The sequence below is a fragment of the Anopheles marshallii genome, chromosome X (genome assembly GCF_943734725.1).
Source record: "Anopheles marshallii chromosome X, idAnoMarsDA_429_01, whole genome shotgun sequence".
NCBI classification, from domain to species: domain Eukaryota; kingdom Metazoa; phylum Arthropoda; class Insecta; order Diptera; family Culicidae; genus Anopheles; species Anopheles marshallii.
Window position 1 is genome coordinate 8,660,664 of NC_071325.1, and position 121,896 is coordinate 8,782,559.

At 43.8% G+C, this 121,896-nt stretch overlaps 6 protein-coding genes across 6 annotated transcripts; 2 read left to right on the forward strand and 4 right to left on the reverse strand.

Moving 5' to 3' along the window:
- Positions 1-32,594: 32,594 nt before the first annotated feature.
- On the reverse strand, positions 32,595-41,076 carry LOC128712362 (uncharacterized). Its single transcript, XM_053807260.1, has 4 exons — positions 40,792-41,076; positions 35,379-35,426; positions 33,161-33,616; positions 32,595-33,089 (listed from the first exon to the last, which is right to left on the reverse strand). The coding sequence occupies exons 1-4, from the start codon at positions 41,074-41,076 to the stop codon at positions 32,595-32,597; spliced, it is 1,284 nt and encodes a 427-aa protein (XP_053663235.1).
- A 29,111-nt stretch (positions 41,077-70,187) lies between these two features.
- LOC128707086 (bifunctional arginine demethylase and lysyl-hydroxylase PSR) lies at positions 70,188-72,964 on the forward strand. The gene is made up of 4 exons (XM_053802036.1): positions 70,188-70,260; positions 71,425-71,783; positions 71,860-72,204; positions 72,518-72,964. Exons 1-4 carry the CDS (start codon positions 70,188-70,190, stop codon positions 72,962-72,964), a joined length of 1,224 nt encoding a protein of 407 aa, XP_053658011.1.
- A 5,278-nt stretch (positions 72,965-78,242) lies between these two features.
- Positions 78,243-105,675, forward strand: LOC128714299 (kinesin-like protein Klp10A). The gene is made up of 10 exons (XM_053809178.1): positions 78,243-78,291; positions 91,952-92,172; positions 95,313-95,360; positions 96,394-96,547; positions 102,578-102,672; positions 102,770-103,302; positions 103,393-103,639; positions 103,728-104,387; positions 104,469-104,643; positions 105,533-105,675. The coding sequence occupies exons 1-10, from the start codon at positions 78,243-78,245 to the stop codon at positions 105,673-105,675; spliced, it is 2,325 nt and encodes a 774-aa protein (XP_053665153.1).
- On the reverse strand, positions 99,229-100,330 carry LOC128714310 (uncharacterized). Its single transcript, XM_053809189.1, has 4 exons — positions 100,180-100,330; positions 99,958-100,096; positions 99,619-99,892; positions 99,229-99,546 (listed from the first exon to the last, which is right to left on the reverse strand). The coding sequence occupies exons 1-4, from the start codon at positions 100,328-100,330 to the stop codon at positions 99,229-99,231; spliced, it is 882 nt and encodes a 293-aa protein (XP_053665164.1).
- Positions 105,676-110,655: 4,980 nt separating the features above from the next.
- On the reverse strand, positions 110,656-116,649 carry LOC128713848 (AP-3 complex subunit delta). The gene is made up of 10 exons (XM_053808722.1): positions 116,554-116,649; positions 116,006-116,371; positions 115,673-115,942; positions 114,732-114,805; positions 113,420-113,568; positions 112,104-113,344; positions 111,886-112,027; positions 111,617-111,796; positions 111,319-111,448; positions 110,656-111,250 (listed from the first exon to the last, which is right to left on the reverse strand). The coding sequence occupies exons 1-10, from the start codon at positions 116,647-116,649 to the stop codon at positions 110,656-110,658; spliced, it is 3,243 nt and encodes a 1,080-aa protein (XP_053664697.1).
- A 1,504-nt stretch (positions 116,650-118,153) lies between these two features.
- LOC128718881 (cystathionine beta-synthase-like protein) lies at positions 118,154-121,641 on the reverse strand. The gene is made up of 6 exons (XM_053812500.1): positions 121,472-121,641; positions 119,798-119,904; positions 118,830-119,730; positions 118,608-118,742; positions 118,338-118,528; positions 118,154-118,263 (listed from the first exon to the last, which is right to left on the reverse strand). Exons 1-6 carry the CDS (start codon positions 121,639-121,641, stop codon positions 118,154-118,156), a joined length of 1,614 nt encoding a protein of 537 aa, XP_053668475.1.
- Positions 121,642-121,896: the final 255 nt, after the last annotated feature.

The window sequence follows — 121,896 nt, forward strand, 5'->3', positions numbered from 1 at the left end:
AGCACCACTGGAAGTCGGACGGTGGTGATGGCAGCATCCCTCAGGAACACTGGAAGTAACGAAACGGCTATTCGTACCACGAACGCAACAAGAAGCGAAGAAGTAAACGATTAACTGAAACAGCATACCAGAATGAGCGAGCAAACACACGAAGAGGACCAGTATCGGGATTGGCGTTGCAAAACAAAGAGATCACCGGATCGTGCCGCCTTACTGAACCGGATAAGTCAAGCGAGTGTGGAGTTGAACAAACAAACAATCAGTCTAACAAACTCCATTGTTTATGATACCGTGTTGCGAATTTACGACCTCGCCCAACGTCGATTCAGTTTTTCCTACAATCGGGAAAGGCGTCCTAGACATTTCTGCTATTCGATTCAAACTATTTCTATTCCTACTAATGGCCATTACATCTAAAATACCTGATTACCCTGTTCTATACAAGATCCAAAAATTTAATATCCAAATCCAAAAAGTCCAATACTACTCTAAGTCATTACATCTCCAAGAATCTAAGACCCAACCCAAGAAGTTCAATACTACTCTAATCCGTTACTTCTACAATACCTGATTACCCTGTCCTATACAAGATCCAAAAATTTAATATCCAAATCCAAGGTGTCCAGTACTACTCTAAGCCATTATATTTAGTATACCTGATTACCCTGTTCTATACAAGATTCAAGAATCTAAGATCAAAATCCAAGAAGTCTAATACTACTCCAAGCCACTTTAGTTTGCAGTGTCCTTTAGACAACATACACATAGCTTATAAATAATCTAAGAGACTAGGTTACCATTTTCTATCCAAGATCCAAAGCCTTAGGAATCAAAGCGACTTAGGCAACTTCAAGTCACTTAGCCGAGTACTCTTGATGCTATCATTTCTACTCCTGTCTAAACAATATCTGCTGACAAAGGAGAACCAGATCCCAACATCTTCAACTTAAAGATCATTGACAGCTTCTCCGCTATGATTCGTGCGGTACTTCTTCTAATCGGTTTGTTCTATGCAGTGAAGAATTCCGCCTTTGACAAAGGTTTACTACTCTAATAATTGTGTACACAAGCGCTCGGGAACACTCACCTTCCAGGCAAACGTCAACACATTGAAGTGCCTTTCAACGCGCTGTGGCAACATTCATTATGGTTCCAACTTTCCGTACCGGACGCGTTTACGATAGCGTGATATTTTATGATCTCGTCCGCCGCCAGACGGCCACTCTCGAACATGGCGGAGTCGCGTATGATGGGCCACTAATTAGATCACAATGACCACAGTGCCAAACCCGCCACAGTCGTGCAAGCGGAGCAACCGCACAATGGCCCCGGCTGGATGGATGTGTATGTGTGTACGTGTGTCTTTTTACGACTTTACAACCTCCGGCCTGACGTACACGATACTGCGTGTGGCCAGGCAACCAAGCGTTCGTCTACAGTTTTTGTTTTCTGTTATTCCCTCTGCCTTGAAGGGATCTGTATGTGTGTTTTTTTTTATTTTATTTTGTTTTTAATTTACCTTCCAAACCGTCATGCAAGACCCTGTTTCCTGTTTACCACTACCCGGATAGTGTTCCGGGGCAATCGCCAGATCCAACGCCAAGGCAACAGCAGCGGTAGAAGAGCTTTTGGCGCCCAATGACTCGCATTCGGAAGGTTTTTTTCAAACTGCCAGAACGACCGTCCCGATGTACGGGGTGCCAGCAGGGCAAAAGGGAAAGTTATATTTATTTTGTTTTAAATGTTCCGTTTTATTATGATATAATTTTATAGCTGCACCACAGCGGACTCCCAACCGTGCCGGCCCTTATAGACGGTAGGGATCGCGAAAAAAAAAAGCGGAAAACCCCATCGTCCTCGTTAGGGCCACGTTCAGCCACGGCAACAGCAACAAGCCCGCACCCGCGAAGGTCATCGCCGTGTTCTTCGCGGGAGTTTGCAGTTGAAAATCGACTCGCCCCGATCGGGGTTTGGGTCGTAAAGCATTTTTTTTTCAACCTTTTAGAACGCAGTCCCGCCGGGTTGGGTCGATGTTCCAGTCGATGTTATTTTGTTGTAGCGGGTTCCATCCCTCCGGTGCCCACAGTCAACCACCTTCACGATACTGGTAGCACCGTTTTAGCACGGTGTCTGCGTCTTCGCTGCACCATCAGCGAACTCGCAAAAGGAATGGTGCAGTGTACTGACACTGACGTCCAGAAACCGGGGATATATACATAAAGCCGTCCAGAAAGGCGTCTGGACATTGGGAGCTCCTGCCCATCCGGGGCAGGGGTACACCGCCCCGGTCCGAGAGCGCAAGTGACACACACACACAAGGTACCCCGTGCGAGGTCGGGATCATATTTTGATATCGTTTATGGCATCAAACATCGTGTCGTGCCATGTTTTGCATGTTGGTGATACTTTTTCGTTATTTTGTGTTTTGTTTTTCTACCTCCCGGCGCTCGTATCTTTTTTTTTTCAATTGCACCGCACCAAAGCAGCAAGCAGCGAGGATGGGAGAAGAGATCCAATCTAACTGCACCTGATTATATAGCTGGCGATGCAGTTTAAGTCGAGTTGTACATGCGTGTGTGTGTCGGCGCGGTTAAACTTGTTTGCCGTTGGCAGTTAAATTAGGGCAAATGAAGATGTTACGCGATGTTCGAGCGAACACGAACCTCCATTCGGTACAGCTCCACGGTTTCACTGTCTCCCGCCTCTACCTCCCCCCCAAAAAAAAAACAACCCCGAGACCGGAGATCCTGGAAGATTCAAGCACGAAACGTGGCAGGTGCGGTGAGGAGTTTGGCGGCAACCGAACAAAAAATGGCCGCACTATAACGGCAGGGCTGTGTTGCAGGACATGAAATAATAAATAATTAAAGCGACCGAATAACAAGTCAAGCGTCACGAGAATCTCTTCAGCAGCCCCGAAGGCTCTGTACATGGTTGGGCTCTCTAATAGGCAAACTCCATGTGCCGGGAAACATACGGTTTAATTAAATCGATGTACTATTTGACATCAACCGGGCCGATCAAGAACAACAACCGAGGGTAATGCTGGTCGTGTAGCTGGAACTAGTTTGCTGCTCAGTAATTTACGGCCCTTCCCCTATGTTTAAGCTGAGCAAGAGAAGAGTAATAAAACCTAGCTCACAAATCTAACCCCAAAACCGACAATCAACGGCAAGGAGGCTTTCAAGATGCTCCCGGAACACACACACTTACCAACAGCTTGCGAAGGCAATCGATCCACTACGGTGGTCTAACATTTCTGCTCTACCTCCTCGTGAATTCTGATTACTCGTGAAAGGTTGTCCCGCCTTCCAGCACGAACCTGTACATCGCAAGGGTTTCGAAGAAGTTAAGCAAAACCGCAACGTAATAGTAGTATGTCGCTTTGATCCACCAGTCCGAAACATAGGCGGCAAGGTGATGGATGCATGCGATACGCTGATATCTATCTTGTCTCTTCACCCCATTTAACCTGCGTGCGGATTAGTACCGGTACACATGGATCTACCGTGGAACCGAGATAGACACCGTGCCAACCACAAGCCCGATCCAAAATCAATCCTTCTTTAGAGCAACCGAATCGCAAACTGGTCCCGTACCGGTCAGTTGCGTGTGCGAGAGTTGCATCACAGTTGGCAGAAGATAACATTGCGTTCATTTATTTTCACTTCTCCTTCCCTATTGTCTAAACTGCTACTACGAAACAACATATCGCTTGTTTCTAGTGCAAAGTGTAAGGTCGCTGGAGAGAGAAAAAAAACAGACCCTCAACTCCAGTAGACGTTTGCTGCGAATGTCAATCCTACCTGGTGAATGACAGCAGAGGGAACACGCTCGCAAAGCAATCCAGTGATACTATCAAACTCAAAGTGAAACGTATCACGTGCGGATGTGTGGGTGTTTTTCTTTCCATCTGTACCTCACTACACGACAGGGCGTTTCTAAAACACACACACAAAAAAAACCTTCCCAAAAGAAGAAAAAAAAACCCAACGAAACGAATGAGTACAACCCAGATACAACCGTATCGGACCGCACGACCGACCGCTTCAGGTGCGCCAGCACAGCACAAACACTTACCATTCATCTTCGCCATGTCAGTGACCGTTTATCAAGCTTGCTCCACTACTAAACCTACGTATCGCTGCAAGTGGCAATCAGTTTTGGGGATATTTTTTTTCACTCTCGGTGTGTACACACCATTACTACATCTTCAAAGTTGCTCAGGTCATACTGGACAATGCATGGTGCGATCGCACGTGGACAAAACACTTGTCTTCTTAATATCATATAAAACTTAATATTTGGAATTCTACAATTTGAATATCTACTAGATGTTGAGAATTTTTAAACATCTAAATTATGTTCATAGATCTCTGGACTACAAAGATGTGTAGAAGTGTTGGTAATAAGGCATTATTTTGTCTACTTTTATAAATAACCACACCTCTTCTATACATTCTCACCCACTGTGCAACGTTAGTACACGCTGCCATCTTCACAAAGCACTGCTTTCGTTTTACAGATTTTCACTCATTAGATTCTCGGCTCGATAACTTCACCACTTCATGCTACTGCTGGTGACTGTTTGCCTATCCTGGTACCGATACGTTTGGTGTTGCGGTTTTGGTGAACGATGGTCAAAATCATTTACGTACAATGGATAGTGTGCGACCGTGGCTGGTTGACCGGTAACTGACAGGTGTAGTGGACGCCGCATACCTTGATCCCCGGTGCACGGTTTCGAACATCTGTGTGCCCAAGGCTGCGTCGATTAAAACTGCTGCACTGTGTAGTGGTGAATAGGTAAGGCTATGCACACACACACAAAAAAAGGAATCACTCTTTCACTAGCAAAATACACAAAAAAAAAGCACACTGGGTTGGGAAATGTAATCTGTCCTTTCTTGTCATTGGTCACGGTATGGTCTTTTCGTACCGGTTCCAAATCGACGTCTATCGAACACGGCTAACTGTTCGGTCCGACTCGGTAAAGGATAGTCCTGCTATCGAAGATGACCGATACCGACAGCACCTTCACAAAGTTTCACCGTAATTCCATAGGCGGACACTTTTGCTTCCCGAAAGCCTCCCAGGACAGTCCTTTTCCATGTAGTTGACCTCGTTTCCACGGCTGCTCTTGCTCTGCCTAGCTGATAGAAGTTTGATAGCAAGTATGTTTCGGGGGAGGTTTTTTTTTCCTTGTGTGGAACCATATCCTCTGCTCGGTTTGATGCTTTGTTCCGCTTTCGATCGGTATTATTTCAACGAAATTGTCAAGCACAGGGTAGCATGAAAGGAATGTTCATACGAAACATGACGTTTTGGCTATCTTCTTATCGCATTCGTTTGAAGTCTCTGATCATTAGTGTGATTGGCTTGATTGAATTCTCCATTTCACCTAAGCAATCTAGGCCACCTTGTTTGCGTTATTTAGTTTATTCATTTTGAATTTCATCATGGCTTAAGCTAACGCGAGTTTAAGCTGAAGAAAACAAGTTCTTCACTTTGTTATTCCATCTTAGCGAAATAGTTTTTTTTTAGTTTTATCCTTAAATGTGCCTTACTTTAAAACGATATCTACTAACGCTTGATAGTAAATCGCAACTTGCAATCACCGAACCTTTTGCCCCGTTGCAAGACCGTAGGCCTTCCACAATCCACTTCGATAAAGTGATTAACAACACCCATTTGTTATAATTGCCTTCCAGCAAGCTGTGACGTTCGGAGAAACCAGTGCACCATTTTTTTTTTTGTCTTCTCACCCCCTCCAGCCCCAAAAATAGGACCGACTGACCGTCGTGTCGTGTCGCATCGGTAACAAATTGTCGAAGTTTCACTTCACTCGGTATGGAATAAATTTGCACCACCAGCACGGACGGGTTGTGCATAAATCAACCGTAACGAAATTAAGCGCCGGTGCCGCAGCGACTTCACCGTCAGTCGCAAGGATGCACTTTTGGGGTGAGCAATTCTTCTACGATTCTTCGCCAGCAAAAGTTTTTTGGGCAACTTTCTCACCTAATTTTAAGATGCATTGAGATGCATTTGTAACGGCAGAAATGATAAAGATGCGGAGGATAGGAACATCTTTACGAGCTAATAATTATTGACACCGTGAGTAGACTGCCAGCTTAGCTTTTGGCTTGGAAAGATTGTTAGGACTGCTACTTTTAATCAATTAGTTAGAAGCGTTAGAAGCCCAACACACATACACAGGGAAGATACTAATAATGGAGCGATGTTTGAGCAAATCTCCAAATTATGCTGAAAAGCGTAAAAAATAAAAAAATTGATGCTTTTAACTATATTATTTTAATTTCCAATAAACTTTCTTTTATCTCATTCTCTCTTTCGTTCTCCTTTTCTCTCTTTGTCTCTCTCTCTTTGTCTTTCTCAATTCTTACTTCCTATTCACGCCACAGCTTAGTTAGTTGATAAAATTTTAAGAGTGGCAAATGAGAGATTTGAACAACCTCTGTCACGCTGTTTTAGCTCTGCAGAGACAATCCTACCGCTTCGTCCGATTACGCTAATCAGCTCTCTCGCAGTATTCTCGCTAAAACACTAATATCAATAATAATGCGATCCTAATTCTATAAAGTCCCACAAACAATTATGTTCATAACCTTAAAATTGTTTATTATATAGAAAAAAAAAGAATTTAATTACCCTTAAGCGATTGGTCAGGGAGTGCAGATAAATAACGCAAATAAACTAAGCATCGTGTTAAAAACCCCGGAACGAATCAGATCATCCGGCACTGTACTATCTTGAAACAATTTTAAATGGACAGTAATAATGAATTCCGTTCCCAACTAATCTCCTTTTTCCCGGTGCAACGCTAGAATTTCGCCTTCCGATCAGCATGCATTGCAACTTCGCTTCGTACGCAAATATCGGGATTGCATCGAGAATATTTTCACCCACCTTGATACGATCGCATCCGCTGCAGAACGGGTAGGATTATCTGTAACCAAAAAAAAACTCCCTTCCTTCTGGTACAAAAACTCGACATAAGAAGCTCTAACGGGAGAGAACGATGGAAGAAAAGGATACAACAAATAACAATAACAACACACGCTCTAAACCTACCAATACCCTCCCTACAGCACCTGCGTTTGCATTCCCACTCTGCAATGGCAGTGATCCATTAATCTTCGACACCTCTTAAACGATTGCAATTATTTAATTTCAATTGGAGCTACTCCGCAACCAGGGGGTGTAGCGCGTCTAAGAGGCGACGGTGCAAAGTTCCCGCGCGCTTTAGTGGGCTTTGTGTGTATGGGCAGTGGGGTTTTTTTTGTTATTTGCAAACTTCAACAACCCAAACAGCCCCGAAACAACAAACACATTATCCTTTGATCCTATCTGGCAGCGATTTTCACCCGCAACGTTCTTCCCTTTCTGTTAGATGACGGGGACCGCCAACCCGGTCCGCCGGCATGCAGAAGATGCATCTTTGCATCTCCACACGCGCGGATCGCACTGCGGGGCGGTTGGGTGCATAAATCGCAGACAGAAAACGCCAAGGTATCGCGAAATCGTTCAGCGAGCATGCTTGTCCGGCTCGCGGCGGCCCGCGTGAACAGATTTTATTTATTTATCGATTGGCACATTTAAATTTAAATACGAACATAAATAAAGCATTTTCTCGCTTCGGCTATGCTGCGCTTTTCCGCCATTTGGCAAACCTCACCGTTTGCTCAACCCCCGGGTGCTGCAACAGCTTACGAAACGCTGCGCCATCCACCATCTAGAATGGAATGGGCGCGGGCGGGGAGATCAGCAAACGGAAAGACGAAGCATGGCAGCAAGAACGGCCAACCATGAATAAATAAAAATGGACGAAAATTCGCTAGGCGTTGCCTTTATCGTTGATGCTTTTCGTCCGGTTTCGACGGGGATGTGCGTTGGTGCTCCAAAACAAAACAGCTTCCCTCTTGTTTTTTTTATGTTTGTTGTTGGTTCTGTTTGTTTCAGCCGTCGTCAGCTTTCGCTGCAGTTTGTTGTTTGTGTTGTATCCTTTTCAACCATTTTTTTTTTTCGGGGTGGGTTGGGGGGTAGGCAGTTTATTTTTTATTTTCTCGGAGGAAAAATTGCACCTCTCAACGCATCCGCAACGGAGGGCACTTAATGAAAGCGCTGTTCCGGTTAGCGTGCGATAAAAGGTAGAAGAAAAGGGGTACGTCCACCTATATCGTACACAATATTCGGCGCCCACGCCAACACCGTCGTCCTGCCGCTTATCACGAAAACCTGCAATGCGCGTATTTATTTGTGTGCGTACGTATTTTTTTCTTTTCGTTTTTGTTTAATTGAAGGGAAAACCCCTAAAATCCCCACGCCATGATTAAGGTATGTCTCTGCGAGTGTGCGTGTCCCCATGAACGCAACGTAGCCTTCGGTACGCAGCGTTGTATTTCGATCGCCTGTCTGTCGTTATACGACTTTGTGCGAAACAAAACTAGCAAAACAGTGTCCCAAATCCCAGCGGAGGGGAGGAGGGGTAGGAGGGAGCGCAGTAAAGAGATTTCGATGAATGTGCTATAAATCTTACTGATTGTGACGCCCGGAAAGCCCGCTCTCGTGCTTGGTACTCGTAATTCAATTCCCACCTTTTGGTGCTCTTTTATTTGTTACTCCCTTCCGCGGCCTAGGGTGCGTTCCGTTGTTCTTTGCCGATATCTCGCCCGTCAGGACATCGGACAACGGCAAACTGACGGTGTCTGCGACTGGAACTAATTAAAAGATATAGTCAGCACCAGGTCCTTTGCAGAAAATACCTGTGCGCATCGCACCAAGATACTCACTTGCACCCACCGAAACTGTCGGAAGATTGCAGCAGCGTTAAAATAAAAAAAAAACAGTCCACAGTCTGCGGAAGATACCGGTGTTAATCAATCTTCAACCACGAGCAACGCACCCCAGCCAGATTTATCGCCGGTGTACCATTCCGTCCGTTTTGTTTTCCACTGCTTTCGGGGGCGGTGGAGGAAAGATTTTTTTTTTTTTTTTTGGGTAAAGATATCTCTCAAGAATTTCAATTGAAGTGTCGTCGCCCAACCGTCGCCGCAGCACCGACCCGCCTGACCGTACCGGTGATCGGGACGATCATGAGATCCGCAGACCTTCAGCCATCACCACCGCACACAGGTTGACAAGATTTATGGTGGTGGTGTGAGCGCGTATTTTTAAACACCGATACCTGCCGCCCATCTGCATACGAGCCGTTGCGCGTTCACGGGAAATGCAACGGTGTACTAAACAAACGCAAGCAAACAGCAAGAAATAATCACCCATGGCAGATAATTCCGGCCACAAGCATTGCCCGCGAATCGATGCGAATTAATTTCAAGCATTCGGCGATACCTTCCCTGGTGCAACAAATTAATTGATGACGGTAAGGGCCACAAATTATGCGCGACCGGTGGTTTTTACAAAAAAAAAACCCCTATTGCGGAAGGCGGATCGGTAAGCGGATGCTGTAAAGAGCGCGAAAACGTCCAGATTTATCAGTGGTGCGTATCGTTTGAGTGAGTTGATTTTGATTGATGATATCGGGCTGTGGCAAAAAAAAAACCAGAATATGCTGCTATCTTTTCCTGTTTTATGTATATTAGCAAACGGGACATGTTTACCATGGTCAAAATGGTAGAACATGACTTTGAAGGACGCAGACAAACTTTTATTACAAATCATTATTTTTAAGAAGAGAGCTTAGGTTATCTCGCTGAAGTCGTTATCGCTGAATCCCTGATGAGCTTCATATCAGCGGGGTGATGGTGTAATATGTTGTAAAACTCCACTCTGTGCAAACTGTGCATTATCCTCTTATTCGCCTTGAAAATGAGCCAATCACCTCGTAAAAATCAAATCAACTTAAATTCTCATTTCCTGATCTTACATCGCTTTCAATTCTGTTCCACCGGACAATATTCTTTGGGACATTTAACTGGTTTCTGAGTATTTAGTTAAAGCCTGTAAAAAGCACGGAAACATTCTGAAGGATCTCCCAAACAAGGTTTCCTCATATCTCTGCGACATCTTCGAAAGACACGCTTCTAGCTCAATGCTCTTGTGGATTATGTTTGGCTCAATGGTTCTATGTTACATTTTATTTTAATTAAAAACATATAAAGCTCACCAATAAAAGCACATTTCATAGATATGCTGCGACACGATTGATTCCTTACCTACCCAAGGGTGCTCCTTTTTCAATCGCTTTTCCACTCCGTTTTACTTCCTCGGTGCTACTGCCGATCGCTGATTCGATTGGTGCTTTGTGCTGGATAAATAGAACCCGACCTGCACACCAAGACAGCTCTACCAATCCCGAAATCCCCGGTGCGGAGTAGGTTGATTTTTTGTTTCCTCATCGAGCGTTATCACTTGCCAACAGCTGCTGTTTTTTCGCAGGACGCCTCAAGCCCAATATCTGGCCGTTTGTGAGAAGCGTTCGCGTAACCGAAGACAATCCGATTAGTGATCCCAACGGTCCCCAGCGTCACCGAGTCAAATCTTTACCGGCGACATTCACATACAAGAGGGGGGGAGGGGCTATGTTAAAAATAGCAAAGTATACAACACCCCCATCAGCAGAAGATTGAGATGGTGGCAAGATATCCGAAACTTTTGCACTGGCGGGAAAACCAAGGTGCGGGTGTGCACACCCGCCGGAAGGTGTTGTAATCTGCGAAACAATTCATTCGTTATCGCTCCGCCAGCCAGCCATTAAGCATTCGCGAGATTCCCTTCTGCTTGCACCAGCACCGCTCGGAAACCGATGCTGCCGCCTTTGTTCCGCTGATATCCTTCCGACCGTAGCACACGATGCCCTGCAACCCGGCAGGCACGTGATGTGAACGCCTTCGCGATATCGATACCATTCACCCCGCGCGCGCGCTCGCGTGTTCACCACCGTGCAGGATTTTATTTCAATGTTATTTATTTTATTTACAGTACCCCGGCCGCCGGTCCGCATCGTTCGCGCACTTCGATTTCAATTCGGACTGGAGTTCCGGGGCAGGCGTTGTTTTCCTTTCGTTTTGTTCCACAATGGTACACCGTTGCGCGGATGCGGATTGTGTCACGCCATCCAAGATTTTGGCAGCACAAAACGGACAGGCGTTAAATGATGCCTTGTGCAGATTTCAAGCGAAAAGTAGAGATTTCGTGCTTTTTGCACTATCGGTAACAGGCAGATGGTATCGGAGATGTGCTGATAGAGGTGAAAAGGTTTTCACTTTAGGGGAACTGCCCGGATGGGAATTGTAGAATAGATATCTAGAAGTTACCACTGCCAGCTGACGTGCTGCAGAAATAAGTATGAAGATTTCTTGAGAGGTAACATTTTGTAAGAATACGTAGATACTAAGAGAGGTTTCTATAGAAAACCTTACATCAGTTACACGTTACACGATATTCACAAATCTCCAAATAAACCTTATTGCTCCAAATGGATTTAGAAATGCTTTTGATATGGAGCAACAGTAGCTGCTCTAATATAAAAGAGAATCCTACTCTAGATGTACGATGGAGATATTTAAGATCTCCGAATTCTAGAGTTCAGAACTCCTCGAGAATTCCTCTAGAGTTCAATCAGATGTCTTCTGAAGTTCCTAAAGTTCCTACCACCATATTACAGCTTGACGCTCACCATTCTGGATCACATCTTGAAATGATGATCCTGAAGAGATTCTTACTCCCTCATCGACGACCATATCCACTTGTACACCACCAAACAAAATAACCTTAACTCCTTTCATACGACATGGGTGCGTGTTTATGCACCAAGTAACGGAACGTGCCTGTTTCTAACTGAGCGGATCTACATACGTCTAAAGCCACATTGCTCTTTCGCTAGTCAGCCTAACCAGCGGTGCCAACGTTTGAGACCGATGATGATAAGATACGGCATTACTTACACTGTTGCGCCGGCATGGTGACGTTTGGTCTAGAGTAACACCTCAGCAAACAACTGGCCATGCAGACGACGGGATGTGACGAGCCGAACGAGTGTTATGGTGCGATGAAATTTTCAAACCGGATACCGATCTATTGCGGCCAACCAGCACACCAAGCAGCCACCTTTTACCGTCGGCTTCCGGACTTGAGCGTTTTTTTTATTCTTTGTTGTTGTTGCTGTATCGTCCACCAACAGAAATCCCCGCACGGTGCGTGTTTGTGTGTGCTTGAGTATGAGTGCCAACATAAATCATCTCCACTCCAAGCCCACCTCCACGGCGGCCCTCTCGCTCGCGCACCCCATACGGGACAGGGTGAAATTGGTCGGGGTGGAAAAGAATCGTCCATAAATTTTCGCCTTTTGCTTCTGGCTATCACCAATAAAGATTACAGATATTGTTATTACCATAAGTTTACCTTTCGGGGGTCCATTCGGCTCAGTCACCGGCTTCGACCGGGATGAGAAGGAGAGAAAAGGCGATGTTGGGAGGGAGACGCGTCAACAACCGGGAGGGGGAAGGGGGAACCGCAATGCACAATGCCGATGCCACGCAATGGGAAAATGGGGGTTAGCACTGGAAGCACCAACAGAGTAACAGTTAATTTCTGATCCCGACATTTAAAAGGATTCGAACGCGCACGAGTGGTGTGATGGTGTGCAGGACAAAACAATTCACAGTACCACGGGCAATACTGTAACGACCTCGGTGCTGGGGAAAATGGGGCCGCTTAGAATCCTTCTGTCGGGACAATACGAATTCCATCATGGTCTAATCATAACAGGGGTAGAAAGGATAATAAAACGTGATGTTTTACCAATTCCAGACACTCGCTCGAACTAATCGAGACTTACGGTGCCGTTAACATTCATTACGGTTTCCAAAAACCCCCATTTCAGGACCTGTCGGTGCAGCATGACGTTTGTTCGGAAACGAATACTGAGAACAGGAGCGTCGACTGACATTCCAAACAAAGCTATCGGAAGGTAGTATGGACATGCAATCACCTATACTATTTCAGCAAGGTGTGGTGGATAGATATTGAAGTTTGCATTTAATCTAATCAATCTTCTGTCTGGAGCGTTCCCAAACGGGTGTTCCTTGTTTCTCCTGTAGTATAGACAATGTATTCTGGTCAAATAATTTGTTTCATGTGCATAAATTCAACTAAAATAAATACAACTCCGCAGAACAACTCAGTAGCGTGTCCAAAATCAATAGCCAAGTAATAGCTACTGCAAATGTAGCACAAAGTGGGAGCTAGAAATAAATTAAATTGCTTCGTTACGACAAGAGATCTTCAAAACCTTCATATGTTAAATGATTATTGTTGGGTTCCAGCAGTGAGGATTGGTCTCAGAACAATGGTGATGTTTCGCGTTGAGGTTTGAAAACCATTCTTACCGATTGCCCTCTAAATCGGCACCATAAACAGTGTAACGAAACAGTACAACGGAATAAATAAAACATGCTACCCTTCGCGACTACTAATCATCTTGGGGCTGTCAGGGAGCAGTTCGATTCGAAGTTGGTTGCACTTTTTCCGGAACCACTCGCCCGGGTACGGTTGCAGATTTCGCTCGATGCGTACTCAATTTTGCACCGAAGCAAACACACCACCCACAACAGCCCGTACGCCCATATAACTTTCGCAACAGTGTCCCAGGACAATGTGTTGCCGACGATTCGACAATATCGAGCTCGTGTATCACCGAACGCGCCAGCGACCATGTACCGAACGGATGGTTCATTAAACGGGTCCCGGAACCGGCACGGTGAACATACACTACCCCGAAAATAATACAGCGTTAACGAAACACAAAGCAAAACAACAAAACCCCCAGCAACACTCCGCCGGGCGAACGGCGCGATAAAAGGGTGTGGGGGTTGCGAGCGAGTGGTTGGAGGAGGGAAATGTGGGGTGGAAAATAATAAAGCTGACAATGTTAAAACGACAAGGCGAAATAAAACCAATAACCGATGCGATAGCCTTCTTGCTTGCCATTTCTTCACCATCCCTTCCCCACCTTCGGCAGGTTTCGTGGGGGAAGTTATGGGCCGTTTTTCTTCATCCAGGGGCCCGCATCGCCAAAGACAACCCGGTCCCGATTTGCGCACCCTGACACCATGTGCGGTGCCGATTCCATCGGTAATATATCATTGTCGTTCGGGTTTTCGCGACGCAGCTCACTCGAGATCGCGTACAGAAATGCGTACCACGGCATGGGGGAGGGGGGGGAGGGTACGGTATGCGCAAGGAAAACAATAAGCCATCCAACCATCGAACCACCGAACCTTACACCGTCTACAGCTACAGACACGGTGGGCAAACGCTGGAAGTAATCTGGCTGCAGGTTGCAGCGATGGATGAGCTTGGGTCATCGGCCATTGTAATGCGCTCTCTCACAGATTCTGTCCAAGCCCTTCGTCACTTCACCGCACACCCTTTACAAACCGAATCCCGACCCCTCCTCCCATCCCCCCCTACCCCACCTCGCCAGAACACTCCTACGGTTGTACGGTAAGTGACACGTTTCACGTGAGACAACACCCCGGAGACTTGGCGTGGAGCTTTTGTTTCGGCGACCGGATCGGCCTTTTTTTCCGCAAGCTCAATAAAATGCTCAAGACTAACATCCTCGTTATTTATTTATTTGCATTTCCATTTTTCGCCTGCCTACAGGCCCCAATACGGATGTTGCTGTTGACGATTTCTCGTTTTCGGTGTTATTTTACTTTACCGAACGCGAAACAACGCTTAAAGTTTAAAATAAACGAGATCTTTCAGGGAGTTCGATTTACTGACGATGTCTTGTGAACTATTTCCTCGTTGAGTTTATTTCATCCTGAAACTCTAGCCCTCATAATGATTTAAAATTAATGATGAGTGCCCTCCAGCTAATATTCACTGTACTTTATAGAGTTTGAGCTGCCGAGAAATGTGTCATTCGAATAGTTACATCAGTTAAATGCTGATCAACAACACGGTCTGGTCTGGGTTCAAATGTTAACTCTATCCTTCTTGTTTCCCGAATACCCGCAGAACTTTGTCTATTAAGCTAATTTAGTCATATACATATACACTTATTCAAGTAGGTCAACTTCCTCAACGCTGGAAGAGCCAAAAATGAAAAAGAAGACAGAGTGGCCAAAATAAAAGTGTTAGTAGCATGAGGGCATATGAGAGTTCTCACATTAGATTGGATCGCATCGCACGCAGGAGAATGACTCTCTAACTAGGGGTAAATTAAGTCAAAGAAAGCCAGAAATGACATGCATCTAGACCTTTTAAGGTTGTTGTACCGGAAAGGAGAAGCTCTTTGAAACTGCAAATTACTTTGCATACTTTCCGGGGCAAACACCCATGGCAACAAATCACTAAAAACAACAATCTAATCGATGACATTGCTGGTCCATTACTAAAGCCATTTCTCTTTCACCGTTCCTGGGCAAAAGTGTTGCGCCACACTTTAGCAGCTGCCGTTCAGCTCGCCTTTGCACCAACGATAAAACGATTCATTTATGCACACGTCCCGGCCGTATCTTTCATGGTTTGACAAATTGAGTTTTATTTCAATTGTCATCGGACGATCGTGCATCATTTCGCATTCCTTCTCGGACCGCTCATCCATCTACCTGTGGTGCATTTCTGCCTTCTGTTGGATTCACCCGTTTTCACTGTTCGTCGCAATCGGGAGGGGGTGAAGCTTAATTTCACCACAGCCGGTAACCGGGCCAGGTATGGGGAAGGTCGCGCAAGACACTCCAAGAAACAATAGGGAGATCTTAGTAGGCGAAATTATATATTCCTGCTGCATTTTTTTTTTACTTCTGTTCCACAGCAAGCAAAACAACGTCCACTTTCCGGCGGACAGAAATGGACAGAAGATTTGCAACAACAACGAAAAAAAAAAGAGGGCGAGTAAAAACTGCATCATCGCAAGCGACCGTTCAGGCAAATTGATTGTCATTTCAATTTAAATGTATGCAGATGAAGTCAATTCATCGCTCTTCTGCACGCTGAATGATTTCTCATCCAGCGCACCGGACGTCACCGTCGCCTGAAGAACATCGCTTTGTGATCACCTCCCCCCCCCCCCGCGCCCCTCGTCCGACCCACCACCATTCCCTCCCGGAAGGAAGGAAGTCGAACCATTGGTGAACATTATGAAGAATGTGACCGTGCCTAGTATTCTACCGAATCTTCAAAAAGCAGGTCCCTTAGACACCCCTACTCCATCGGGAGATAAGCACACCTAACTCACCCAACCACCCGATACGCTGTGGCGGGGATTTTGTGTGTGTTTTTTTTTTGTGTGTTCTGGTTTTCCGTTTTCATCGATGAGAAATATCCGAACGTAAGATCTACGCCCGGTAGCCGTTGTGCAGCATCTGCTCCACAAAAGCGGACCGGAGCAGAGATCGAAATCTTTTCAACTGCTTCGGAATCGGATATTTTTGCTGCTGCATGTTTGTGTGCGAGTTTCTGCTTCGTTCCGTGTCCGCTACCGGCCGATGGGGCTGCGGAGGGGCGACACGCTGAAGATGTCGATACGTAAAGGCCGCTCGGCAAGGTATCATAAATTATGGCGCGACTTCAACACGCTCTTCGTGGTTACGGGGGCCAACCGGTGTCCAAATCCTCTTTTGATGGCATGAACCCGACCCCGGTTCGGGATGGGTTCCGTTTTGCGGTGCGAGGTATCGTACGCACTTATCAAGATCGTAATCCAGAAGAAGCCTGGGAAAATGGACCTGCCTGTCTGGGACACTGGAATTGCGCACGTAGCAAACGGCGGGAACGGAAAGGATGTCGTGACGATCAAGTATATTGAACTTCTTTTTGCTTCCGAGGTCGATTAATATTGTGTTTCGAATACACTCACCCTCGAAATGTCGGTTCTCTGCAGCTCACAGGTATTCGCTAAAATGTATTTTATTCAGGTGATGTACTCTGTACTGATGAATGTTTTTGTTGTCTATGTCTGTTGTTAATCATCTTTGCTACAGAATTAAGTGTCTAAGAGATTTGAAAACTAAAAAGCAGTTTAGACACACAAAAGTCACATACAACCAATAAATTCAAGATTTTTTATACTTTTATTTATATATTTTAATTATCCAACGATAAAAACGACATCTGGAAGTTTTTGAAACACGAATAGAAATTGAAACTAATGGTCATTAGTTAACTAATGACTAAGATATTAACGCTGCTTTTCACGATGGTTCACTCGTTTCGTTGTTGGATGTAAAACACCAAAGAATAGATTTTCTTCATGCCACTCGTTAGAGTTCCCTTGAACCTTTCAATCTGTTTCGTCGGTCACTTTTTTTTCAAATTTTCCTCATCCCTTCTTGTGCGCAACGGATGATTTATGATCCAGCGGCGAAGTTCATTCTTGGGAAAATGGAACAAAAAAAATATCCCACACTTGTACATCGATGTGCCGTGTGATAGCATTGCACTTTATTGACATATCTCCAATCGTGTCCAGCTGGATCCTTCCAAATTTACCGAACGCTGCAGAAAAGCGATTGCAGCAAAGCGCAACCGTAAGCTCACCCGGCAAATCTACCCGCTGAATCATGGCTTCTTGCCGGACGTCCACGGCGCGTCCTAGATATCGTGTCAAGTCAGCAACAAGAAGCTACACCACCTGCATCTCCTGCCAAACTTCAACGCATCCGTGCCCACGAAACCACGGCTGTATCTCGCGGCGGATGTGCCAGCTGTCGGAAAATTGGAAAATCCTGCCCATAAAAGGGATACCGTAGTGGCGACGCTGAAGCTCATCACTTTTCGGGCTGACAGCACCATCATCCGTGCAAGCGCACGAACCAGACGAAACTTCGATATCAACAATCTTTCTGCCGTGCTCCTCGTTACCCTCCGTGCCGTTCCGGGCATCCTTTTGGCCGGTTTTGTTGCCCTGCAACTACGCCAAACGTGGCGCAGTAATACAAGACGCAAACGCGTCGCCAGCACCGTGGAAAACAGGGTTATAACTTCTCGCAAATTGTTTTCCCTGCAATGTCATTATATTTTATCTGTATTTCTGATTATATCTGATCGAGGTTTATTTATTTCTTCTCGCACCGCGCGTACCGTTTCGCGTATCCGGTGCGGGTTTCGCTTTCTGCTGCTCGTTTCCAGATGACTTACCGGATGTGGAAGACGCTGGCGCCACTGCCACGCTTCCCCGTTTTGGGCGAGCGGATTTCCACCGAAAACGGTCCGGACGTGCTTCACATGTACAGCAGCCCTTATGGTAGTCGTTTGGAAGCGCTTGGCACTTCGGCACGGTTGACAACGGAGTTTGATTTCCCGTCAGTATCCCCGGGTACGCACCCCAATCAAGCACCGGCTGGATGGTTCCGGCTATCAGTGGTACGAACGACGGTAAAATGCGAATTATTTATCCGATCGAAAACCCAACACACGGAATTGCCGGCAGATGGCGCAGTGGGTAATGAACTCACTGCTGTGTCGTCGTTGGCAGTTTTGGACCAGCCGTGCCGAATGTCTCACATGAATATTTCGTTTTGCTTCATCCCGCGTATCTTGTGTGCATGCTTCGGCAGGAGGAAGGACAGCATTAATTGAAGAAACACGATAACAAACTAATAATAACACCTGACACTGGCTCTAATAAACACACAGTGTGTGTTATCATATTATTACTAGGCACTACCATGTAAATATAAATGTAAAATCAAATTTATAATATTATTAATGAAATAATACCCTAAAAAAAATTAAAACCCTTAAGCTTAAAAATAAAACCCAAGTAGTATTTGACATAACTCAGACAAAGTCTCAATACTTGCTCCAAAGTCTAAATAGATAACAACTTTAGTTAATCAGAAATTGAAAAAAAATTCTCAGCTACAACGTCCAATTCTTAGTTAAAGACATCAGAGATCCAAGTCAAATACGTTACTGAAACATTGATTACCAATTAAAAACGGGTTTCCGTATTCGCATTGCTATATTTAAAACTACGTAACATACTGTAGCCATCGACCGCTAGCCGATAACCCGTACAATAACGCGTCTGCCACCTACGACACCGAAAACCCTTAGCAAAAGTGGCTGTAATTAAATTTCGTACCCTGATTTCACATTTAATTAAGACAACAATTGCAAAAGCCCAGCACCATCTGCCCGGCAGACAATGTCGTGCGGTGGGATAACGTTCGCCGCCAGCGCTTCCGGACTCACTTACGGCCCGAGTCAATCCGAATCAGACATTTGTACGTTTGATTGAGTAGCTATTTGCAGAAGTATTAAGTACATTAACAACTTACTCCACTTGCTCTCGCTTTCTTTCTCTCTCTCTCTCTCTCTCTCTCTCTCTCTCTCTCTCTCTCTCTATCGACGCTCTATATCGTGTCGTTTGTGTAGTTTTTTGCACTTTAGTCAACTTCTCCAGCTTATGATATGGCAGAGGGAACGTTCGACACAGGTGTTAAAGATGGTTATGGGTTGACGAGATGAAACGAGTAGTAGAAGAAAAAAAGCAAGCGGTAAAAAAGCTCCTACAACACTGCAAACAGTATGCGGATGGCGTGTATCATAGAACGATTTCCGAGGCGCCAATCAGGATGATTGATTGGGACGATAAATTACAACACCGATCTCGAACCATCTTGACGGTGTTCCCGAGAGACCTACTGGGCAACAAGCGACCTCTGGCGGTCAACTTCATGCACTCCACGCCTGCAGCATTCTACGCCAATAACTGTCATCACAGATACAGTAACAGGCGCGAAAATGGATAGACATCTTCCAGTAGCTGCAGGAGTTACTACACACAATGGCATCTTGATGCTGTTATACTTTCCTCAAAGTAATGTCTATGTCCGCATGCTTGGAAGCAGCTGGAACTCATGCTCATTTTTGTCCGGCTAAAGCAACAAGCCAACTCCACCCTCAAGCAAGATGACACATCTTACACGTCAGTAAACTTTAGCGAGAGAGAGCTCACCAACCTGTTCCACCTGTCCGTGAGCAACAAAACCGCATCCGCTTCTTCAACTGTTCGGCCCGCATGGAACACATTTCTCGATCTACGTCTACAGTTCCCCAGCAACAAAAATCTAACCACCCTCAGCTGCGACACACTCCCCCTTTCTAACGCCATCCATCTTTCCACGCCGACCAGGATCAAGGCGGCCGGTCGTAAACTGTCCAATTTTCGTTCATCGCGCAGCACTAAACGCGACCGAAGGCGGAATGGGTACCGCAGATTATAAACAATCGTAAATCGTCTCCCAAACCCAATGGAGCGGTGAAGAGCGCCCGTTTCCGATCGCTTCCCGCATCTGTACCGTTTTGTGCACGAATGTTGTTTGCTCCCTACATATATATTTTTTTTTGTCTTCTGCTTCTTTACATTGGAAGCTCAATGGCGGCACACTCCATGCGTCTCCGCATCCTTACCGTTGGCGTGCTGCATGCAGCGCTAGACGTAGACGCTCCAGTTTACCACCACCTTCAACCAGCAGTTTCCAGTTTATTGTCTATTTTGGGTCTTCGCTTCATTGTCGGGTTCTGATTTGATGAAGTTTCGTAGCAATTTACGGCCTGTTTATAGACAAAACCTCGTCCATTTTTGTTGCGAGAGTACCCAGCTGGACATTCGCGCAGGAGCGAAGACGCGCCCCGGTCTTCGCCCTTCCAGTGCAACCGAAAACTGGAGAAATCTCATGACCTATCGCGCGTTGCGTACACGATTTTTTGTTTCTTTTTTTTTGTTCTTTTCGAGCTGAATTTGATCGATGGACATTAGTGAGTGAAAACAGTCAGCTGTTGAGAAGGCTTATCGAGCGATGAACGCAAGAGGGGGGACGCCATGGCCCCGTCGGTGGTTGTTGGTCGGTTTTTCTCATTTACGACTTAATGGCCGAACCGTCTATTCTTTTTTCCCTTCATGATCTCTTTTTCTTCCTGGTTCACTTTCGTTTACATTGCAGATGCCGCTGGCCCGTTGATGGATTGGGGATGGTAAAATTAATTTACATGTTCTGCCCACGGCCGAATTGTGCTCGGGATGCTTGGTTAGACGCTGGTTCCATGCTTTATGATGCTACTGATGTAGCCGATCATCATCGCCATGACAATGGCAGGATCGTTTGCTAACAATCGCGTTGATAATCCACCGCCGGGTAATCACGTCACGATTATATTGGATCACATTCTCAACTAATCATAAAAAAAGAAACTACAAAACCCGCCCGACTGGTTCAGTAACCTCCACGCAAACCCGATTGGAATCACAAATCCCGCCAGCGCCCGTGACAAGAAACATGGAAAACATAATTGAGACCAGTGCGAACCAGATCGGGAAGGGATTGAGTTTCATTTTGACACCCAGATGACACTTTGGAGGCATCCGAACGCTCCAACCTTCAACACGCAACGTGACGACAACAGTTGCTGACAGCTGCCTCGACAGACGAAACTCGTCGTAGGACATCCAGTTATCCCCACCACCCCCAATGCACCAAAATCCGCTCCTAACTCTAGGAAAGTTACTGGTACGTGTGCTGACGGGTGCTGATGTTTCTTTACGTTACCTCCCAGATCGGTTGGGCAACTCCAGCATCAGCCAGCACTTGGGATTCTAGAACCCCGTCGTAATGGTGGCAATTAATAAGATCCGAGCGTCCCGAACACCGCACGCCCGTGTGCAAATTAAAAACCACAACCAGCCGAATATCCGCATCTCATCTGACCAACCAGATGCGATCCGTTCGAACTCCGAAACCCGCCGCGATGTGCTCACGCTCGGGGCCCCATTTGTCACTGAACCTACCCTGCCGAAGCTGTGAACGGCCTGTCACTTCACTATCGCCCGGTTACGGATCTCGGAACCGGTGGGGCTCGCGCTAAAGCGACCATCAAACTGCGAGGTGCTGATTAATGTCACATATTAAGATGAAGATTGGAGCTCGGCTCTCCAGCACAGGGTGTAAGCTTGCTTGCCGGATCAGGCGAAATCTCGCACAAGCCGTCACAGCTACCCGCAGCACTCCACGGCAACAATACTTGATGAGTTCCGAGGTGACAATCGACTCCTGGTACCGAAAAGCCAGCCAGCCATCTGTACCACAACGAGCGTATACACACCCGTAACGGAAGGAATCAGTTTGCCGGCATTTTGTTTGCGATTATCATCAGCTCATCAGTCTTCATTATCATCCAACGGTTTGCTTTGTGACGTTTCGGGTGTCGTCTAGGTGTCTAATTTAGACTCCTAAATTGACAGCAAAATTATAAGCTCTCTCTCGCTCTCCCTCTTCTTCTGCGTCGTGCGTTTAAAAACAACCATAAAATATATATACAACAACCTCAATGGCCTAATCTATTAAATTCTTTTATTGAGTGTTTCTATCCATCGTCTATAAGAGGAAAGGAAATGAAAGAAATTTACTCGCCGAAGATGGGTTGACTCGATTCGTGCATACGTGGAAGCATCACAAAATGAGACTTTATATTACGTATGCATCTCATTTATTGATAATTTAATCAAAACCGATCAACCACAACCACTTCATTTCCTTGACGTTTAACGTCGTGCGATATAAAATTGGGTGGACATTGTAGTCCTACCATATCTTACCCCTAAATTGATCATCAAGACATTTTTTTTTCGTTAGGTTGGCCTGGCCGTATCGACTTATTTTACCACGAAGCCGGATAGTCAGTCCTTGCTACGGGGGATTGGTCCGGATGGGATTTTGGTCCGGTCCGTTCGTGTGAAGACCAACGCCGCTACCATCATGCCACCGGACCGTCCCAATCATCCAGACATTAGAGTGCCTAAAATATCTGCTCTCTGAGGTAAGCTATCCAGAGCACTGAGGGAAATATTTGCTTCTTAAAATTACGCTTACGAATTACTTTCATAAGCTGCCTTCTTACCTAACATAAGACCTGGTCCAGAGCTGCAATAGCTGCTCCGACAGGTACTCGTACGACAGTGGGTTATCTCCTCGGGCAAGCTTTCAGCACCACCGATAACGCCAGCTCAGAATGAAACGAGATTCAGTTTACTGCTATCTTCCACCCTGTTTCTGCCTCGCTCACTTCTCCCAGAGCTATCGCACTCGCAGACTGCTTGACATATTCAAACCGCTTTCATTCTGGAACAGTTTTTGGGTGGGCTTGCTACGTATTGGAAGGAAACTGTAACAAGTTCCCAGCGTCCCGTGTGGAACAACGTGGCTACTCGCTGCGGGTTTTGTTATCGTTTTTTTTTTCTCCGCCGACCCAGTACAAGGCTTTAAACGAAACGGATTTCAACCGTCCACAAACAGGCCGCTTGTACGGTGGAGTTTGCCTGGGCACCGGAACCATGGCGATAGGACCCTGCGTGTGATGGCTATGTTATCGTAAATTATATGCTCCAGCTTAATTCAATTATCTGTCTGCTGCTTTTTTTTGTATTTCTATATTTATTTACCTTTTCTGCATTTTGCTCGCGTATTAATTATGATTATCATTTGTGCTTAATTATTTCGGTCCCTTTCAGTTCGCTTTAGTTGGTTTTATTCGTTCGCTTCTAAACCACACGTCCATTACGACAGATCCGCTTTCTGGTTTCCCGAGCACGGTTGCCTTCAGAGAGGACACAAACCGGGAACGTGCGCGGTACGGCTTGGACTAATCGTAACCCGACCGTAGCTAAAGGTTGCACCGGGCGCATTGCAATCGTCGTTGCATCTGCCCCGGGGGCCCGGGGTACATCGCGTCCATTTTGTTTCAGCCGCGTAAGCGAATGCGGGCGAACGAAAAATTGAAATAATGATTTAATTACACGATACCGGCGGACCTCCGGTAAGAGATTGCACACCAAAGTGCACTGATCATTACGAAATGACTTCATTAGTGTGTTTGTGTGTGTGTGTGTGTGCGTGTGTGCTTATATGTACGGGAACTGGTCGTTCAATAATGGTTGTCCATAAAAATTGCGTCCAAAACATCCTCCTGCTACAGCAAATTGCTGCTGGAAGGGGTTGATTTCAGGCACAGTTTCATAGACATCGGAGACCGAGAAAGTGCACCGATGCGATTTATCGCACTCCAGTTCACATTTGAATCGATGCGAATGCGGCAAACTGTCACACTTGGTGAGAGGTCGACTCCCCTACATGAGGGGACCTCGCCAGCACGGCATAGTTTTCCAACTCCGGAAATGATAAACGTGGAACAGTTCTTGAGTGTCAGTTCGAAGCACTCGGGCTGCATTACGTGTAGTCTATTAATTTCACCCGATTTTGGACAATATTCGCACCCAGCAGCACGCACACATGCACAGCAGTGCGTCATTCCATCTTCCGGTTCTACCACTAACGGGTGACTTTAGCGTTACCACGGATTCCGTAATGTGCTGCCAAAAATTGCACACGGCCCTTTGAGGGACGGCTGGTGTCTGACCCGTGCTCGGTCGGTTTCCACAAAAGCGGGTGTGGCCCGGAGGTCAATGGTTTTGCAAGTCTGGTAAAAGACAGCCGGAAAGTACCTCCGAAAAGGCCATAACTCAGCGCCACCCCATGATCCAACAGTCGTAATCGGCCCCATTGAGCAGCGGACGTTGGAGGTTAATGACTGGATCTTTCCCGCTCCAAAAGGATGCCTGCCTGATAGTTTTCGGGTGGTGTTGAACCTATTTCTACACCGCCGGCACTGCATCCATTGCAAACTTTTTGACCATACGATAGTTTATTGCTCGACCATGGTTCCGAGTATTTTTCCATTCGGTTCTTTATCCCTGGCAAACTTCGTCGCAACTTCCTGAGAACGGCCGAAGGGAAGCGTATCGGTTGTTGGGTTAGTTTTTAAGCGTCTTTCGGTGCTAGAGACTGCAAAGTTTTTGAAGTAGCTTTCGGTAACAACAGGAAGCCATCTCGTTGAATCTTATTTTCTAACGACACTTTTGCCAAAGATTAAGGTAAGATTGGACAACGGAACCGGTTGCTGTATTCGCTGCTGTACTATGATGATATTTTTTAATGCACTTTTTGGAGATGTTGTCAAATGAGCCAGAGTTTGTATTATTGTGTTATTAGTTCAAAAATTGACATTTTAAATATTGATGAGATCTTGTGTTTTCAAGGATTTTATTGTTGTCTATTCAGATCATGGTCAGATTAGACAACTTTAAGGTTTAGGACATTCAATATTGGAACTTTGCAACTTTAGAAGTCCTCTGCTGCAATCAAACTTTGAGCTGGTGTACTAATACTATCTAATTACGGATTCGATTTCGATTTCGTGCGAGAAACATACAGCGACTAATGCGAGAAATGATTTCCTAAGACGCAAGGAGTGCAAACAAATCCCATTTCATTGCCTTTCGCCCAAGATTTTCAATTAAGCTTGCCTCAGTTTAACCTTCCTCGTGATGTTGCATTTCACCAAACACAGTAAATCTACCATCCACCAAAGACGCGTACGCTTAAAATATTCATATGCTGCATAGCTCAGGTCCCGACCCACGCATCTCCATACAGACGGTCGTGCATCTTGGCGTACCGTTCGCCGTTCGTCCGATCTTCTCCACCGTTCCCGGGTGTTCGCGAGCTAATGAAAACTAATGAATACGACAATAACCTTAAATTAGATTGACCATACCGCCACTGACACCGGGCCGCGAAGTCGCCGGTGGACGAATGGACGGATCCCAAGATGGGAGAAGGACACCGACCATAATTCAATCGGCCCGATGCTGACTCAAATAAAACCATGCAAATTATGCACCGAACCATTGCATTTGCATCGGTGCAAGATGCACCGGTGTAGCCCACCCCGCATAGTGATCACCGAACGACCGCGTCACTTCACCGCTTTTTATCGGTTTGACTCGCAGCTAACCTTTCGTTCCTCGTTTCACCACCACGGTACCTTTTGGGCGAATCTGGCCTGCTTACCCGGCATAACAGTCACACTGCACGACATTCGCGAAAAACTACAGACCGTACGGAGTGGACGAGCAATGGCGTCACGGTGCATGATATCGCAGCACCGGTCGTGATCGGTATCGGTTTCCGAGCGGTTGACTGACGGCCGGACCGGTAGATCTCGGCGTCATGGCTGTGAACAAAACGACATTAAAAAAAAAGCGATACACAGCACGAAACCTGATACACCTGCCGAGAGGTTCGCTCAACGTCACTTCATCGTCGTCTGCGTGATCTACGCTCTTGTTTGCAATGTCTTCAAAAACAACAACCAAAAGAAATAAAAAATATAAACACAACAAACGCGTCCGAAACAATCCTGTCGGTGGATGGATGAAAGGACAGATATACGATAGCTATTTGTTTCAGTTAAATGTTTTGTCTTTTTTTTTAAATAGCCATTATACAAGCACAAGTATACACAAGTTATACAACTTATACAAAATATACCAAATACCGGTGAAAATCATAAAGTTATATTTTCTTCCACCAGCTTATCATACGTTTGTTTAATCTGGCAACACTGCAAGTTTGTAGCCTCTGCTTGGATGAAGATTATGGTGGGACTTGGTGGGATCAGCAGTGCGTGGTCTATTATGAGCAATTCGATTATTTTTCCGGATTTTATACAAAACGTGTCGTGAGCGCTAATACAAATACAACATTTTTGCCTCAACTTTACCTTAATTTTTAAATTTGAATTTTTATGTGAAAAAAACTTATTGAATTATTAAAGTAAAGTAATATAAATATTATTATAAAATTATTCTTTAATAATTTATTTATTTTTAATATTCTACAACTGCTTTCGGAATTGAAATGGAATTAATTAGACAATTAAACATTGAAGAACCAGAATAAAAGAATGAAGGTAATTAATTGCTGCACAAACAGGCACTTGAATAAAACGTTGTCCATCCGCCCAATAGCAACCGATATGACCAAACCGTCGATGACATCTCGTTTCCCTATTGTTGCAACAAATTAAGCGCCAAGAATGCAGCACAACGCAATGGACACCCGATAGGCGGAGCATCTTGTAAGGAAATGCGTGCGTTTTTCTGTTGTTGTTATGTTCTTGCTGTGCCCATGCTGCGGTTGTGGCTGTGTGTGGAAATGTTCATACCAAGAGCGGCTTAAAAATAGGAGGTTCTCGAAACCAACTGTTCGGCGCAATAATACAAGCAGGGTAACAAAACAAAAGAAAAAACAAACCGACGAATAATGAGGAAACGAATGAACAAAAACAGCGGGAAAGGATTTCAGTATACAAGCGAAACGACATACACAAACATACACCGGAAGTGTTGTTGTTCCTGTCCACCGTCCACCCTCTAATCAACCCACACCATTAAATGCACGCGCGTGTGTGTGTATGTGTATCTATGTGTATACGGAAAAATGCCAACAACTACTACGAACCAAATTGCCGAATGGCCGCCCAACGTGCAAATTGCACCCGGAGGTGGGCCCAAAACACCGGAAGCTGACTGTTTTGGTAAACAGAGCGCAACCGACACATTCGGAGCTGCGGAAACATTTGCTTCCCGTTGTTTGAATCAAAATCTACCCCAGGCCCCAATGCACATGCATTTTCCTTTTTAGAAAATGTACACGCACACACACACACTCGCCATTCCAAATGCACACACATGCAATTCATGGCGGGAAGACAAAGGGAAGCGGATAATAATGGGGGGGGGGGGAAAGGCTAAGAATAAAAGTGGATTTCAACCACGCGGATACACACGCAGGGGCCTCTATAAACGTATCTGCCATACCTATATATCCCTCGGTGCGAACGCAACTCCTTGAAAACGAAAACACAATCGGTCGTTGCGAATGCACTTCAGAGTGGCAATGCATTGGATGAATGCGGCACCAGCAGCAACAGAAACGCACACGGCGCTAGGTATTTTTCAGTTTCAAGTTTTCCCCACGGTCCTGTCGCTCCCTATACACACATCCACATCCAGAAAAACTCCCTCTTTCTATTCTTTACGTAGTGTTTTGTGCGATTTTTGCAGGGAAAAGTGGGTTGCCTTGAGAAAAAGGGAGATGGAGCGAGACACACACGGCGCAGCGTGGATGCAAAACGGAAATTTGGACCCTCATTTAGAGGCCTCACACATTTTTGCACACATCCACACACACACATATATACACTTAAGAGAAAAGGATCTCTCTGCTCACGAAACGCACCCAACCAGCCGACGAATGCATCTTCATCAACTGTCACGGAAGGTGTTAGGGGTGCAAGTAAAAAAAACAAACGGCATTCGAAGGAGCTGAAGGGGATGAAGAGGAGGTTAAGGTGGCGGCTGAAGAGCAAGTGATGAAGGGGTAATGGAGGGGTAGGCAAAGGATACGGATTGGTCTTTTGTGCAAATAATGGGGCGTGTACGGTGTCACTCTCTTGACGATGCTTTTGTCCCTAACCCCCGGTACGCCGGTAAGCGAAATGAACCTAGGGGTTTTATTTTTCCACCAACCGAAACACTAACAGGCAGAAGGGATGGTCAAGTGGGCGGAAACCCCCACACCCCCTTCCGAGCCCCCCTCCGAAACATAGGAAGACGTGAACAAAGAAGAAAAAAAAGGAACGCAAACAAAAATACGCACACACAATGCCATTTTTACCTTCCTTTCTTTATTCATTTTTTTTTTTTTTCGTTTCACTTTGACGATTTTCCGCCAGCGCCAGTTTCCATTTTGCATTCGCACTTCGTAATGTGAAGGGTTGTATTTGTTTTCTCTTGCTTTTTGCTTTTTCTGTATTTGTGTCTTGATTTTCCCATTTCCTACACACTCGAAAGAGCTTACATATATTTTCATTTTCTTTTAACCACTTTTGCTAAAAAAAAAAATAAAAAGAACACACACACCGGTGCGTCTTTGAATGGAAGGTTTTAATGCGGTGAAGCCTCAAGGCGGCAACACGAAGAAGCAAAAGGATTAGACTACCGGCACGACAAATATTTCTCGAAAACAACGATAAGTAAGATAGAAAAAAGCAGTTGAACACAGCTGCACACACTCTTTTTGGCGTGGAATGATGCTGGAGTTTTAAACAATAGGCCGGTGCACGGTATTGGTGTGCTCCGCCTTCAGGTTCCACCACTGTGGTGCTCCAGGTGGGTTACACCACCATGGCGCTGAACGTTAATTATAACGATGGGAAATTTCGCCAATGCATCAAAATGGGACTACACTCGAAGGATTCAAAATGGCGCCCCGTGTGAAGCTTTACCCCTCGGTTAGGCGTGGGCTGAAAAATCCTTGTTTTACAAGCGTACGTGTGTAGTGGTGCTGAGAGAATACTACAATGGAAGGTACCCGTACGGGAGATACAGTGTTCGTTCACATTAGATATGTACGGCATCATTAGAAAGACAGGATTTGTAGCCATATTTATCTGTTTAACGAACTTTTTTTGTACCATATTACTTCCGTCTTACGTTTAATATTCAAAGCCCCAAATTTACACAAGCTTTATGAAAATAAATAAAACTTTTAAAATAATGCCTAATATATTCCACGTATAATTGAAAACTGTTATCTCAATAAATAAAAACACAAGAGAAGAAATGACAAAAACTTTTCCTTTAGTAAAATAATTATCAATTTTAAAACATAAACTGAAATAAAAAATAAACTATTCAAGTCTATTTAAACTTTGGCTAAACTTTCAACCGATAAGTGCAAATATAAGTAAATGAAGAAGTGAATGAAGGCCATAAAGAGAAGCAAAAAAAAGAAACAAATAAAAACAAATGAATACAAAAAATAGCAAAATTGAATTGAGAATGAAGAAAAAATCCATCAATTGCCAAACATCAAACATTGCAACATAATCGGTACCGAACAAAGGCCAAACAATCAGTGATGCAGCGTGCGAGATCAGCGGATATCGACACGATCGCGCTCCCATCATGACACCCATTGCCATCGCTACGAAACGATTCCCCCGTGGAACCATTTTTTTTGCCGACCCGTCGGGAAATAGCGCACAATAACCGTCAGTCGGTGGGATTTTGTTTTCTTTGCGCACGATCCAATGTTTTCCCCCCTCCCCTGCTGGGCGATTATTTATTTTGTACCATGGTTTAATCAAATGACAGTGTCAGCAAAATTGGGACGCACCGATCGGATACTGCACGCCAGCGCTGAAATGGGGAATATTTGTCGTCCGCTTTCTGCATGCGTACTGGGTGAGTAGTGTTATTATTATTTTTTGTTTTTAATATTAATATCTCGCTGCAAAAGCAATACCGCCCGACCGAAAGAAATGTATATGCATCTTACTGCAAATGTCAGCAAATTATGGGAAAACCGTGAGGATGGCGAAGTGGAAAGGGATGGTGTTTTGAGGCAAGCAAGCGGCATGGTGATTTCCTGGTGCACCCATTGCCGTGAACGGGGACGGGAAAAACGACCATCGATCGATTGCAAAGATGAAGATAACGGAAATATGGCCATCTCAAGCTGTCAAAAGCGACCTATGTCTGTAGCAGGTATGTCAAACCTCCCAGAAAAAGGTGAATAATGTTTAGTTTAAAGTTAGGCAACATTTACTAAAATTAACGAAAAATATTTCAAAAACTCACCCTACACATTGCTTCTAAATTACGGCAAAGCATTTTTTGTTATATCTTATTTGATCAGTTGGACATCTCTGACTTTGATAAAAAATAATAAAAAAAAACAACACACATTCCAATCAAAACTACCATCTTACCGATCAAGCGCAACCTGATCCGCAATGATTACCACCTAGCACCCCATAGCCAGCGGACCAACTCTCCCTTAGTCATCGAAACGAAACAGCGTTTGGCGGAACAGACCATACATACCGCCATAGTTATACGAGAGCTAACTGCGAAGTGAAATGTATTTATAGTATCTCCAACGCTCAGATGGCACCAGGGTCCGTTTCACGGAACGATCGTCACAACCACTAGGATCGAGATGCATCAATGCAAGCTGTCATCATCGGCACAGGGGTGTAGAAGTACGGCATATGCCAAAACAGCAAGGTTTCGCTTTGTTATAATATATTTTAAAAGAGCTTTATTTTACAATGATCTTGAGTCAGTCTTTTTACACAAATGTACACATGCTTGCTTTATTTCTTTATATTACACCCACCATCTCGAATAACTCGGCCCCATCTACCTGTTCGGAGTGTGTAGAGGGAGATGCTCGAGATATTTCATTTATTTCCATTTGTCTACTCTAATGTTTAGCTGTTAGTAACGGTTGGACCTTCCGAAAACGGGTTTCCTTGTCATTCTTTCATTTCCTCTCTTGCTGTTTTCCGTCATATGTTTTTATGCCATTTTTCCTAAATCATTTTTCATCAGTTATTTATACTTTACCAACAGCTTTTCCCCTTTTCGATACTTTTTGTGAGTCAATTTTGTTTTTAATTACTTTTCTTTCTACCTTTGTACGACTTTCAACACAATTGGTAAGCTTAGTACACCCTGTTTTCTGTTCTTTGCAATTTACTTATCCACTTTCACACGTGATTCTGTTTTGGTTTGGTTGCCCCCGATGTATGTGTAGCAACTTGTTCCATCTTGTATTATTCTTAAACTTCTCCAGCACAAGAATGGTTCGTTTCGGACTGGTACGCTCACCTTGGGACAGCTCGCATGTACACATGCCATCTGCCGGAGGAAGATATTACAGCGTCGCCTGTCTCCTACTGATGCTAGTCGGTTACCATACAGTGACTCACTTGCTATTGAAATTCATATTTACCTGCATAATTTGGTTTATCTGTTATTTCTGCTGCACTCCTCTATTCAACGGGCATGCAAGGTAAGGAGAACATTGGTAAGGTTGCTAGTGGCTGCGGGTATGGATGTTTTTTTTTCTTTCCTTTTTTTTTACATAACTAAAACCATTTCTTCCCCACACGCTAACGTTCGATATCTCTTAGCTAGTTTCACAGTGTTGGGCACCCCTGACATCCCCTTATTGGTAGACTAAATTTTTTTAGTAGTTTCAACACGTTTAAATATCTGCCGGTTCACACATCACTCAGAGCAACTGCTCCATTAGCCCCCCCAGTGTTTTTTTTTTGGTAGGCGTGGTTCGGGTCCACAGTTGGATCGATCACCCATACCAGCCGAGAAAAGAAACAGCTAAGAAAGCTCACTCATACCTTTCCTAACAGCTACGAAAAGACCGTCCGCACCTGACAGCAGGAGGAAAGAACCTGGGCGAATTGCCAATTTTACACGTTCTAAGACTAGTATTTCTTGCTTGCGTAGCTTAAATCTTCGTAGCCTGCCATATCTTCTGCTTCCTATATTCAATTAGTAATAACTTAGTCATGCTGCGCTTCTTGTTGAAGAATGGGAATAGATAGATAAAGAGATATGAACCCGAATTCCCCCGGAGGTATCTTTCGAGATTAAGATGAGACGAGAGCGAGTGAGAACGTGAAGGAATTCTAAAAGAACTCTAATCGTCCCCATAGCGAAAGAATAAAACAGAAACGTAACGGGCGGCAGAAGATGGAAAATGGGATCACTGTCAGAATCGTCAGACATCGAGCAGAATAGACATACGCGCTCTTAGGATCGTTGATCATAAATAGACTATTTACAGCAGCGAACGACGCCGGCGTCTCGGTTCTGCATTCCTCTATCAAACGTGCAGAATCTTCGGTAGGATTTCGCTCTCGATCAGCAGCTCCCGATCCTCGTGCGGTCCCGGCTTCCGGCGGACCATTATCACAACGGTGAGCGCTACCAGCACGAGCGCCAGCAGCGCCACGAACACGCCCAAGATGACAATCTCCTTGGAGCTACCGGACGCCACATTCGACAGCTCTCCTCTGCTCCGGTTAAACGGCCAAAAGCTATGATGCCGATGGTGTTGCTGCTGCTGCTCTGCGAACATCTGCAGATCGTCGTCATCCACCGGGGAGGGTAGAGTATCCTGGTCGGCGTCTACCCGGTTGGAAGTGATGGACTGAATGGCCGAGTTGATGGAACCATTCCCCAGCGCTGGTGGCGGTGGTGGAGGTGGCGACGGTGGAGGAGTTTCAGTCGTGGTGGAGGTAGTACCCTGCAGACTCACAATCACCGCCTCACTGGTGTCGACGAGCAGGGACGACGAGCGGATAAGGGAATCCGTTTCCTGGCAAGAAATGATGTGTCCCCGGTAAGACCACGGCCTACAATCTAAAGAAACTCTCCATCAACACTTACCTTATTGCGGCAGGTAACATGCACGTGGTACTTTGTGTTTGGCCACAGGGACAGCTCCACTTTGGACGTTTCCGTCAGCAGGTTGCCGGTAAGGCCACCGCCGGAAATTTCCCACGACACCAAACACTGGTGGTACTCCTGCAGGTGAGGTTCTTCACTCGGTGTGTTCGGTGCTGGCCGGTTCGCTAATGTCTGCATGATGCGCGATACACCGTCACGCGCACCGACACCGTCCCGTGCGATCCGTGACAATCGCTCGACGTTCTCGCTGGCTGCGAGCGGTGATGGTACAACCGGATGCGGTTGATGCTGTACCAGCTCCTCCGGTGTCGTCCATTCGATGTCAGCCGTCACCACCGACTCGTTGCGTATCAAGCGTACCAGGCTCAACAGTAACCGGTGGGCCAGCTCGTTCTCCTTCCGGATCTGGTGGTTACGGTTGCACACGTCCCAGCACTCTAGAAGGAAGGACCGGTTAGAGAACTTCTGTGGACCACTGCATCCTGGAGGGTGGAGCTCTGTTTGCGTGGAATTCCCTGATTTAACTCCTGATGCTTCTCTTACGTCATGCTGAAACTGCTCTGATTTCTTCAACACGTTTTCTCAACAAGCTGTCCGATGTTTTCGAAATGGTCACAATATATCAACAAATTCCGTTCGCTACGGCTCGGTATTAAGATTACGACCGCGACACAGCTCCAAATCTCCAAAAAAAAAAACCGCCTAATGGCGCTAATGCAACACGCATCCACGCACCAGTTTGCCCGGATTGGGTTCACCGGCACCATTCCTTCCACCTTCACCACCATCCGAAACACACAAAACATCCCAAAACCCCCTCAATAGCAGTCATGGAACCTTGCGCGTCTTCCGAAGGTTGTCCCATAAATCCACAACCATTCTTCGGACAACTCGTCGGGATGCTCGTTAGGGACGGCCGATAAGCGCTATATACCGTCCACTAAAGCCTTCTCCCGCACCGTTGAAACCTGTTTCGCCACCGGTGTCGAACCGTTCGGGAGCGTTTTGTCTTTGCGCCTTATTAGCCTGTTATCTGTGGGTCGCGGCAGGACATAGTTTATGGGCTGTCCACCACCCCCCAAACCATTCTCGCACTCCCGCAAACGGTGCCAGTGACACTTCAAAGAATATGGATGGCCGAGACACGGTTCATCTTTCTTCCACGGTTAGTCCCAATCGGGCGACCTTCGTTCAGAAGCAGGTGCGTTCCCCGTACCCAAAGCAACCGTTTGAACTGTTCCCTTTTTATTGTTCTTCTCGAACATCGCATCGAAACTGATTGTTTTAAAATATCGATCGTTTCGACAGCATCCGAAAGAAAGGCAAAAACAAGACCCCGAAGCACAAGCATCACCTTACGGATCCTTGCCCGATCGATAAGCGTTGCCTTCCAGGGCAACCTTCGGGTTACATCAAACTTTTCCGTTCCCGTACTGGAACAACGGTAGAAAGTGGAACCCTCCCCCTCATCCATCCCCTCCTCCTTCTCGCACGAAACCTTCCTCACGGGGTGGAATGCAATCAGCACTGCATCAACACACCATTATCTCAACGGTACGGTCTCATCCGTCCTATCGGATGGACCCGCAACCACCGTAAAAATGTTGACCGGGTGTGGGGTATCTAATGGAATTGGAACATATACAACCCTTCCAACCCTGCAACGGTAGACCACTGTTCGCTGCAATACACCCGAGACGACCACATCACGGAGCCGGAGCTTAATTTCACTCCTTTTTTCCCCCCTCCTTTGTGGAGCAATGTGTGCCGGTGTGGGTGTGCATTTATGTTAAAAGGGGCCACAAGGCGGCACAACTTTCCAAAGGGGCTACTGCTTCACGTTTAATTGCTTTGCCAGCAGTATCTGTACTCGCCGTGCTTCAAAAAGTACTTCCAGTTCCGGATGCGCCGGGTGAAATTCTAACCGATACTCAACATATTTCTTTGGAAGGTGGATTTACTTTGATGTCAAAGTGTTGATCCTTAGGTTCTCGGGCCTTCACAATTACCTGGTGCTGCTCCTCACGCTGTAAACCCCTGTTTTTCCCTGGGAAACCGATGCTGCCAGCAACTCAAGTATTTCAGTTATCGTATTAAATAATTTCTGAAATTTCTACAACGAACAAAAACCCCTGACGACCTATGCTAAGCTACCGTACATCCCTAGACATCCTCCGTACATAGAATTATCGCTTACCATTGAGCATTCGCGCTGTTGTGTGCAGAGAATGTCCTTTATAGATCGCTGTGAAGAACAACAGAAAAAAAACAACACAATTAGTATAATAAAAGGTAGATAAAATCGACGCTATGCAATTTAATGTCCACACTAGTAAAATACAATCCAGCCTATCAGCATATTATGCTAATCTTTCTACAGAATTTTTCGTTCAGTTGTTGCACGCTGATTATTCCGGGGCGCAACAAACCCTCCACACCGGAAAGCTATTCCGACTGCAAACCACCCTGGTCGTACTACATCATCACCTCCGGTACCCAAACTCTCAAGCAACCGGGTTCGGCTACTTCACACGCTAAATGACAGCTAATTGCTTGGCTGCCTCTTGGCTGCAGATAGCAGTTTTAAGGAAACCAAAACGAAGCAGTAACGACAGCAAAGCAAAAAAAAACAACCAGCAGTACTGCCATAACAGTGCTGGACGTGCGCCAAACCAGCCGTTAAGTTATGTCCACCATTCAAACCTGGCACAGTCTGTTTTTCCGGACGATCTATTTTATGGTTTATTTGGTGTTTTTTTTTTCTTTTGCTTTCCGTTTCCACTGTTAGGTCCATATTCCCGATTCCTTTTTGGTGCTAAAAGATCTTTTCGTTTTTCTTTGCGCTGAGAGGAATATCATTCTTTTTCCCGTGGTGAGAAGAGTTAAGATTATGTGCATTTGATTTTGGCCAATATCCCAGGATTTGTGTTGCGGGCTCTGAAGTAGTTTGCCAACTGGAACTCTTTCGATGGTAGACTAGGAGGGTACTGACCAAGTTTTGTTAAGTAAATGTTGAAAATTGTCCAACAAATGTTATACTAATAAGTGCATTGAAGATATTGAAGATTGCAAGATATTCCTAATTTACACCGAGCTGATGTAGAAATAGTCGAATGATATTGAAGAATGAAGAAGTGTACAACGCAAACACACAATGTACAACTGAGCAAGACAACTAGAATCGACAACAAGGACAACAATCCTGCTGGAAGAATTTATTAATTCGTGCCAGATATCCTGTGAACTGCCAGGATACAATTAAGCGTCAATATATCCGCTTTAGACATGCCCTATACCCACACGAGAAACCCCCAGAGATGTTCGGAACTCTCTTCAAATCGATCACTAATATAAATGCCTCGTTCTATAAGGATATACCGCTTGGTAACCCAAACATGGGTTAAGACACCGGGTGTGTCACCCCGGTGTCCAGCCAATACCACAACATCCCGACAACTTCAATTTCCGGCACCATTCCAACCATCCAGCCTTAGAGGTCCCTCAGCGGAGAGTTGGAAACGAAATTATGCCGACGGTTTAATCACCGCTGTGTGCTGTTTACCGAGCCCGAAAAACCACCCAAGACGCCCGAACCAAAACGTCTTCCTGTCCTGATCGGACAAACACAGCCGCACAGTACACAACGTCCCAGCTCACAAGCATCTCCCCCCGGGAATGGTGACGGTGGTGAGATTTCCGTACCGAAACCCGGGCAACAATTCTGCAATTACGTGGCTTTTCGATTAAAAGCACTTCCGTCACGTTGCGTCCAACCGTACCGGTTGGGCATCTCCGGAACGTCTGTTCTCGGACAACGTTCCGTGCCCGGGGTACCCCTTTTTTCACCCCCACACCTCACGGTACCTTTACCATACGCTTAATTGGTATTGTTCGCTGGAAGGCAGTCGACACTATTACCGGCTTGATCCCGGAAGTGTAGCGGAAACACATTGCACATCACGCACCGGTACACGGGTTGTACTTCGCCCTCCCGTACGAACACTCGATCGAGCAGGTTCGCCCGTGTTTCGTGCTTGACGCTCCGAAATCCGAAATCCGATTTCAGATACGCGGAGAAGAAATTGCCACTTACTCGGTTCGGTTACGCGTCGGAAAATTCGGTATCATCCACTCATAACCACCACCTGTGTGCCAGCGCCAGCCGGGGATGTGAAAATCACCGCACCGCAGCCAGTGTTGGGACCCAACCCACGATTTGCATGTCTGATGATTTTTCGAATTTATCCATTTCCGGGGTTTTCGGTGCAGGAGACCCGAACCGTGGCTCGGAGGTGTTGGGATTCGAACAACTATCGATAAAACTTTTGCCCACTGTGCTGGTAGGCGTGTACGGTGGCTGGTTGGCTGGTGTGCGGGCTAGGAACGCACACCAAACAAAGCGACCACCAGCTTGTCCAGAGCCATGCCGGGGTTGCGCTCGGTTGCTGCTGTGATGTTTCAATAATGCAATTGATGGTGATGGCTTACCAATCGTACCGTACAGTCTCATGTCATCGGTGGAAACGATGGACAGTGTCTGGGTATCGAAACGCTACCCGATGTCTAGGCGATTTCCAACAGTTCCCCTGGCAGGATTTTCAACGGTAAAAGGTAGCTAGAGCGCTAATATATCGTCCTGTGGCTTTGAGGAATGGGTTGTCCATCTGTCGCTGGGCTTTGCGCGCACATCGAATCGTGTATCCGTGGTAGGGAATAATTGAAGAATTTCAATACAAAATTCCACTCATGTTCAGAAACAGTTACAAAGCTTGTTCGGTGGAACTGTTTTAAGGGATCTAAATTATAGCCTATTTCTTGGCTACCCTTAAGGAGTGTGTATGAATGAACTCCTATTCCCACCAAACATTCAGTATCACACAGGGCTACCTCCAATTGCAAGACCTGGCTATTAGACAAGCTCTGAGCTATGTTGCTCAGAGTCAGGAACAGGAATCTCAGAGTTGGATCTCTGGATGTACAGATACGTGAGATTAGCGTAACAAAAGTATGACTAATTAGTATCAGTGAAGACTACTTCCATTTGCAAGACCTAACCTTTTTTGAGGTCTTTACAACTAATCTAACAAATCTCAAATATTTCCAAGTATCTCATATCGATTACATCTTTATCTATAAAACCCTAGTTGCACAACTTGACTAATGAGACAAAGAGCATATAAGGCACTTTTCATCTCAGTGCAAACACCTGTACTTTTAAACATATGCTTATACTTTGAATTAGCTATCACGAATTTCTATTTAGAAGAATTCATTGGTAAATGACATTGGTTGGTACACTAATTGTCCCAAGGCCAGAACCTGCGTCGTTCAACATGGAGGTACCTTTGTTCATTCCAATGAAAACGACATGAAATTAGACGACCTTTCCGCTCACGCGCACATTGTTCCGAAGCGGCATTTTACGGCCCCCTTTTCTTGGGTATATATGTTCGCCTTTCGCCCTACAGAAAGGTATGTTTTCTCACTTTGGTACGGTCGCCCACTATTCTGCTGCCGTACCCTCCATTAAAGAAGATTCGAAGACCCATCAGACGAGAGGGATCAAAATATGATAAATAAATTCAGTACACATCTTTGCCTCCTTTCCGCATGTTCAGCTCCAAACCCTACATCGCCGCCAAAGAAATCCTTTTTCGCATCAAACTCGATTCTGTCCGATAACGATGTGGTACGGTCACATTTATTGGAGCGCCAATTTCTACCGGGCAGAGGAAAAAAAAGAACATTATAAAGCCAAAACCCACCATTCGGGAGTTCATCCTGTCGCATCCTTGTCACCCTCAGTCACTTCATGCCGCTCTGCTAGTCGCTGACGCTAGTTGACTAGCGAGCGCATTCACCTCACGTACGGCGCTGGGTGAGTTTTTCGGGGGTTTTTATTTTCCTTTGTCTGTTTGCACCATTCGGGACGGGTGAGCAGGCTGCATAGTAGCCCCCCTCCCACCCATCGTGTGACATGGCGCACATATATGAGGCAGCCACGAAGGAGAGTTCATTTACCTACTGGTTTTCTTCGCGAACACTTGAGAGAAGGAGTCTTGTCTTCGCAGTCGGATGCGTGTCAAAACGCTTCCTGCGGGTTGGATGCTGAAAAATTTGCATGCTGTGTGCGCACAAAACGGTCTTCCAAGAATGTATATGTGCTCCGCAGAAGTAATAACAAACGATTTTGTTACTTTAGAAAGCTACAATGTTTTTTTTTTTCAGAACAAATGATGGTAGCATGGAAACAGAAGTGTCGTTTTAGTTCGAATCTTAGTAAATCAGATCTGTCTTTATAAGCAGATAATTTGCGGTAAGCAATTCCACCTACAAGGTGAGTACGAAGGTAGCTCAGATACGTCGATGCTTCATATAAGACATATCACAAGGCGTACGGGGGAGGCCCGGTGGTGTATTGGTAACGGCTGGGGTCTTCACACGGCAGACCTGGTCCAAAATCCCATCTGGATCAATCTCCCGGAGCTAGAATTGAATATCCGACTACGTGGTAAAATAAGTCTAGTAAGCCAGAAATGTCAGGCATATGACCTACTAGGTCGTTACACCAAGAGGAGAAGGATAAGGGGCACACTACCGGGAAACTAGTCATATTGATTTTTACGCGATTGACCACGATTGTCCACCATTTTCTAGTCTTAGAGTATGAACTCTAGAAAGAAAATATTTCGAAAATAATTCACAGATACGTCAAGCGAAAATAATTTCAGAGATCCAGAGAGATCTGGTATCAGAGATTCAGATAAAAAAAAATCCAGACATTCAGATCTAGAGATCGTAATTGTGAAGTAAATAAAAAGACACATCCTAAAACTGTCCCAAAAGCTATTCGACTACTGAAGAAATATCACAGTTTGTTCTTAAAAATATGTTTGAAAATTCTTTGAAAAATACTGATAATTTTTTATTGGATCTTTTTGAATTTGACTGATTTGATAATTTCCCATTAAACATCATTTCAGTTTGAGGTATATTTTTCTATTCTCCATGCCACAAAACAACCATCCAAATTTATTACCCACGGTGAAATCAAAACGCTGAAATTGCACACACATACAGTTGGTCCGGATGCACTCGATTGAGATAAATTTGCAACCAGTCACGCTAAAAAAAAAAAAAGAGCAACAGACATCGTCGCGCCAACTGCAACCGGCGGCATTTATGATCATTGCTGATTAATATTCGTCAAGCTAATGCGTTGCCTTTTTGTTGCATTTTGTGATTTAAAGTGAAATAAAGCGATGGCGCAAATGGAGTACGCCCGAACATTACGGCGGATATGATGCATTTGGGCTGGGAAATCTTTTCTCGGTTCGACATTTGGGTTTGAGACGAATGTCTGGGAAGGCAACACTGAACAAACACAACGAGGAACAATGTCTGATGCGTCTCAATACGTTAGCATCTTGCGAAGGAGAGGGAGAACTCTGAGGTTTTTCTATTCCCCAGGCAACTTAAAACATGAATTTCACACACAGATATAGAACAGATTCGACCTATCATCTCAAACTTCCCGATTTCTTTTCTTTTTCGTGGTTCACCCTCCCCGACAGGCAACTAGTTACGGATTTGGCGTTCGAAATGTTTACCTTTTGCAGACAGCCCTCACGGCAGCGCGTCGTCGAACGGGTCCGGGCCGGTGTTGGAGCAGTCGCCAACCCGGCCGGCACACCGAGCCCATCGGCACCGGGCGTTGATCGGTCGTCGGTTGATAGTGGACGCCTTGGTTCGATTCGATCGACCACGAACTTGGCATGGAAACGGCGTGCCGCCGGGACGCTTACGTCGGACGTGTCCGGTGCAGCCAGCAGGATGCCAACGAGCGCAAACAGTACGCCGGCCCGTACGGCAATGGTTGAGACGTTAACCATCATTTCGGCACCCGGGACAACACTCGCGCCAACAATGCTTCCCTTCCCCGCCGGGAAGACACCAACAAGATGACAAGGGGGTTCGCCCAAACTATGCTATCGTGCAGATAACTTTAGCTTTTTCCTCTCGTGAGTAATACAGTAAACTTGAAGTCACCGAGCACTATCACCGCTAAGTCTGACTATTGTACCCGTTGATGTGCCAACGCGAAACGAGTCAACGAGTATAAATTGCCGCAATCGGGAACAGCAAAAGGTTATCACTGCACGGCTCCTGTTGGTGGAAGCTTTTTTTTTGTTTTGGGACAGCGCCAGCGATACGATAAGTGAGATGTATCTATCGGCAACCAGGGATGATTCACTGCGCCTATACACTTATCACCGCTTTAACACCGCCGTTCGGGGCCACCCGGATCCGGTTTTCTTAAACTCATCACTTTTATTCCGCCAGCTGCCCAACGAAAAATCACACACACTCACACAACCTTTCAGGCGAACTTTCCTTGCAGCAAGGCAAAACTCCCAAGAAAAACCGACCAAATACACACGCACACGCACGCGAAACACCTACTCAGGCAAGGAGACCGCTGCACAACCGGTGCGGGAATAATTTTCTGCACACAGTGGAGTATTTTGCTTTTTTGCACTACCGTTTTATAAATGTACAACTATTTGCTTGTGTTTGAAGTTGATTGAAGAATTTTTGGAAACCAATTCGCTCACCACCTCGAAGATACCGGGTCGCGCTATTTGTTCAGCGCGAACACGAGCACGAATGTTTGGTCTGGCGGGGTTTTCGATCCGGTAGAACCTGTCTCGACCGTCGCACGAATGAGATTGAACGTTCGCACCACTTCCAGGCGCGTTGTTAGCTTCCCAGCACTCTACTCCCGAGCACTCACTCTCACCGTACCGTGCGCACATGTGCTCTTCGCACGCTTGCTATCCTTTTCTACGCGGCGAAATTGTATACGAACATGCGAAGGAAAATCACTCACGCGATACACTCACGCCGTAACTCACTCTCCCGAATTAGGCGGCGAGCTCGTGGAAAACTGCTCGAATTCATAAAACGCACTCCACATACATTTATGTTTTATGGCAAACTGTACACTGTGCTGTTAGGTTGTTGCTTGTATGAGCAACAGAGACAAAATCCTTCCTACTCTCGTCTATTTATGCGAATGTAAAAATAAATTTCTTCCATTTTCATTTTTGTGTTTAACGCTGGTTTATTACTAAACATTTTGTCCTACTGCTTAGCCAATTGAGATACTTTATTTAAATAAGCTTAGTGTTAAGTTATGACAAATAAATATTTATGTTGTGCTTTATTAATTAAAACTAATTTTCATAATTAATTTTCAAATTGTTCTACTGGGTTCGTCGCTTGATTCGCGCATTTGTTCGTTGAAGTCTTTCTTATTTTTTTTAGTTTTTGTTCGCCTTCTACGCAAAATTCGCTAGTAAAAACTTTTCATTTTCTTTTTTCAAACTTCTTCGTCGTCTATAAGTCTAATTCCAACTGGTAATACTCGGTATTTTCCACAACGATGCTAATTTGTGGTCACCGTTGCACATGCTGTTCGCCGTCCGCGCGTCTTCTAGACAAATTTACACCACTTATATCGCATGCCCCAGTCACGGTATGATCCACGGTGCGAGATTGTGCACGAGCCGGTGCGCCAAAAAAGGGCAAAGAATTCGGTATGATGGTATGGGCGCTGGTCAGTACCGAACTTACCGCGCCAGTACGTTCGAGGATTAAAGCCACGCGGATCGAACTCGGCTCTGTTTTTGCCCACTCATAAAGGTACCAAACGGTGCGTGCGGTGGTGGTTGACTTATGGGTGCGTTCTCATTCTTTGAATTGTTGTTTTTTTTGTAGAAATGCTGTGACGTTACCCGCATTAAGGTTACGTGCAGAGCATTCAGCGGTTGCAGCGTCTCCCAGGAGAGTCAAACGAACCACCAAGCAACGAGCTACAATCGATGGAATGCAGTGCGTTTTGGTCCACTTCCGCGTGCGGTTTTACTGTCGTTGGCTGGTTTTGAAACAGCCCGCAGAAAGTGAACATTCGTGTTTACGCGCCAACCTTCATGCCATTCATGTCGTCACGCGTCTCCAACCACACGGCAAAGGTACAGTGAGGTGACATTCCGAAACATCCGCCCCGAAACACCCATCGAAATGGATGTCCTTTTCGGAAAGTCGCTTCACATTCCGGCACGTTTTTCCTAGGACGCATGGTGTGCCGAACGTGTGAGGAAGTTTGCTTTCCGTCGCACAAGGGCTATGTTATGTCATGTTACATTTCTCACTGATTTGCTACATTGTTGCATTCACACACTAAAGAGCTGCAGGCAGAAAGAGTTGAAACAACTAGCGGTTGAGGATCTGTTGTCTAGTGAGCGATGCTAATGTAACATAGCAGTAAACAAAAATGGAAAAACGTTCCTAAACAGCATACCATATTTAAACCGGAAAATGATTAGAAAAAACCCACAAAGAAATTTTTGAAACAATGTCATTGTTTAGCGCTAGTTTTTATACTATTTACTTATATTTACTATATATTTATATTTATTTTATTTATATTTACTATTATTTTATTATTATTTTTTATTACGATTCAATTATTCATTTTTTTGTGTATTTTTTATCAATTAACTTTGTCACTCATGTTCTTGTTTGTTTGCTTATTTGTTTATTTACTTATTTATTCATGTTGTTTTCATTTATTGGTTTAAGACTGATTTGTTTCTTTTTATGCTTAATTTCATTTTGTGTAATGTATTTACTTACTTTTTGTTAATTTCTTTTCTTTTTTAATCAAAAATTTTGTAAACGTTCGTATGATTTCATTTCAATATCTTCTTTCTACTTATTCTCTTTTATTGCTTATTTTTCCCCAAAAAACCTAACTTGACAGTTGAACCTAGATGAGAAAAAGTCTCATTTTTTCCTGTAATCTAAACCGAACCCGACTGTCGCTGGCGAGAAGAAAAAAAAACCGTGCCGATTGCGGCGCTCGGGACAATCTTGATCGGCGCACACACAACAGTTTTACTACCTTTATTGCGCACATAAACATATTCATCGGTTTCGGGCTATCTTTATTTCTTATTTATCGAGCAATAAACGGACCGGCTCGGCTTAAGCTGTCTGGCGGGGTGTTTCTTTCTTTTCTTGCTCTGTTTTTGTTTTCAAAACCCCCCTGCCCTGCTTCCAAACGCTTCGCCTGCCATCCGCTCGCCCCACCCGTCGCTCTTGCCATTTTTGTTTTGCGTTTTTTAATCACCGTCACATCGATGCGATGCGCCTTTCGCGAAAGACGACCTAGAGCTCACCGGGTTTGCTTTTGGGGCTGGGTTGAGCGAGCATTCGCTAAGCCGGGAAGGTTGCTTCTTCGCGATCACGATCGAGCACTTTTCGTTTTTGATTTTTTTTTTTATTTCCCAACTCCCATTCCCAGTTTGCCTTCGTTTGTCTCTTCACCGCGGATTTCGTCGCCGGCGCAACCAATTTCGCTTGTTGATTTTAGCGATCATTTATTTTATTCCATTACGTTTTGTACTTTCTGCTCGCACTGTTCTCTTTCGTTCGATCTCGTGCTCTTGTTTTAGTTTTCGGGGTTTTTGTTTCTTTCCTTGTTTATTTTTTGGGGCTTTATTTTTTGCTGTCTCGTTGGGCTACTTACCATGCACGTGTGTGTTCTCGCTGCTGTACATTTTTCCACTTTTTAAGCATTTTTTTTATTGCATCGATGCGTTTTCATTTCTTGTTTCCTTTTGCTCCATTGCGTTTATTTTTATTTATTTTGGTTGTTTTACTTCTTTTTTAAAATTGTGCTTTTGTTTTCAACCTTCCAAAATCCAAAATGCTTAATTCATTAATTTTCCTGATTTGATTTTCTTTCTATTCCAAACATTTGTGGAGTTATAGATTATTTCTCTAACCATTCAACTTGTGTCAATCTTTTGCCCTCTGTAATATCGCCATAAAACCATAATCTCTCTCCTCATAAAACCAATACTCATATCGAACAGTATTCTCCACTCTATGGTGGATTAACTTCCTGTCTTGTTTCCAATTCCAGGGGCAATCGACTTAAATGGGACCACCTTCAACTGTATCCGCTTCTAACGAACGTTTCCAGCACAATGGTGAGTGGCTCAACAAATGAAACCTCCAAGAGAAAGTTAGCAGAAACAATAAAACACGTGCTCAATCCATTCCCTCCATGTGGGGTATACAATCTAAAGCCAAGCCCACAACATATAAAGCTCCCAAAAATGCATTACGAGCTTCCCGTAGGCAAACCGATTCGCCCCGGGGATGAAGTGTTTCGGATTAGGTGAAAAACAAAATAAACAAACCGTACAAGTGGACCACGAGTGACTACCGTGCGGGACGCACCAGATAGATGTTGTTCTGTCGCTCACGGGCAGCCTAAACCCGTACGGGGAGTCAACGTTTTTTTTTTTTTGGGCAGGAAGTACAGGGCCCACTCGACTGCTTGATGGATTTATCGTCAGTTCCGTGCTGATGGATGGACCAACGCTAGGTACGTTCTTGCGGTCACGCGGCCAAATTTATAGTGCTGAACTCGATTTAACCACCATAAATGGTGTGTTGGAATTAGACAGAGAATCGGGTGGTTAGTATCCACAAAGGCATAGAGGGTTGATAGATACAGGTGGATATATAGGTGAAGGTATACGTTATACCCAAATGCATGCCTTTGTTAAAAAAAAAACCTAGTAGTATGGATAGCGATAAACAACTGTTTGATGTTATAAGAATTGGTTTTAGTAGGAAAAAACAGTTTTTTCATGCACTGCGTATCGACTTCTTGGATATTGCTTTTTATTCTTTTTGAGAATTTAAAATTATTAACTTGTTCTAAAACAAAACAAATTACGTTTTATGATCTTGGTAATATTCAATGTTACCAATAACTTTGTTCTTCTTGAATGTAAAAAAATCGAAGTTGAATATACATTCTAAACTTAATTTCAATTATATAAAAAAAAATTAAAAGATTGACACATGTTGCCTTCCTATGTTTTATCGTACATAGTAGAAGAATATTCCATCCTAAAGCTTAGCCTATCTGCAATCATTGCACCACCACATCTTTTTTGCATCACCTCAAATGACAAATCGGTCCCATTTTCCGCACCACACGGCCATCGCAACCCGTTGACGGATCATGTGTGACGATAGTGCATGTTCCAGGCGAATACAATGCACCCATCATCGTCCATCATGGCTAATGATACGCAAATGACATGCAGCACAACGGTTTTGCGAATGTCTTACCCCTGGGGAACCCGGTTTCGGGAAATGGGTACACAACGATCGGAACGCGAGGACGAACCGATGCATGCAAAATGCATTCAATTGCATAAGAGATGGCGGTAAAAGATGACAAAGGCAATCGTCGTCGCCCCGTCGCCCCTTGCCCCGACACACTGCTGGGCTGCATTTCGCTATGCAGCGAGAACATAAATCGAACTCTCGATGCTCACGGGTGAAAGAAAATGGGAAATTGGCCAGTGGATTTATGTGGGAAAAAAAGGGAGGCGGGGGAAGGGGGAAGGGAGAGAATTGATATGAGTGAAAGAGTTACACGCGCATGACAAATTGGCTCGTTTGCTCCCGATTGCGCGGAGTTTTTGCATCCGAGCAGGGCTGGATTGAGATGGAGAAAGCTCCATTTTGTTTTGCTATTTATTGGAAGGTTCTTATTTTATTCACCTCAGTTACTCACATTCCTCAAGTTTTGTTTTTCTTTATGAATAAACTTTTGTTCATTTCAATATCATTACTCAATTCTAGGTCTAAATCTAGAATAGCAGCACTTGTGTGTCACCTCCCTTATACTAATATTTAGTCATCGTTATGTCAAATTTGGTGAGCTCAAGATTAACGAACTGGTAGTCCGAAAGCCAAAAACCAGGCTGGCTAGAATTAGACCAGGTTCGCCTAGATTAAGAGAACGGAAATGTATGACTGACTTCTATTAAGCTTCTCTGTTTATCTGACATCTCACGAAGCGTGATTAAAGGATTATATTACATCAAGCGGGTACTCCTGCTCGGAATAGCTACATTGGTCCAATTCTCCTAACACCTAAAGGTTAGTTATGAATCCAGAATAAAGGCAAGCAAAGGTCGCCAATGAAATTTATTACTGTTCTTTATTATGTATTTTCCATTGTTCCATAAAAGTTATGTTTAAAACTTCTTAAAAAAGCTGTCTATTTCCAGCACTTCCAGGTGTTCTACATCTTCCCGCTACCTCTCAATGTTTCGAATCTATTTCAAAGCTCCCTCAACCACCATATAATCTTCAACTCACACAGGAAGAAAAAGAATCATTACCTTTGCCATTAGCCCCACATTCTACCTACCGCATGATGGCTGCTCGCAAGGCAAGTCAGATGGCGGATCGATGGCGGCGACAACGGCGATCGTTCGCAACGGATCATATTCTTTAATTCCGTTGCACCTCATCTTTGTTGCATGCGCACCGCACCGGCAACCGGTGCGGGGCAACTGGAAACCTTTTGCTCCCCAACACGGTCGACCCGGCGCACGATCTCTGCCCGCTGCAGATATTGAATTATTTCATTATCTTCCTCCGTTCGGGTCCACGCCGGTCACGTCCACCCTCAGTCGTATTGGCACTGAAAAGATAAAAAAAAACCTCCCTCAAACGCTCCCGGTGCCGATGACGACAAATCTTCCGATCTCCGCACAGGGCGCTGTGCGATCCGATGAGAAACGGCGGCAATGAAACGATTACACAAACGAGACCACCCGAAATGTGATGAGAAAGTCGTGCCATGGCTGTGTGGTAGTTTCACTCTTCTGCTATCTCATCCTTCCGATCCACGCCGGCACGCCACTGGAATTATTTTGCTCCGTTTGCTGTAGCAAGCGCAACGAGGTGAGTTGATAGATTTCCGTGTGTCACACGGATCGAGTGGGGCTTTTACTTAAGAGTTCCATTAATTACAATTGTTTGAAGTTTGACTTTGGTGTATAAAAGGATTTTGGAGTTCCAGTTGAAGCAATTACTAGATAATATGCAAGTTAAGCAGGAATGTGTTGAGACGGTTTTGCTGGAAACTTTTTGAGAATTGAAATGAAATCTACTCAAAGTATTCTGAGTGTTCTTGGAAAACGTGAGAATTGAAAAAGCTTGGAACAGAATCTAAGTTAATTCTCAAAAGTTCCAAAAAATGGGAAGGTATCTAAAAATTCCTCAAGATATTCCAGATCAACTGAAGATTTCGTCTGAAAATTGCTTCAATTTTCCCATCGGAACTCCACAAACCTTTCAATACGAATCAGATTTCATCGAATTAAAGATGAAACGGCTAAGTTGGAAGTTAAGTTGAAATATCTAATGGTAAATGTGAAACCGAAAGACATATGACGCTAGATAATCAATGATTGAATTGAGGACGTAAGCGTTTGTATGAGGGTGCTTGGACAATAGTCCAAGAACATCAAAAACCACTGGAGCTTTTCACGTTTCTCGGGCGTTTGCAAGATAAAATCGACTTCGACCAAAGCTTTTTCAATATAGTACTACAATATGTTGGAAGAATTCCAGAAGTACTTAAGCCTCTGAATGAGGGAGTTTAGACAAGAGCCCAAGAACAACAAGAACCACTGGAGCTTTACAACATTTCTCTGTCGTTTGCAAGATAAAATCGACTGCGACCAAAGCTTTTTCAATATAGTACTACAATATGTTGGAAGAATTCCAGAAGTACTTAAATCTCTGAATGAGGGAGTTTAGACAAGAGCCCAAGTACAACAAGAAACACTGGAGCTTTTCACGTTTCTCGAGCGTTTGCAAGATAAAATCGACTTCAACCAAAGCTTTTTGAATATAGTACTACAATATGTTGGAAGAATTCCAGAAGTACTTAAGCCTCTTAATGAGGGAGTTTAGACAAGAGCCCAAGAACAACAAGAACCACTGGAGCTTTTCAATATTTCTCGAGCGTTTGCAAGATAAAATCGACTTCGACCAAAGCTTTTTCAATATAGTACTACAATATGTTGAATGAGCGAATTTAGACAAGAGTCTAAGAATAACAAAAACCACTAGAACTTTTCAACATTTCTCGAGCATTTGCAAGATGAAATCGATTGCGACCAAAGCTTTCTCAACTTAGTGCTACAATATTTTGGAAGAATTCCTCATCTATCTCAACATATTCCAATTCAACTTGAATATTCTGAATATCTTGAACATAATTCAACTTCTCTTTGAATTTTAGATCATTTCGATCAGGTTAATGGATGGATTTTTTAGATCAGCTTAATGGATGGATGGATAACTATTCAATAGGCAGTAATTCGTGTAAATGCGCTGTACGAAATGCGAATTGCTTTCACTATATGGTTGCCTTTCTGTCATTTATTCCAAAAGCCTGCTCTCTACATCTCTCTTTCCCTGTCTTCGCAGCTATTTACCGTGAAATCATGCTACTCTTCAGGTACATTATTCATGTTCTCAAATCTTATTTGATAAGCGTAGTTGAAAATAGCAACCGCAACAGTGTGGCGATACATGACTACACGAACTAGCGAGCGGTTAAATCTTCCTCCACATCCTGTACCACTTTCTCAATGCATCGAGGGCCAAAGGGCATTCCATTCCATGCCCGTGCACTGGCGTAGAAACGCCAATAGACGCTTAGCGTTCGCATAAAGCACACGCGGCACCGTTCTCGGATTGCACGCTAGCAACCTCACCGATACACCGCGTTCCGATTTTATTCTATGCCCTTTTTTTGTTGTTCTTTTTACCAATTGGAGTTGTTCTTGTGTTTTTTTTTTGCATCAATTTTCCGAATCACGATTTATCTTCAATTGCTTCGGCGCGGTTTCCTAATGGGCAAATGCCACTACCACCGTCCCGCGTGGTATGCGTTCGTACCAGGGCCGGGCCTTTCTTTCCGCTCAAGCCCAGCGCTCGATCATAAATCAGCAAAAGCCCTGTGCCGCGCGAAACACCCCAAACGGTGCGCTACAATGTTGCCAAAGTGCAGCGGACTGTTTTTCAACTGCATGCGCTTCTGCCCGTCGTCGGTAAGATGTCTTGATTTCCGCTACTTGCCGCGTGCACCGGACCACATACCCGCACCAAAACGTTCCGGGGCAAGTGCACCAACAACCGATTCCCCGAAGCGGTTCGCCCAAACCTAGTACGAGAGACATCGCAGAGGATAAGGGACGGAATAAAAACATATCGCCTTTTTTTTTTGTTTCGGGCTCCAGAATCGATTACAATGTTGGTACAGTCAATTGTGTCAGCAGATACAATGTCTCTGCTTCCTCTAGAATGCAGTGCCAACGGCACCGGTACCTTGCCGGGGTGTACCGATTAAGTAGTGCGATTATACCGCGGGATCTGCAATCGATCGCAACCCGGGCTGGAAAAATGGGCGATGGAATTCCAACGGCGGACCATGCCGCACAGTCCGCATCACCGTGGAAGTCACTGAGCATTTATTAAACCATCTCAGCAGGCAAAACGAGCCGCTATTAACATGTTAATTTGAAGTTAAACACAACTCACCGCCACTCGGTAGGTGTGGGAATTGAACGGCGCTGTACGGGAAATGCTCCGGGGTTTCCTGGTGGACAGGACAAAGCGACAAACTACAAGAGTATCTACAAGAGTCCCACCACAAACAGTGTCCAAGGTTTTTCCAACACCAAATACACCGCGGAACAAAATTTAAAACCATACTCACACACACACACAATTAGCAACAGAAAGAAGAAAAAAAGGTGACTTGCTGTTCAAGAACATCCAGCAACGAAAAAAAAACACACTTCTACAGCGCACAAAACATCCCCCAACTACTCGGCCTTGGTCAACTTTCCTAGAACTTAAATTCCCGAAACCAGCCCAAGTTGTGGACCCATTAATTGGGTCTTTTTTGTTTGTTGTTGTTCTGTTGCGATTTTTTTTCCTGAGGAACATAATGCATTTTGGTCCACGTCTCACACACTGTTATGCACAAAAACAGCCGTTTGGCAACCGTCCATATACCAACGAGCGCACCTTACAGCGTACGTCCTCCCATTGGCCGGGCCCAGTACGGAAAACGCTTCCGCTCTGGTGGTTAAGGAGTCGTCCAAGCTCACCAGTTTTGGGGAGTGCACGAAGTTTTTTTTTTGTTGGAGGGGATGGTCCACAATGTCCACAACATCGGATGTAAACTCTTCCGATCCTGCTAGGGGAGAAACCAAGAAACAGCTAATGGCCAACCGTAACAAAAGTGTACTACTCGCAGGCAAGTGACAATAACTCGTTCGGTTTTTGGTGTCTCTGTGTGGCCGGTTGTTAGCCGGTGTTTCTGCCTGTACTTCAGATGCACTACTAGAGCGTAGCTTCAGAGTAAAACGAAACAAGCCAAAGAGCATAGACAGGATGGTGGAGTTGGTAAAACATTTTTAATTTGAACACATTCGCCCGCCGTAGCGAACTGTTCGCGGCGAAGCGTGTCTTCCGATGGGAGGGCCTTCTTTTAACTTTCTTTCTTGGTTTTTTCTTTGTTTTGCACTATCCAAGCTCGCCACTTTTTGTGCAGCAAAAGACGAGAACAAAGTGTTGAGATACAGATACAGTGCAATTTTCCAGCTTGACAACTTTTTGATTGAAATATTGCCCGGGTTTTCGTGCTGCCTGCCAGTTAACATGCCCTTTTACGCCCCTTTTTGTTTTACATTTTTCACTAGCTGATCTCTTTACTGAGCTCTTAGTGAATGGATAAAGGTTCTCTTTTTTTTGTTTATACTGCAGAGTTGCATACTGCTACCAATGTGCTTTGCCGTATTGGACTTTAGTGTAGTGTCGTAAATGTTTTACATAGCCGTAAAATAACGTATGATAAATAATGTTTTTCTAACTGTTGTTTATTATATTTCCTAACTTTTAGAAAATTTTATTAATAAGAAAATTGCTATTACTTAAATATTCAAGATATAACATATTACTTATTCCTTTTGGTAGTATAATTTGACGCACCTGACGCATCCTTTGTTTACATATACACGCTAGTGTCAATCTACTTTACAAACTTTGATCTTTAGTTACGCTCATTGCGAATGCTTTCAACTAAGCGTTTCCAGTTTCTTCACCGCCCTGTTTGACGCTTCTTTGATTCAATTTTCCCAACAGCATGGAAGTTTCGCAACAGCGTACGTATGCATAGCTCTGTAATGACACTACCACGAGCACGGGATCATGCAAGGGCAGGCACCTCCATTCGCCAATAGTTTCACGGTTAATTACAAAGTATTTCTGCTCGTGTTTTTGTGCGATGACTTCCTTTTCCTTCTTTTTTTTATACCAAACACCCTTTCCAACTGTGGATAGCCCTGGAAGTTTGTCGTTCCCTGTCTACCATCCTGCACGGTATATCCTTGTGAACTCACAACTCACAAATTTAAGTTTAAATATCCGAGAATTTGTGCGTTTTAGTGTTTTTAGTTACCCTTTTTTCAGTTGCTTTGTTTTCATTCTTCCAGAGCTCCAAAGATTTAAAGATCCAAAACTTATGCGCAAAGTACATAACAATGATAAGACAACTTAAGGCACTGGAACATTTACAAAATAATAGATTCTATTTGCAGGGGCATTTTCATACACTAATTACCTCAAAGTATGACAAAAATAGTAATAACCCAAGAGACTAGAATTTCCCCAATATATCGTTTGAAACATTCAAGACTCTATATTATATAGTGTCGTGTAGATTTTCTAAATATATAGATAAATATATTTAGACTCTATTTGCGACCAGAATCAATCTATTTGCGAATTTAAACCTTTGAACCCTTCAAGAGACTTCTCTTTCGCATGAAAAAGGTTCTTGGAAGGTGATTAAAGGCATCTAGAGTCTAGACATCTCAAGATTTATACATGTCCTAAGGTGTTTAAGGGGGCAAAAATCAGTGAGATCAGACCTGCAAATAATTTAGGTAGAGTCTATGTATCCTGGTTAAATAAATTATAACAGTTCATATTGATTGATCGTAAATGTATGCATATACGTAAACACAGGAGTTGATGTGGCGATGTTGGTAAAAAGGTCCTGGTCGAAACTGGCAGTCTGTCAGAAGCTGCCAAAACACTGCCCCGATTCCAGTGATGCTCACCAACAGCAATCGCGAACCAAAAGCCACGGTCATGCAACCAACTTAAAGCACTCTTGAACACACACACATACATGCACGATTCATAATCATTAAAATAATCCCACACGCTCACGGTTGGCACATTTGGTGCGCATTCTTGCAGTCCACCCGGTCTCGTGACCGAATGGCTGACCGGGCCTGCGTGTCGGCATGTGGATGTTAATTAGCGTAGGGATAAGCCCGCGCGCACGAGCGCATCCTTTCGGCTGTTGACCCCACACTTGGGGCCGGGGTGGGTAGCAGATACACCCTGTGCATGGAAGCATACCCTGGGCGCGATAATGGATCCTGCCCCCGGCTGGCTGGTGTTCGATCTGTCGAAGATTACGATCACTTTAGGCGTCAATCAGTTTGATGTTTTACTTTTAGCGGGCGCGGAAACCGCTCAGGAAGCGGTCTTTAGGTGTCTGACTAGCCTGACAGGGTCTGATGTCGAGTGGGTTGGTTTTGGGCCTTGGACGCGTTGAGTAGCAACGCGGGGAAAAAATGAGCCGTTGGTAGATAATAGCGGCAGCACGATGTCACAACATCAAGTTTTCAAGACTTTGGTTAGGTTTTTACATGAGAACTCTTCAATATTCATTGCGGGGACTTTGATTGATATCTTGAAATAGAGTTACATTTAGCTCATTTTATAAAATGTTCATTTTAGATCACCGACAATAGTATTGAAATAAATAAATCGTATAGCTAATTAAGCTTTCAAAAGATGCCGAATGGTTGAACGTTTCCGAAGAAGCCTCGCCTGAGAAAGGATCTTACAAGGTGAGAAGACTTCAGCGAGAGTAGAAGCATGACTCTACCTAAGCAATTTTTCAAAACTATGTTCTAATACTTCTTAACAAAAGCTAAATAGTAATACAATTCACTAAGCACCACCTTCAGATTTTGGGAGCTCACAATCAAGCCAAAACCCTTAAACTTCTTGCCAAAGAAGTTGTTGCTCGAATTACAATGACGAATTTGAGGCATTTCAACATGACACGTCCATTCTCATAAGATTGGGTTAAAATATATAAAACATCAGTTCAAATATTTTATTCCAGCGTCTTGTAAAGTCCTGCGTTCGTGGCATGTCTTCAAACCAGTAGCATCAACATGTGATGAGTCGTTTAGAAGTGGTCCGTGAGCAGGCGGAGAAAGCGCACATTAGCGTGTGTCGTGGCGTCGGTAGAAGCCCGCGGTATGCATTGCCCTGCAGATGACTAGTAGTCCCGCAACAACAGCCAAAGTCCAACAAAAACACGGCTGAAGATCCCGATCCGGTCCTTAAAAATGAACCGGGCCCCAAAAGAAGTCAAAACCAATTCCGACAGTACATCGCCGATGACAACCGCTAATGGAATATTAATAAGGTTCGATAACAAAAAGGCAAGGGAAAGAAAACCAAACCAATGTTACATGCGGCTGCCGGGCTCACGGGAGTTGTTTTCGTTTTATTGTTATTGAAAGCACACACACACACACATAAAAGCGGTAGAACGGGTGAAACAAACGTTTTTGGTAGCGGATGGAACCTCCGGGAAGCGTAGGGTTAGAAGGTAAAGGGGAAAATAAATCAATCGAACGGCCCCAGTAGAAATCAGTAAATTAGGCAATCTGATCGTTGATTTAGTTTTCTAATTAATTCAATTTTACGGTTGTGGATGGGTTCACCTTCTTCTTATGTACGGCATTGTTATCTCTGTCGAAGATCGTCCAATTTCGGTCAGCCGGCAGCCGAGAGCTGTGCCGATTTCTGCCGCTTTAGCACAGCCTAATGGTTGTTTCTGATGTGGTGAGATGTCTTGGGTACGTTCTGATTGGTAGAAGCTTAATATAGAATATTTCGATAGCTTGCTACGAGATAGCACCAAGAGGTAATGAAGGTGGAAAAAGCTCATTTTATGATTTGTGGGCCACCTTTTCATTCGCATTTGAAAAAAAATAAAATAAAAATCGCTTAATAAAGCTATGGGAGGGTGTAAAATATGTTTCGGTTTTGAATGCGATAAAGTTTTATTGGCGAAGTATTTCCCGTAGAATTTCGATACGGATTGATTGGAATGTATTAAGCGTGAATGATATGCTTAGATTTTATTCTTGGCTGCTTATATGCAAAGGTTAACACACGCCGTATGGACTAGGCTCCGTGGCCGTGTACGTATGCATTCAATCTAACTCACCCGTAGGTCTGTGGATCAAATCCCATCTCGCCTCAGAGCTTAACCTACCTAATTTGGTAATTATATAAATCTTTGTAAGTCATTTTATACGGATTTTAGATTTGGTAATTTTAAGATCTTTTCAACCATATAACTAAGCTGACCATAGCATATAAAATATCTGAACATACCAAGGTACCCACAAAATACCCAAATTCTTAAAGACAAACTAATGCAATTACTTCACAATTCGTATTAATCTTCCGCGCCTTCACGTTACGCTGAAAGTGTAGTATAGTATGTCCTCATCGATTCGTTCCGCTTACCAATCACTTTCAGACATATTTTCTTCGCCCCTTACACCTTCCTGTACGGGGAAGCGCTTTCACAACGCTCCCCGAAGAAACTGATGAGCAACATTTCGAAACAAATGCTGCAAAGTGGATCAATACCACATGCTCAACAAATCCGGTTTTGTTCTTCTAGCGGTTGCGGACGTATGGACGGTTGTTTTTGCACATCGATTCGGACATCTTCTTAAACCTGGGAGCGCATTGACAGACGACAAACAGTCTAATTGGATCGAACTGCGGAGTAGATGTTTGTATTGAACTTGTTACTTATGTTGCAAGATATCATAGAATTCTTTAGCAAATCACTCAAAATCCTTTTACGTAATTTCAACTGTTATTAGCATTGGAGGTAAAATCTATTTCTTTTATCAAACATTACTTCCCATACGTTTTCTTAAGCTTTTATATAAGTGATTGTATCGTACATCCATTTCCTAAATGTACATTCTGAAGCGAACAATAAGAAGTTAATTCTGTTTGTATTCTGGCTACTTGCGATGGCACATACAACACCGAAGTTAATCAGAAGGCTGGATGAAGCAGAACTTCTAGAGGAAATAACACTTTCCTCCAAAAAACTTCCACTTGTGTGTGTGTGTGTTTTTTTTTTTGGGCAGAGTTCTCAATACAAGTACGCATGTTATGACAAGCGGTACGGTGCACTGGCATATCGTAGCATTTGCCCGGGACACGAAACTACGAGATGGCAACAGAGCACCAGAGTTGACTTTCGGTTCATGAAAATATTCCTCCTTTCCAGCAAGCAGCTGTTTGTGTTGTTGAAATTGGTCTTCCAAGCAGGCAAACGGGGAAACAAGTGCACGAGTTCGGGGATAAAGCAAAGTTTTGCACACGCCGTACCTAGAGTTGCGGAATATTGTTGTTTAGTCTGTCGGACGGTCAGATAACAAACTGCAAGCGAGTCTCGCACGGTTGAGAAAGCAATCTGCCACTGTTGAACTTTGGTGCCCCGGTACGGTGCCGGGTGCCGCTGGTTGTTCACTGGCAGTCAGGAGTTCGCCTTGGTCTTCGCTTACGTCTATGTGTGGTGCGTGCGACGTGTACATGTGATAGAACTTCCCGCCAGTGTTCTTGAGACCAAAATCCAGGCTAGAGATACGCCACCATTTGGGCGAAGAATGTTCGCACTGGCAAGTTCTGACAATAGCTCGAAGCTACCGTAGCGCACATCATCTCCGCGACATTATCGAATGTCGAAACAGGCGCCCACAAGTTTCCGTCCCCAGCAAGTGGCCAAACTTTGTGACCGTGACGCAAAACAATAGCCACCAAATATCAACCAGGCGCGCGGCCGAAGTTCGTGCCGTAGCTTCCGGAACGGAACCAAAAACTTTTTGGAGCAGTTTCGACGACATCTGTCAACGCAAACCACGGTGAAGCGTCCCAGTGCAGTCCCCAGCGACGGGTAATCAAGTTTATAAAACAATTTCACCGAAAATTAACGAAAATAGCCCGACACTAATTACGTACCCTGCATCACCATCATCATCATCATCTTCTTCCACATCCTCCACGGTGCGAGCGTCGCTCCTTACTTTGGGTCTTTCATTGGACGCATGCTCATCGTCTTTTCCCGGGTTTCGCAACGGTCAATTTGCTGCTCCACTGGGTGGTCGCGAGGATTCTCCAAATAATTTCCTTTCCAACGCCCGTCAGCCATGCCGAGCATCCTTCCACCTCTGAGCCCCTTATTCCTGACCTGCTGCAACCGCTCACCGACAAAGCTCACCGTCATCCAAACCCCCAATAAGATGCGTCGAAATTGATCGAATAATTCTCGATCGAATTCAGCTTATGCCACAATCGAAGGATAGGCGGAAAAAACACCAACTCCGAATGCTCCAGAATGCTCCAGAATGAAGCGACTTCAATATTGGACTCCTCCTATCTGCGCACTACTTCCTTAACTACCTCAGGTGAGCAGCAAGGAGCAAATTATTCAAACCTATCTTCGTCCTGGTAGTGCATCTTCACCGAGCCGAATCGAGTAATTCGGTTAGTTGTCGAAAAGCTGGACAAAGACTCTGAGAGCTTCAACCCTATCCCGCCACCGTACTGTTTACACAGCTGTTCCCGGCTTTATCAACTCGTGTGCTCCAACTGCAATAACAAAAAGCGGTCCGAGTCCAAGGAAAAAAAACAACAAGCTGGGAAAGTAATCCCAGGCCCCGTCAGATCACGAAAGGTCATGTTTATCCGAGAGGCAAAAGGCATTACCCTGACGTCGGTCGGTCCAGTTTTGTGGTTGGTGTCTTTTTTTTTGTTATATATTGCTTGCTTTATGCATCTCTCCACCACTGGCAGCTTCGAAAAATCCTCATCCAGCTCACAAAAATTGGACTTACTCACCGAAAAAGAAACCGCCCGTAAAAGAGATCTCACCAAATTCACCCAAAAGAAACCTATGCACCTTCGAGTGGTTCTACCATGGCGTATTCCAAGGGAGCAGGCATGCAACAGGGCTGCTGCCTGCACCGTACAGCACCCGGCCACATAAGCAAACACACGCATTACACACGCTTCTGCCCGAAAAACGTGCACCGAAAACCTGCACAGGAAAAAAAAACAACGTACACGAACCAGCGCAAACAGCGAAACTCAATCTTAACAAGATAATTACTCACTTTAGCGATGAGAAACGTTGCCCTGCAGGATGCCCACACGCAGTCAAGCCTCCGAGTGGTTCAACGCGATAAAAGAAAAAAAAAGGAACGGCACGACGGGGAGGAAAGAATCAAATCCCACAACGATAGCTTTCCCCCTCCCCGTGCTTTCTTTCCGCTCTCGAACTTCCAGCCTACTCGCCAAGTCCAGGACCTCCCGAAGTTGGCAGAATTGGCAGATGTTGATCCGACTGGCAAATGAACATCATCATTTCGTTCCGTTCCGTGTGGCCGTTAATGAATTCTTTCCCTCGGTCTTCCATTCGGTCCGATCGGTTCCGAATACGTGGAGTACGTTGAGCAGTGTCACTGCAAGACACCATGCCACCGTTTCCGGTGCCACTTGAGCTGATGTCTAAGCAGTGGTTTGTCAATAATGAAGGCGCCTATTACTCTAGACACATTCAAACTAGGTGCAAGGAACTTTTGTAGTGATGGACTTCCATTCAGATAGAACTCAAGCCATATGTAAGATATATAAAGTACTCACGCACCTATTGAACAGTCTGAATTCTAAAAAACACGGTTATTTAATCGTATTAACGCCCAAAACCTTGATGTCCTCTTTCCATTCGATTTTTTGTTTTATGTTTCTTGAAACAAACTCCCTCCCCGCCCATTGCATTCTATAGTACGAGATCTCCAACATCACAACCACACCGTTAGTCGAAGCATTTGAGATAAATGATAGGCACACACCATCATCCTCCAACCTTAATTGATACTCATTTCCAACCATGCGATCATCGCCACTACCTCTCCATGCAGTAGTTCTCCGAGCGAATTGAGACCGCACCGTGTGCACGACGTTGAGCGACGGTTGCCCGTTTATGTCGGCTTGCTTGCCGTATGTGTGTGTGTGCCCGTGTACTTAAGCTGCTGCCAGCAAAGCTTTGCGGTAGGTCTTCACTCTTCAAACCACTGCGCCGGACTATCTCAGGCGCCCGTACCCGCTCTCAACACCTGCTAACCGCCCTCTGCCCGAGCAGCAGGGTGTTCTGCCTCCCTATACAGCAACTACAAATAGCTCCCCTTTTCGATCGGATACAACTTCCACCAGCGGGTCGTAAGTGTGAAAATGCAATCGCCATTTCCTTTTCTGCTTGTTCCGTTTGCGTCTCTTGTTTTCTACTTTGTTCGCTCGTTTCAATCGCTCCTAGATTTGCGATCTGCAACCAGCTTTCTTCACTTGCGCAAAAGTTGCGTTTCGCGGGCGCTTTGTGTTTCTTAATAATTTTAAACAATGGTCAGGCTTGTTCTCTAGTATTCGTGACTTAGAGTTAGCTGTTGCTTTTAGAAACCGCAGTTAATTCAAACTTTCCGGTTGTTTTATTTATTTTACCTTCACTGTTCGACTTTCTTTCATTTATTTCATTTCAAGAGTAGTTCTACTTTTTTCTGTTTTGTTTGGTTTGTTTCGTTTATTATTTATTTGTTTGTTTTAGTACTATGACTTTTATTTATTGATTTGCCAGATTTATTATTTATTCTTACTGTTCTAAATTACTTACTTAGTTTTTTTTTGTCTGGCACTCTTTTACACTTCCTATAATTTCTGTTTATATTCTACCTTGTTTTCACTATTCTTTTGCTAATTGGTGATTTAATTTGGCGATTTAATAACATGACCTCACAATATCATAAAATAACTTGTTCTAATGACTTCCAAATACAAATTCAGTTGAACTTATAATGACCAACTAATGACGTTTAATATCCATTCTTTTCATAGTTACTGTAACTGTATGGCATCACGAGAAACACACAAACACCCTTGCCAATATTTTCCTTCATAGTCGGGCCTGTGACCCGAAAATCGATCATCCAGCAGAACAGAAACGACTTCATCCTCCGTGAATCTCGTTCCAACTGTGGCGTCCTTGGCCCTTCGGAAAAAAACGCTATGGGCCATTTCCCTGTGTGTAAGATGCTTCATGTATGGGGCGGAAAGGCCAACAAAAGAAATCACGTACCGCATAGGAGGGCCAGGGCAGTTTGAAGTCGTGCAAAACGGAAAGAAAAGTTTTAAAGGCAGCAAGTATGATCCACCGTTGAAGCAAAAAATAAAGCTCCCACATATACACATACACACACACCCAATGTATGCGGCAGCGCGGAAAACTGGAAAATGGAAAACTTTATCTCCTTCAAATTTTTCGCATCATTGAATTTTCATGAATTATAACTCGGCTTATCGGGAACGTTCGCTGAAGGAATCGTGTGTTGCGTCCGACCGGGGGTCGGCAGACGCAGGAAAGGCAAAGTTCATTTCGTTCCGTATTCCGAAAGGAAAATGCGCTCGAAGGTGAAAAAGTCGAACCGTTGGTGTTGGTGTTGGACGTGGTAGAACTGTGACAGCTGCTTGCTGTCTTTCGCTGAACGATTTTCTTTTTTATTATTCTCCCTATATCCTATTCGTTTTAGGCTAGTTGTCCGTGGATAAGATTGGAATGCAAAGTGTGTTCTTCTGGGTGGGTGCGCATCACATACTTTTGCGAGCGTACCGGCACGTGAAGACGGCAAAGCATCTTTCCCTTTCGGTGCGATGAAGAGCTTAAGGCATATTTTGGACCAGTTCCCAACGGCGTTCGATTGATGGAAAGAGTTGGCGTTACAACTTTCGGGACACTACACCGACCCGAAAATAGTAGCAAAGAACATTCAAACTTACTGACACCGGTTTGGTTTGACTATCCGGAAAGTTGTAGTTACTTCTACTAGTAAACTTGCTCATTCGTATTTTAAAATTATATCAAGACGAGTGAGTTAGTTCTGACCCAAAGTTAGCAATAAGTAAGGAAACATATTAAAAACTGGGAAGTTTACATTAACCGAAAGTGCCCTAAATGTGTTATCGCTAAAAACAGTGTCTACTGTACTTTTTACAAAGTTTTTCGAGGTGCTTTACCAAGTATGCCGTAGGAATCCAACTTATGTCATCTAAATTATCCATTCTATCCCTTTACAACACTAATTTCGAGAGCTTCTATTGGGTGACAAGTAATGTTAGGTTATTGAGGAGATTAAAGTATATAATACGACCCTCCGTTTTGCTTCCTTTGCCAATTCTTCTAACTTTGAAGATGTAGTTCAGAGGTGTCAAACATACGGCCCTCGACAACTTTGAGACAAAACACAGAAAATTGTGGCAAGTTCACTGTGTTTTGTTCAAGTTGTACAGATGGTGAATTTGTGAAACAGTGACATTCTGATAGCGGCCGAAGACGTTTGCCCAGATAAGAAACAAGTATTGAACGCTATCAAATTATTTGGGAATACATTGGCACAAAGTTTTTTTCTGATTTAGCAAGAAATTTTAGCGAAAAGTTATTAATAAAGTTTACCAATTTCTTCCGTTCTCAGTATATAGTTCTGTCGACGAGAATACAGACGTTACCGATTCCGCAGTCTTCAGATGTGGAGTTAATGCGTAAATGTTAAGAATTTGTGAAACTAAATTCTCTTCTTGACACCACAACTGGTGGAAATATAATCAGCGCTGTGTATAATACACGGCGGATGGCGCACCAGCAATGATAGGAAGAAATGCTAGTTTTGTAGCCAAGTTTAAAGAACATGTCAAGTTGATGGGCGGAAAAAAGATCAAGATTTTCCATCGTTTTCTTCAATAGAAGGCATTGTGTTTCAAGACTCTGGCTATAGAATGCGTAATGAATTTTGTTGTAAGAACTGTGAATTTCATAAGGACTGACGAGACTGACTTCGAACACTTACTGTGACCTCCTGGAAGGTGTTTTGATTCTGTTTTTTGGAGGATTACCCGTATGATTTGAGTGTTTTATAGCAGTACAAGGCCTTACTTTATGCATCAAAGGCATGATTGGAGTCAAAAGCAACTTGCAAGCTATTGTTGATGGTTTATTTTTATTAATACGACTTTGCAAAGATAAAAAAAAATTGTAGAAAAGTTCATTCGAATCGGACTTAAATTTAGTGAGAAATCAATCAATATGAAGGTGCGGCTAAACGAACTGTACAAGTTATTACACATGTAAGAGCAATGTTGATGTTATATTAAAATTATTTACTATCTGTTTAAGTTAAAAGAACCATTTTTGGCTCGCAAATCAGACTTAGGGAGAAATTTGGTCTGTGTGGTCAAACGGGTTTGACATCGCTGATGTAGATGTTAAGGTCCTTCTCAAGTCGGTAAACATATCTAACAGCTTTCGTTCTCTTCAGATCCGATTAGTTCAACTGATCGAGTGTGGATAGAGACCCCTATAAATAGATAAATAGATAGAGGCCAATGTACAATATCTACATGACCTATGCATCAGTAAACTTGAAGATGACTACCTCAGAATATGTAAACCTTTAACCTGGACTATCAGTTAGTTCTCCTAATCACATTCCTACCTCAATAGATCGCAGATCAGACCACAAATTGTTAATACCTCCTGGGGTAAAAGCGGAAATAGTCTAAACCACATACTTCAACGGTCTCTTCCGCACATTTGTCATAATGCTCAGGCTTCAATGCATCAGAAGGTGCATGTCAGGAGACTTATGTATTATGCAGGGGCTCTAATTATTTCACGCAGTTCCCAAATGTTTGAGCAAGTAATTGTTAAATGCTGCTCTAGAACAGCTGAAAATATAAATTCCACACACATTTTCAAACCCAACAATTCCAATGAACTCCTGGATCCTGGCGGTTCACTCCCTGCCTTTCAGAGAAAGTTACCTTTGCGTCGCTTCTGCACACCGGCGTCCGTATCACATCTTCCGCACAACAGCATAACCTCATTAATAACCGCGGTAGGAAGCCGTTAAAAAATGATGGAGCTCCCTCGCAGCTCTCCCCTAACGTTTTCCCCCCCGAATGCCCGCCACATTCCCGCTTCACGAAAAGCTCGCCTCTGGCCGGATTGAAGGCGGTACCGGTCTTCACTTTTGCGCTGAGGAAGAAAAAAAAACCATTCCATCTCGCTATCGTTTAGATGCTCTGACGTTTCCCCACCGGGCTTGCCCCCGGACTCACACGATATCGGCGACCACCTTCAAACACAGCGGCCGTTTTGGCCGTTCCGAACATTTCCCTACACACATATTTTGAAACGGCACAAATTGATTTTTAATGTACCCTGTCATCAATGTCTGAGTGGGCTGACGGGTGTGCGCATATTTTTTTATGGTAGTATTATTATTTTATATATTCTTTCCGCCCCTCCGGTCCCGATTCTGGCATCCGTGGCCAACAGCAGGAAAGAAAATCTTGGCAGTGCTGCCACGCTTGGCGTTCGACGGCAGGTTGCCAACATGTCGCCGACACACAAACGGATATATTTAATGCGAATATCGTAAGCGAAAATCAAAATCAATAGCAACAAAAAAGAAACAAAGAAATCATTTCCAGAAGAAACGAATCCCAATCATAAACCTTTAACTCCCTCCGGACTCCACGCCGTCTGTGCACCGGCTAGGGGAGGTTGAAATATTTATCAGTAGTCAACATACATACACACATTTCGATGAAGGAGATGCTTCGCTTGAAGGTCTCCGCAACCTTCGTACATCTGTCTCCAGTTTTTGGGGAGATCTCGGTCCTTTCTCTTGTGGCGGTGCAGGGGGAGAAGCGTCCGTGAAGCTCGCTGACGGGATGGGATGTCACTTTAGTACCGGTACCGATATGCTAATGTGCTACCGATAGAGACTGAACCACGGAGGAATGGTCATAGAGGTCGAACAACTGGCAACACCTGTTTGCTGGGAAGCAGTTACCGTGCAGAAACTATTCCTTGATAAAAAGTGCTTCAAATCAACAAATAAATAATAGAAAAATAGGTATGTAATTGGTTTAGAGTAAGGTTTTTAAGTGTTTCACTTCCTTCAGAATATTGGACTATTTCTATCTTTCGTTACAAATCAAATGAACTTTCATCACTTTCCGCCTATTGTAGGTCTTTAAAAGACTGATGTAAAAATAATTAAAGTAGCTCATAATGACAATCCTCTTATTTATCCCACCATATGCGGTAATAATAGGTGAATCTGGTTCTAAATCGGTTTCTGGAATCTTTGGATCTGTGCATCAAAGAATTATGACTTTCGTAGAGTCCTCAGAGAACTATTACTCTTGAGTGATCCTTGAAGTTATCAAGAATTCAAAACTAATTAAAGATACTTGGATCTTTAGGGTATCATGAAGCGTTTGGGAGTTTGGAGCATTTGGATAACTATCCTAAAACAAATACATTAGATATAACTCACCATACGATCGTTTTCGTTTTTGGTCCTCAGAAAAGAACTCTCCTGTCAGGCACGCTTCCATCCCATTCTATTCTCCAAAAACTAGGCTACCAATTAGAACTTCTGCTGCATAAAGCTCTACTGAGCTTCAAAATGGTCGATACAAATTGTCAGTTTGGCAAACCTATTCCCATGTACCGCAACGTACCGCACCAACCTAAATGCTCGGTGTGTTGTTCACCTGCAACCTAAAGGGCAACCCCGTTAGTCCCATGCACCGTTCGCGATTACCTTTTATTCCCTGTGTGTTCCACCCGGCCGTACCAATTCCAACCCTCGATAGGATTATTTATTTATATTTACTTCTACGCCAACGGGGAGAAGAAGAAGCAAGCAAAAAAACCAACAGACCCGCTCGCTTCAGCCACCTTCACCGGCGCTGGAGGTTTGATTTTCCGAGCGTCATCATCCCGCTACTTAACGCCCGGGTGCTATAATACATTTTAATTAGCACTCGAAAATTATAGAGTTCTATTTTCTATTCCCGGCCCCCCCTTGTACTCTTGCGCCACCCGCCCGTCCGGCTCGCACAATTTGCTCGGTTCCTCTTCAATTAAGCCGGATAAGCTTTCATTAGCCATGCTCCGTGAAATCACTCAGCACCGCCACCGACCGGTATTAGTTCCAGCTGCTAGGGAGCGTTCCTACCAGGCCTACCTGCTACGCTGCTGCTGTACCTTTGTTCTTTGGGAATTCTCGAGACGTGAGCTTTCCGCTCTTGATCGCTCGGAACCGTTGCACGATGAAGGGTCGCGTCGAGCGGAAGGCGTCCGATCGGGTTAAAATCGTAGTCACTGCTATCTTCGAGCATGGTGGACCGTGACTCGCAACACTGCGCTATACACCTCGAAATTAGAACATTTAGACCATCAACTGGTTGGTACAGTGCGGGTACTAAAAGTTCACGGATGTCACGCGTCTTCTTTCTAATTTCACTCTAACGTTATTAAGCATTAGAATTGGCTATATATTTCTTCTAGAGTTAGGAACAAATTGTAATAGTTAATTATTATCAAATTATATAAATCAACTAAAACGCGGAACACACTGTGGATTGATTCGTCTTTGAAATTAGACGAATTCTTCCCACCTTCCCGAGTGTGGGTGGGAACCGGGAGATAAGAAATTAACCTAACGGTGTACCAATGTGCGCTCACTTTCGCGGTAGTGTAATGGACAAGGCCAGATTTGCAAATTTTTCTCACCGATGACGCAAGAACGGTCCCGAGCATGTGAGCTTTTGGAATTGTTTTCATTTTCCGCAAATGGGGAGGTAATGTAAATGCTTGCGAGATAGATAGGCATCAAGATTTCTGCACAATCGGCTATATCACAGACATAAACGCCTAAAAGTATACAATTTTTTTAAGTTGTTGGGAGACTCATAACTTCGTAGAGGCAATCACATAGCAGTCTATGTGATTTAGTACGTGAAGGGGTCAGACCTTTCTTTTATCAGACGCAAAATTTAAAAACAATCCTATATGTAATTACATTGCATACCTTTAGGCACTACACTGATTAACTTAAAATGGCAAACTCGGACATTGAAGAGAATTCCGCAGACAGAGTCTGAATGCAAATGCGACTCATGTCAAAAATTGACACTTGCTGAAATGCGTTTGCAAAACTTGCACATTTCCAAACAGCTGTCAGCAGCACAATGGGATACCAATTAGAGCATTTACTACCAAGCAGCACTGCTCGTGCGCTTCCGGTACATCGCCAGCAGCACACCAACTTGTGTGCTCGCATTTCCGTTTTTGCATTCCAGTGTGCCATTCTCCGGCAGCGTGTTTTTTTCCCCCCGCAAGTCGCGTCGAAGTTTTGCAGAACGGCAAGATGCCAGCGCTGGACGACAACGCCACTCCGCCAGATACAACTGTCTAACAAAGTCGGCGGAAAAGTAAAGCGCACGAAAGTTTACCAGCTCTTGACGCATCCCGGGTGGAAAACTATTTCAGCGAATTAAACTCCCCCATTGACTTGGGTCGAACTTTTGATTGGTACAACTTGATTTCTTTCTTTGCACGGACAGCTGCCAACGGTGGCGCGCACAGCAACGGTTTGCGTGTTACACTATCCGGGTTAGCTGCTTTCTGGGACGACAGTGAGAATAAAAAAACACTCTGCGCATTGATAGAACTTCCTCTCGTTACAGCGACGTCTAAGTGTTGGCCTACACGGTAGATAAGTATTTCTGTCTAGACGATGTGTGCAAGGCAAAGTATAAGGTTTTTTCTTCTGGTTATTTGAACGAGATAGTTGTACAACATACTCTTAGTTAACTCGTAATATCAGCAAGAAGTTTAAATATTTATTTCCATCAGGATTTGGAACTACGGCTAGAATTTTATCATTTCTTCGGCTGAGCATCAAAGAACAGAATTGAACTCTTGAGAAGTAAATAAACGATTTTCCTTTAAGCACTTTGCAATCCTCTCTACAATGGTGATCATTAAAGTACTTTATAATTACATTCCAACTACCTTCAAGCTGACTATTGTGGAGTTACAAGCATATTCTTCAGGATTTCTTCGTAGTGTAGGAGTATTACCCTTGACTTTGAGGTGGAAAGCCTCCCAGATATGAGGATCTATTATCTAGTGTTCTAGATCTCGACATATTGAGGCACCTCCACAACTTTCGACCATCATCCTTCTAGATTCTCTTAGGACCATAAATCAGTCATCAAGACATTCGACAGATACATCCATCGTACATGTAAAACCCAAACTTAAATGCTTATATGTCGAACGGATACATTCTTTTCTCCCAGCGTTACAGACGAAGTTACACAGTTTGTCCAGATGCACACAAAAAACTTGCACTCTCATCCGAGTTCGACTTTTTACGCTGTTTCGTACCGGATGTCTTTGGTGTCGTCTAAATGCACGGTATGAAGTTTGAGTTTAATGGAGGCACTGGGATGTTCCAGTGAGATAGAGCAATAAGGCGTGAAAGTTCTTTTCCTGCTGTTGCAACGTGGGTTCTTTTAGCTCCAGATACGTCTCTTATCTGGTGTTTGCCTGACACAATAACCTACTCTAAAGTTAAAGATGCCTGAGAAATTCCTACTCACAAACTTAAAGATTTTGTTTTAAACACACCTCCAAACGATGGACCACTTCATGGTTAATATTAATTTAATCTGGAATATTTATGGTTGCTAGCGATGGTTGCTGTCAGTAGCACGCACCGGTTGTAAGTTCTGTCAAACGTGCCGATTTCTTCTCGGCATGCCTGCACCAGAAATCGTTCCCAGCACCAACGTCTGTCGGTGAGCGATGGGTGTACGCCCTCACACACGGGTCTTGGGAAAGATCGCTCCATATATGTAGAGGGTGGGGCCGGAACCACACCTGCAGACACCCGGTGCAAACGGTTCGGTGAGTTGATTTATTTGCATTTGCTGCAACGTAGCCGCAGAACTGCATCTAGCTACTAATGTCGACAGGAAGCTACAGTTATTCCCTTTCCACAGGAAGCAGGAGATTTACAAGCGGTCAGCCTAACAAGTTGAAACATTCGCCAACGTATGGGATGCGTTTGTGTGCATGGATTTACGCAACTTCAAGGAGTGGTTTGAAGAAAACCTTTCTAGAGTAGCGATGGTTTAAAAAAACAATTCTCATTGTTCATGATAATGGATAAATGGTGAGTGGTAAGATACATTCCCTACAGCACGCCGGCACGTGTTGATTTATGTAATTTCTCTTGATGCTGGAGCTGTCCAGTCGTTACTAATATCTAAATTATATCTTCTTGCACACTGTACCAAATCGCCAAACAAAATGGTGCAACTTAATTACATTATCATTTGTTTTACAATTTAACTCCCTTTATTATCACATACGCATAACACATCGTAACTCCCGAGTATTAACAGAGAGATAACTAAGAATACTTTTGGAATAAAATTCAAAGATTCAATTTTGATTCAAAGATTCAATGTCACCTTGGGAAATGGTGATGCCTATTCAGATTATTTACTGGAAAGCTGCATTCTCAACATAGGAGATACGAGTGTTTTGAGATGCGAGTTACCGAGTGACCTCTAAGGTAACGGAAAACATGAATCTCGTGTTTCGAAACTCGAATTCTGAAAGGAACTCAACCTGAAATGGGGCTTGGAACTGCTTAGTTCTATTTTAATATTCCATGAAGTTTAACCTTTGTTCTTTAGTTGTGATATCCGGCAGAGGTCAATCCGATGTGGAACTACTTGGTTGAGGAGTTAGAATTTGTCTATAATGATGGGCATCGTTGATAATGATGCTGATCCACCTCCTAACCCCTAGATTGAGATAGAAGAAACAACAGATGATACCCAAGAAGGTTTCCTTCGACAAAGTAGATGGGTTTTATTTTGGGAATAATGCGAAGGAAAGCTACCGAATTTCCACATGAATTCAATTAAGCTCAGACCGGGTTCACACCGTGAGAAATGAGAAATTGTCCACGAGTTAGCTGAGACACAAACCTATTTGTGAATTTTCGCTTTTGGAGTTGGAAATTCTTGCGCCACCATGGATAACCAAGGTTATTCAGACGAGTTCCAAGAAAACATTTTTTTTCCTAATTGTTAGTGTGATCCAAACACTTGCAATATTTAATGAATGTATACAAATTTATCTAATTTCATAAAAATTCCATCGTTCCCATCGGTGAAATCTACATAAAATCACATCCACTATGTAAGCACCTTGATTCACTTTAGATTTTTTGCTTGTTGGGAGCGGTTGGATCATCTGTCCGCCATGTTCAGCAAAGCTGTCAAATTATTTCATGCATATTGGCGAATATTCAATAGAAAAGTACTTATTTCACTATAGCCTTGAATTATTATTATTTTACGTGCTTTAATTTAACAAGTTTAAAAAAATGTTATCTATGCCATGCAACACTGCTCATAATAATTTATTCTTTTCCCTTTTTTTTGTACTTTTCGTTGGAGCGACCAGACTGTCACTTATTTGAGCGCAGCTGTCATTAGCGCCATTTTGACGTGTACCTAACAGCCAGATGGAACCGTAAAAGCAAGCTTGTGAAAATCGTTCAACCACATAAAAAACGCCACCACCACCGACGAAAGGAAACCGTGCGTGCATAAGGGGACGGTTGCCACTTTCTTTACTGCGGGCGTTTTGTCGGTGGATTCGGTTTTTTAGTTTTCTGTTCCGTTTTTTCCCTTTTTCCCGCCTTATTGACGCAAACCCGGTGCCCGGTTTCCTTGGGTGCGCTCACCGACGCCAAACACTTCTGCCGCCTTCATTTTTCCACCTCACAGAAGTTTCATCTAGTGCTCCGGCGGACAGCAATCAACCGTACAAGTGCTCCAGATTCGTCGTGGGTGGAAATTTTGTCCCCTTCTTGTGGGTGTTATCAATCGGCAGCTTGCCCTCCAGCCTCATCGTTCGATGGCAGAACCCGTTAAGCTTTCCCACCGTACCCGTAAACGCGTCCGGGAAGTAAAGCGTAAAGCGAGACCTGGTATGTATTGCAATTACTGGTGCATTCTGTGTTAATGATTTTCTCCCAAGTGTCTGTATGTACGGTGGCTAAAGTATGTATCTAGTGCATAAAGGAAGTTGGGACTAGTGTGATTGTTTTTAGCAGATTCAAAATTCCGAAACGGCACGACACTCCAATCAACCTGCGGCAGACCAAAAAAAAAGGGAAGACAACGAACCACAAACATATGTGTGTGTCTGACGTTTCTCGTGACGGATCAGCAGGGAGATGACTTTGAAATGCAATGCACACAAAAAACCTTCTGGATGCTTCGTCGATACATTCCGCAACAACAGAAAATCCTTTCCGGTTCTTCCTCCCTACACTGAACACACACATACGAGCAGCTTTTATACTGGATGCTTTATATGAGAACTTACAGCAGATTTAGTTCAAAGCTTTTTTTTCTTCATTGCAGTTCATAGCCAATTCGCATAGAGTCAAGGTGACTAACAATCTGTTGCAAGTCGAAGGTTATGCACATTTATATCTTACTGAACGTGATACAAGCATGTATTGTGTTTGTGACTACACAATTGATAAGTTGATACACAAAGTAAAATGCGGAAAAGAGGGTCAAGCAACAGCACACAAACGCCTCTTGCAATTGTAATCGAGATTAATTTAAAAGCATATTAACTAATAGCAGATAACACATCACGACACACGCAGTAGTGATGCTGATGAAATGGGTTAAGGAGACTTTGATTGCTGAGAAAATAGTCTCATCGCTCCGCGCAAACAGTGTTTATTATAAACAGTCACCCTAGGCAGCAAGATAACCGTGAATCAATAATGGGTATTAGTGCCTGAGCTTTACGTAGGGCCTTCTTTTTGAAAGGCCCATAGCGAAGAGTTATCTGAATCATTAATATATTTTTGAATCTCTTAGATTTCAAGGATCTTTAACATAATATTTCGTGTTTGGATTTTAACTGATTAAATCGGTCGGAATCAGTAGAAATTTTTAGTTTTTAGCATCTATTCTAGTTTTGCAATTCCTCGATATTGCTAAAACGAACTTTCGAGCGGCATTAAACGATTGTATTTATTACGTTACCCTGTCTCAGCCAAACTTACCAGACCAAATGTTAACTACTTGTTAAACGTGAATCGTACCCTTTCCTCTTACGACATCCACAGAACTGTCAGACAAATCAGCATGGGTACAGCTAGGTTATCATGAGGAATTCGAACCCTTCAGCCAGTTCGAGGACAATGTAAACCGTATCCACGTGGACAAGGTGAGCCCGAAGGAATTTATCGAGCGCTACGAGCGCATCTACAAACCGGTCGTCATAGAGGGGATGCAGGATGGGTGGAAGGCACGTCACAAGTGGACACTGGAGCGACTGGCGAAGAAGTACCGCAACCAGAAGTTCAAGTGCGGTGAAGATAACGACGGTTATAGCGTCAAGATGAAGATGAAGTATTACGTCGAGTATATGCGCAGCACCACGGACGATAGCCCACTGTACATATTCGATAGCAGCTTCGGCGAGGTAAGCATGAAGGCTTTTACAAACAAAAACAAACAGATTCTAAACTCTCTTCTCGCGCTTTTTATTGTACGTGTAGCATCACAGACGCAGAAAATTGCTAGAAGATTACGACGTACCGCTCTACTTTCGTGACGATCTGTTTAAGCATGCGGGTGAGGTGCGTCGACCACCGTACCGGTGGTTCGTGATGGGACCGGCCCGATCCGGTACCGGCATACATATCGATCCGCTTGGTACGAGTGCCTGGAATGCGCTGGTCCATGGCCATAAACGCTGGTGCCTGTTTCCGACTCATACACCCAAGGAGTTGCTCAAAGTGACCGGTTCGATCGGGGGCAAGCAACGAGACGAAGCCATCACATGGTTTAGCTTGATCTATCCGCGTACGAAGCAACGCGATTGGCCCAGTGACTGCAAGCCGGTACGTATGAAAAAGCCTCCTGTTAGAGCATTCTACAAACCATTCTGGGTCTAACGTTAAAAACCTGGATTCGATTTCGACAGAGTCAGAGTCGATTCCAATGCTGGGGATTTTGGAGTTGAATTAGAAGTTGAATTCGATGTCGAATCGGAATTTGAATCCGAATTTCAATCTAGAATTTAATTAATACCTCCTGGTCTTCCCCAGTGCATAAGTTTATGGAATTAATCCCGTGTCAACTTCGGCATATCGTCTATCTCCGGCAAAATGAGGATTACAATCACCACTAACCTTTATATGACTTTCTTTTTAGATTGAAATACTACAAAAACCTGGTGAAACGGTGTTCGTACCGGGTGGCTGGTGGCATGTGGTGCTTAACCTGGACGATACCGTCGCAGTCACGCAAAACTTCTGCAGCCGTACCAACTTCCCGGTGGTTTGGCACAAAACGGTCCGCGGCCGGCCGAAGCTGTCGAACAAGTGGCTAAAGGTACTGCAGGCGGTCGAACCGGATTTGGCCAAGGTCGCGTCCGAGACCGACATCGGACAGAGTACGGGCGTTGCGTCAGACAGCTCGAGCAACTCTAGCTCATCGTCTTCCAGCTCGAGCAACTACGACGACAGCGACTGTGAATCGAACACCGACAGCGGCCAAGAGTCGCTGTCCGCACACAAATCAAAAAAGCATAAAAAATCGAACGGAATCAACGATGCCGATAGCACCGTTGACAATTCGCTAAATGATTTTCCACTTTAACCCTGATTCAGCGGATCGATGGTTTGTTTCTTTCTTTTTTATGCAAATTCTTATTTTTTTTATTACTCGGTTACATTCGTCGCAATCTATCATCCGCAAAGCGCCAATATTCTCATGGGACAATCGGTCGAACAACTTTCAAGCGACCAGTAAAAAACAACAAAAGAAAAACGGAATATTACAAAGAGATTAGTTTGCCTCATGTGCAGCAAAGTATTACCAAAACGTCGGTGTTTGCATACGTTTGCCGTATCTTAATTTATGCGTCACGGATTGGAAGTGCGAAGGAATTGGCATGTAGAACAATGTAGAATAACTAATTCAATTATAGACTGTAACGCAGTACGTACCGCGCACTGATTGAAAGGGAGGAATGTGATGTGATGTTGTGCAAACCTAGAATGTATTGCGTACTCAATATAATGCAGTGTGCGGTCAAAGAAGAAGAGGCTCTTGTCAGGGATGTGATCGGTGGAAGAGAGAATGGGGAAATTGTTGCTGCAACTGGCAAAGGAAAAGGGCTGCTGAAACGAAGAAGCGTTACAAAAACCCTGCGGCAAAACAATTCAATTTCAATCTAACATCATTATCGACTGAGGAAAATGTAGAAGAGATGCAGTATGTGCGATACAAGCGCCAGAAGCATCAGAGGCAGAGTTTCACACACAAACACGACAAAATTGCATGTAATCAGCAGTTGTTTATTGTTTTTAGAGACTTTGAGCTGGGCAGCTTCATTCGCCTCTTATGTAATCAGCGGTATTGTGCCTTTTTTGTGACGAATGGGTGAATGAAGCAAACGCATGGAACAAAAACAAAAACAAAACGGAACAAACAAGCAAAGGAAAAGCAACACAATGTGGACGGTAGGTTTGGTAGGTGCGTTATACCGTCTCATAAGATTAAGTAGCTAATATACATACCCGAACGAAGCAAAACCTGATACGAAACACAAAAGCATAGACAAGCAACATCCTCCAGCAATCCTCCGTAATAGCAAACGTAGAGAAATAGAAAGAATTTTGGAATTTATTGTTTCTGTTTGTTTGTTTGTTTGTTTTTTTTTTTTTGTTTGTTGCAATGAAGATTCTTCAACGCAAGGTTTACGGGATCCTTCAATTTGACGGGTGCCTGTAGAGATAGGTTAATGAGAAACGCCCGTAATCCTAGTGTTAATAACCCATTTATTATATTCAGTTTGTCACAGCATCCTTCAACGGAGCTACCGCAAAATGTTGAACATAGCGAAAACTGAGGTAAATGTATTAAATATGAAACGTAAACAGCCTGAAGAAAGAGTGCGTGTGTGGTACACGGTACAACGACCATATATAAACATTACACTAATGACCAAGCTATACGATTACGGTAGAAAATGTAAACCACACATAGCCGAACATACCGCTGGTATATACGACGTACAGTCATTTCCCGCGTTACGCGTATAATGCGTGCCAGTGAAATTCGCGTAACTCGCATTCCCTGTATATAGTTCAAATGATGTTTTTTTTTACTTTGGCATTGATTTTTCTTCATTTAATATGACAATTGCATAAACATTTAACTTATTTTTTTTTATAATAATAGAATGTAACGAGTTTATGGGAATAATTGGAATTTAACAGATAACAAATTGAATTTTTCATACAAACAGTAGACATTTCGTAATTCATGCAATTAAGATTCGTGTAACTCGGGAAAAGACTGTAGAAGCGGAAGGGATTTTGCTAGGGATCTTGCATTTGTACCACGAGGAAGCGCGCATGCAAAAAAAAACAGGATTTGTTTTGTACAACCCCCATGTCGTAGTCAATACATAAAGCAAATCAGGCTGCCCCACCCTCCTCAACAATAAGCAACATGCAAAACGGTACATAATTCCTGCAATTCTAGTTAGGAAGGATAACAAAGGAAATAGGAAAATGAAATAAATGAATTATGCCAATGGAAACACATGATTGTTTGGAGTTAAATAATTTGTTCAGGTTAAGTTCTGTAGGCAGTGTAGTGGCCGTGCGGAATTTCCTCTAGGTCGACGAGACGAGACAGGAGGTTTACAACGAAAAGAAACCAGCAACATCATAAACCTCCCGGTTGTCTTTGGAGATAGATCGGACCGAGCACAGCAAGGTGCCCCGAAGTAACCGCGCTCGGAAAAGTGCCATGCGAAGTACCCGGTCTCTCCAATTCCTTGGCTTCACGAAGGATAAGCTGGAAACCATACCGAGATATCCTGACAGTGGCCCGAAAGTTCCGAAAGATACGATGGCTGGGGGCACATGGTGAAGATACCGGACTCATACGTAAATAGGCTATCGCATATCGTTTCCCTCGTTTAAGTAACATTTGAATTTGAATGGTGTTAATTTTGCGTTTGTTCCATCAAGCGTTTAACTAAACGCTTGACGTTTTCAATGAAAAAAACTAAAGTAAACATTCTTTTATCTTAACCCCATTTATGAAGAAAAATTTTAAAAATTAACGAAATAATTGAAAAGCGTTTTGATAACTTTTTTACTGTATGGCATCGTATGGAGCTGGAAGGAATGTTGGCAGTTGGAGCAATTCAAGTTGCCGTGTCATTTGATGTAGCTGTGTGCTAAACGCGCGGTAGTGTGTGTGCATGGAGCTGTCAAACGTTTCGCCCGTATTCGCCGCGTACCGAAACGAGCAGCCGCAGTCTGTTCGAACGCCTCATAGCAGGCAGGTGGGCAAAAGCGACCAAACAATTTAGTGCGGCCAGTGCGTTAAAACAAAAACCCGGATCATATTGCGAATTCTCCAGTTTTCAACAATCATTCCAGCAAGCAAAAACCGCGCGTGTGTGTATGTGAGTATCCCTACCCCGGGTGGGAAAACAATAAGGAGGTTCTTTCTTGAGCACCGCGTCCTGTCCCAGCTTCTTCCTTTCGTGTTATTTCCTTTTTCGCGGTGGGATTCGGTGTTCTTGGCCTGCACAAGCGAACCAACACAGTTTTCGCATGGTTCCTCGCTTTCATCGGATGGTTTCGGTGCGTTGGCGATTCGTGTCGATCCGTGGGGAGCAGCTGCTGCCGCTGGCGGATGTTCTCACCTGAACGGTAAGCGTCTGCATCACCCCAAACGCCGTCAAAATGGCGGTGGTTGCAGTAAAAGAAAAAATGGCTGTGATCGTGAAGTGTTCCGGCTTCAAATTGCGGCGCCTAGCGGCTTCTTTCCATCTGGCGGTATAAAAGGGGTGGAAAGCTATACAGGAGAGAGGGCGAGGTTGCCACACCGATCCACCATGTATCTAAAGCGTGTTTTCGGTGGGATTAGTAGCGTAAGGGCTGTGTTTTTGCTGCAAGACAATTCTAGCGTTTCTAGGACACCGTGTATAGGGTTGTAAAAAAGGCAGAAAAGTTCAAGAAAAAGGGATCCATCTTTCTTGATGTTCCCGGGGGGAAAACCCTTTCGTGTGAGGCAAGAGAAAAGTAGCCCAATAGTTTGTGACAGCTGCTAAACGAACGTCAATAGGGTTTTCTTTTTAGTCTTTCCGAGCGTATATGGCCATCCGCTTACGTTGTAGCAGTGAATTGCGTACAGTGTTGCCATTGGTGCCCTCACGGGGAGCCTCCACAGCTCCACTGAACAAATGGCTAGTCAAAATGGCACAGAAAAACTGACCTTCTTGTGGAAAAACAATATGGCCGGTAGAGTGGACCCATCTTTCTAGGAGTTCGAGGGAAAACTTCGGCCCCAATCTTGTCCACAACAAGGCAAAAGTAGCCCAACTGTGAGTGACAGCTGCTAAAGGGATGCGTACGATGTTTTTTTTTCATTTAATTTTTCTCGAGATTGTGTGGCATCCGTATAGCTAGCGTTCTTATGCGTACAGTTCGGTTATCAATATTTTATTTCGGCCCTCAAAATGGTACTGCCAGGGGGTACAAAATGGGGAGCCATCATCGGCCATGCATGAGTAAACCTAGAAAATGGAAACTTCAGGAAAATTGCCATTCGGATGAGGAATGGCAAAACACATCACCCCAAATTCCGTTACTGTATAGCATTTTAATTTCCGCTCTGGGCTTCCATTTGATGTTAGCAAACGTAAAATACGATAATATAACGCGCTGAGTAGCCAATCCTTAAACTAATAGGGTATTCACAGGAATCCTGGGAAAGACCCAGAAAGCGGAATACCTTCAATGGTACCGTCTACATACAAGCGATGTTATAACAAAAGCATAATCGTTGATAAAATACGCAATACTGTACAACTGTGTGAACCTTTTTTCTGATACATTATTCAGTTAAGATTGTTTAAGAAATGAAATATATATTTGTTTTTGTTTTTTTTAATGCAATATTAAAAGGATCATTTCTGAGCGTGCTGAGCTTTTTTTGATGATGCTCTTCCTCTCTCTTTATCTCGCTTTCTATCTCTTTATCTTTTGCTGTCCCATCATTTGAAATACTTCCAAATTGTCATCCATGTTCTAGCGATACATAGGAAAATCAGGAGAGAATACAGTCTTCATTCATCCATTAACAGCAAATGAACGCGCGAAGCGCCAGTAGACACCGTCTTTGATGTTGATTTCGCAAATTTTATATAATTATATTTACATTATATTTCACAAACCAAAGAATGCAGACTTGTGTGTAGGTGGCTGGTATTTCCACGAAGAGTTGCTAGATTTTTTTTATTTACAATCGACTAATTTGCCAATTGCTTTTACATTTGAATTAATTCATTCGTTTTTCCTTCTCTATTTCCTGCTCTCTCCAGTTGCCGACCGTAACTGCTTGACGCAGACGTGTTTTGTGCTTCGTCAAGTGCTGTTCTCGTTGCGTGCCCGTACGTGAATGTTAAGTTGTTGTGCAAAATTGTAAGCTCCTTCGTCCTGTACCCGCGGTTTTGTTGAGAATTGTGCCGAAGGTCCTTTAAAATAGTACCCCGGTCCCGGGGGAGGTGTAAATATTAAGTTTGGCATCGGCGATCAGGAAATAATCGCATCTTCCCCGCACCCAGGTTGTGTTGTGGGTGGTGTGTAGTGTCTGTGTGTGGTAGAAAAGGGGAAAAGGAAGTGATAACAACGCCGAAACATACATACACACAAATCCGACAAGCAAATTTGCAGCATAACGACAACTGCAACACCCAAAAAAGCAACAATCAAACTCAATTCCAACCAGTGTGTGTTCTATTGCCCGTGCTTTATCAACAGCACCACCGGAATATTCCAATTTGGATCCGATTGTATCGAGCAGGACGGCGAACGCGTAGAACCGGATGGGAACAGAGCAGAACAATATGGAGCTGTTTGAGAAAGGCAACATCATATACATCAAGCGAAGCGATGGTAGGTCAACAATTGTTTATTTGGCATATTCTTACATATGTACACTCTTTTACATTCCAGTACGCATCCGTGTATCGGTAGATTACGCTTATTTTACCACAAATTATACTTCACCTTCGGAGGAAGACCATTTTTTATCATATGCACGTATTCACCATACGGCGCAAAGCGGTTACGCGTATATTCGCGGGAAACTGTCCAAAAATAAATCTCCCCCGTTTTTCGTCTGCTTCCCGTCGTTACCGTGCCCGGAGAAAACTGCAACTATTGCAAACGCCGTATCTCTTTGCGTTGCATCTGGCTCAATGCGCCACTTTCGCTCTAACGCTCACAAGCAAGGGGACGCATTTAGTTGCACTAACGTTTTCTCACGTGCATTACATTCCCACGCCACTGTCGATGCGCACCCGCTTGTGTGTTTGTGTACGTTGCAGCATAAATAGCTTGCTTTTCCACATCATATGCGCCCGGTGCAGTTTTATGCTGTAGCGTAAGTGTGTTGGTTAGCGCACAGGACATTTCATACAGTAGGGTTGCCCTTTTGAGCCTTTTTTGTCTGTATTAGATCGGTTTTACGATATTCTCGAGGTCGCGATACAGAAGCAGCTGTTGTAAAGCAAGATTTTTTATGCTACATCAATACCCTGTACCATCAAATTTTTATTGGTGCTTTTTTGAAAGTTCTGCATATTCACCTAGATAATTCCTTTGTTTATTATGTATAACCGTACTTTATAGCGTAGTACATTATTCTGGATTATATACGATTTATCAGAGAAAAGCTTAAAACAAATCAATAATTTAATCCAAGATTCTACGCTTAGATTGGGAAAATCGAGACAGTATTAGAAAACGGTCGTTTTAAATACACTTTTCGCGAGAGCATATGACACACTGCACTAGGGGTAAGGCGCACACATGTGGTGTCTATAAATAGACCGGCGTCCTCCAGCAAGCGACCAGGCAGCGACATAAACTTAGTGGACGCCGTTTGGAAGGCAGCAGTGCGAGTAATTAAAAACTAATGAAAAACTTTAACAACTGCTTCCTCCACATACCGGGTGTGAAAACAGAACCCGTGCGCGGCATGTGTAGAGTTTGTTCGCAGGAAAAGAAGGAAAACAATTTTGGAATTCCTTTTACCCCTTCTGGATATTCGACTTACTCGAACCATTCCAGTTTATCTGCCATCGGTATTGTGGCATTGCAATGGAAGTATGAACGAAAAGTGGAATTGATCAGGGGCTGTGATTAGTATAGTCCGTTGAACCTGTTCCTTTTCGTTTCGTTTTTGATAGATTTCAACTATATTCTCCATTGCGATCACTTCTGAGGTAGAGAGAAGAATAATAGAACAAACTCTCGACACTTTATTGAACGATTATCCATGATTATCGTATGCTTATTCTAGATGTCTTCTTAGAGGATAGTGTATGCCTTCACAATGCATTGCCCTCATTTATATAGTAAGAGATGTTTGCATCTCTATGGTTGGTTCACGTCCAGTTCAGTTTGTGTACGACTCGATCGCCTTGGATATTGGACGCACTCTCGTGTGTCTCTTGCCTTGCGTGGGAGTCGTCAACGGTGTGTGCCTGTATTTGATTTGTATCGAAAATCTTCACTGTACCTTTTGACGACTCAACAATGTGCTTCTGATTACGATCATTACTTCAATACCACAATTTCCTCCCGAATGGTAGTTGTCGCTTTTTCCAGCTAAAGCCAAACAGTTGTTGTGTTTCAAGTGGACAAAAAGGACTTTTTTTAGGGATATTAAAATATTTATCGAACATGCCTTCGGCAGCATGTCTTGCATTCGCAGGCCACATACGGCTACGGCTTGTTGATCGGTGTGCCGGTGCCAGGAAATCCACTGGAAGGTTACGGAGTAAAGATGCCCACGCGAAAAGCCGCATACAAAGGCACGCACACACACCACAGTTGATCTTGAAGTGGTCTCTCACACAGTTGCCAGCAAAATTATTACGAACCGCCCCTGCATTTTGCCACCAAAGGCACGAATGATGCGGACTCCAACTCCAAGCCGCCCGATATTTCCCCTCTAGTACGGTCCAGTACGGTGTCTCCATTTTAAGTTATAACGTACACACACACACAATACGCAGACCTTTGTCGAGCTTTTGTTGAGAGTTGAATCAATTCGTGTGTGGATGTTTTTATGTTTGCTTCTTAAGCATTATCGTAGCTTGCTGCAACTTCCGGCCATCTCACCACTCACCATCTCGTTACTTGGTGCGTATTAATGGTATCGAAGCAATTGGTTTACTCTCGGAATGATACCCTAATTTTCCTTGGCTGGACCACATTGGATCATTTAGTACTTCGTTTTAATATTTATCTAAAATTACAATCAAAACACATACATCAATCGTTTGCTACTGTTGAATTGCTTACCCTTTCTTAAAAGCTTTGAAGACACATTTTTTATTCGCCATATTGTAAATTTGCAGTGATCCCCACTGATTAAGTTCTGCAATTTACATTCTAATGAACGCTTAAACTACAAATAATTATGCTGCAAAGAAAGATCTTTAAAATATAAAAACTAACACAGTGTGCATCCACCATGAAGATGCTCTCAATGTGTCTCTCTCGCTCTCTCTATTTAGTCTCCTCTCTTTCTCACTTTTACTGCTATTCTGTCAACCATGTTCTAGTGATGGATAAGAAAAATTCTACACACACCAATAAATGATGCGTCCGGTCGGAAAGTTTTTCTTCTTTTTCTTTCTGTTCAATTATTACAACAATTTGGCGATGCCCACAGGAACGTTTCAGTGATGGATGATTGTATTCGATTCCATCACAGACACTTGGTTATTTTAGCTCCATTATGTGAAATATGAATAAAATATTATGAACGAATACGAATACTGTAACCTACATACGATACTTAATAATTGGAACACCGTTTGTCGTCACCATATTGTTAGTCCGCAAAGATCTTCACTGATATTCGATATTTCCACACCGTTTGATTTGTGACTGACAAGCAACACTCTCATTTACCCGAAATTCTATCGATCATTTTGCTGGTATTATTGTGGGTGTGTTGGTACGCATCTCTCCTGATAATGAAAATAAGAATAATAGATCACACCGCATAATCCAACCCGTGTGCAGCAATGTGTGCCGCATTGCTACTTGCTCTGATGATCTGTGTTGGTTCTACCAGGTTTGCAGAGATCCATCATATCAGAAGGCCCCAAGGCACGCTTATCTCTTTCCGTGATCGTTAGTATTGGTAATTAGTGTAGCTTCAGTTAAGCGTTCTGTCGGGTATTTTCTCCCTCGGCATTGTATTTTATCGCACCAACGGTCGTTACGGCAACTACGCTAAATGGGTAAGAACAGGTGGTTTGCTTTTCCTGCGCTATCGCTCATATACAAATCTGTATCGCCAGGTGTGTATAGTTTCGTACCAGGTGGAGTGGAAATAGCGCGGTAACGACCTGTCCTTTGTATCCTATTATCGCCACAAGTGTTATCCGGACATGGCAGCCTGGGAAATTCACTGGACTGAGCGTTCGTTGAGTGCAGTAGGCGTTGTTTGAATGATTGTGTGATAAAATATGAAGTGTGCCGCGGCTTCAACATCGGAAGAGGATAGTCAAACCGACAAAGATGTGGAAGGTGAAAAAGAATAAGCATGCAAGGTAACGTCTGAGTATCGCCTCCGTTTCTTCACCCACCCGTTCTTTCTATGTGTTCCTTCAGCCATGGTGTGCTGTCCGAGTTCATTTCCTTTTTCGATAGAGCGTGCACTGTCGCTGATATTTTCTTCTTTTATTTCTGTTCGATTCGTCTCGCTCTTTCGCTTGCACGACCTTTGCTTAGCGCGATTTCATTCGCCCGTACGCGTGTACCGGCATGTGTTGCGATCTTGACAGCTCTTTGGCTGGAGTTCCTACCGCTATACCGGTGCGTCCATGTGAGGGGAACCGGTTGGGTACTATCTCCCCGGTCCCTTGGTGTGCGTACGCGCACCTAATACTTGAAAAATCGGCCACAAACACTAGAGAAAAGGCGTTTCGTTGTGTAGGGGAAACCGTTTCGAGATGGTCTTGTTTTTTTTTTGCCTTCAGTTTTGCACCACAATACGTTAGCGATTCGTGACTCATCTGAACAAACGCGCACACACACACATGCAGACGCCCGAAAAGGTGACGTAGTGCGCGCGGAACACCCGCGTGAAAAGGCAGTTGCGCCTGGTTCGATTACTCACCCGAAAGAATGTGCGGAAGATTGCATTCGTCGTGCCGTGGTTCAACACTTTCGAACGGAGTATGCATGCTCTTCGTGTCGTTAATGTGTACCACATGGTTTCGGATCGCCCCATGCTTCTTGTTCAAATACTTTCCCAATGACGATGTCTTGTCCGGCCTTTTGCTTCTTCTTCTTGTAATAAAACACTAAAAATATAGGTTCTAATGTTTTCCCTTACTAATATTATAGTTGAATGTTGAGTTATGGCAGATGGGGGAAAATTGACAGAACAGTTTAAAGTTAATTTATGTTGATTAGTAATGCTCATGCATACTGGGCGTTATTAATTAGCAGCAAACTGGAACGTGACAAACAGTTGCACACGATTCTTAGGGCTACCGGAATAGAAATAGCACTCAAACCCCTTTTCACGCCGATTACGAATAATTCTAACATCTGGACTTTTAGGTGCCGTTTTCAACATTCTGAATACAAATGGATCAAATGGTAACCAGGCAGGAAATTGGTGCTGATCGATGATGTCACACAATCATGATGGCTGTATTGATTGAGCCTTGCGGACTACGAAGACTACTCACGGACGGATACGAAATTTTGTGTCTTTGTAAACACATTTGTTTGCGGACATGATCCTCCTATTGGCATTTAAAAGCATGTGAGAGCCAGATCCGCACCAAATTCCAAAACCCGGATGTTTGTGAGATGGATTTAGGTACACTCCTGTACAATATTTTAGTAACGTATTACAACAACTCTTCAACTAAACATAAACCTACAACTGTGATGAAAGTGTTTTAAGAAATGCATTCCATTTGAAATTCGATGGTTTGAAGAAGAAATTTTGCTTCGACATTCTTCAACGCTTCAGATCTGCGCGCTGCTCCTAGCCATTTTTGGTCTAATTGGTAAGCGCGTGACGTCACTGGTACGACGGAAGGTGACGGGCATGGATCGATTCCAAATTTTTTTCCAGAAATAAAATTTCTTTTTTCTCGCTTTTTTCTATTCAATTTAAGGCATTTTTTAATAATTAAACATAAAAAAAATATTAGAAAGAAGAAAAAATATTTGTCATTGATAGGAGAGACGGAGCCGGACGGCATGAGATATAATCTCGTTTTTTTAAATTAAATTTCCCTTTTTTCGCCTTTTTCAATCACGTTATTTAAATATTATTACCATTCAAGGATCAAATAAAGGACTGCCAAGGTTTTTAGAAGAACCCTAAATAGAAAAGCAATCCGCTGCCAAGCTATGATGGACGGAGGACGGTAGCCGAATATGCTGTGTCCTTTTTGTTCTTTTTATTTAGCTGCCATGGCGTCGTCATGTGTTTTAACTGGCGCATCTCCATGTTTCGTTTGATTCCCGTAAATACCTCCACACAGAAAGACTGTTGTATTTTGAATGATGTGCTCTGTTTTATTTGCAAAATAGAATACGAATGTAGTGGCAAACAACACAAAAGGAGAAAAAAGTTTCTGTACACACTACTGCGCGATCTGCAGCCTATGGTTTGCCAAACCCATTTGCCAACCCGCAAGCATATCACCCTACTTGCGGGATGTGCAATGACCCTAGCAAGCGATAGTCTGCTAATCATGGACTCGGGTGCAGTAGTACAAATTCGGGAGTCGAACCCAAATCTTCAAAATTGCACATTTTAACAGTTCTAGGCGATCTACCGCCTGTACTATCGTCCCGGCCGATGGAAGTGAAGATTATTTTCGCTTAAAACCTTCCGTGCCGATAGCGCATCAATCGGCGATGTGTAGTCCTCCATCCCCACTCTCTCTTTCTCGGCGTCACTCTCAGGGGTAGGCGTTCTTAGCCCGAAGAGAGGGGCAAGTGACGAAAGTTTGCAATTCAACGACACCTAATCATTGATTCTCACAGGGGAAAAAGTGCGCCATTGCAGAACAAAGCAACTGGAAGTTATTTGTTCAAATCTTGTCCAAAGCCAACTAGAACGAGAACTATCAGCCAAATTCGTTGGTGTTAAATGGAATTTATACCAATGGCAAAATCAAACGAAAATATGATTAATTGTCGTAATCTACACCGGATTGTTGCACAATGATTAAGATTAGGAAGAATTTATGTTTTGTTTCCAATTTATAATAGTTTTGCTTGCAGTGCAAATGTTTTTCGGTTCAGTTTCTTCATGTCATCACAGTTTTCTATCCGTTTTTATTGTTTTAAATTGACCATTTACCAGCTTTTCTTCGTCTTGTGCATAATATGCCTCCGGCATTTCTTACCGAACGATTTCCTCATCTTGTGCGTAATATGTGCAAAGTTTTGTTTTTTTTTTTTTTCGTTCGCGTCTTATTTCTTTCTGTCCTCTTTTTAATGTTTTAGAAATTTTCCATGTCGATGCAACCATCCATCAAGCCCCGCACCCCAAAAAACAAGACGAAGTGATTGGAAAGTTTACGCCACACGTTTTTTTTTTGAATGTGTGTGTGTGCTTCTTTTTCGTACTCACACCGGTCAAACGTGTTGGAATGTGAACATACAGCTACAGCAGAGGAAAAATACACTGGAAAACCCCGATGAAAACCCCACCGAAACGGGCGTGCATGTAGTAGCGAGAGGAATAGAAGGGGAAGGAGGATTACACATTGTTTTTCCACCTCATACCAGGCTGATCGTTGGCGAAAGAGAGCTCCCAAGCGAGATGTTGTGAAGCTGTGTGCTGGCCCGGTGGACGAGATATGTTGTTCCCCTTTCTTTTCCTGTCCCATCCATGTTTACTCGGCCCGCTCTTTATCATTCGCAATGGCGAGGAAAATTACCGATATGACGGACACAGCTATGGGACTTATCGCGATTGGATGGATTAAGGTTTTTGATCGATTTTCCCTTTTTTTTAGGTTCAAACGGGGGAAACCTAAACCCACACACGGTTGTACGGTATATGCGGTGTGTGGTAGAACGTATTGTCTACTTCGCGAGCTGGTTTTAATACCATTTTTAATTTTCCAACTCGGTAGCTTTCGTCCTAAGCGGGTCTAAGGAAGGAAAAAGAAAAGTGCAATCAATTAAACCGGGCGCTATTAAAAGTACCCACCGAAATGAGGTGAAGAGATAAAATGCCATCAAGTATTTAATAATTGGTAAATAAATAGTTTTACAACACATGCTTCTTAAGGATTCCTTCCGATATTGGCTAACTGTTTTGAATAGAGAGTTATGCAACATTCCCTCGCCAGAATGGTCAATTGCAGTTTGCAAAAGTTGTGTTTAATTACATTATAATGAGCTTTTTTATTGTTTGGGGCACCCAAAACTTGAGTTGGATGAAGTTGAAGTTGAGGTTTACTTCACCATCGAATCAACATCAATAATGCAATAGAAAACACAACCACAACAATGTGGAAGGGACGTAACCATACCGCTAAAAGTGAATGTATGTGTTTGACATTTCGGTCTCATTTTTACACACGTAACGTGGCGTTTACATCACGCCGTAGCTTGTGTCGTTTTTTTTCTCTCTCTATTTTATTTCATTAATCCACTTTCAAATCTGTGTTTCAACAAAGTTTTTCAAAAAAGAAAAGAAAACTTCATTTGTATAGTGATAATGTAATAAAAAATATATACTTACAGGTTCGTTGCATGTTACTGGCCAGGTCTTTCTATTGCCAATCGGCAGCGCACAGCAGCACGCATCCATTTAGTGCAACCGTATACCAGGGGTGATTCAATTAAGATGTAAAACATGAGATTTTTAAGCGTTTTGTGAGCATCGGTTCTTTTCTTTGGGTTGTTCTTTTTTTTCGCTTTTTAGTATTCAATTCAAGTCATATTTTTGTTTGGTAATTTTATCGAACGGTTTAGCGGAACGATAGTACAGGGGGTAGATCGCCTAGAACTGTTAAAATGTGCAATTTTAAAGATTTGGGTTCGACTCCCGAATTGTACTACCGCACCCGAGTCCATGATTAGCAGACTATCGCTTGCTAGGGTCATTGCACATCCCGCAAGTAGGGTGATATGCTTGCGGGGGTTGGCAATGGTTTTGGCAAACCATAGGCTGCTGCAGATTATCTTTTTAATCAAAACCTTTTTTCCGTTATATCCGTTTGTTGACAACCGCTGAATTATTAAAAGTATTTAATCTACCGTTTTAATAAATACATTTAATAATTCCAAACCAAATAACCAAACGAGAATGCGATTATTTGTCGTAATCTACACGTGATTGTTGCATAATTAAAAATATTAGGAAGAATTATGTTTTGTTTTCAATTTGTCATAGTCATAGATTTTATTGTCTTAAATTGATCATGTACTATTTATGTTTGGCTTACAGTTTCGCTCGTTTTAAACGGCCCACTACAAAAAAGGACATAACAATGTTAATACCCATATACGCACACACACACACGTACGTCAGGTGTGTAAGGGTGTTGAGGGGTAAAAGCGGAACCGGGAAGGGAAAGGGGGCGGATATCTAGTTTTGTGTTGTGAAGAGGAATCACTTTCCGCAGTTTGATCGGTTTCCTATAACCTGCCCCCGGACCAGTTACCATAATTGGGCATGGTCTGTACCGTGACCGTGACCCTGTATATGTGTGCAAAGACGAAGCAAGTAGACATTGTAGATCCGTGTGACACTGTTTGTGTTTGTGAGAGTTTTTTTTTATTCGTGTGTTCTCTGCAAATGGCTGCAACTTTTATAATGCAGTCAAGCGCTTGCTTGGAAATGCACACAAAGAGCATAAAAATAGGGAGGGGGTGGGATGGTGGTAGGGAGGTCGGTATGCTTATCTTGGGGTCGATTGAGCCACAAATTACCGCTTGTGTGTGTTTATGAAGGATACAATTTTTCCACATTTCTTTCAGCACTTTTCCTTGCTTTTTCTTCACCACCCACACCACCGTCAACCGACAAACCATAAAACCATAAACGATAATGTATTCCATACCCGGCGGTGCGCCTCTCCACGCGTTTTGCTGCAGCTTTGGTGCGCCTGTGCGCCTTGTGTCGATGCAGTTGCAACGGCTGGGGTCGCCCAATGCCGACAGTAGTTCCCTTTAAGGCGCCTTCTACTAGCGCCCGCCCTTGTTTCGTGCATTCGCCATTGACAATAATGTCGCGCGGCCCAAAAATAGTTCCCTCACGGTCTTTGCGCAACTGCAAAACGTCACCGGTACGGAAATGAGCAAACAGCAAGGGGGTGGGGAGGTAACACGCAAGGTCGCCGTCAGGACGTCACGAGCAAAGAATAAGCTCCATAATAAAGAATAAGGCCATAATTCGTATCTTTGTTTGTAATAATATTGATATGCTTTAGTTTAAAATGCACCGCACAGCGAAAAAAAAAACCCAATTTGCTTGACATTTATTGCATTCAGTTGCACTGTGACTGGCATTAACGTGTCCAACCGCCTTGAGTTTATTTAGAACCCACAACCACAAAAGGGTTATGGCCGGCAGCGCACAACCGAAATAGTCATATTTAGCGCGGCCATACTGACAATACACCCACACGTTGCCTTATCTTTAGTGGTAAATCATTCATTTCAATGTATTGATCGTAAAACAGCATATATGTGTTACGGGAAGCAACTATCGCTTTACACTAGAACGCACAAAGTTGATAATTTACTATTTTGTTTTTTTTTTTTAATATAAGAAAATATCTTCTTTCATTACAATAATCAATTATACTGTAATTGGATATTTAATTTTAATTATATTTATAAATAATGGGTTTCAATATTTTGCAATTATATATTTTTTGAAATAATTAATGTATTAATTTTAATCATTCACAAAACTATTTTCTACACTCACATTTATTACATGAATGTGAATAATAAGTGTATTTTGTTTACACATCTAAGGATATACAGGCAGTGCTCGAGATACACTATTATAGCGGACCGATTTAACCCGGAAAGATCCGCGTATGTCGAATCCTGGTGTAATATCGGCGACTTCTCTCTCTGCACTTTATTAATTCAGCAATTCAGGCGACTTTTTCAATGAAAACATTAACAGAAACTTAAAACAAATGTGTTATAGGAAAAAAGAAGGTATATTCGATAAATTTTTCACCTTTTTGCTGAGATTTTTTGTTATAATTCATCTTAGCTGACATAGTAAAAAAATTCTCACATATCCCCAAATCGGCGTATCTCGGAAACAGTCTGTATTTTGATCTTTTCGCGAATAGTCGATGTAGCAGTTAAATGATTTATATACTTTAAATTCATATATTGAACATGTTGTAGCAAGAGAGAATCGCTTCTTCATTACATTGCATCACACAAATATTTGGTTGGAGTGAAAATCGTTTCTATCGCGTTGAAACCCGTAGCAAATAATCCACTTCTAGTGAATTCCTTGTTTCCTTGTGCATTCCTTGTGCATTGTTTTGCATTGTATTAAACAAGTCTTTAACTTTCCGACAAAGAAAAATCAAGGAATGCAAATAATGGTTGCCCAAAAGGAAGCTGTCTTAGCCTGAAGTGGAGCAATAAACAATAATAAAAAAAGAATATTATTGTTTACAACAAAACACATCTTCTGCAACGATTCCTTATCCTTCATATTTTCCAAACGTTATTTTGGTAAAATAAATACAGTATTTTATGTTACATCCAAATGTTACATGTTACAAATTTTACCTCTGTTTAGCTCCTCTATCAACAGAAATGGAAGCTTTAGTGTTGAAATGATATTCCACATGAAGCCAAAAAATACATGTTTTTTCGATTGGTGCCATACTCGTGAAATTGGGCCCAGTTTTGTGTGATTTAGTTATTTTATCTCTTTTCGAAAACGTTAGGCAAACAAACAAAAAAATAATGTTTTGCAAGCAAGGTAGAGCGAGAGAAAGAGAAAAAAGAAATTACTATCTATCGATGGATGGTGTGTGGAAAGTTATGTTTTAACTGTAGGAAAGAAAAGAGCTACGATGAGTTTTCCGTGCTTTCCTTCGCTTTTGTTGAGTGATGAAACGCTAACGAACTATACGCCACAAAAATAATACAAAATTCAACACACCGGGAGACGGTTGGGGAAAAATGGGAAATGTTTCTCTGGCGTTTGTGGCGTGTAGATACTTGTTTGGCAGTGTAGGCCCCTCTGTATTTTTTCGGTTGATATGGCAGGAAACGGTCGAACAGAAAACAAAAAATCCGCTGCGCTGTGAATTATTGATCAAATATCGAGGGGGAAGCCGCGGAATGGAACGGGGTAGAGACACACCAGACTGTGGTCGGTAATGGAAAATTAGAGCAAAAGCAGAGTTCAGTTGCTCTGAATGTTACATTAGAGCGAACGGAGGTGGTAGCAAGTGTCATTCAATGTGGTGCCTGTCCTGTGGACATTGCGTTGTTGAGAGGTAACAGGCGGAAATTAAAACTCTTCACCATTCTCTTCAGAAACATGAAAACCAATGGGTGCTTTTTTAAATTATTTTTATGTGGAATTAAATGTAATATGGTTATTAAATGTTATATTGATTAAAACATTTTTTTAAACAAAAACTCAACCGCAAATCACACATAAAAGCAACAAATCATCACCAAGGACAACTTTACACAATGGCGGAAGTTAAATAAGGGGCATCATGAACGTGCCACGACCTTATCCATCCCTTACCCACCAACCCCTTTTTACGGTCATATTGCTAGGTCCCAAACAAACGTCAATCTGCTTGTTGAGGTCCTTAGCATCACGCTGTTGTCCCTTTTTTATTGTATGCGTGTGTTGTCTGCTGCAGCAGTAAATATAAGTTTGTTGGGTAAAAAAGTACAAAGAAAGAGTGTGTGAGAGAGCAAGAGAGAGATGGGTGTGTTGGACCCCCAGTTCCACTGCAACATTGGGGTACTCACGCAGCTGTCCAAATAAGGATATTCACGGTTGGTTGCCTTCAAAACGTTCTCGCGACACACGCACACACACACACACGGTCCTTATTTATTAAGGGTAGTTGAAGGATGTCCCCCTTCTCTGCTATCCACGAGCTTGGGAAGTAGTGCTGGTTGCGGAGTGTGTCCTTCCGGGACACATTGTTTAACCCGCACCCGAACCAGTCGTCATCGTACGTTGGTAGACAGTGGACGTTCGTTTGTAACGAAACCTACTAACTGTGACTGTTTTTTTTTCTCTTTCCTCAATTGAAAAACAAGAAGCAACGCAACGCACCACCACGTGATCATCACGAGGTCATGCACTCTCCATAAACAGCATGGGGAAAAGATCACACACACATCATCAGCGTGCGCAATATCTGCCGAAAAAGGCGTGATTCAATTGGGGAAGACGATCGGAACGAGAGCCATATTTTAGCAGAAGTAACGGAGAAAGAATCGCCCGCGAGACACCATCGCACGATCACTTTTATCCGACCTCGCACGCCACCACACACATGAAATGATCGACGGATCACTGCACATTGGTGTCATCGGGTCACTTCAACTTCCTTTTGTGTGCGACGGGTCTGTGCACTGTGCCTCTTTGCCGTTGACGCTCCCCCCGTTGGTAACGCCTCGGTCATTGGATATTGGATATATTGGGTGATCGACCCAAAGATAAAGAGATTGGACATTAGGGAGTTCAAATATATGTGTGTGTATGAGTGCACCGGAGAGGCTGAAGGTTTTGGAGGAAGAGGCAGTAAAAGTGAAACACCAGTGAGAGCGGCCGCCCCGGACTATGCCAACGGGACGCGTGTCCGCAGTGTTGGTTGTGCACGTCCGATACGACGGCTGGTTTGCCGAATTCACGCACACACGACCGGGGTGCGGATCGGTACCTTGTACGCTTGCGAAGCGGTGATCGATTCCTCGACCCGGCCAGTTACGCCGAGAACACTCGACGCATTGCACACTGTGCCGCATTTGGCTTGCATATCCTGTAGACACGAGTTTGTGTAGTGCTGATTTTATTTGTGACTCGAAGAGTTAAAGCATCCAGTCATGTTGTGGTTTAAGAAGCGGCTAAGCACACTGTTCGGTGGTGGTAAACGTACGGCAAAGCGTGGAGAGCAGGGCAAGGATCCTGCCACGGATGATAGTGGACGTTCCGTACCGTCCTTGGATGGCACTAGTGTCGCGACATCTTCAACTGCTGCAACAGGTTCCTCCAGCACGGTGTCCACGGGTACCATAAACGCCAGCTCGTCCGATACAGCAGGCAAAGCCCCGGGCAAGATTCAGTCGAAACATCCGAAAGCGGTCAGCATTCGGAAGAAGAAACACGGCGAAGGTAGCACTGTCCGCTGTGAACAGTGTGCTCGCGGGAAGCAATGTAATCTTAACTCGTAGTGTCGCTAAAACCTATTTGTTACCCCCTTTTCCATATCATCTCCAAATATTGTCCACCCCACATTAGACTCACCGTACTAACATTCTTTCTGTGTTTCTTTTCTTTTCAACGCACATCCAGGCCGTATCCATACGGCGATCGTTTCGCGGTTCCACGAAGCCACACGTTCCGTCACGGTCGAATGGTACGAGCGGGGCGAATCGAAGGGCAAAGAGATCGAGATCGATATGCTGCTCGAGCTGAACAAAAACATCCAGCATCAGCCACAACAGCACGTACCGGAACCGGTTGCGGAAGCGAGCAACGAGCGGGAAACGCCCGCACCGGCCAACCTAGCACGCGTAAGTATATCCCGATTGTTATTGCACCATACTGACAAACTATCCTTCCGTTGTAGCGAATAAGACAACTCCGGCAAGTAAAACGGGGAAGATTAGGCCAATGCGCCTAATAAAACGGAACTATTTTCCTGTATTGTCCGGTTCTAGTTCCTGAGATGTTGCAGGAATTCCAGCAAGGCAGGCGTTGCATTAACATTAACATCTTTAGAGCATTTATTGCTCAGCGTCTGTCGTCTAGTTGCAACAAAATCTCCTAATTAAGGAGATATATACATACACAAATTGTGCATAGAACGCTTGATGTGATGTTTAGTCTATCGGTTATCAGGATTACTAGTATTTCTAGGTACCGATAAGGAAACCCCGTACGCAGGCCTGACTATCCAGCTACGGGTAAATAAAATCACAGAAAGCCAGAATTGGCAGGCCCGTCCCTCTTGAGGTTGTTGTTACGAATAAGGCAGAAGATAAGGAATAAGTTGCGGTAATTAAACATAGGAAGTTTAGGGACGAAGGTTTACGCAAAGAGTCTAATTGCTAATCTCTTTTAGTCATCTTTCGAACAAATGTCTCTAACTTACTGGAGTAGAAGGATAGGAGATTATATTGTCTGCATGGTTATATACTCAACAGGCATAAACCCCAATCCTTGAAAATCAACATCTGTTGGAGTCCTGCTTCTAGGCAGAACACCCCAACTATATGACACAAAAGTATTGGATGCTATTTTTTAGAATGTTTTGAAGGGTGAGGATAAGTTGGGATTGGTCTGTTATGCTTCCAGCATAATAATTGTTTTTCGATTGGACACGCGCATGATTGACTTACTTTGATTTAATTGCTGTCTAATTGCAACCATAGGTGACCAGGAAATAGGGGTGCCACTCTACAATCGTCATTTTACTATAGCTTGTTTTTTTTTTTTGAGGAATGTTCTATTATTGAAGTCCTGCTTGTTGGCAGAAATTGCACATCACTAGATGGCGCCAGTATTTGTTGCTATTTTTAGAAAATGATTTTTTTTAGAGAAGGGCGATGAATTTTTTTTATAGAAAGGAGAAGTTGAGTTGGGTTACTTCGGGTCTCAAACTTGCCGAGGGGAAGGGATGATGATAATGATGACGGTTGTCTGAAGAAGTCCTGATTTGTTTGGTAGCAAAACGCCACTAGTGGGGCGCAGTAGTATTTGATGTTATTTTTAGAATTTAAGGTTTTGGAAGTGCTAGATAAGTTGGAAGGGATGACTTTCTCTCTTGCATGTTAGCTGGCGCAAGCAAGGCGCTCCAATTAGAGGATGTGATAGTATTTGTTTGCAATTTTTAGAATTTTTGGTTTTGAAAGTCCATTAAAATGAGTGAGTTTGGTCAGACAATCTTTTTTCACAGCGCTAATTATTTAGACTTAATTAATTCGCGCAGGATTAACTTAGGATGGGTTTATTGCTATCTGGTGTATATTGTTTTGCGTGTGATTGCTTAAAACTAAAACGTGATCGAAAAGCTCCCTATGTAAATTTCACATCAAAGTACAAAATATTGATAATCCACGCATATCGATTCGCAGAGCAAATGCGCTGTCTTGAAATGAAAATTGATTTCCCAATCCACCCAACAAAAAAAGAAGATATATAATATGCACGTGCTTCTTTCTAATCACCATCTTTTTTTTAGATGTTTTATTTTTCGTGTTTTGCGTTGTCAAAACAAGCTACCATTACCGTTGGGGTTTGCTTTCGGTAGCTAAGGTACCGCATCCTTCCGGTTGCCGTTTTGTGCACGGTCACCACGGGCAAGGCCGGTGCGGTGCCGGGATGCGAATGGCGTTTTTGGATTGCGCAAGCACACTTTTGCGAAAGGGGAACATATTTACCCTGTTTTTTTGAGTATGAGGTTTTCCCACAAACACAACCCAGCGAGAGAAGAGGAGAAAAAAAAACAAAATGATACACCCATGGCAACGTACTGATTCACGAACAAACGGTTTCGCTTTGCTCTGCTAGAAAACCCCCCCGGTAGGTGAACGAGGTGTGTGTAATGTTGGGGGAGGAAATTGGGAAAATTGGGCCTCTAGATAGAGGTGTACATCCGTTAAAGAACAAACGCCAGTGAACCGCCGAATACGGACCCGAGTGGACGCCTATGTGTCTGTGTGTGTGTGTTTTTTTTAAGTATCACCCTCTTATTGTGAACTTTAAACATCTATTTACCTTGGTTTGAAGGTCTTAGCTATTTTACTGAGCTTTGAATGTCTGGCAGAACTCCAAGTGGCACAACTGTGTAACGCTGTCCAAACGCACCACCGTGCAGAAAGTAAACCACAAATCAACGGCAGTTTGTTGTGCAGTGTTGCAGTATGTTCCCAATATACTTTGAGATTAACCTTCATGATCCTGGGCAACCGTTGGCTACCCGGCTGGTGCGTCGCATTCCGCGAATTAAGCGAAAAGACATTAACAACAACGATCGCAACGGTCGATTGGTTGGGGATGCATCACCAAAGGATGTCGCCGAAGATGATATTGATAAGAAGCGTGCGATCAAGGTAGTAGATGAATCGAGATGAAGTACTTAGACATCTCAAAGTTGCTCATCTCTCAAGTGCTGTAAAAGGGTTACCCTCGCGGGAGAGAACTGTTTTGGACAGGAATTCTTACAGTATAAAGATCTCCTTTACAATGTTTTTAAGATCTAACTTTCCAGTACCAGGAGGAGTTGAAAACGTTCGGCCAGAGAAAGGTTTAGTGCAAATGATGTTAAAGCTTTGAGTGCTGTACGTTAAAAGCTCCAGCAGAATCTTTGTAGTCTATGCAAGGCAGTCGTATTTTAACATGCTTTATAATATTCCTTTACAGTTGTTGGCTTATCCTGCAAAATTAAATTAACCATCCTGTTTCTATCTCTTTCTCGCTTTCTTTTTATTCATCTTTTCCAATTTCATCTCAATGCCGTTCGTTGTAATTCCCTTTAACGTGCTATAAAACGTCTTGTTTGTACCATGTTTCATGCTATATCCAACATCATCCCAATTGTTGTTTTGTTTGATTTCGTCATTAATAATCAAACATTTCACCCTGCAACGAATTCAAAACTAACCTTTACCCTTAATTTACCAACAAAACCATACCCATTCACCCTCCCTAGCGTTCGAGTTCCGTCGAGGACGAAGAGGATTCCCAGCCAGAACAAACGGTAGGCGGCTTAGCAAAATCATACCAAAAGCTCATCAGGAACATTCCATCTATTTGCAACCACGTTGTAGCTTTTCATCTTTCGGTATCTTTCATGCCCACACTGGCCGACTAGTGTAATGTGCACTATCCCAACACAACCCTTCTGGGGGCGCACACTTCTTACCTGCTTGCTGTACCTGTTCCGTTGCCAAGTTACTTTGTTCTTTACTTTGTTTATTTCGTTTTGCTTACTGTATTTAAAGAAACAAGTTTGAAGTTTGTTTTTATTATAATCTTGAAGTTTGTTTTTCTACTACACAATTTTATGGACATTTTTTCAAAACAATTTGTCCTCTTTTTTATGATAATTAATGATTTATAGACATAACATCAAAATATTAATTTAAAGTGTTTTTAATATCGGAATTTTCTGAAAACTTGTTGGGAAACAGGAACATACATCGGTATTGCCCAAATTGGTGAAGATCGATGATGATTTAATATAATGATAATTATATTGAAGTATAGTTTCTTCTTTTTCTACTGTTTTTCTGCTTTGTAGAGGTTAGAATGAGGGGTTTTATTTGCTTATATATTTCCGATTGGGTTAGGGTGGTTTATTAGAATATGATTTACTTTTTCTGTTTGCAGCCTTTTCCTTTGCTGTCATCTATTTAAGTATTGCACTGATTATTGTTTTATTAGTTCACGGTTTCTTCCTTTTCGTATTTGAAACACTCGCGCAGAGCGCACACACACAATACACCCAGCTGGATCTTCTTCGCTTTTGTTACCTTTTTGGTGTGTTTTCGATTATGTTTGAAATGGTTTATTGTTTTTTTTGCATCAAAACGATATGACATATTTTATTACAAACTTTTCTAATCCGTTTTTTTACGTTTTCTTTTCATCTCGCCTCCATGGAACGTATGGATACAAACCTTGGAAAAAAAAACCACGGGCCGGCTGTATTTTCAAACATTACACTCGATTGCAACACAACAAACGATCAACGATCTTCAATCAAACGGCTGATTTCACTCGTACTGCAGAATCCGACCCAAGCAATAATACGCTACAACAATATATTGATGCAACGAGCCGAATCGGGCAAATCTGGACTACCGTCGGCATACAATCGGGCCACCATCGTCACGGGACAGTCGAACCGTCCGGAGCAGTCCGGTGCCGGGCGTACAACCAATGGTAAATACCGCCCGCTTAGTATCTCTGCATCTGCCTAGCAGTAGTTATTGAAACAACGCTGTGTTTTATGCCATATATCATCTTAACCCCGTACGAAAAACTGTGTGTGTCGATGGCGTGTTTAGCAATAGATAGCTTGTAAGGAAATTTAATTCGGTTGTTCATACGAAATTAAGGGCATAGAACATATCGGATTATTACTCTGATGGCAACGACAGACAACATTGTGTGCAAACATTTTACTTAAAATAGAACGAATTATTTTTGTTTTATAATGTCCACGAATCTGGAACAACGTGAAAAAAAAAACATGTTCTGTAAAGGCAGCGCTACAATGGTTCACTTTTTGTAATTCAAACTGTAATTTTGAAACGTGCAGTGTCTCTCGATCGTTAGATAACGTTTACGATACAGTAGACACTTGGAGACAGTGTCGTGCGGCCTATTAGTCCTAGAATTGCGTATTAACGTTACGCAACTCAATCAGCTTACCTTTTGTGAAGGAGAGTACTCCTCCATCACGACTTTTTCAAACCAAACAAGTTTAAAGGAAAAGGCTGTGAACAAGGTAAAATGTTTGTTTCGTTGTATACGCGGTAGCTAAATACTTATGATCGTGGTCATCATCATAACGCTATCGGGATAGTTGTAACGCACATGTGTCCAAGGGAAAGGTCATTGAAATACTAATGACACAAGGCAGTGTTATGGTGTGGTTTAGTAATTACCGCCGTTGCACATTTTTACCCATTTTCCATTCGCGTCAGGACAATGCACATAAAACAGCTCACATATGATTCCCACGGCCACTGTACGTGTCGGTGTGTGTTCAGGGTGAGAGTAATAATAATTAGTGGTTCTAGGTTCTTTCTTTTCAATCATCATACCCACAAAGCTTTTTATGTTGACGCGTGAAAAAAAAGAGCGAAACTCTTTTTGTTGCAGTTTCTATTGGCCCTTGTTTGAGAGTGAGAGCAGAGAGAGAGAGAAAGTTTTCCCTCAAGTTCAGTACAGGATGTCAATCGGTTCTGGTTTACCCCCATAATACCGTGTGAAGGGATAAAACATAAATGACTTGGAAAAAACGTGAACCTTTCCCCTCTCCTCGCGTGGTCCTTCCGGTCACGCACACAGACACCAAGTCATACAAGCGCTGACTCGTCCTGTGACCGAATTAAATAAAAGAAAAGGGAACCCACCACCGAACAAGAACGATTAAATCGAACGGTTGGGTCTCGCGTCCCATGTGTACGAGGGCGGATACTGGGGAAGCAGGATAAGGAAATTGCTTCATGGTCGCGTTGTTACCCACACCCCAAGAATATATCTCCCTCATGCGGTGGCCCTCTCCACCAACGCCGTGTTTTATTTCGTGGGGAGGAGGGTGGCCCATTCAGAACGTTAACCACACACAGCCGCCAGTAGTTGCAGAATCGTCGACTAGTGCAGAGGACACAATCCCCGTTCGGTTGGTGTTAAAAACCATTATCCTGACATACGTGTGCTTGCCACTAGTTGGTGCCTGTGGTTTACCAACGGTGTTAGGGGGGATGTAAGATAGCGTTATAGCGACCGTGGAGGAAGGGTTCGTAAATTGATGATGCATGTGTCTGTGTCCTTCGATCGGTGGGCGAAAGGGTGGAAGATACATAGATAAACCGTGTTGAGTCATAGAAAAGTGGCTAGCCAGCGATGGCGCGACTTCATTGTGATCGATTTGTATACGACTAACACACTAGACCAGCGAAGGGAACCAACCTATTTTCCGGCTAGCTTTTGAATTATAACACTTCATTTATGCTATGGTGCAAGAGTCCCGACCGTACTTTTTTTTTTCTTGCCAGCCCGTTTGTGGTCAGAGTTGTGCAAAGATCCATATGGTCGTGTTCTGCCGTGTATAAATTTAGCCCGCGATATTGGACCTTCTGCAATAGGGACATGTACTAAAAGAAGCAGAAAGAAGGTGATGAAAAACAATCAATTGTGAATAGTGGTATCGCAATTTCAAGGATATTATACAGTGTTGAATAGTGCACCTCAAACCTTGCTGATGTAAACAACATGTGAAGATATAAAGCTGCAGGTAATGCCGCAATCCATTCTAAAAGTTTCTAACAGTGGAAATAATTGCGATTTGTGCATCAAGATAACACTTACCTAAAGAGAAGAAAAGATCTGAAGTGAAAAAAAATTCAGTGTGGCGGCCCTCTCTTTTCCTGGAGAGAAGGAAATTAGAACCCACACGTCCAGTCATAGGTCAGATCAGCCATTTTGACAATTGAACTATTAATTGCTGATGTGTGTGTTGTTCAATTCGGACGTATTTAAAACTGACCTGCAGGGTATTGTATACTTAAACGCTCTCAAGCGTTGTGCTCAGCTGTGTGCGTGTGGTTGAACGATGTGCAAACGAAAGTGCTGTCAAAGTTTGATTGTTTTGCGCTGTGATGTTTTGAGATTCGTTGTGCCACGGGGGTCCGTATTCATTAAATGTAAATGCTTTATTAGTCCCCAAACCGTTCGCCTTGTTTACCACAGTAAATCGCGTCCGCGGGCATTAATCGGTCAGTTCACAAATAAGCGATCCTTAGCGTCTAAAGTGATTCCGCGTGCATGGAACAGTGGTGAATAGCGGTGCTGCTCTTCTCAGCTTCTTTGTGGTTTGTGCTTTTTTTTGTGCATTATGCCCGCAACCATCCGATCATCTCATCACCGGTCATCGGTGCGGTACCGTCACACTGCAGCGAATCCGGCGTACCGTCCGCGAACTTCACCATACTTGCGACCAACCGGTCAAAGTTGAGGCTGTGCGAGTTGAGCGCATTGTTGATCGTGTTCATCGCGTAAAACTTGGCACCGCTCAGCAACCGGCTCAGATACTCGATCTTCAGCTTGCCGGCATTGAACAGCTCCACCAGTATGGGTAACGATTTGCCGATCGCTTTGTTCCAGATCTTGCTCAGTTTGGCGCTCTTCGGGAAGAGTGAAGCAATCTTAACCTGACCCGGAGGACGTAGACAAATTGGTGGATGATAAAGGTGTTGTGGGGGTGTTTAAAGTGTTGCAATTACCTTCGCATCTTCGAGGAGTACCGAACCGCTCAGCTCGGTCACGTAGAGCAGGTCGTCCTTTTCCTCGTACTGTGCGTCCAAACGTACGGTGATGTTGCGCAGCTCCAGGAAGGACGTCCCGTTCGCACCGTTCAGTGAGGTGTGCGCGAATGCGGTCACATTCGGAAAGGAAAGTGGCACGGTGGCGGACGTGCGTGTAAACCGCGTCCGGGACGGATCCCAGCTGAACTCGTTAAGCCCGTGCACGGTAAAGTTGGATGCTACCACACTGATTCTGCAATTGAGAGCGATTTAGTTGTGCCTGCGGGACGATGGAGCAATATGGCGATAGCGGCTTACTTTTTCAACGAAAGCAGATCGAACGACGTCTTGAGGGTGTAGCTTAACTTCAACGGCACCAGCGAAGGTACACCAAACATCGGATATCCGCACCGCAGCTGACCTTTGACGGCGGTGAAGAAGCGTTCCACTGTGGTTTCTGTGTGGTTTCAGAGAGGTTTTGGGGATTATACGAGGAGGCACAGCTGACCGACCACAACCACAACCGCTGCTTCGACTTACCATCGAAAGGGAGTGGCTCGGTGGGACTCGGCATCGTCGGTGGTACGCTAACCGTTTGACCCTGCGTTTCTGGATCGGCTTCCGTAGCGACCTGGCCCACCACTAGCAGCAGCAGAATCGCAGACACGGACCCGACTGATGGACGTTTCATTTTAGATGCCAAGTGCTCTGGATTCTAATAACCTTTGTCACGTATATACACCGGCAAACAGATACCAACAACACTCGCAATCAAACGGAACAATAACACCTACGTCAGCGTATATCCGGCAGCTTCTTCGCACCAGACACACAAAAAAAACGATCTGACCTACTAACTACCACACCGATATTCGAACTCCGAACTTTAAACACTTCCTGTTTTTTTGGCGCCCCGCGGTGTATCAACACGGTGGACACGAGATCTTACCGGTTGTCTTGCGGTTCGTCGATATTCTGACGCTCGGAATCGGTTTTCCACTATCATTTATACCTTTCTTCGCTTGGTGTGTGTCTTCCGTTGCTAAAGTCGTCCCCCGAGCCGTGCCACGACAAAGAAAGTGGCGCTGAACTGAATTTTTGAAACTGGTTTGCCTGTCGGGTTGCATACCCCACAACACCCAAACCGGCCCCCGGCCCCCTAAAACCTCTATTGTTCCCGATATGCTCGTTTGCTACTCTTCTTTCGCTTGTCCTGCGGAGGAAATCTTGCCGTGTGGATTCTGTTTTCGGTTCTCTTTCGAAACTACACCCCGCGCGTGTAACGGTTATTTGGCATCGAAGGGATCGAAAAATGGGTTTGTGTGTTTTTTTTTTAAGTATGGATGTTACGCTTCTTGCGCTTTCGGGATTTCGGGAGTGTGTATATGCAACGCTAGAATGTCTGCCTTGCCCTGGCGAATACATGTCCCTATGTAAAGCTGTTGCTTGCCCACTTATTCTTGGTGTTGTTTTTGAGATTCAGCATGTTGTGCGCCAATCGTCGCTCTTTCGAACTCTTAGGGGTAGAAAGCTAGGTTTCTATTTTGTGTTTTGCTAGTGAAGCCTTCATCCCCCCTCCCACACACCGGTTGTCTAAAAGTGGATGAACGCCGGGAAGTGGGTGGTCCAATCGAAATGTAGGGCTCCAATAAACGGGGCTAAAGCACTAAAGCCGGGAGACACGCATTGACCTAAAGATACCTACCATTCACGAAGCTGGTGCGATGCAAGAAACCCGCTAATCAGGTGTATTTTTGTTATTGTTGAATGCGTTGTCTTTGTTTTGGGCCGGCTTCCTAATGTCTGAACGCACGTTTTTGTCCAGGGAACAATCGCCAAAGGGTGGTAAATTGATATATGCTCCATTCGATCCGTTAGATTTATTGCGTGTGTTTCACATTCTCCCCTGTTCCACCGGGATATATTGGGCGGAAAATATTCAGGCTGTCTTAAGTTATCTTCACCACCACCATCTCGTCGAAACCCGTTTATGTTTTGCCCTTTCGATTTGGGTGTGGGTGGATGGGGAGGAAGTTACGTTTCGATCTGTGCCTGCAGACTGTGTTCTGAGTTGGGGTTTTAATCTTCAGGAATACTGGGTCACTCGCTGCAACGATCGGAGAAACAAAAATTTCGTCTTATCTCGAAAGGTCATTTTTTTGATGGTGAAAAGTATTCCCTCTTCCGGGTGTATTTTCTCCCGTACGTGCTGTAACCTAAATTTTCTTGTAGACCGTCACACTTGCTAACTTTAAAAGGCCTGGTAAATACGAAATAAATATTCGGTTAGGGGTGACTCAGATACACATGCGGTCATGGTCGCAATCTCGTTAGAATATGAGGTGCTTCACGCTCAATTGAGATTTCGTCTTAGAACATTTTCTGTATTCTGTAATTCTGTAGTGGCGCCCGCGTATTAGAAGACGATTGTTGCATAGCCTTTTTGATCAAGTATAGGGCTTCTGGATCGCGGTCATCCATAGTCGTTTTGAGTTGTTCCAACGAAACACTTCAAAGGCTGCTCATCGGCAATGGTGAAGTTAGAATAACATTACATTTTACTCGTTGGGCATTTATTTAATCTGGGCTCTATAATGCGACAGTGTTGGATCGATAGCAATATATTACATATTGGTAATGTTGTCCATAAATTATTGGAAATTTTAAATTATATTCCATTCCAAAGATGTGTTGTCCATATTCATTCCATGATTTTTACTTATTCAAATCTGGATGGTAAGTCTGTACTGTTGAAAAACTTCAGGATAACCACGGGTAGAAAACTGTCCAAACTGCATTCTTGTAACCTTTTTATGCGACGTTGTTAGACTGAAATAGTTAAGCCACTCGGACTTTACAATCATTATTCCCTAAGCTAACCCTAACCCCGTGAACTAAGAATGTATTTATGCTTACGATACCCATTATGCTCTTTCAGCCACGCGGAACATTACCAACAGCAATCACAACGCACGTTCTACTATATCCAACAACCGAACAGAACAAACAACGGAATCCAGAACACAGCAAAAGGTACTTACTATTGCAATATCGTGTGCATTGAAGAAATGAACATGTTTTATTCTTTATTTATATTTATCTGAACTCATTACTATTTTACTCCTTCCAGGCACTGGGGAAAATGTCTGTCAGTAGCAACGTCCAACAGCAGCAGCAGCAGCAGCAGGCGGCCGCACCAGCAGCAGCCCAGCTGAACGCGAACAATGCGGTGGCCGGTTCGATACCGCGCAAGTCATCCTGCGTCGTGACGGTTGGCATGATGGAGGAGAACCGCATCAAGCAGCGCGACAAGTTTAAGGAGATGCGCGAAAAGAAGAATGCGCTGATGAACCTGGATGGTGGTAACCCGAACTGGGAGTTCATCAACATGATCCGGGAGTACCAGAGCACGATCGACTTCCGGCCGCTGGTCGAGGGCCAACCGGTGGACGTACATCAGATAACGGTGTGCGTGCGAAAGCGACCGCTCAACCAGAAGGAGATGACGCGCAAGGAGGTGGATGTGGTGTGCATACCGAACAAGAACACGCTGATCGTGCACGAACCGAAAGCGAAGGTCGATCTTACGAAGTACCTCGACAATCAGAAGTTCCGGTTCGATTATACATTCGACGAAACGTGCTCGAACGAGATGGTTTACATGTAGGTGTACACGCTTGCTCATTTCGCCCTATGATATTTGTAAGGAAGGGTTTTTTTTCTAATATAATTGTGGTTTATTTTCATTCTAAGGTACGCGGCAAAACCATTAGTCCAGGCTGTGTTCGAGGGCGCGATGGCAACCTGTTTTGCGTACGGTCAGACTGGTTCTGGCAAGACGCATACGATGGGTGGCACATTCAACGGACGCTCCCAGGACAGCAAGAACGGCATCTATGCGCTGGCGACCCGGGACATCTTCGAGCTACTGCAAAGCCTTAAGTACAGGTCGAACAATCTTGTCGTGTCGGCAAGCTTCTACGAGATCTATTGCGGCAATGTACGTGTCCGAGATGGACTGTTGGGTCAACGGCGAACCATACTAACACCAGTGTGGCTTTTCCTTCCATTTCCCCTTTCTTTCCCAGGTCTTTGATCTCCTGTCGAACAAGAACAAGGCGCGCGTTCTGGAGGATGGCAAGAAACAGGTACAGGTGGTTGGCCTATCGGAGAAGGAAGTTTTCTCGGTCGACGAGGTACAGGCCATCATCAGCAGTGGCAGCAACCTGCGAACATCCGGTCAAACCGCTGCCAATTCGAACTCGTCCCGTTCGCACGCCATCTTCTCGCTCACGCTTCGCGTGAAGGGTAGCGCCAAGGTGCACGGCAAATTTTCCTTCATCGATCTGGCCGGCAATGAGCGTGGCGCGGACACCGTGTCCGAAGACAGGCGCACACGCTCGGAAAGTTCGGAAATCAACAAATCGCTGCTGTCGCTGAAGGAGTGCATTCGTGCGCTCGGGCGCAAAAAGCATCTGCCGTACCGTGGCAGCGTACTGACGAAGGTGCTGCGAGATTCGTTCATCGGCAAAAACATTCGCACGTGCATGATTGCGATGATTGCGCCAGGGATGACGTCGTGCGAACACACGCTGAATACGCTCCGGTACGCCTACCGCGTGAAGGAGCTGGCTGTTATCGATCCGGACGAGCGGGTCGACCCGGAAGAGGATCTGATCGAAGGTGACGAACCGACCAATGGCGGTGCGCACAACTTTAACGATCTCGAACAGTTACGCTCACTCAACGTAAGTGTTTGCCGGTTGCGAAAAACGTAACGTTTGGTTTTGACGGGTGGAATGTAACGGTGTTTGCTTTTTCTCTATCAGCAAAACGAAATGACGCTGGAGTTGTACAATCAGCATAAGGCCATATCGGATTTGCAGCAGAAGGAAGAGGAGGTACTGGATAATCATCTGCGGGTAAACGAGTTTCTGGAAAAGTTCTTGCCCGAAACAATGGAACTGTACAACCTCACGAACTTGGTGGACTACGATCAAGATGGTAAGAATGATATGCTTGTTTTGCTAACTTTTGTACTCTCCAGATGGGTTCGGACTATTCTAGCCAGTATTCTGTATTGTGCAGCTGTGTGCTCGTTGTACGCCTTATCCATTACTTGAAAGGCACAGCTCATTAAATTTTGTGCCATGCAGTTTGGAGTTGATCGAGATTCGACTTCTGATTTCCTTGGGTTAAATCAAGAGCAGATCTTAAGCATCAATGATGTATAGGAAAATATTTCTCTCCGCTAGGGTAAATCGCCAATTGTTACACACCGCCCAATCATTGCTCACAGTATATAATTCGATTTATTTCCAAATATTTACAAAACATTGATGTAAGACAACATTTGTTCCTTGCGTTCGCATTGAGGATTTCTGCTACAGATACGTTAATTCATTTTAAAATCGGGCCACTTGTTTGTTGTTGTGTTGGCCACTGCAGGAGGCACTAAATGTGGTAAAAAATTAAAATTGTCATAGAATCACATTATAGCTGATCAAGCTGGAGATTAAAATGTCAATAAAACTGTACTATTGGTCGTGGTGAGTGTGCTAAGATTGAATGCGGCGATTTTCCCAGTGTACAATAAAAAAAAGGAAGGTTATGTTAGTATGCAATAATTGGATTTGTGTATATGTTTCAAAATCATTGCTTATTGATTTAATTCGTTATTATTCTGCCTAGATAAAACATAAAAAGATTTTTTAAGCCAAAACGTGGTATACTAGACAAACAATATATGAAAAAGTGGTTCGATCTGTCCCGGACACATGAAATATGTTTGTTGTTGTAATTGGCAATTTACCTTAATTCTTTCAACTGCAACTAATTTTCTCATTAATTTTTTATCATAAACTTATACAATTTCCTTTATGTCTACTTATAGCCTACTGCAAGCGCGGAGAAGAGCTGTTCACGCAGCTTGCCGAAGTTGCCAACTCATTCAAGGATCTAATGTCCGAGTTCCGTGCGAAACTGGCACAGGAGGAGATGGTATCGCAAGCAGCCAAATTGAGCCATCGCAAGTAAAACCAGCAAACTCTCCGATGGGTGGAGGGGGAGAGGGGCGAGGTGGCGCTAGTGTTTTGAAGATCGCCTTAACCCCATACTAATTATTACTACAACAACAACCACAAAGGAAAAAAAAACTAAAACCAGAATTCTCTACAGACGATCGTTTAATCTCTTCTTGAGTCGTTTCTCTCGCAAGGAAAAAAACGAACAAATATTCTTTTTTTTATATATATACGTCGCGTGAAGAGAACTTCAATACCCGAACAAACAAAAGGAAGGACGCACGATGCGCATCAGGATGTCGAAGCGGAAGAAATTTTGTCAGAGCATGTTTCTTTACAATGTTTTCATCCCATTACATCTCTTCAACTTTCTTCCCTCCCACATGAGTAATAGCGTTTAGTAAATGTACGCGCCGGTGGTGCCTGGTAGAGTTTTCAATTTTGTAGCAAGTAATTGAATGAAAGAGAAAGAAAGAGAGAGAGAGAGACAGAGAACCAAAAACAAACTATGTAGGCACCAAGTCCAGCAGATGAACATTCCTACAGCGCTTCGATTGGTTGAACAATACAACAGGAGATTAGGTAATCATCAGCATTACTAAAGATGATACTCTTATGTAGACATGTGAGTTGCTTATAAGCAGAGAGAGAGAAAGAGAGAGAGAGAAAGAAATAAAACCGGAAGCGATCGGTCTTGTTTTGCTTTCAAGAGTGTTTTTCACTGTTTCACCAAAAGTTTCAGATGAGTCAAGCGTGTGCGCCACTCCCAACAGAAGGCATTCCTTTTTGACCGCGAAATAATTCCGTGCTAGGAAAGGGTGTGTTTAAGAGAGAGAGAAAAAAAAGCCCCGACTTAATAACCATTCATATCAGCTAATAATGTTTTGTTTAAGTGTGTTTGGAGCTGTTTGTGGTTAGTTTTTTTTTTATACGAGTGCAAAGGATACTACACGACGCTAGAGACAGAGAGCCACACGCAGTCAAGCTAATATTTAACAACAACACCACCACCCAAATGCATCCTCTGTGCTGCAAATTCTGCGGGGAGGAATAGGACAGGATTACAGGAAACGTGTAGTGGTGTAACAGACACCACACGCACAGATACGAAACTCCTGATGGGATCCACCCACGAGACGGAAGAGCTATTTGTAATTACAAAATAACGATGGCAAAAATCCCCTCACTCCCCCTCCCTACTATTGTTGTATTATTATTATTACTTATTATAAATATAATTATTATTATTATCGTAGTTATACTAGCAATGCTGTACTGTGTCCTAATGAAAGCAATTTCTGTACCGGAGCGCGCAAATCAACGTGATATGTTAAGGAGAGGATAGCGAGTGAGAGAGGGATATAAAACATGAAAGCAAAATGACATTACATTTGAGACATTATATAGGTAAAACAAATTATTAAATTATGAGTGCAACAACCGATACGAGTGCATGCGTATGTGCCGTACAAAAAAAAAGCGGACTCGGTTTGTAGTTGTGTGTGGGACTGACTGGATCCCTATGGGAACGAACGGGAAGAGATTAGTGAGTGAGGTTTGTTTAAAATGTTGTGTTTTTCTTGCAGAGATCACACAATCCATTTTTTTGTTTTGTCCCGCAAAAGCACCTCAAGACAAACCACAGGATATGATAATGATGTGTGGTAGTGCACACAGGTGTGCAGTGACCGAGCGAGGAAAAGCCACCCAACAAACACTTGTAGGACGTACAAGTGCATCGATTAGGGTTGGGCAAGACTGGCATAAAAAATCGACTCCAACAATGGTATGGAATCTTTTACACCCGAAAAAAAAGAAATACGACAGTGTTAAGTTTACTGTTTCTCTCCCACGCACACATACATACATACCTATCCTCGAATAGGGATCGAATTCTTATTTCCAAGTTATTAAGCGCATCTAAAAATTGATATTTCTACGTTTATTTCGACAGTTATGGTAAAATTTCTTTTAAAATTTATTGCTATAATAAGCAAATGTATCGTTGTGTGGTGGGATCGTATTTGAAATCACCAAGCTAGAAATTCTATTCTCCATACTACAAACCTTCGCGAAATTGTAAAAAATCCGCGTTACTCGAGTATTGGGCTGTACAACAAACCACAGCTACGCAGTGTAAAATATGCTCTCTCTTTATAAGCAGTTAAAAAAACGCTTTTTTATCTGTGGTTAAACAAATAAGAACAAAAATGTGAAACAAAATGGTTGATCCCTCTTTCCCCGTGTAGCGCTCGTCGTTGGTATTGTTTTTCTTTGTGTATATGAGTGTTTGTTTTTTCCTTTCTGTTCCCTCCATACTATCTCTTATCGTAATGGTCGCCCAATAAGCAAGAGTGCAAGAGAAAAAAAGACATTAAAAACATTGTTCAAGTGTAAGGTGGTTTTTATTTTTTTTTTAGTGTTTACAAACAACTAAACACACAATAAACCATTCTAATGATTACCGTATTAACACACACACTCACACCGATATACACGGTAGGCTTCTTTAAATGCAAGAAAAAAAGCCCCAACTAAAAGAAACGGTTATATGTTTTGCTTAAAAAAATAATATCCCCCGCCAGCAGTGTGTAAAAGCAAACCATAAGGCAACAAGCAAATATAAAACAAATAGGACAGACTATATATTATATTAACACCGCAGACGGGGACAGAAATCGAAACTATATCGCAACCGCGAATCAGCCGAATGGAATGTAATATTTGCTGTTAAGAGGAATAAACAAACAAAAAAACTGAGCAAAAAAAGCACTAAAACGGAACTAACATGCGATAAGGTTTATAAATTGCTGTGACGGGAAGGAACTCTCCGACGGCCGTGTGAAACGAAACGAAAGTGAGTGAGAAAAAAAGCACAGCAGCTGGAAGAGAAGGAACCTCTGGAAAAACCATCAGGAAAACTTCGATTAACAGGCTTGTTAAGGGAAAGGTAACGAGATAGAGAAAGAGAGAGAGAGAGAGAGAGAAAAAAAAGGGAACGTAGATAGATAGATAGAAAAGTCGAGCGTTTAGAAGAATGACTTTTTTTGAGACGTTGCATAAGCGAAGAAAAACAAAACTACTAAAATGGTAAATAGAGGCAAAGGCAAAAGAGAAAAGAAAAAATACAGACTTGAACATAAAAAGAGAAAGAGAGCGAGATGGGGGAGGGGGAAGCCCCAAAACAGGTGAAACCACTAGTGGCACAACGGGAAGTAAGAAACAAAAAGTGTTATTAATTAATTTCAATAAAAAAAAAAAACAACAAACACATTAACTAGTGAACAAATCAAAACAACAACAAAAAGCTTGTTTAACTTTATTACATTTATTTCTTGTTTAATTTTGTTTTATCAAACAGTTTCTAATGAAACAAAAAGTCAAATTGTTTCTCCCTCTCTCTTTCTCGTGCTTTTTGCTCTAATTTTTCGTTTAACAAAATCGTCCCCCTCCCTCCCCTTCCCTCCGGCTAATCAAATGGAAAAAAGTAATAAAAGTGTTTAAATCTTATTTCTGTTTTGGATTTGTTTTCTTTTTATATTCATTTACCGGAGGAACCGTGTTGAAGGAAATTTATTAAAAAGAAATTTGAATTATTTTTCGAATATTTAAAAAAAAATTCCTAATGAAAGAACGTACTACATTTTTTAGTTTTGTTTATTTTTCACTAAACAGAAAAAAAAGATTAACCGAAAAATTAAACACATTTTCACGTTTAAAAGTAAGAGAAAGAAACTTCTTTCTCATTTGTGGTTTTGTTTTCTTGCATTCGAGTTACAAAGATTTTTGTTGTTCTATAATTGTTTGTATAATAATAATAATAATAATGTTCTTTTAATAACATATATCTTTCCCGTGTTTACCACGAAAGCGCAAAAGCTTTTTTGCCATCGTTTTTGTTGTTTTTGTTTTGCATTTTTAAAGGGCTGTGGAACGTGTTTTTGCTTTGCTGTCGTTGAAAAATTGTATTAGAGGGTAGTTTAAGGCGAAGCTGTTTTTTTTTATTATAACATTACAGTTTGGAGTTATGCGTCCTGTTTTTAAGGGCGCAATTGTGTTGTTTATTATTTTTTAAAGGAAGCAGATGTTAAAAGGAACAAAAACAACAACAGAACCACAATCGGATCGTTATTGAATGTGGGTGAAAACAAGCGAGATCGCGCCGGCTTTGAGTTCGGAGTGTTTACAGTACGGCACACTAAGCACACAGTCTCATTCTCACACCCGAAAACCCGTTCGTTTTGCAATCCAATTAACAAATTAATTAAAAATGTAAAATAGAACACAAGCCGAAAAGGGGGGGAAAGTACATCACCAACTCGTAAGGAACAGAGATTGGAAGGAATATTTTGTTTATGTTAATTAGTAATACAGATCTCATAATGGCAATAATAATAGTAATTAAATTGTATTAACAGATTAATTATGAGACGAAAGGACCGCAAACGACCACATTTGCTAACTGGGGAGGGATTTTTCTTTCTTTTTTTTTGTTATATACTGTCCTTACCGGGAACGCGTTTCGGAGGAATAATAAATTGCTCTTTCCCTTCCTTACCGTAATTAGACACTTGGACATATCTATAACTCTAGCCTGCACATCTCTATACCGTACGAATCGCTCGAATACCTGGGCGCCTTGATGCAAACTAATAAGAATCCTGCGGAACGTTTCCTGTAGCGAGTATTTTGATCATTCGATCCCACTAATTCCTGTACGATTCCCGTACCAAAAAAAAAATGGGGATTTTGTTCCTTCTGTGGCTCATCCATCTAGGTACAATACACGATACAGTAACGGGGAGATGCTGTTTCGTGTGTGCGTGTCGTAAACAATGGGAAAACAATCACACACACACTGGGTTAACGAAACAAAAAGGATATAACTGTAACATTTTCCTTTCTCTCTTTCCCTTTTTCTTTAAATGTTATCCCTTCGAAACGAAATTCGCCCATCTACAGTACGGTTGCACGTAGTAAAAAGGTAAAACTATTAAATTGCGTCCTTACTACCGTTACCGCCCGGTTGCGCTAGCATCTCCTCATAGCCCGCCTTCGGCCGGTCCGCGTCCCGCTTGCTATGATGATGGTGGCGTTTCGATGACTTTTTGCTGTGCTTTTTCTTCTTGCCTTTGGCATCCTCCTCTTCCTCCTCATCCTCCTCCTCCTTTCCCTTCTGGCTGGTCACCTTGCCCTTGTCCTCCCGTTTCGTACGCCCCTTCGCAACCTTGGTGCTTGGTTCCTCCTCGATCATCAGCATCATCGTGTCCGGCGCATTTTCGCTGGCCCCCTTTTGCACATCCGACAACATCGACCCGGCACGCTCCTTGTCGGTTGATTTTTTCTTTTTCTTTTGCTTTTCCCGGTGTTCGGGTACGTTTGCGGTCGGTTTCGGGTGCCTCGACGAGGAACGGTGACCACCGGACCGTGATACCGCCGGTTGCTCCCCGCTTAGGTCAGTCGGGCCGGCACGGTTGGTTTTGGCGTTGGCACTACCGTCTCCATCCCGCAACAGCATCACGTCGTGATGTTTGCTGTTATTGGCCGATTTTCGTTTCAGTTCCGCTGGGTAATCGTCATCGAACGGGCTACGGATAAGGGCAACATGATTTAAAATGTTATGTTTGTTTGTGTGATGCATTAGTAAGGTACTTACGCATCCAGATCAATGTCGAGCGCCCGGTGCGGATCGTTCGGGTCGGCATTGTTCTTATCCTCCGTGTCGGACAGTATTGCACCTTCCGGTAGCTCGATTACCGTGTTCACGACGTGCAGCGGTTTGGGATCTGCGGGAGCAACAATGCAATGAGGGAATTATTCATCAACGACGTCTCTTAAAACTAGTGTAGTGCTGAATAAATCTTCTAGACATATCGCCATGCTGAGATCAAACCTTCCCTAAACAAGCCTTATTTTGTTTATCACCCAATGAGCAGTGTAACCCCCCGGCTTACCATCGCTTTCCGAATCGGACTCGTCCGAGTAGCGCTTGTTTTTCTTGCCATGCCGCTTCGACTTTTTGCCCGTTCCAGTCTTTTCACCTTTGCCCTTGCGTGACGACCCTCCACCCTTCCCGACCAAAACGCGCGCTGAACGATCCGCATCCATGAGATATTTATCCGACCGTTTTGTGGCTGGTAAATGGAATCGGTGAGATGGTTAGTGTGTTACTATTGCAAGATTATCATATAACACGAAAAAAAAAGCAGAAGAGGCAACGTACAATGTATTTGGAGAGGCACTTCGAGTGCAATTTCAGCGATCGGTATATCTTCGTACGCGTCGTGCTGGTAGTCGGCCTTCTTTTTGGCCGGTTTTAGATAGTTGGGATTGTTTGTTTGCTCCAGCAGTCGTGCTTGTCTCATCTGAATGAAAAGAAAAGGGAAAACATACACAGTTATGCAAAGTATTGTTTGTTGTTTTGCTGTAAGAGCTCCGTACCTTATCAAGCTCTTCCTGTGTGTACTCAATGCGCTTGTAGGAACGTGATCCACCACCACCATTTGTTTCACGTTCGCCGCCAGCACCACCCCGACCCGCACCGTCGGTCAGGAACAGTGGGAATTTGTCGTCATCACTCGAACCACCGTCCGCACTGCTGGCGTCTGCCGATTCGGGCGGCTGGTTGATCCATTCGTCGAGATCGAGATCCTCCGGCAGTTGCACCTTGCGCTGGGCTTTCGGTGCGACCGGGTTCAGCTCGCTGGCAAACAACCCCTGGAGATCGGACGCGATCTGCTCGATCTCGTCCCATGCGGCCGTGGCGTAGCCTGAGGTAGCATTCGTCTTCCCGTCCGGAATATCTTCTTCGCCCTCGTTCGCGGTTGCCGGTGTATCCGGCGCTAGCTCCAGTAACCCACCCAACGGTACGGCCGGTTCAGCCGCACCGAGCGACTCCCGCAGCAGTGCAACCAAAAAGTACACGGAACTGGCACGCTCCTGCACCTCGATGTCCGCCGAGCTGAGGTAGCTCCGAAGCCCTTCGTGCAGCTTCTGACAGTACGCATCGATTGCAGTCGCATCCCGGTCGCGTACCGCTTCGCTGACCAGATGGGCAAACAGTTTCAGTGCATTCTGCACGTACACCGCCTGTATGTGACCGGCGACCGGTTTCGGTTGCAGCAGCACCCCTAAAGTACGCGCCGGTCCGTTCAGATGGGTGGCAAACTCGCCCACAATCCAGGCCGCCGCATACAGCACCTCCTGCATCGTGCCGTTCGGTGCCGCGGTCACGGGGTAAGTCTCCAGCAGTGTTGCCATCTCGTTCACCGCGAACGTACGCACCGCCTGTACGCGTATCGCCACGTCTAGCAGCTGGGCTGCAATAAGTCGGCCGTGCCGCGAGCCCGACTCCAGCAGAATCAGCTCCACCAGCACGGTTAGGTACCACTCGAAGTTGGTGACGTACTGGTACGAACCCTGCGAGCATATCTCGATCACCTTGTACAGCAGCTCGTCCCGATACGAGGACCCTTCGGCACGTTCCATGTGTCCGAGCAGTCGACGAACGATTTCCATCAAGTTCTTCTTCGACACCATGCCGTACAGCAGATCGAGCGCACGCAACCGTATCGATTCGTCCTTATCGTCCAAGCAGGCCAGTATTAGGTCCTTGTGCGTCTGCACACTCTTCGGATGGGTCTTCAGGATCTTGGACATTGCTAGCAGGCCGAGATATTTCACTGTTTCCCCCCCCAGAAATGGAAATAGTTCAATTAGAAAATGAGATGACAATGAATTGCAACCATGCTACATACGGTTCTGGTCCGAATCCTCGATCAGGATACGAAGCTTCTGGACGCACAGCTGTATGGAAGCGCTATGATTCGGCATTCCGCTGCTGATGCTTATTAGTACCGCGATCACGGTATTGATGCACTCGTACAGCAGGCTCATTGCCGACGTGCTGTCGGATTGTACCAAAAGAGAACGCGTTAAACAATATATGCAATGAAATCGTGCAGTAATTTGGAGTGTTTGTTATTTTCCCCCTCGTCTAACAGGAACAAAGGTTTGAAGCGCTATCTGGAAGCCACTACGAACTCTACGCAAAATTGACTACTGTTTTTTCCCTGTATCACCTTTCCTTATATGCCCATAAAACTATTAGGCGATCTAATTTGGGGATCAGAATGAACAATTCTAATCTTTTTCTAATTCTAAATCTGGAACACATCTAATATCGTATCTCCGTTAAATGCGGTAGTTTCTATATAGCGTATCTAATTAATCCAGTATGGATTACGAACATTAGGCAATGAAGAACCACTACATTAACCTTATATCAATACTCTAAAATCAAGAATCAATTGTTCAGCATTACTTGGACGGGAATTCTTGATCTGAGCTGGTTTCTTTCTAATAAGTAACAGTAGGTGGAAGCTATTTTTGAAATCTAAGCTACCAAATCATGATACTATAGACAAGGAGGTGCCAAATTCCTAAACGATATCCTCTTATTTCTAATTCTCTATTCTCCAATTACCTTTGACATGCCAGTCTGTTCTAATATGTTACTAGGTAGAAAAGGCCTTGTTTGTTAAATTAGCTGGAAATGTCCTAAGCAGTATGTTACATTAACTAAACAATTTTCTAGTTGGTTTACCAGCTTTTACCATCTATAGCAGGGGGCATCTATAGCAAAAAATTTTATCTAGCCCTATAGAAAATTCAAAAACCTCAAAAATTCCAAACATCACAAAATCTCGCCACCACGTTACTATCAAAAGATATCTGGCCTCTGCTGCAGATTTGTTTTTACTATCTGGCCCTATTTATAAAAGGTCTTCCGATCGCTGATCTTGAGTCCTAATCTTTCACCATACTATTTGGATACTCAAGATACTCTGTAAGATTCTTCTTAAAAGGAATGTTTCATAATAGCATTTTTGCGTTTAAAATGTCCCAAAGACAAAGGTAATGTTTCCAGTAGCAATATCTAAAAATAACAAGCATTCAGCGGAACAAACATTACGTTTCAATTGGCTTCTACGAATCGGCGTATGCAGACAGACAGCCACATATGGAAATAACCAACAACAAAACAATAACCACTTGTATCAAACTTGCCTATGAATTAAATTGGTCAACGGTTCAATTAGCTTTTTGCCTAATCTGGGTTCTAGCGGAGTTAAAGCACCGAACTGGAAGTAAACAGAAACGAAACAAGAAAAGAAACTTGGTTTTAGCGACAAACGGAAAGAAAACAATCAAAAATTGTTTGTGTGACAATGTGTAGAGATATGTAAATAGAAGAAAACATGGCAATTAGCATCCGAAAAAGGGTTAGGAGTGGTATTGCAACCCTGTTTGTTGCGTTGTAGGAATGATGGGTGTAGTGTTACTGTACCGTGTTACTAAAAATCGTCGAAACAACACCAACAAACAAACAAAACCGAACGTAAAACAGAGATCACACGTGATACACATACAGACGGCCACACACACCATTCGCAACAAGAGAGCTGGTGTATTGTTTCCGTAGTTTTGATAACGAATGGCAAAAAACAGTACGTGAAAATGATTAAAATAAAAAGAAGGGAGCATCCATTAGCCGATATTTCCGCCGCATGTAAAGGTTGAATGTTTGGAGCAATAGAGAAAGAGAGCCAGAAGCTTGAAAGAAGCTGGGGCGGGGAGCAGTAAAACAAAACGAACGAATCCTACGAGATTTTGGGGGTTTCAGCGGGTTTGTGCGCTTCACAAAACTCTAGCTTTTCAAAGCCGAACCTGGAAATTAACTCGATTAGAGGATGCGTCAGTTTCTTGCCCAACGCTGGCTCGATCGCGGTCAGGCTGGCAAACTAGTCGTTGGTACACGGAAGAAGAAAACATTCGTTAAAAATAAAGACCATCGCTTTTCACTGAAGGTGAGTTTTTTTTTGCGTAAATCTCCCCCATCGGTGGGTGATTTGGATTCTCTTCCGGTATTTGGTAAATTAAGTGTAGTAAGTGAATAAAAAAAGTTAATTAACAACATTAAAAACAGCCCGCAAAGTTACAGCACTTACCAGTTTAATAATTTTGATCAACATCCAATTATTGGTCGATGTGGTCATCAGCTTGAAGAAGATGGGCGCGAGCGACAGATAGTTTTTCGGATTTTTCCGCGCCAGCTCGCAGATCACGTTTACCGCCGCGGACTGCACGCTCGGGTCCGGATCCTCGAGTTTTTCCTTCAGCTTTGGAAAGGCGGGCCGGAGCGCTTCCGGGTACCGGAGGAACACTTTGTACATCATCAGCACCGCCTTCATCCGCAGATACGGTTTGGTGGAGCTCATCTGAAATTGCAACGATGCGACGATGAGACAAGGCAAATCAGACATCGGTGTTCATTCCCTTACCAGCGTCATGATGTCGTTGGCGAGATCCCGGGACAGATCGGTTGAGATGAAGCAACTCAGCCCGGACAGTGCAACGCCCGCATCGTACTGATTGGTGGAGCTTAGATCCTTCCGGATCATGTTGGTCGTTAGCATCAGCAGTTCGCTGTCCGGATGGAAGCACTGGCTGGCGGCAAGGTAACCAATCCGCTTGCAGGTGAACCGGTTCGAGCTCATCACCTCGATGATATTAAAGCCGGCCCAGGAGATATCGTAGCCGCACATCTGCAAATACGTTAGCTTCGCCACCGCATTGCTCTTGACGCTGACGTTATCCTGTCGCAGCTCCTGCTTGATCTCCTCGATGCACTGTGCGATGTACTTGGCCTGCAATGGGTAAGAACCGATGAAGTATTTGCGATCAACGCGGTACAGCAAATTCCGCAACCGCGGTCGAGCCTTTCCGAGTAGCTCCATCGTGCAGGAAAGTCCCATTCGCGACTGTCCAGTGGTCGTTTGCCTACACCCAAGTCCGGTGTAAACGCGCCAATCCTTTCTGCTTCACTTACCTCGTTATCTTTGTTGTTTCGTATGCCGCGCACCAGATCGGTTAGGTTTTTGTCAAACATCCGCTCCAGGTTGCCTTTTACCATTTTCAACGCCATTTTGTCTGCTGCGCGTTTCGTCGCGTGAAGGAACAGTGGCAGCGGCGAGAATCAGTCTGATTGTGGCCGGCTTCTGATGCGGAATCTCTAGCGCTGGTGAAACGGCTGTACCGCGTTTGATTGATTCGTGCGTGGGAGACACACTCCCGTGTTATAGACAGGTGTGCCGGTTGATTGATTCGCTTTTCGGACGGGAATGTGATGGGTTTGCTTGGTTCTTGAGTACCCCACGACGGGGTGTGATTAACATTGGCCCACAAGCGGACCTGAGACTGGGGAGCCGCTGTCAGTGCGCTTTTTTTTGTTGCTTAAGGTGCCAGCTCACACAATCCTACCCCGGTCACCTAGCGTAACTACGCATCCCTTCGTTTACCTAAGCCACCCCCGACACACTCCAACAACTTTCTCGCCTGGAACAGATTCCTACCCCGTTAGCCAACACACATACACGCGCAGGCACACAGCAACTGTCCGAGCAAAAAAAAAAACAATATATTTGGCCTACGTGGGGCACGATATGGAATGCACCCTAATGCGTTTCTGTCTGTTTTAAAGCACCACGGATACAGCAAGACTTGCCAAGTCACTGTACGCCTGAGCTATGGATAAACGGGTGCACCAAGAACTTTCGGCACCTTTAATTCCTCGTTTACGGGGGTTGTGAGAAATAACAAAACCGAAACCCTTTCCGGAAAGTGTTTCTGTCGCTGGTTGCAGAGGAAATTTTTGCTACCAGCGAACTAACTTTTTTGTCCTATCTCTCGCTAAACCGATAAACATACGGTGGGGGCCCTATAGAAACAGCAGCACACAAACGGAAAGGAACGGTACCGCGCGGGCACGGTGAAGCGGTGCACGAAGTGGAAAAAAAAGTGATGATCTGTCAAAATCGGATGACGTTTCTGCTCGATTTTTTCCCCTTATTTTGAACAGCTGTCAAATTTGATCGAAGTGAGAAATTTTAAACTGCACGACAGCGCGTTTCGTCGAGAACTGCTCGAAAACCGTTAGAAACGGGATTGTTTTGAAAATTGTAGACGAAATTATTTCATTTAATAAAACTTTAATTATGCATTTGAGAATAATTAAAATTTTAATTGATACATTTTGATATGAACAATTTTGAATCGGAAATATTGATTTTAAATTTAAATTGATGATCGGATGCAATTTTTCAGGAAAACACGAGTTACTGAACATTGCTAGTTATTGTAACCAATTGCACCTATTTCGCTTCATTATTTTTTGCAGTAGGTCGTGTCACAAACATTTGAAGATTGATGAGTGCTTTGAGAAACAAGTTATGACTTGAAACACTCTATTAAAGATTTTTCTCAAAAGATTCATAAACCACGACGGTAAAATAAACAGAATGTAAAATTTATGCACTTTTATTTTTTAATTCTCGATACAATAATTCGTCAAAAATATTTGTTACACACACGCATGTAAGAGGTTTTACTGTTACTATTTGTCGTATTGGATGATATTTCGAAAAAATACACTACTTTGCATTTCCATTTCCATTAGCGACAGTTGCAGCCTGTTCGGCAACAAAATCAAATAGTGCACGCTGTGTTAGGACCCCTACGAGACGTTCTGTAGGTTCAGCACCTTTAAAAAAAGCAACAAAATGTTAGTCGCATTGTTCGCTGGATTCATTTATAAGAAGAATAAAATCGACTTACCCGCCTCTTGGCGCGTCACTAGCAAAAAGCTATCCTTTTCCAAAATCCGCGAGGCACGGCCTACGTTCTCTTCGTGGTCGATCTTAACGTACTGTTTGAAGATGGCCCGACGGACAAGATCGGACGGTTTGACCAAGCGATTGAGCAGTTTGCTCAAAAGGTTTGGCAGATGCACCACACCCTTGATGGCGCTGCAGGAGAAGAAAAGTTTTAGCAGTTCAAAATGATCTCACTATCTAATGATGTCGCGACGTTAGCGGTGCGACTTACCCGGTGGCGTCAACAACAGGCAGATGGGTACGATTGTTCTGCTTCATCGTTGCAATTGCGTCACTGATAGGCGCATCATCACGCACCGTTAGGAGCGTCTCCATCGGCAACGTTTGTACTTTATCATTCCACCACCTTTGGCAATTAAAAGAAGCAAAACCCAGCCAACCATGTTACGTGCCTGTCAATCAGCAATACCCGTCCCGGCCCTATCAAGCTTACTTCTGATTATGGCAGTTGTCCGACTCCTTGAAGTAACGCGCCTCCATCCAGTTGTCTGATACGAACTTGGTCAGATAGTTGCGAATATTGTCCGGCAGGATCACCACACAGTTCTGGCCCTCCTTCAGCTCCTTGGCCGCCTCGAATGCCACGTGCAGGTTGCCACCGCTGCTACCACCACACAGCAAACCCTCGTCCCGGATTAGGCGTCTCGCGAGTGGAAGTGCTACACGGTCGTTAAACTTGTACCACCGGTCGACGACAGTGCGATCGAGTACGGTCGGCAGGAAATCGTACCCGACACCCTCCACCTCGTAGAAGCTCACATTCGTCTGGTTAAGTTCTTCCGGTTCGGCCAATATGGAACCCTCCGGATCGGCCGCAATTACCTGACAGTTTGGACAAGACTCCTTTATCTTACGGCCGATGCCGGTCATGGTACCACCGGTGCCCGTACCGATGACAACCATGTCCACGCGCCCTGCCAGCTGCTCCACAATCTCTGCACCCGTACCGTCATAATGTGCCAGCGGATTGCCGGCATTGCGGTACTGGTCAAGTATAACCGAGTCCGGGATGGAACGTTGCAGACGCTGCGACACAGCGATAAGACCTTCCGGCGAGTCGAACGCTGCCTCGGTCGGTGTGCGTATCACCTCCGCACCGAGCGCCTTCAACGTGTCCACCTTTTCGTTGGACATCTTCTCCGGCATGACGATCAAACAGCGGTACCCGCGGGCGGCTGCAGCCATCGCCAAACCGATCCCAGTGTTGCCGGACGTCGGCTCAATGATGGTACAGCCAGGCTTCAGCAAACCCTTACGCTCTGCCTCCAACACCATCCGTACTCCAATGCGATCCTTCACCGAGCCACCCGGATTGAGGAACTCACATTTGACGTCTAAAATTGAAGCCGTGCAGTGCAAGTTAATTCCCGCCAACCAACAACATCTCTCGAACATACTTACAAACATTGCATTTCAAACCCAGCGACTGGGGAATTTTGTTGAGCTTCACCATCGGCGTTCCTCCAACTGCTTCCAGAATCGAAGGCAGCACAGACGGTTTCGGAGCGCTTGCAAAGGAGTATAGAAAAAAAAGGAGGTAAAACGATACTGATCTCTGGACATCCGTACTTTTGTTATTGAGGAATTACCCTCCTTGGTAAATATTGGTGCGCTTTCGGAGCTAGCAACGTCATGAGCAGATCAACTACATTTCACGCTCCAGTGTCTAGATGGAAACAAACATCGATTGACCCCGCGCAAATAGTGACCCACCGGTAGCACCGACTGGTAGGTTTATCACCTAGTCGTGGCAACAATACACACCCATCTTCGTGGGGAGCAAAACCCACACTGTGATGAACGCGGGCGATAGATGCGTCAAAATTCAGCACGTGCTCGTCCGATTATTTGTGATTTATAGCTGTGGTTGCAAAACGACTTTGGTTTTGTGTGAAATATAAGGAGTTTTGCTAAGAATTTCCCTAAAACGTCAAGCATCACTAAGCATTTTGAACGTTTATGCATGGCAAAATAGTTTTAAATACAGTTTTGCATGACATATAGCTGTAGAGTTCGAAAAACAACGTGAATTCCACATAACTGAAGATAAGTAACTGCTTTTTTATACTCTTCCTGAGGTGGGTTCAAGAAAAAGGTATTTACTACTAGCTGTTTTAGTGAACTTAACTTAGTCACATCAGCTACAACAACACCTCATCAAATAAAAAAACAGTAACAAGCTAATGATCTACTCTCTGGAAGCTGCATCTTCAGATTTTAAATCGTGCTAATTAAAAAAAAACAGCTGTATAACACTCTAGATTTTTGAAATGCCAGAATGTGCTCTAAACCACGTGCCAGCGCAGCGAAACTAACTGACCATGATCCCTGACCCCCAGACGGGCGAATGTTGAACTCGTTCGCTAATAACCAGAGGTCGTCTGCCCTCGGGTACCTCGTGTTTTGCCGGAAAGGGCCACACTCAATTGGCTGGACACTATCTGCCGATGCTAGTTGACGTAAGTGGCCGTCTAGTTCTGGTGCTTTTTGGGAGGTGCAGACTCCCTGTTATCAGTGCGTAGTTTGGGACGCAAATAAAGCTGATAGCTTGTGTTAGTTCACTAGATTTTTATTACTTTTGCTAGAATTTTTAAAAGTTCTCGAATATGTAACACATAAGGGATGTGGGCTTCTGAGCCGAACTGCTTTGCTAACAAAGATGATATTTTTAACATGTTTTTAACACAAACAGTGTTGTGACATACAGTACTAATCATCCACTACAATCCAGGCAATAAGGTTCAAGAAATCAATATAGTTCTCTTCGCTCGTTCCCTTCAGACGTAATGTTACTGTTGTGCCTAGTTATTAGCAGACATTGATATGTAAATCACTAACGCGATATGTAAATGAACCTCTTTTTTAAATACGCACAGGTGTTTCTGCGACTCTATCTAATCTAGATTGACTTCTTATTTACTAAAGCCTGTTTAAATGGTTGCCTTTTAGAGCAAAGCTTACTACACTTTTATAACGCCTAAAGACCAATAAATACTTTCCCAAGTTCAAGTTCCATTAGGCCAAAGCAGAATAGTTATAACTAAACGTCAAACATGGCTCACCAAGGCTACTTACAGTGGTTCATGATGATGCGGGCTAGTTTCCGTCGTTCCCAGAGACCAGGTACACCTCGATGGTTGATCGGGACGGATAAAGTGCGCCATCGGGTCCTCCTCAGCGATGGTCTGTTGCTTGGCGTTCACTGCCAGATGCCCATTCATGGGACAGCTGCGATGGCTTGCCATCCTGTTCTCCTTCTGCTGGTTGATAGTGATCACACTGTACGCCAAAGCCAAACACCAAACAAACCAAAAAAACACTGGCACACCTCTTATTCTTCTACCCACAAGCACCTACTTATTCTAACACGCAGGTATGTCCAATGGGTCGAAATTGCCTTGTCCGGGGACGTCCGAACGGTACGGAAGTGGGAACAAAAATGGGCTGCAGGAAAAGCAATCAATGCACGTTACACGAGCACCGTGTACAGCAGTCAAATG

Bases quoted from the DNA above. Each gene is read 5' to 3' on its own strand.
- LOC128718881 (XM_053812500.1), bottom strand. From the start codon at position 121,641: ATGGCAAGCCATCGCAGCTGTCCCATGAATGGGCATCTGGCAGTGAAC. The intron at 119,905-121,471 runs GTAAGTAGCCTT...CTCCTTTGCAAG, and splicing joins CCGCATCATCATGAACCACT to CGCTCCGAAACCGTCTGTGC. The intron at 118,264-118,337 runs GTAAGTCGATTT...CTTTTTTTAAAG, and splicing joins AGTGACGCGCCAAGAGGCGG to GTGCTGAACCTACAGAACGT.
- LOC128713848 (XM_053808722.1), bottom strand. From the start codon at position 116,649: ATGGCGTTGAAAATGGTAAAAGGCAACCTGGAGCGGATGTTTGACAAA. The intron at 116,372-116,553 runs GTAAGTGAAGCA...TACCCATTGCAG, and splicing joins GAAACAACAAAGATAACGAG to GCCAAGTACATCGCACAGTG. The intron at 112,028-112,103 runs GTACGGAGCTCT...CTTTTCATTCAG, and splicing joins CACAGGAAGAGCTTGATAAG to ATGAGACAAGCACGACTGCT.
- LOC128714299 (XM_053809178.1), top strand. From the start codon at position 78,243: ATGGAGCTGTTTGAGAAAGGCAACATCATATACATCAAGCGAAGCGAT. The intron at 92,173-95,312 runs GTAAGTATATCC...CACCCTCCCTAG, and splicing joins CACCGGCCAACCTAGCACGC to CGTTCGAGTTCCGTCGAGGA. The intron at 102,673-102,769 runs GTACTTACTATT...TACTCCTTCCAG, and splicing joins AATCCAGAACACAGCAAAAG to GCACTGGGGAAAATGTCTGT.
- LOC128712362 (XM_053807260.1), bottom strand. From the start codon at position 41,076: ATGATGGTTAACGTCTCAACCATTGCCGTACGGGCCGGCGTACTGTTT. The intron at 35,427-40,791 runs GTAAACATTTCG...TGTTCTTCACAG, and splicing joins GTGAGGGCTGTCTGCAAAAG to CGATCTATAAAGGACATTCT. The intron at 33,090-33,160 runs GTAAGTGTTGAT...ATTTCTTGCCAG, and splicing joins ATGTTACCTGCCGCAATAAG to GAAACGGATTCCCTTATCCG.
- LOC128714310 (XM_053809189.1), bottom strand. From the start codon at position 100,330: ATGAAACGTCCATCAGTCGGGTCCGTGTCTGCGATTCTGCTGCTGCTA. The intron at 100,097-100,179 runs GTAAGTCGAAGC...GAAACCACACAG, and splicing joins CGAGCCACTCCCTTTCGATG to AAACCACAGTGGAACGCTTC. The intron at 99,893-99,957 runs GTAAGCCGCTAT...TCTCAATTGCAG, and splicing joins GATCTGCTTTCGTTGAAAAA to AATCAGTGTGGTAGCATCCA.
- LOC128707086 (XM_053802036.1), top strand. From the start codon at position 70,188: ATGGCAGAACCCGTTAAGCTTTCCCACCGTACCCGTAAACGCGTCCGG. The intron at 70,261-71,424 runs GTATGTATTGCA...CGACATCCACAG, and splicing joins AAAGCGTAAAGCGAGACCTG to AACTGTCAGACAAATCAGCA. The intron at 72,205-72,517 runs GTACGTATGAAA...CTTTCTTTTTAG, and splicing joins GGCCCAGTGACTGCAAGCCG to ATTGAAATACTACAAAAACC.